The sequence below is a fragment of the Atractosteus spatula genome, chromosome 20 (assembly GCF_055471065.1).
Source record: "Atractosteus spatula isolate fAtrSpa1 chromosome 20, fAtrSpa1.hap1, whole genome shotgun sequence".
NCBI classification, from domain to species: domain Eukaryota; kingdom Metazoa; phylum Chordata; class Actinopteri; order Semionotiformes; family Lepisosteidae; genus Atractosteus; species Atractosteus spatula.
The window spans coordinates 18,507,038-18,651,216 of record NC_142725.1 but is presented as its reverse complement, the minus strand read 5'-3'; the positions used below and the strand labels follow the sequence as shown (position 1 = coordinate 18,651,216).

Sequence of the window (144,179 nt, the reverse complement as noted above, 5' to 3'; positions counted from 1 at the left end):
AACCCTAACCCTAACCCTAACCCTAACCCTAACCCTAACCCTAACCCTAACCCTTAACTTAACCCTTAACTTAACCCTTAACTTAACCCTTAACTTAACCCTTAACTTAACCCTTAACTTAACCCTTAACTTAACCCTTAACTTAACCCTTAACTTAACCCTTAACTTAACCCTTAACTTAACCCTTAACTTAACCCTTAACTTAACCCTTAACTTAACCCTTAACTTAACCCTTAACTTAACCCTTAACTTAACCCTTAACTTAACCCTTAACTTAACCCTTAACTTAACCCTTAACTTAACCCTTAACTTAACCCTTAACTTAACCCTTAACTTAACCCTTAACTTAACCCTTAACTTAACCCTTAACTTAACCCTTAACTTAACCCTTAACTTAACCCTTAACTTAACCCTTAACTTAACCCTTAACTTAACCCTTAACTTAACCCTTAACTTAACCCTTAACTTAACCCTTAACTTAACCCTTAACTTAACCCTTAACTTAACCCTTAACTTAACCCTTAACTTAACCCTTAACTTAACCCTTAACTTAACCCTTAACTTAACCCTTAACTTAACCCTTAACTTAACCCTTAACTTAACCCTTAACTTAACCCTTAACTTAACCCTTAACTTAACCCTTAACTTAACCCTTAACTTAACCCTTAACTTAACCCTTAACTTAACCCTTAACTTAACCCTTAACTTAACCCTTAACTTAACCCTTAACTTAACCCTTAACTTAACCCTTAACTTAACCCTTAACTTAACCCTTAACTTAACCCTTAACTTAACCCTTAACTTAACCCTTAACTTAACCCTTAACTTAACCCTTAACTTAACCCTTAACTTAACCCTTAACTTAACCCTTAACTTAACCCTTAACTTAACCCTTAACTTAACCCTTAACTTAACCCTTAACTTAACCCTTAACTTAACCCTTAACTTAACCCTTAACTTAACCCTTAACTTAACCCTTAACTTAACCCTTAACTTAACCCTTAACTTAACCCTTAACTTAACCCTTAACTTAACCCTTAACTTAACCCTTAACTTAACCCTTAACTTAACCCTTAACTTAACCCTTAACTTAACCCTTAACTTAACCCTTAACTTAACCCTTAACTTAACCCTTAACTTAACCCTTAACTTAACCCTTAACTTAACCCTTAACTTAACCCTTGGGTCCAAAATAAAAGGAAACATCTACCCCAACATCCTGACATTACAGGCACTAACTCAACCCCAATAACAAATACTCACCACCTACCTCTTGAATCCATGAAACTGACAACTGCTCACATCACTTTCTTACATTCCAATACAATTTCCAAACAACCAACTCCATAAATACAATACAAATTACAATAACACTATACGAAAATATTCCAACACATTCCAATCACTTACCCCATACCCACATGTTTTCAATCAATACCCTGAAAGAGCACACCCTGCAACTTTATTGTGCTCAAATTACAATTCTAAACAAATACAACATAACATTCATAACATATTAAAAAAATGAAATTTAAAATATAATCCTGCACACTAGCACATATAAAACAAAAACATTCTCACATCACTAAAAATACAGTGCAGCTTAAAACCAACATTACATAACAAACATCTTTGGTCACCATAAGAATCAACACAAAACAGACAAACTTTTATACTCAAAATACATTATGAGAATTGATATTCAAACAGCATTACACCATTTCAAAGTCATTGAAGTACAAACATTACGAACAAACTTTCACTACAACCATTATCCTTAATACAAAACAATTGACAAACCACTTTTCCCCCCCCAACATAATCAAGTTCTTTACAATCCAAGAAAACCCCACATCACATGCTACAATGATCCCACCTTCACTTACTCAAAACAATATACAGAACATGGTGTTATGGTTCTAGCATTAAAAGTAAAGTTAACTCATAAGCTAACAACAACCACAAGCTAGAACAACTGAGCTAAAAACTAGCCCTAACCCACCCACACAAAAAATAGGTACTTACCCCTTGCCTCTTCAAGCTATGAAACGATGTTAAACAATTTACATCATTTCAACAACCTAAGCAATCAAACACTAGTCTTTAAAAAAAAAACTTTCATTCTACCTCATTTAAAAAAAACCTGCAAAAGATGATTTCTCAAATCACTAAAAATACAGTACAGCATAAAACAATCAGATTGGATAAGAAACATACACACATTTTTTCAATCAATACAAATCCTCAAAGAGCACACCAAGAAACTTTATTGTGCTCAAATTACAATACTACAAATCATAAAGATAGACTACATAACATTCCATGAACATTAAACTATTTCAAATAAATCACATTACAAACATTAAAAACAAAGTTTACAGTTAAGGAAATGGTCCTTAATACAAAAAAATTTACAAACCATTCCCCCCCATCATAATAAAGTTCTTTACAATCCAACAAAACACCACATCACATGCTACAATGATCCCACATTCACTTACTCAAAACAATACACAGAACATTTACTTAACTTAGCACAATTTACTTGTTTAAAAACTCCATTACTACTTCAAACAGCCTCCTCAAGTCCATCCAGACATGATACAGTTGTAGAAAGTCTAAAGTTGAAACACTGGCAGAGGAAAAAGATCCATTCGAAAGCTGCTCCCAATGACCTCTTCAAAACGCACACCATTTTCATCTTCTGTTCCAATTAGTCAGGAAATAAAAATACAAAAAAAATTCAGGAGCCTACAAACATCCCTCTTGGAAGATGGACACCACCTCCCACATCTGGGCCACATTCCACGCAGACATGCAGGTACCCAATGAAACAGTACAGATTGCAGATTAGTTTACATTTATATTAATCAAAATAAAACACTTCAATTCAAAACAAACCCACAACCAAAATCCAAGACCTTCCTTCCCACAGAATACCCCTTGCAAAAAAGGTAATTGTGAAGTCTCCCATTAAGTAAAAACTAAACTACCTCCAATCTGAGAAAACATGTTCATGTACATTGTATTGGATGACAAAAATCAAGACAAAGAATTTCAAAGCATTACAAATACAAATTTCCAATGTAACATAGCAATACAAAATCTAACCAGACTATTCACACAAACATAGCCAAATACATACAAGGCTCTACTTGCAATTACTCCTAACTTTTACCCAAAGTTAACTTAGTGAAACAAACAAACAAACAAACATCTGCAATCTGGAAAAGAATCTAAACCCCAACTACAAGCACCCCCCCACCCCAAAAAAAAAATACTCACCCCCTGCCTCTTCAATCCCAGAAAGGTAGATGGACCTTGCAAAGGACATTTGATCATTTTCAATTAAAGATGAAACACCTACATACCTCAATTTTACAAAATAAAAAAACACAGATAAGTAAAAATAAAACTTCAAACAAATTACATGGTACAAAAAACAGCCACATCTCTTCAGTCATCAATACAAACCTTAAAAGAGCACACCCAAAAACCTTGTACTCAAATTACAAAACAAACATTAGCAACAAAACAATGTCTGAATTATTGCATTACAAATATATACAACAAAACATGGACCATTACACTACAAAACAATTTACAAACCACATTTGGATAAAAGACTTTACAATCCAAAAGATTATAACAGACAAACTGATGTTTCTCACAGTGATGTTTAACTTACTCAAAACAATAAGCATTTACTTTAATCTACCACAATTTATTGGCTTTGATTTTAAACAACTCAAAATTAAACCTCTAGCACACAAAAAACATCCACTCAAATCACTACCAACACCACATCATTATGCACACAAATAGATTCCATTCCAATTTTAAAATCCACAAAAATGACTAAAACCATCCCTCTTGGAAGATGGACACCACCTCCTATCTGCACAGGACCCCACGAGTACTTACAGAAAATGAAAAACAAGCCATCACCAAACAACCCAGGAAAAAAAAACAAAACAAATCAGATTAATTTAAATTTATATTGAGCATCAAAACAAACCGAGCCCCAAACCTCCCTTCCCACAGGTCACCCCTTGTTGAACAAATGTAATTGTGCAGACTCCCATTAAAAAAATTACCCCCACAATTAAATAAATGCTTCAACTTCAGTTCTACATTGAATTGAACAACTCAAATTACAAAAATCAAATTTCAAAACATAAATTGCACATTTTCAACATAACACTCCAACACAAAACATACTATTCACAAAGTTAAGACTGACTTCACGCAAATCAAAAAGAACACAAGCAGCGCACTTACTTAAATTAAAATGTTTTACAAAAACAAGCAACCATCAATATAAATTCCTAGCATAAAAAAGGCATAATTAAACACAACCAAATACATACAGAGCTTTACATACAAATACCCCCCAAAAAGATGTGAAAGGTTAAAACAGTCAAAGAAACCATACACAATGCAAACAATACTTCAAAACAAAAAGTAACTTCATACATTACTCACTCAAATCCTAACAAAACTTCATCATATACAACTACAACCTCTCATTATAAACAATGAAAAAAGGAAATCTTCAATTCCTCTCTGAATCCAACAAAGCCACATCATTCACGACCCCAGAATCCACAACCACTCATTGTAAAATCCACATACGTTCCTCCACAATTTCAAAGTGTGAATCTAAACAATTCTGTCACAAACATTCATATTATAAAGACAAAATAAACACATTTCCACCAACACCTAAAATTGCAAAAAAACTCAACCAAAAACCTAAACATGTTTAAAAATACTCATATAACCATCAAAAAAATCAAATAAAAACTCCTAACCCTTCAAAGAAAATGCACCACATTCATCAAAAAAGCTCATTACACCCAACCAGAAACAAATCCTCACTTTCAAAATGATATTCACACTATCCTTTAAAGTTGCAAAGAACAACCATTTTAAAAATGAACTCAACTGCATCATGTGGAACACATGAATTTCACATTAGCACCCAATTTCATTCAATAACCATTCCAAAACCCACAAGATCAGATTATACTCACATTCAATATTCCAATCACTTGAAAAAGATGAGACCTACAAAACACACCACCAGCAAAACTCAACCACTAATACAACATTCACCATACCAAAAAATTAAAATACAATACATAAAACACACGTTACCAAAAAAGTCCCCAATACTAACTCCATCAGTCTAAAAAAAAACACCATGAAACTACTCCAAATGTGAACATGCCATCTAAAATTAAATATACAACAAAAAGCAGTTACACAAACCAAAGAACCATCGCAATTTCCCCAAACACTGAACCAAATATACAATACCACCTTCTTGTCAAGTACATTTACCATCTATTTTTAAAACCAATCATCCAAAATCATATTGTCCCAATTCCTTGATTGCTTACAACAGACAATACAAATAAACAAATTCAGGACCTGACAACTTAAATCCAACCAGCCTTTGCGAAAAACCATTTACAAAGGTCACCTTATAAAAGATAACCCAAAGCTGAAAACATTTCAATTAAAAAAATAAGTTATAGAAAACACTATAAAATAAACAAACAAAACATCTTTCTTACAAAACCCTTCCCAAAATGACATTGCACAAAAATGCAACACCAACTTTACAAAACTACCCCCAAACATCAAAACTACCAATGCAGGGGATTACTTAAAGACTCAGAGTCTGGTAGAACCAACCACATTTACAAATACTCCATTGTGGGACAGCACTACTGTGTGGAACATTTCAACCATCTATAAAAAAAAGATGGTTTCAACTACATAAGCTACCTTTCCATCCAACACACAAAAACCTTCCTAAACTCAAACAAATAATCAAAACACCTCCAACCTTTCCTTTAATTACCCCCCCAACATCAAAATAAAACACCCTTCTCAGCACTCTTCTGTCCACCACAGCTGCAGGTCAAGAGCCAGAAACAGAATGACTACTGGTTCCAAGGCTGCATTTTTATAACCCTCAGAATAAATTCAGAACTGTGCCTAATTAACCAAGACTCTATCCAAACATGTCCTCAAAATGGAGGATTTGCAAAGCCCTATTGTTTATAACACATTCCTGTTTCTGATGGCTAAACAAGACTTACACAACCCATCTACACATCCAACCACTCAATGCAAGCAATAATTACAAATTCAGAAACTGCCAACTACCACAGCTTTTTTTAATTACAACAATTTGGGGCAACACTACAGTGTTGAACATTTAAAACGTCACCAAATAAATGCATAAATGTGACACTGTCGCCATAAAATGCCCAATTATGAATCAATCAAAATTAAAGAAAATTCTTTTACCACTAAAAAAAATCTAAACTTCAGATTGTATATGACAGCATATTAAATATTCAAGAGCTTAAAAAGGTAGATATATTAAATAAAAACATTACTCAATTGGAGATATAAAAATAGTTAATTATTATACTGTAGCTTGTGAACATAAAGTACCCCTTTCAAGTTTACATTCACAAACAAAAATGAGAATTTACAACTACTCACCACCTGCCTCTTCAATCCCTGAAAGGATATTAAACATTGCAATTTACATAACTTGATCAATTTCAATCAAACTATAACTTGGATAAACATCCCATATCATTTAACAAAATTAAACCACATCACCAAACACTACAACTTAAAAAACTATTGTACAACAAAACATACCCCCGTCTTTTCATTCATTAATACCCTGAAAGAGCACACCCAGCAACTTTATTGTGCTCAAATTACAATGCTAAAACTACAACACAAAGTGACAATAAACCATTGACAATGAGCATTAAACAATTTAAAAAAAATCTTGGATTACAAAGTTTTGAAAATAGAATCTACAATTGAGAACACTGTCCATCACACTACTAAACAACTTCCAAACAATTGTTCTAACATATTCAAAGTTCTTTAAACTTAATAAAAGGAGAATGAAAAGTAATTTCACACATTAACTTACTCAAAACACAAGATCACATTTATTTGAACTACCACAAATTTTAACTTGCTTTTAAACTCCTGCTTTAAACACTCCTCCATTCCATCAAGACACATTCTAAAGTTGAAACACTGGCACAAAAAAATATCTAAATTTACTCATAATGAGGCCTCTTCAACATGCACAAAATCATATGCTGCTACAAATTTTGAAATCGCACATAAAAATGCAACAGACACATTCCACAATAACTACAAACGTTCATCTTGGAAATTGAACACCACCTCTCACATCTGCACTGCACTCCATGCAGACATGCAGGAACACAGGAAACAGACATCTGGCCTCCACCTCCAAACAACCCATGTAGAAAAAAAAACACACACAGCATTCAGATTACTTTAAATTTATATTGAACATCAAAATAAAACACATCTACAGATGCAGCCATTAGAAATCCACATTACAAACCCATTCCACACACAACTAAGCACAAGCCACTGCACCGTACCGCGGTACGTTGGTTGGCAGTGAAAAGATTTAATCATTTAATCTCTTTACTGTGCACATTTTAATCCACTTAGTATTAAATATTCATAAGGAATTTTACAACTGAAGGGAAATTCTAGTAGATGAACATAAAAAGAAAAGGAGCATAATGCATCTGAAGGTCATAAACAATATAAATTGAAGAACATAAACATCATGTAACTGTATATTGCTAATATTGGTAATTTAAAGAAAATACACACCAGTATTCCATTGCTCCCTAAACATTGTAAGCATCAAAGTCTTATATGTGGTTATTTCAGAAACATTTTTACGTGATCCTTCTGACCATATTACTGTACGTTTATATACTTTTTGAAAAGTGATCGTTTAAACCTTTTCTGCAAATACACTTGTTATTGGAGTAAACTAAAGCATACTTTTAGAATTGGATTAAAAGGGAATATAATATGGAATTGTGTTGCGGAAAAAATTAATAACAATAATTAAATTCAAGTACTGTAGCACAAACAGTACTATAAGACTTTCCATTGATGTGTACGAGTGTTTCACCACCATGCTGTCTGTGGTGTGATGGCTTAGGTAACTGACTTACAAGTGTGAGGTTTGGTTTTCAAACCTAGGAATTGCTATGAGTTTTTTTAACAAATAAACATTTCTTTTAAAAACTAAAAGAGCAAATCTTAATAGCATTATATTGACATTCTTTATATTTGTAAATATCACAACATGTTCACACAGTATGCACACAGCGGTACCGCAGGGTGGAGGGCGCAAACCCACGGGAGCCCGAGAGCACTACATTGCAGGAAGGGATAGCCCTTCGCTGAGGACGGCGAATTAAGCGGAGGAGAGTAACGCATACTGCCACCATTGCAGGTTGTTTTTTTCTGTTTGTTTTTTAAATTTTTTATTATACCTATAAAAAATTTACAAATACAACTACAACCAGTGGATCACAAAACAGGTACAAGAGAAGAAACAAACAGAAAAAAAAAACATTTAACCGCCAGAGGTAATGAAGTAAATTATGTGAGCAAATTGTATTTTTTACATATATCATACGTTTTCCTTGCTTTATTATTTCTTTTTTTTTCCATTGCAGGTTGTTCAAGCAGGCTTACCAGCGCAGTGACGGCACCACCCTTCCCTGTAAATAGCAGGGACCACAGCCGTCAAGCTGACGGGACATTTACCTTTAGCTCAGCTGGCTGGGTGCGTGTTGAGTGACAACATATTGTTCGAGTTCGGGTTCGAGTTTCTAGCGACCTGAGGAGGCAGCGGCGAGGGCGCGTGATCCCTCGTGATCCCGAGAGCGCTACAATAGTTTTATGCACAGGCTTAGAAGAGTTTCACAAGTAGAGTCTTTAAGATTAGGCTGGGCAAACAATTTTTAAAAAATAATTAAAAAACGAGATATAATAATGTGTTCCTGCTTAGACATTGCACGACTTTAAAAGCTATAAACACAGCTTTCGATAGTTAATAAACACTTTTTATGTGCAAAAAACAAGTGATTTACTTCCTCATAACCAGCTTAAAAACACTCTATACGCTGTAAGGTTTTTACTTCTTAATTAAATGTTTAAAATACACAAATTTCATAAAAAATAACTCACGTTTCGAATAGAATAAATTATCTTCGGTCTTCCTGGTATGTAAAACACATCAGCAGGTCTTCCCCCCCAATCAGAGGCTCTGAAAACAGCGCGCCGTCCACTGCGCTGCGTCAGAGGGGGAGGCGGCGCCGAGAGAGGGAGGAAACGCGGAGCTCCGTATTGCGCGATGTCCGTGAAGCACCGATTGCGTCTGCATTCATAACAATGTTTAAAATTAAACAACGAAAATCATTTTCTTTGACTTCCAAGTCGCTTGATTATCATTAAGCACAGGTTTCTCAACACTTAGACTACTTTCTGATACCGTTGTAAGACAAAGCAGGAACTTATTGAACTTTCTAATGACATTACAAGCGGAAAGATTATAGATTTTAATCGTCATAAATTTTGATATACATTTTAGAAAAGTTTCATCTATACATACACCGCAAAACTATTCTCGATTGTATTTCTGGAAGCTGTTACACTTAGTTCACAGTTTTAAATACATCTAAATTAAAAGTTAGGTGTTACCATTAGTAATCAATAACAAATTTAGCACTGTAATATATTTTTACAAGATGTGGGGAAAAGTGCAATAATTTATTTTCATTGTTCAAATATACATTAAATCAGAAAATAAGTTAAATACACAGCTAAAGAAAAAAAGAAAATATTAATCAAAATAATTTTCAAACAATATTAATTGTTTATAAAATAAAATCTATTAACTAAGGAATAGGATGGCACAGTTGTTAGTATGCTTTTTGTATGTTTTTTTTTTCATAAACACATCAGTAGTACCAGATGTCTCAATGGCTTTCAACATTAAAATTTCAAACCTCTGACCTAGAAAGATGAGATATCCATCCATTTCTATTGGTGACAAAGTGGTTAGCATTGCTATCTTGCAGCACTGGGGCCCTAGGTGCAATTCCTGCTATCCTGTGTGTGGACTTTGCATGTTCTTTCTGGGTTCTTTGGGTTTTCTCCGTATGCGAGATACGATTCCCTCTCGCACTCCAAAACATACTGGTATATAAACTGGATTACAGGAAAACTGACCCTGGTGTGTGTGTTTGTCTACGGTGCTCTGAACGAGTTAAACTCTGATGCAGGAAAAATGTATTTCCCAGAAGCTATACTGATTCTCCATGATGCAGTGCAGGTAAAATCTCTCTAATACAGTTCCTCCAGGGATGATAAAGACCATGTTGTTTGGCATGCTGGAGCCAGAAATATTTGGATTAATTAAAACACAAAAGCATTGTGATAATACTCCAAAATGTGTTTCAGTTGTACAAACTGAATTTCTTGCTGTAAAAAAAATATCCCTAGGCTTAATTTGTTTGCTATAAATATGCTCCTAAAAAGGAATAAAAAAGCCATTTGATTCAAATAGCTTTGGCTAAATCTAAGGATACTTTGCCCTTGAGCTGTAGAGCCTTTAAATTCGTTGCGTCCTTAAACTGTAGGAGCACACAATGTTTAAAAGACCTAAAAAACTATAGCTTTCATAAAAATGAGAGTATCTTCATGCATCCTTCTTCATAGCACTTTACACTTAGTTTAAACTGAGTAACAAGGTTTAATACAAACAGGAAGGGGCAGTTCTTTACCGTCATGAACCGCACTCCCGCGTGCACCTCTCGGCGTCGACACCTGCGCCATCGTTAAGCAAGTAGCACTGCTCACGCCCATTTAAACCCTCTCTCTCTCCTCTCAGCCCTCGCTCACTGTTGAGATCATCTTAGCCTTTCTCTTGTGGGTGTACCTTACTCAACTGACTTCTGACTCCGTTTTGTCTTCGGCAACATCTTCGTTTCCGTCAAGCAGCTTTTGAATTTGGATACCTCACAGACCTGACCACTGGATACCCGACTCTGCTCCGTCCCCGGCTTCGTTTCGTCTCGGGTCTTTTGGATTTGGATACCTCACAACCTGACTACCGGAAACCTCACCTAGCCTACCTACCCGACCTTGTATTCCATCTTTAGCCCTTTGGATTTCTGGACACCTATTCTCTCAGGACCGCATAGGGTCCTACCACCTTTTTACAACAAGTCCCTAGTGACTTCAGTGACAGAACAGTGAGCCTTAAGATGGACCCCGCGGGCTCTAATTTTCCTTTGGCGCTGCTGGCGAGGCACTCAGGCACTGGACCAGCTCAGCTCCAACGTTCAACAATTGGTTAACCTTGTCTCCGGGTCTGCCCCCCAGCCTGTCATTTCCCACCCACCCCGGAACCCCATGCCGCCCCCCATTTCAGCAGCCTCCTACAGTCCTCTGCCTCCTCCCACCCCGGACCGATTCAATGGCAATCCGAATGTGCCAGGCTTACCTGACGCAGTGCTGGATGTCTTATAATCTCTGTCCAAACTGCTTTCCGACAGATAAAGAACGGATCGCTTTTATGGTAGCCTACCTCTCTGGCCGGGCCCTGGAATGGGCTGTGGGTCTCCTTGCCAGGAATGCTCCGGAATCCTCAGATCTCACAGTTTCAAGCACTGTTGACCACCAGCTTCAGACAGTCCCAGTCCTATTTCACCACCTCTCGCCTTTCAGTCCTATCGCAAGGTGCAAAGCCTCTCCAGAAATACATCACAGACTTTCGGGTTCTGGCCTCCCAGCTTGCTTGGAAACAGGAGGCCCTCATTCATCAATTCCGCAGGGGTCTGTCCCATGCTGGATAGCTTTGTTTCGCTGGTCGTAGAGTTAGACGTCCGCCTGCAGCAACGTAGGGCTCTGCCCTGCCTCTATCCAAACTCCTCCCATTCCTACTCCGGCTACTCCCTCTTCCCCTCTCCGAGTCTCTGAGGGATGCTCTCTTTATTGTGGGGCTCCCGAACACCTGAAAGCCTTCTGTCTAGTTACAACCTCCTCGCACTACCCATCCCCCTGCTAAGGTCAGTATCCGTTCTCTCAGTCCTTCCACGTCTGGGCTCTCCCTCCATGCTACTCTTTCCTGGGGCAGTTCTCAGGAACCCATCTTGGCTTTTGTTGATTCAGGTGCTGCAGGCAACTTTCTAGACTCCGGTCTCGCCACCTCTCTAAGGATTCCCCTGCTGCCAGTCTCTCCTCCAATCCGCATCCAGTCTGTTGACGGCTCCTCCCTCTCTTCCGGACTGATTGAATGGCAGACAATTCCTCTCTCACTCCGCATTGGCTTTACTCACCGTGAACAGATCCAGCTCCTCCTCATACAGTCTCCATCTCTTCCACTTATCCTTGGTTTCCCCTGGTTGCAATTACACAATTCTCACATTTCCTGGTCCCACCCCGATATTACCGCCTGGACCCCTCACTGCATTTCAGATTGTCGTCAACTTCCCCTGAAACGCACAATCGCCCACATCCCTCAAGACCCTCCTCCCACTATACCCCGCTTACACCGATCTTCAGTTAGCTTTTTGCAAACAGAGTGCACTGTCTCTTCCCCCTCATCGCCCTTACGACTGTCCGATCAATCTGACCCCGGGTACTCTACCTCCCAGAGGACGCATTTACCCCCCCATATGTACAGGAATCTAAGGCTTTGGAAAGCTACATACAGCACGCGCTAAAGTTGCCCCTCCTCATCCCCTGCACGTGTGAGTTTTTTTTCCCCCGTCAGAAGGAAAGACGGCTCTTTAATACCATGCGTTGATTACCGCGGTCTTAATGCCATTCCAATCAAGAATCACTACCCTCTGCCCCTTATCCCTGCAACCATAGAAGCCATCAGGGGTGCCACCATCTTCTCTAAACTCGATCTACGTGGTGCCTACAACCTCATTCGCATCCAAGAGGGCGACAAATGGAAAACTGCTTTCATTACCACCCACGGCCACTACGAATATCAACTCATGCCGTTCAGTCTCACAAATGCTCCTGCAGTCTTCCAGAATTTTATGAACCACATCTTCAGGGACGACATCTTGATCTTCTCCAGCTCTCTTCAGGAACACATCACTCACGTCCGGGAGGTCCTCCATCGCCTCATCGACAACAAACTGTATGCCAAGGCGGAGAAATGCCTTTTTCACATCTCCAAGCTACAATTCCTAGGCTACATTATTTCTCCACTTGGTATCGAGATGGACCCTGCCAAGACAGAAGCCATCAAGGACTGGCCCACCCCTAGATACTTTAAGCAGATTCAACACTTCTTGCGATTCGCCAACTTTTATCGCCGCTTCGTCAGGGACTTCAGTTCTGTCGCTGCACCCATTACCTCCTTGACTCACAAGGGTCCCAGTCAGGGTAAGTGGACTCCTGAAGCTGACAACGCTTCTCTCCGCTTGAAGCGCCTTTTTACCTCTGCTCCACCACCCTGGCCCCTCTCAGCCTTTTGCCTTGGAAGTGGATTCCTCAGCACACAGAGTCGGCATCATCCTCTCCCAGCGCCATGGGCATTCTGCATCCCTGTGCCTTTTTCTCTCGGAGACTGTCTCCTGCCGAAATGAATTACGACGTGGGTGACAGGGAACAACTCCATCAAACTCGCTCTAGAAGAGTGGAGACACTGGCTGGAGGGGGCCCTGCACCCCTTCACCGTCCTTACCAACCACAAGAACCTGGCTTACCGACATTGAGGACCTTGTGCAGCACTCTCTCTCCAGCCAGCCTGTACCCCCCCCCAGTGCCCCCCGGATAAACTTTTTGTTACCGACCAAGTTCACCCCGACGTTCTCCGCTGGGGTCATGACTCTCGATTCGCCGGACATCCCGGGGTTCTTCGCACCTGCGAGCTCATCTCATCACACTTCTGGTGGCCCTCTCTCAAGCCGACGTGGCCGACTATATTAAAGCTTGTCCAACCTGCGCCATCGCCAAGACTCCTCGCCTCAAGAGAGCCGGTCTCCTTCAACCCCTCCCTATTCCCAGGCGTCCCTGGTCGTGCATCTCCATGAGCTTCATTACTGACCTACCCCCAGTCAAGGCAAGTCTGTCATTACGGTCATTGTCAATAGATTCTCCAAAGCCTCCCACTTTGTGCCCCTTACCTCGTTACCTACTGCTCAGGAAATGGCTGACATCTTCGTCCTTCAGGTCTTCAGACTTCATGGCATACCGTCTGATATGGTCTCCAACAGAGGTCCCCAGTTTACATCCCACTTTTGGCTCTGAGGACTTCAGTCTCCCTCACAAACGGCTACCATCCCTAAGCCAATGGCCAAACTGAGCGTCTGAACCAAGACTTATTGACCTACCTACGTGCTTACATCTCCGCCTCCCAGGACAACTGCACCTCCCTGCTACCTTGGGCGGAATGCGCTCATAACTCCCTCTACTCCTCCTACACTGGCATCTCACCTTTCCTGTACTCCTTGGGATATCAAACCTCTCTCCTCCCTGACACCAGTCCCAACCCTGATATCCCCTCGGTACGTCAATACACGTCTTCCCTCAGGAAACCCTGGAGAACGGTCCGGGTCTCTCTCTTGAAGTCCTCACGTCGCTATAAGAAGGCAGCCGACAAGCACAGAAGTCCCTTCCCCAGGCTCCAAAGGGGACAATTTGTCTGGCTGTCTACCAAGAACATTCCCTTACGCCAACCATCCGCCAAGTTGGAACCCCGTTTTATCGGCCCTTTCCGGGTCATTTCCAGAATCAGCCCGGTCCCATTTCGTCTCGCTCTTCCTCCTACTCTCCGTATACACCATACCTTCCACGTCTCCTTTCTCAAACCCTATCACCGTTCTCCCCTCTCCAAACCTATACATCAGCCACCTCCTCCCCGACTTATCAACAGCGCCCCCACATTTACTGTTAATAAGATTCTGGATTCCCGTTGGCACAGGGGGCAGCACCAGTATCTCGTGGATTGGGAAGGATACGGCCCGGAGGATTGATCTTGGATTCCGGAGCAAGACATCCTTGACAAATCTTTCATCAAGACCTTCCGTCAGTCTAGGGCGTCCAGAGCCACCTGTGAGGGGGGGGTACCTCCTCGCGTGCACACCTGCGCCGCTTTTAGCAATCAGTCCATCACTCCCCGCTCTCTCATACATACCCCTTCACTCCATTTACTCCTCGCTCACTGTTGAGATAGCCTTCACTTTCTCTTGTGCGCTTGCCTTTGACCATGATTCCGTCTCTACTCGCGTTATTTGGATTTGGACACCTCACTGCCTTGATCTCTGGATACCTGACCATACTCTGCCTCCGACCCCGACAACGTCTCCGCCTCACATCCTCCCGATTTGGATACCCCGCTGCCTGACCTCTAGTTTACCGACCTCACCTGGCTACCCCGACCTCGTACCTTGAACCACGACCTTTGGAAGTCTGACATTACTCCCATTAGCTCCGCATAGGGTTCGTTATTTTCCTCCAGTTCATACATTTGATTGTGACACCATGAGTAATCAATAACATCAAATTAAGCACTGTAATAAATTATTGCACTTTTCCCCACATCTTGTAAAAATATATTTTCATTGTTCAAATATACATTAAATCAGAAAGTAAATTACAAATACAGCTAAAGAAAAAAAATATTATTCAAAATAATTTTCAAACAATATTAACTGTTTTTTAAAAAAATGATTAACTAAGGAATAGGATGGCACAGTTGTTAGTATGCTTTTTGTATTTTTTTTCATAAACACATCAGTAATACCAGATGTCTCAGTGGCTTTCAACATTAAATTATGCACACAAAACTCAAAACTAGAAAGATAAGATATCCATCCATTTCTAATTGTGGCAAAGTGGTTAGCATTGCTATCTTGCAGCACTGTGGACTTTGCATGTTCTTTCTGGGTTCTGTGGTTTTCTCCGTATGCGAGATACAATCCCCTCTCACTCCAAAACATACTGGTACATTAACTGGATTACAGGAAAACTGACACTGGTGTGTGCATTTGTCTGCGGTGCTCTGAACGAGTTAAACTCTGATGCAGGAAAAATGTATTTCCCAGAAGCTATACTGATTCTCCATGATGCGGTGCAGTTAAAATCTCCAGGGATGATGTTAAAGACCATGTTGTTTGGCATGCTGGAGCCAGAAATATTTGGATTAATTAAAACACAAAAGCATTGTGATAATACTCCAAAATGTGTTTCAGTTGTACAAACAGAACAATTTCTTGCTGTAAAAAAACCTCCCTAGGCTTAATTTGTTTGCTATAAATATGTCCCTAAAAAGGAATAAAAAAAGCCATTTGATTCAAATAGCTTTGGCTAAATCTATGGATATTTTGCCCTTGAGCTGTTAAACCTTTAAATTCGTTGCGTCCTTAAACTGTAGGAGCACACAATGTTTAAAAGACCTAAAAACTATAGCTTTCATAAAAATGAGAGTATCTTCATGCATCCTTCTTCATAGCACTTTACACTTAGTTTAAACTGAGTGAACAAGGTTTAATACAGACAGGAAGGGGCAGTTCTTTGGTGTCACAAACCGCACTCCTGCATGCACCTCTCGCCGTCAACACCTGCGCCATCGTTAAGCAATTAGCACTGCTCACGCCCTCTTTCCCATTTAAACTCTCTCTCTCCTCTCAGCCCTCGCTCACTGTTGAGATCGTCTTAGCTTTTCTCTTATGGGCGTACCTTACTCAACTGACTTCTGGATACCAACCCCGTTTTGTCTTCGGCAACGTCTTCGTTTCCATCTCGCGGCTTTTGAATTTAGATACCTCACAGACCTGACCGCTGGATACCCGACTCTGCTCTGTCCCCGGCTTCGCTTCATCTTGGGGCTTTTGGATTTGGATACCTCACAGACCTGACTACCGGAAACCTGATCTAGCCTGCCTACCCGACCTCGTATTCCGTCTTTTGCCCTTTGGATTTCTGGACACTTATTCTCTCAGCACCGCATAGGGTCCTAACACCTTTTTACAACAAGTCCCTAGTGACTTCAGTGACAGAACAGTGAGCCTTAAGATGGACCCCGCGGGCTCTAATTTTCCTTCGGCGCTGCTGGCAAAGCACTCAGGCACTGGACCAGCTCAGCTCCAACGTTCAACAATTGCTTAACTTTGTCTCCGGGTCTGTCCCCCAGCCTGTCATTTCCCACCCACCCCGGAACCCCATGCCGACTCCTGTTTCAGCAGCCTCTTACAGTCCTCTGCCTCCTCCCACCCCAGACCGATTTGATGGCAATCCGAACGTGCCAGGTTTACCCGACGCAGTGCTGGATGGCTTATAATCTCTGTCCAAACTGCTTTCCCACGGATAAAGAACAGATCGATTTTATGGTAGCCTACCTCTCTGGCCGGGCCCTGGAATGGGCTGCGGGTCTCCTCGCCAGGAATGCTCCGGAAGCCAAGATCTCACAGTTTCAAGCACTGTTGACCACCAACTTTGGACAGTCCCAATCCTATTTCGCCACCTCTCACCTTTCAGTCCTATCGCAAGATGCAAAGCCTCTCCAGAAATATGTCACAGACTTTCAGGTTCTGGCCTCCCAGCTTGCTTGGAACCAGGAGGCCCTCATTCATCAATTCCGCAGGGGTCTGTCCCACGCTGGAGAGCTTTGTTTTGCTGATTGTAGAGTTATATGTCCACCTGCAGCAACATAAGGCTCTAGCCAAACCCCTCCCGTTCCTACTCTGGCTACTCCCCCTTCCCCTCTGGTCTTATTCCTGATGAACAGAGCCACCAACTCTCTGAGGGATGCCGTCTTTATTGTGGGGCTCCCGATCACCTCAGAGCCTCCTTTTTAGTCCAACCCCCTTGCACCACCCATCCCCCCGCTAAGGTCAGTATCCATTCTCTCAGTCCTTCCACATCCGGGCTCTCCCTCCGTGCTACTCTTTCCTGGGGCAGTTCTCAGGAACCTATCTTGACTTTTGTTGATTCGGGTGCTGCGGGCAACTTTCTAGACTCCGGTCTCGCCACCTCTCTAAGGATTCCCCTGCTGCCAGTCCCCCCTCCCTTTCGCATACAGTCCATCAACAGCTCCTCCCTCTCTCCGGGATTAGTGGAACAGCATACGATCCCCCTCTCTCTGCATATTGGTATTACTCACCATGAGCAGATCCAGCTCCTCTTCATCCATTCCCCATCTCTTCCACTTAATCTTGGTTTTCCTTGGTTGCAAGTACACAATCCTCGTATTTCCTGGTCTTGCCGTGATATCACTGCCTGTAGCCCTCGCTGCATTACCCATTGTTGTCAACTTCCCCAGACACTCCCAATCACCCTCATCTCTCAAGATATCCCATCCACTATACCCCCTGCTTACGCCAATCTTCATCTGGCATTTTGTAAACAGAAAGCCCTGTCTCTCCCCCGCACATCGCCCTTACGACTGCCCTGTCGAGCTAAATCCAGGTACCTTACCTCCCAGTGGATGCATCTACCCTCTCTCTGTACAGGAATCCAAGGCCTTAGAAACCTACACCCAGGACTCTGAAATCAGAATTTATTCACCCCTCCGCCTCCCCTGCCTATGCGAGTTTTGTTGGTAAAAAGGATGGCTCCATAAGACCATGTGTGGATTACCGCAGCTTAATGCAATTACCGTACAGAACCACTACCATCTGCCTCTTATCCCCGCCACCATCTTCTCAAAATTTGACCTACGTGGTGCCTACAACCTTCATCCGCATCTGCGAGGGCAACGAATGCAAGACGGCTTTCATTACCACTCACAGCCACTACGAAAACCAGATCATGCCTTTCGGTCTCACCAACGCTTCGGCTGTTTTTCAGAATGTCATGAATGACATTTTGGGATATTATTAAATCGGTATGTCCTGATCTACCTGGAAGATCTCTTGGTCTTCTCCAGCACCCTTCAAGAACACACAACCCATGTCCGGGAGGTCCTCCGTCGCCTCATTGAGGACAAGCGATATGCCAAGTTGGAGAGCTGCCTTTTTCATGTGTCTAGGGTGCAATTCCTAGGTGACATTTCTCCACTTGGTTTGAGATGGACCCTGCCAAGATGGAAGCCATAAGGGACTGGCCCACCCCCAAGAACTTGACGGAGATTCAGTGCTTCCTGGGTTTTGCCAATTTTTAACGCCACTTCATTAGGGACTTCAGTTCTGTCGCAGCCCCCATTATCTCCTTGACCACCAGGGCTCCAAGCATGGCAAATGGACTCCTGAAGCGCCTTTCATCACCTTTTCACCTCTGCTCCACTCCTCCACCACCCTGACCCCCTCTCTGCCTTTTGTCCTGGAAATTGATGCCTTCGCTCACAAAGTCAGCGCTATCCTTTCCCAACGTCATGGGGACGGGGGCGCTCTTCACCCCTGTGCCTTTCTCCCGAAGATTGTCTCCCACCGAGATGACTTATGACCTGGGTGACAGGGAGCTACTCTCCATTAAACTCGCTCACAAAGAGTGGAGACACTGGCTGGAGGGGGCTCTGCATCCCTTCACCATCCTCACCGATCTCAAGAATCTGACCTACCTCCAGTCGGCAAGGCAACTCAAGCCCGGTAGTCCCTGTTCTTCACCCGATTTGACTCTCTCATCACTTACACCCCTGGCTCTAAGAATGTCAAGGCTGATGCCCTTTCCTGCCTGCATGATCCTCCTGACTGAGAAACCCCTCGAACCCATTATCCCTCCCCATAAGATTATTGCCGCCATCCGCTGCAACATTAAGAACTTTGTACGACGCTCACTGTCCAGCCAGCCTGTACTCCCCCCCAGTGCCCTCCGGATAAGCTTTTCGTTGCTGACCAGGTCCGCTCCGACATTCTCCGCTGGGGCCATGACTCTCACATTGCCAGACATCCGGGGGATCGATGCACCAGCGAGGTCATCTCCTCTCACTTCTGGTGGCCCTCCCTCAAGACTGACGTCACCAACTATGTTAAGGCTTGTTCCACTTGTGCCAGGATCAAGACACCTCGTCTCAAAAGAACTGGTCTCCATCAACCTCTCCCTATCCCCAAGCGTCCCCGGTCTCACGTCGCCGTGGATTTCCTTACTGATCTCCCGTTAAGTAAAGGCAAGTCTGTCATTCTGGTCGTTGTTGATAGATTTTCCAAAGCCACCCAGTTTGTTCCCCTTACCTCGTTACCCACTGCCCAGGAGATGGCTGACGTTTTCATTCATCAGGTTTTCAGACTCCACGGCATACCGACTGATATAGTCTCTGACAGAGACCCTCAGTTTACGTTCCGCTTTTGGAAAGCTTTCTGCAAGCCTCTAGGGACCTCCGACTCCCTCGCTACTGGCTACCATCCCAAAGCTAACGGCCAGACTGAGCATCCTACCCTTTGAATCCACCCAACCTTCCACGTTTCTCTTCTTAAACCTTATCACCGTTCTCCCCTCTCAAGACCCCAACCTTGGCCACCTCCACCCCGACTCATCGATGGCACTTCCACATTTACCGTGAATAAGATTCTAGATTCTTGCTGGCACAGGGGGCAGTGCCAGTACCTAGTAGACCGGGAAGGATTCGGTCCTGAGGACAGATTGTGGATTCCAGAATGGGACATCCTGGATAAGTCCCTCATCAGGATCTTCCGTCAGTCTACGGCATCTGGAGGCGCACGTGAGGGGGGTGGATACCGTCACGAACCGCACTCCCACGTGCTCCTCTTGGCATCAACACCTGAGCCCTAGTTAAGCAATTAGCACTGCTCACGCCCTCTTTCCCATTTAAACCCTCTCTCTCCTCTCAGCACTCACTCACTGTTGAGATCATCTTAGCCTTTCTTTTGTGCACGTACCTTACTGAACTGACTTCTGGATACCGACCCTGTTTTGTCTTTGGCAACGTCTTTGTTTCTGTCTCGCGGCTTTTGGATTTGGATACCTAACAGACCTGACTACTGGATACCTGACTCTGCTCCATTCCCGGCTTCATCTTCGTTTCCGTCTAGCGGCTTTGTGACTTGGACACCGTACCGACCCGACTACTGGAAACGCGACCTAGCCTGCCTACCCGACCTCGTATTCTGTCTCTCGCCCTTTGGATTTCCGGACACCTATTCTCTCGGCACCACATAGGATCCTAACACCTTTTTCCCCCACAAGTCCCTTGTGACTTCAGTGACATTTATTCCCCTTCGCTCGACATTGACGTTCAGATGTCCTGAAACCTGCCTAGCACCAGGTCGCCCCACGTCCACTACCTGAGGGCATAGGTTTCTATAAGGCATTTCCTGAACAGCTAGCTCCCATCTCGCCGCTACGCATAGGGTCTTTTTCGCTCTCCTGCCATTCTAAGGTTCGTCCCTTCTGACATCTGTGACAGAATGCTGAGCCTCCTACTGACCCCGCGAGCAGAACTTTTTTTCACTCAGCTCTCCTATTCTAATCGTGGGATGCTTTTTCCGACTCCTGTGTCTGTGAGCGGGGTATGGCCTGGCTTTCCTCGGGTTGTCTTGCCGGCATCCGTGATTGAATGTTGAGCTGGCCCTCATCGCTGGATATCACTCCGGTCATCCGTGTCTGTGAGCGTCTTGTACCTGGCTTTCCTCGGGTTGTCCACTCCGATATCAGCGATAGGATGGTGAGCCTTTTTTCCTCTCCCCATTCTAATTGGTGGATATCACCTTCCTGACATCTATGTCTGTGAGTGGGCTGCTGCCTGGCTTTCCGCAGGTTGTCTTCTGCTGATATCTGCGTTAGTTTGGTGACCTTTTTTGCCGTTCCTCCATTCTTTTCACTGGATATTACTCCGGACATCTGTGCCTGTGAGCAGGCTACAGTCTGGCTTTCCTTCGGGTTATCCACTCCGATATCAGTGATAGTATGTGAACGTTCCTATTGCCCAGTCTGCTGTATTTTTCCCCGGGTCTTCATGGTTTCCCCTTCTCTCTGGTCCCCCTGACCCCTGTCTTGTGGAACTCTTGGTTTCCATCTGTTTATTGTGGTCTTGTTACCCTCATCTCCCACGTTTATTTCTGTGGTTGTTTGTTCTTGTGTACTTGTCCTTTTTATGTTTTTCGTCTCCGGAGCTCTACCTGACCCCCCCTTCCTCTACCCAATAAAGGTTTATACCCTGGAGGAGGGGGCAGCTCTCGGCCGTGGACTCCCGGAGGTTTCCTTTCAGTTAAATGAGGTTTTTCCTCCCCCCAGTGCTATGCAACTCACTTATTTGTATGGGCGTCAGGAGCTGCCCATGAAGGGCAGGGTACTGTCACACCCTCTGCAGCCAGAGGGCACTCCTACTCTGTCCTGTCCTTAGGTTCCTGTGCTTTGCTCCCCTTCTGGTGTCTCTCTCTCTCTCTCTCTGGGGCTATACATTTCCAGGTCTCTTATACTCCTTCACTCAGCATCGACGTTCAGATGTCCTGAAACCCGCCTAGCACCAGGTCACCCCACGTCCACTACCTTAGGGCATGAATTTCTATACGGCATTTACTGAACAGCTGAACCCACGTGAACCCTTGTCTCGCCGCTACGCATAGGGTCTTTTTTGCTCTCCTGCCATTCTACAGTTTGTCCCTTCCGACATCTGTGACAACTGCACAGCATAGCACAATAGCTATATTTGGAAACCAAGAAAACAGTAATGAAAAGTACATCTTTTCTCAGGATAACTCTCCTCACAAAGAAAGCAAAGTAACAGATTCAATATGCCCAAAAACAGTATGTCTTGCATAAGTGTTAAATTTCAGAACCATTGTGAAACTGAAATAAAACACAGGAAATCCAGAATGTCAGGATTGACCCGCTGAGGAAACGGGAAGATGGACCCTATGCAGTACCTTAGGGGGCTAGACGAGAGGCAAAGTCCGAGTCGAGTTCTGAGGTTTGTAGAAAAAGGCAGGAGAGTAGGTTTCCAATCCAGAATAGGTAACTGGAGGCTGCGCTGTTCTGCTTCCTATGGCAATATAGGAGTTTCCGCACAAAGCCGTATTGAGCAGTATTTCTCACATTGTGAACGTGTGTACACAGCGGTACCCCCGGTTCCAGTTAGTGCGTAATTACGCATCGATGAAAAACCAGAGATTTAAAAAAAAAATTAGCTCACCGAGAACAAAGTAATGTAGCCAATTCATAGAGGGGGATTATTAGGAGGCATGGGAAATTTGGCCAGGATGGCGGGGTTACACCCATACTCTTTTCGAGAAACACCCTGGGATTTTTAATGACCACAGAGAGTCAGGACCTCAGTTTCACATCTCATCCAAAGGACGGCGCTTATTTACAGTATAGTGTCCCCGTCACTATACTGGGGCATCAGGACCCACGTGGACTGCAGGGTGAGCGCCTCCTGCTGGCCCCACTAACACCTCTTCCAGCAGCAACCTTAGTTTTTCCCAGGAGGTCTCCTATCCAGGTACTCACCAGGCTCACACCTGCTTAGCTTCAGTGGGTTGGCAGTTGTGAGTTGCAGGGTGAGATGGCTGCTGAGCTGCACAGCACTGGAGGGAGGAAAAAGCTCATTTAAACCACAATAAGCAGATAGGAACCATGGTGGACCATAAAGAAGGGGAAACCAGGAAGTGAAAAATCAGAACGCCAAGCAAAAAACACAAAAACCAGGGAAAAAAACCACAGACTAGACAAAACATGTTCAACATTCTATCACTGATATCGGAATGAACAACCTGAAGAGAGCCAGACAGAGTCTGCTCACAGACACAGATGTCCAGAGTGATATCCAGCAATAAGAATAGGAAAGCCAGCTCAACATTCAATCACGGATGCCGGGAGAGACAACACGAGGAAAGCCAGGTATTCGGAAGTATGTTGGGACGGCATAACACAGAATAACCCACTCACAGGCACATGTCAGGAGTGGCATCCCATGATTAGAATAGAAGAACTGAAAAAAAAAGGCCCAGCGTAAAAAAGAAAAAAAACTGCAGAAAGACAAAGCACCGCTCGCGGGGTCGGAGATGGTTCAGCATTCTGTCACAGATATTGGAAGGGACGAACCTTGGAATGGCAGGAGAGTGGAAAAAGACCCTATCTGAAGCGGTGGAATGGGGAGTTAACCTGGGCTCAGCAGTGCAAAGAGTTCTGGAGTGTCGTATAGAAACCTATGCCCTAGAACCACGGACGGAGCGGTGACCTGGTACTAGACGGGTCGCAGGACATCCGAATGTCAATGCTGAGCAAAGGAGAATAAGTGACCTGGAAATATATAGCCCCAGAGAGAGAGACACACCAGAAGGAGAGAAAAGCACAGGAAACTAGGGACAGGACAGAGTAGGAGCGCATTCTGGCTACAGAGGGCGTGACACTGGCACTAATCTGTGATGTGGTTGAGTGTGAATTGTGGTGCTCCAGCAGGAAAAAATAAATAAAAACCAGTTTAACAACTCTTAAGCATACTATAGTTTTTGATAAGTTTCAGTGAAAAGACCACGGGCACTTTTCCTCTCCCCTACATTCTCAGAGTAGAATAGGCATACCTTCCAATGAAAGACCCCCATCCCCTTATGGACAGAAATGTTTTCACTGCCTATTTAGTAGCTATTCAGAGGGAAATGCACTGACATCACTGCGCTGGCAAGCATGCTCTTCAGATAATGCAATTCCATATTATATTCCCTATTATTTACATTCTAAAAGTATGCTTTTGTTTACTCCAATAACGAGCGTAGTCGCAGAAAAGGTTAAAATAACACTTCTCACAAAGTATATAAACAATATGGTCAGAAGGAGCACGTAAAAACATTTCCAAATTAATTAAATTCTGAAAAGTATGTTTCTTCTACTGTGATAATGAATGCAAGTATTCATGGAAAATGGTAATTACTTAACTTTGAATGTTTTGTGATATTTAGAAAGACCAACAAATTCAATAGTGTCAATAATATCAGTAGCAGCTTGAAATTCGTTATTAAGAAATGACTTAGCTTCAAACATGTTGCGATATTTAGAAATCTATAACAAAATATAATATATAACAGCAGCAAAGGCGAGGCTTATAGCAGGAGTAAACTGTGTGAAAACTCCAGCTGAATCCCCAGATTTAAATCCAATAAAGATGGTATGGCATTCCCTGAAAGACTATAGTTGAAAAATGGCTAAACCCAGCACAAAGCAAGAACTGATCAATGCGATTTACAAGTTCTGGGAAGAAGAACCGACAGAACAAAATTGCAACAATTTTATTAACAGGCTGTTTCGTGTTCTTCCCAAGATTGTTGAGTGGGGGGGGGGGGGGGGCATTCAGGAATGTGCGTTATGCGAGTCAGATTATGAATGAATAAAAGCATTTCATTAAAAATGCGTTTGCGTTTGTTTGGGTGCTGTACTGAAAAATAAAGCACCGTATTTCATTCAAAGAGTGTCTGAGTCACTGTGTCCGTCCTATATAATAATGCCACAATGTCATGTCACAAACAACTGACTTGCCTTAACAAAATTAATTTACTAATCCTTTTGCCTGGCAATCTATCTGAATGCCCAACTATCTGAGAAGCCCTCCATGAAACCAAAAACCACAGCTGAATGAGTTTTGATAATGAGAGTCCCCTTTTCCCCCCCATTTTGATTTAAATCGCAAACGCATGTTTAATTAAAATGTCTTCATTGATTCACAATCTGACAATGCAACGTAAATCGTTATCTTTGTCTTCTAACCATTTTAAACTTTCAGCATAGCTTTCTCACCATTTACATTTCTTTTTCATACCATCCCTAAACAAAGCAGGAGCGGATTGTACTTCCTCTTGGGAAGAAACATGGAAAGATTGGATTGTAATTGTTTTTATTTTTTAAATAAATTTTAGAAAAGTGTAATCTGTACTAAAGAGCTGTATTTAATACCACTTGATAGTTATTAATAGAAATAAGAATTCAAGTTGATACTGTTTAGACTTAATTTTAAACTGTATTACAGCATCATACACATTAAACATGAAAAAGTTGGTATATTTTATAAAAGCAAGATTGCTCAGTTGGACAGTATAAAGTAAGTATGATTTTAATGTTTGTAATCGCTATTCTTGCAAGTACAAACAAACTGGAATGCTACAAAACCCTAAACAGACAATACACACTTTTAGTTTAGCATGTCTATTATCACTGTACAACACTACTTCAGCCTGCGTAGTCTGCAAAAGAACAAGTAATAGGTTTAATCCATGCTGAAAAGAGAAGAGAGAAAATGCAACGTTTCGGCTGTGAAGCCTTCTTCAGGTGTGAGGGTCTTCAGCTCAAAATGAAACGCTAAAATGTAATGTACACTCTGAACGGGTTAAACATATGATTTGGGCTTGCCAGTGCGGTGACATCACTGCCTTTCAAATGAAATCCTGCTAAACTAAAAATTAGACACAAGAAGAGTATTATTGGACAATGTTGTGAGGCTATGTTGTTGAAATCTCTCTGTGAACTGAAGAGTTAAAGTGTCTACTTTTTTAAAACTTGTTAATGCAACACAAAAGATATTACTGTATTAATGATGTGGCGCTTTCGGGCTCACGTGGGTTTGCGCCCTACACCCTGCAGTGCTGCTGTGTACATAAACTATGAACATGTTGTGAAATTTAGAAATATAGAAAATGTCAATATACTGTAGTGTCCATAATATTTCCAATTTTATTTTTTCAGAGAAATGTTTGTTAAAAAAAACTAATAGCAATTGCTGGATTTGAACACAACTTCACACTAGCAAATCAGTCACTTAAGCCATCACACCACTGACACAGTGATTTAGGATTGTGGTGAAATAGCCATACACATATCAATAGAAACTTTTATACTAGTGTTTGTGCTAAAGTACTTCCATCATTATTAATTTCTTTAGATACACGATTCCATATTATATTCCCTATTAATAACATTCTAAAAGTATGCTTTTTTTTTACTCCGATAAGCATATTCGCAGAAAAGGTTAAAACAAACACTGTTCACAAAGTATATAAACATACAGCAATATGGTCAGAAGGAGCATGTCAAAATGTTTCTGAAATAACCACATGCAAAACTTTGATGCTTAAAATGTTTAGGGAGCAATGGAATACTGGTGTGTATTTTCTTTAAACTACCAATACCAGCAATATACAGTTTAGATAATGTTTATATTCCTAAATTGATATCATTTATGAGCATGTGAAAGGCATGGTGAACCGGAGATTCTCAAAACTTACTTTGTATGATTGGAAACAAATACGTGATTGGATCAACGAAATGCTGTGGTGTTACTTTTTGTCTTTTAGTTTACAAAGAATGTGGACCAGGGTAATACTTTGAGTTTACAGCTTGTACAAGGTCATTCATTATTAATACTATTAGTAATATCTAAAGTTAAGACTGATGCATTAAATATTTCTGCATAATTAAAATGATAAAGGTAGGTTGTGTACTTTTATCCAACTGAGCAATCTTGCTTTCATCAACTATACCAACTTTTCAATGTTGGATGATTAACATGCTGTAATACAGTTTAAATTTAAAAGTCTAAAGAGTATACAACTTAAATTCTTAATTGAATAAAGATTGTCCCCCAGCAGTGAGCGGGATTCAAAACTGGTGTTTTCTGGTGACAGCTCAAATGCTGTACATGAGAGGTTAAGCTTTATGAGCTCCACCTCGAATTTGAACTTTATTGCCATATGTAACCGGTACTGGTACAATGGAATTCTTACTTACAGAAAGTCTCTCGATTGTAAAACAAGTGTAAAAAACAAAACAAAGTGCAGACAGTGCATCAAGACAATATACAAACAAACAGTAGACAATGTACAAGTAAACATGTAGACAGTTTGAATGTAAACAATACAGACGTGTAAACAATGACTGGAGATGTGCAATAAATAAGAAATCATAATGAGGTAGATGGTGATAGTGTAGGTGTGGTCTGAGGGGGATGGCTAAATGTGTTCGCCAGTCTCACTGCTTGTGGATAGAAGCTATTGAAGAATCTAGTGGTAAGTGTCCATATGCTCTTATATCTCTTGCCTGAGGGCAGTGGGGTGAAGAGCTCATGCCTGGGGTGGTGACTGTCCTCTGTGATGGCCAGAATTCTACCACGGCAGCGGTCCTCATAGAGCTGTTTAATCTCGGTGAGACCGCAGCAGATGATCTTTTAGGCCATATTGACCATTCTCTGCAGTGCCTTTCTCTCTCGCGAAGAGGTGTTGCCATACCACACGGTGATCCCGTTGGTGAGAAAGCTCTCGATGGTGGCAGTTTTACAAGGTGATTCCAGATACTATTAACAATCTAATTTGCATACGGTAAATTGCAGTATGACCTGAAATTACGCGTTTTGATGCGATGTGCCCACCCTGTTGTACCGCAGTGTACACACGTTTTGAATGGCTGCATCTGTACAATTCGAAATAAACCAACCCCCAAAACTAACACCTCCCTTCCTGCACAATACCCCTTGCTAAACAAATGTAATTGTGCACACTTCCATCAAGAAACAACAAACTGACTCCACAATTATAGAGCAAATAAATGCTCCAATTTCAGTTCTACATTGTATTGCGCGACTAAAAAAAAAAAAATACAAAGCAATAGAAATTCCAAAACATGACATTTGCAAAGTTTCATCATAACAACACACAACCAAAACAGACTATTCACATTGTTAATTAAGACTTTGACTTAATTCAAAAAGAACATAACCAGCACATTCACCTAATAACAAACCATAACCATCAACATCAATTGTTAGTGTAATAAGGGCATCATTAAACGCATCCAAATATATACGGGGCTTTACTTACAATGAATCAAAAATAGGTGTGAATGGTTCAATTAGCCAAAGAGTTTACCACCAGGGAAACAACAGTTCTAAACAAATTTACTTCAAATATCATTCAGCTAAATCATAACAGAACATCTTCAATGTCTAAAACTAGAACCAATAACATTATAGCCATTGAAAAGAAGTGAAGCTCCAACTCTTCTCTGAATCCAACACGGCCTCATCATTCACAACCACCCTCACTGTAAACCAGCATACCTTACTCCACAACTTCAGAGTACTAATCTAAACAATGTTACCAAAAACATTCATATTATAAAAGCAAAATAGACTAATTTCCACATCAGCTAAAATGACAAAACTGAAACCTCAGAACAACCATAAACCTAAACATCTAAGCATGTTTAAAAATACTCATATTTAAGCATAAAACTTCACAAAAATAAGTATTCAATTAAAAGGAAAACTCCTAACCATTAAAAAAACCCCACCACTTTCATCATTATCCAAAAAGCTCAGTGCAGCCAACCTGACACTCTTCCTCACTTTCACATCAATAATATTCATACTATCCTTTTAAGTTGCCCAAGTAGAGCATCGTGTGTAACACACAAACTTCACATTGGCACCCAGTTTATTTCCGTCACCATTCCAAAAGCCACAAAGTCAAAATTGACTCTCCTTCAATATTCCAGTCACTTGTACCTCCAGTACAAAATTCACTATTCAATAAGCTTTAAATACCATACATAACAAAACACTTTACCAAATTAGTCCCAAACCCTTTAACTCCTTTTCCCATATAAAAAGGAAAAACCATTCTGTAATTATTCCAAATGTCAACTTCCCATCTAAAATTAGTTTAGATATACAACAAAAAGGAGTTGCACACCACAAACATACATCTCAATTTCCCCAACTCAACCCTTGCCTAAACATTGAACTGGATCTAAAATACTACCTACTTGCCAACTCAATATACATTCTCTTACCTGCCACCTTTTTGAAAACAATCATCCAAGACTAATGTCCTATAGCCTTGAATGCTTACAAAAACCAATGAAAATAAACAAATTAAGGTCCAAACAGGTTTAAATCCTACCACCCTTTGGAAAACCCATTTACAAAGGTGACCTTTTAGAAGACAACCCATGGCTGAAAACATTTCAATTCAAAGAGCATAACCCTCACAAGCATAAACATCAGATTTCAGAACACATTAAAATAAAGTAACTTTTCTTCCATATCTTCAGAAAAAAAGTCTAGTTTCAACCAGTTATACTACCTTTCAACTCAACACATACCACAAACCTTCCCCAACCCACATTGCACAAATATTCTAAACCCCTACAACCTTCTTCAAATTACCACCCCCCAACAGACATCAAAAACACCCACCTTTTGCAGTCTTCAGGCCACCAAAGCTGCAAGCCAAGACCTCCTACCCTTACAGGAGCCAGACACAGACTGACTACTAGACCCAAGGCTGTGTTTTTAAAACCCTCATCATTAACTCAGAGGTGTGGCTAATTCACCAAGACCCTATCCCAACATGTCCTCAAAATGGTCAATTTGCAAAGCCCTATTGTTCATAATGCGACACACACCCGTTTCCGATGACTAAACAAGTATTAGCCAGCCCATCTACAGATCCAGCCATTCGAAATGCATGGGCAATAATGTGGGGGGGTACTTAGAGGTTCAGGATCTGCTGGGTAACAATTATTTTTACAAACACTCAGTTGTGGGACTGCACGACTTTGTAGAACATTTTGACAGTCTTTAGAAGACTGTCAAGTTTCAACTGAATATGCTACCTTTCATCCATCACATACAAAAACCATTCCCAAACTCACAGTACAAAAATATTCTAAACACCTTCAAAAACTTCAACCTTCTTCAAATTACCACCCAAACCCAACAAACACATCAAAACCACTCACCTTCCACAGCAGTCTTTGGGCTAACACAGCTGCAAGCCAGAAGCTCCTACCCATCCAGGAGCCAGAAGCAGACTGACTACTAGTCTCCAAGGCTGTGTTATTAAACCCCTCATCATTAACTCAGAGGTGTGGCTAATTAATCAAGAACATATCCCCACATGTTAATAATGGTCAATTTGCAAAGCCCCATTGTTCATAATGCGACACACCTGATTCCGATGACTAAACAAGTATTAGCCAGCCCATCTACAGATCCAGCCATTCAGAAGGCACGGGTGATAATGCGGGAGTACTTAAAAGGTTCAGCATCTGCTGGGTACTGCAACTTTTTACAAACACTCAGTTGTGGGACTGCACTTCTTTGTGGAATATTTGGACAGTCACCAGAAAATGCCTGACTCTAATCCAAGTCAAAGGTGAGGAACAATGTTTTGCCAGTTATAGAAATTGAGTTGTATACTGTGTATGACAGCATGTTAAATATTAAAGTACTTAAAAAGTAAGTAGATATAATAAAAACAAGATTGCTTAGTTGGATATATACAAATAGTTTATTATTATACTGTAGCGTGTGAACGTAATGTGCCTCTTTCAGGTTTACATCGACAAAGAGAAAATCCAAAGAGAAAATTTGATAACAGAAATTAAAAACAAAACATAATATATAAATCATGTACACAACAGTATTCCACCTTCTTCATACATCTTTTTAGGTATCAAAATCTTTAAATTGGTGAATTACAGTGGGATAAAGAAAAGTTTAAACATGCTGCTTCTAACACTATGTAGTTTATATACATGTGAAATTATTTTTATCCTTTTCAAAGAATACATAGTAAACACCACTTGCTGTTATAAATAATGGTACTGAATTAATACCACTTGATTATATTAATATGGAATCATGTAACTAAGCAGCCAAAAATATCACAAATGGATGTTTTGGAAACATTTGGACTTTTAACTTTTGAAATGTTTTGATTCCCTATAGAGGTAAAGGACAATAGATAATAACACTTTATTGGCCATATATCATTTTATGGTATTAGGAATTTGTCTTTCCACATACCCTAATTGTCTCTCCATGAGACACACATACAGGGAGAGAAGCTTGGGGTCAGACTGCAGAGTCAGCCATTTATACAGCACCCCTGGAGTACTTGGGGTGAAGGGCCTCAATCAGGAGCCCAATGAAATAGGATTCCTGTGCCAGCTGTGGGATACAAACCAGCAACCTACCAGCCAGTCTCAGATCCTTAGCCATAGAGCCACCACACCATAGAAAATGGGATTTCATGGCCCATGCAGGAATTGAACCCACAACCTTGCTGTTAGTAACACCAGACTCTAGCCCATTGAGCTATCCAGCACCCAACAGTGCACACCTCATAATGAAGCATGCTCTACCTGTTTTTCATGCCTAAATATTTTTTTTTTTACTATCTAGTTATATAAAAATCTTAATATACTATACATACTATTTACTATTTCATGTTTTTAAAAAGTAGACTTTGTTTATTAAAAAAAAAACTTCAGCCCTAAGCAGGAATTGAACCCAGATCTCCCAGGGGGGTGAGAAGACCACTCAGCCAAACCCACTGCACCAACAGAGCACTTGGAATTTCTGCTGAAACAGACACGTCAAAATGTTCCAAAAGTAATCAGGACTGAATGAGTCACAAAAAAAATATTTACAAAGAAAACAGACTACAGTTATACAATCAGTTACATAAATCTTTAATATTTTGATCCATTAATGTGATTACTAATTTCTTTTACTACATATTTCCATTTCATAATCACATTGGGAAAGTGTGGTGGCTCTGTGGCTAAGGCTCTGCCCTTGTAGCTGGAAGGTTGCTGGTTCAAATCCCACAGCTAACAGAGGATGTTTTCTCCATTGGGCCCCTGAGCAAGGCCAATTGCTCCAGGGGTGCTGTATGATGGCCCCAGACCTCTCTGTATCTCATGGAGAGCAAGCTGGGGTTATGTGGAAAAGACAAATTACTAATGCAAGAAATTGAATATGGCTAGTAAAGTACTCTTACCTCATTCAGTGGATTCTAAAAAGTACGTGTATTTTACTGGAATAATGCAAGGATTAATAGAAACGATTATATGCTTTTTAAAAGAACCCATAATATTTGAATCTTAATAATGTTTTAAACTTAATGTAGTCAGAAAGAGCACATCAAAACTTAACCACAGAAAGTGAGTCTTTGATGCATAAAATGTTTGTAAAGTGCAATCCTTCTGTGCACTTTTTATTTAAGCTACCCCTATCACTTAGACACAAAGCATAGTGTTTATAGTACTAAATTAATATCAATTATGATATGATGTTCAAAGATTTATGCTCCTGTTATTTTTATGCTCAGCTACCAAAATTTCCCTTTTGTTTTAAAATTCGATATTAAGATTCCATATTAAGCAGGTTTAAACATGCACTTTGAATGCCCACATCTGTATAAATCTCTTGATCAAAAAAGAGGCTCAAAAGTGCAAACAATATTCATCAATAAATAGCTTCCCAGTTATGATTCAATCAGTCGCACTTTATTTAACCCCAAAAATGAGAAATTCATGATCCATCTTCAAATGAATAGATGTATTATATTGAGTTTGTAAAACTGTTGATTTAATTCAGCCAGCCACTATAGCAGTCAGTTGTGAAGGTTTCACCCCTCACTGGACTTGGTACATTCTGAGGGGGAGGAGGCAGCCCAGCTCAGAGGATAAAAGAGCAGACTTCCTGTGCCTCTGTTTTCATTCAAGGAGCTGAGGAGAGTGGTGAGTACTGTTTCCTTACTTGTGCTGGGACAAATCTTTTGTTTGCTGGTTAGTCCCATGTTTTTGCTTACAAAGTTGATTTTAGAAAAGAGGTACTTGGATTAAATACACTTGGCTCCTACTGCAAACCTTTTGTGGAGAAAAGTATTTATTTATTTGATATTTAACAACTAAATCTACTACCTTTTTTGCAATAACCTACTCACACATGTTAAAGTTTCTACTGACTTTATAATTGGTGGAAACTTCCAAACAGGTCCATGTAAATTAAGAGGATTTATTTCATAATGTAATTAATTATAAAAGGTTATAAGAAAAAGTGTTAAAAACAAAACCACAAATTAAAGTGTCTCTTTAGCTAAACCATGGAATTACAATTCAAATCCTACAAAGTTGGCATTTTTATGATTAACATGGTACTTGAAAAAACTGGGATATAACTAATGAAATAGATTCCAATTTTAAAGGTCATTACACTCTGTACTGGATGACCCAAATCACACTCACCTCTGGGATTGGAGAAACCCCTAAGCTCTAGTAGAATAAACTGAGCAGTTAAGCTACTGTACCAAAAGTTGAAGAGTAATAAATCAACAAAACCTTGATAACTACTAATCTCCTATGACATATATGAATATGGCACAACTGGAGTGGCATTTAAAATCTTTTTAAACTCAGTATGTCACCATTGTATTGTTAATTAATGAAATTTAACTACATGTCTACAAGCAGTTGAACTTGAAGAGGCAGGATCTGGACAACCTGACCTTTTCACACTTATTTGGGTTCTTTTAAAAATGAAGAAAAGGTTGCTTTAAGTCAACTACCAACTCAAGCTTATGATGTGATAACTAATGTGAAACAGTATTTTTATTCACCCTATGAATGATACATACCATTGCTTATTAAATGTCAATGTGCACATTCTTGCTTCTCTCCCAGCCATCATCACAGTTCCAAAGGACTCCTTCATGCAGGGCTCATGAAAATAAACACTCCTTACACATGGTATTTGTGTCACCAGTTTATTTTTCTGCACATTACACTTTAGAGAACAAGTGCATCGGAACCAGCTTTGGACTACTCAATTTTCTCCCCAGTTTGTGCGTTTCTTCCAAGTTGTGTTTCCTGCACAACTCCAAGAACACAAAGGTAGGTTACTTGCATTCTGGCACAATGAGATGGGAGAAATAGACTTGCATCCCATCCCATCTTCAGCAGTGCAGTGACCTGTAAAGTTAAACCGCTGTTAATGGATTTGTACCTCCTTGCTGGCAGGAATCATTCATTGTACCATCCCAAACACATCTACTCCACAGACAAATCAAGCCCTCTATAAAACCAATACCTCACCAACTAAATAATCTAATGACTTTAAAAGGATGAAAATTGTAAATGTGTTCTTACACAAAGCCTAAAGTATAAATTTAAATCATTTTACTGCTAGCAGTTGTCTTCCCTAAACTGCAACCTCTCAAACTCCATCTAAGCATGCCAACCCCTTTAATCTACAACTACTGCAGCAATAACCATTTGACAAGGTTAATAAAAAGGGCATGTTGCAATCTCAATCCCTACACTACAAAATTGCTTCATCTGGAGCACTACATCCAATACACTTCTTATTTGGGTGCAGTGGTGGCTCTGTGGCTCAGGATCTGCATCTGTGGCTGGAAGGTTGCTGATTCAAATCCTGCAGCCAGCAGCGGAATCCTCCTCCATTGGGCCCCTGAGCGAGGCCCTTAACCCCAACTGCACCAGGGGTGCTGTACAATGGCTGACCCTGTGCTCTGACCCCATGCTCTCTCCTTACCTGTGTCTGTCTCATTGAGAGCAAACCGGGTATGTGAAAAGACAAATTCCTAATGCAAGAAATTGTAAAGGGCTAATAAAGTGAAGTTATTTCACTTAAAGGTATCAACAAGTACCTCAAGCCAAAAATACTAATAGCAGCACCCAAATTCACTACACAAACCTTGTATACTGGACAACTTAAACTGCTTCTTGGATATTTTCACCTGGAAGGGAAAGGAAGACTAAAAGACAAATACATACAGTAAAACTAAAATTAAACACCTTGTAAAATATGAGTGTCTCCAGTATGACTCATGGGAGGTGCTGTGAAGAGGACCATTAGCAACAATCAAAGCCAAGAGTGAAAAGATAAACCACTTTGCCAACATTACCTCCACACTAGACTAATACTGTTTAGCAGGGTACTGTCTAGTCAACAGGGTAGGTAAAATAAAGGTAAAACAAACTTACTACAAAAGTTTGCCTACCAAATCAAACCAGATGAGCGCAACCCCCCCCCCCGCCATAGACTGTAGGTGTAAAGACTCCCCCCATCAGAGGTGGCACTGCAAGTCATATCAGGGGGTGTCCAGTGTGCCTGTTACAACCCCAAGTGTCTAGGGATGTAACTTTTAGGATGCTGGTGAAGGACTCGGGAAGCATAAGTTTTAGTCTAAAAAAAAATTTAAATACATAGACTAGTATTTAGAAAGAACAGAAGAGCAGTGCCAAAGAAAACAAAAAGAAGCTGGATAATGAAGTGAGGGAAAGTGACCATTCTACCAAAACAAAACTCAGGTCTTCAGCATCCAACACCCTGGCTAACCTTCACCATCTACCCAAAACCATACAAAACAAAAAGGCACTCAGCCATACTACACTACTCTCATACAAACAACTACATCTGCACAATATAGCCAACAAACAACTTACCCTTGACACAAATTCACTAGTAAACTACAAACAAAAACAAGAATAAGCAAAAAAACAGCACAAAAGAACAGAGGTTGATAACGCAAAATAAAGGATAAACAAAGTACAAAACACCTCCACAAAGCCAAAGCTATACAAAAAAGCACACAAAGCAAAACGGAACCAAAATACCCCTACATTCTGAAAACCACCAAGTTAAATACTGAATAAGCCGAGATCAGATTGGTCGAGTTTCATTAAAGATGTCAAAACAGCAAAGATGGATGAATTAATGAACCAGTGGGAAGGGACAACAGCCAAAGTATAGAACTTAACATTAAAACACAAACCACACGGGGACAAAATACTACCTTTATAGGACCCATCCAACTGGGGCTCGTGAGCTGGAAGCCAAGAGGTCACCCTTCACCAGGACTCTGCCTTCACACTGGACACCACCGTATCTGTGCATATTCCTTTCTACACAACTGAACTAATCCAAAGCCACCCAGCGGTAATTTAAAACTCTTCATAAACCCAAAGCAGCATTTCAGTTCTGTGCTTCACACCATCAATGGCTAAATATACCTTAAAACTCACCTAGATTCTCAAAAAACATAAAATACCAAGTTTGTGACTGTAAACCAATACTTAGATCCATAAAAAAAACATCCACTACCTACACCAAATGTACACAGAGTGTAACCTAAATCCCGAGTAGTAAAAAACTGAAATCAAAAACTCATTTAGGGTGTAAAATGTCCAAGTACAGCAATGCAGGGAAAAGCAGATCCAGTGCCAGTATGTATTCAATATAAGAACAGCACCTTGTACAACCACAATCAACATGCAATAAACACAAGAACAGATTTGGTACATTAGCAAGTTTTATTATGCCACCATACAGACAAAAATACATTCAATACAGGAGAACATTGTCTAGCAAAGTACTTACAAATCCACAAAACAGAACACAAATCCCCCCCCCCCCCCATGACAAAAGTGCTTTCTGTGCAGGTATGAAAAAAGAGCAACTTTCAGCTAAACCAATGCCTCTTTTCCCCACATGAGTGGATGGCATAACTACTCCTTTTACTAATTTCTACTTTAGGGGCTCAATTCAATTTACTCTAAAGCCAATGCAAGATTTATGTGCATGTGTGCACCCATGCAAATAAATCATTGCTTGACCTTAGACTCTCAAACTCTGCTTTTCAAATGGCCCATAATTTACAAAATGGTTCCCAAGCTACAAAACTAAGCTTTCTCCATTCCCACACTGGAAGTCACTTTGTCTCCTCCCTGCCAGGTGGCTCAGGTGCTCAAGTTACAATCCAAGATGCAAACAGCCTTTACAAGACCAGTTTGCAGAGATTCATTTATAGCTTCATGCACCACCTGAACCTCTTTCCACCCCACAAAAGGCCTCCCCCTCATTCTTCGCTTGTCATTAGGAACTTGTACAGCAGTATCGATGCTCCTCCGTAGCCATAGTCTTCCAAAATCAAAACAGGCCCACGAGTCTTCTGGCAGATCTTCACAGATGGATCTCAGTCTGCTACATCTGGGCTCCCATCCTGTTAAAGGTCCTCTCTCGGCAGCAAAGGCCTGGTCACCCCCTGACAGCAGAGAACCTAAAGAAAAAAAAGCTAGACTGAGTCCTCTGCACTAGTCAGAAAGTCCAGTCTACATTCCCACTCCCAACACCCATTTTGACCAAAATGATCAGTTCAGTGCTACACAATTCCAGAACAAACCCAACAGAAAACCACCCTGAAATGTGCAAAAGCAAAAACCCACAGTGCAGGGCTCCTACCACAGGGGAAAAGTCCATCGCCAATATCTGCATTAAAGCATTTCAACATCTGCACACAAGTTCTCAAATTACATCCCAAAACAGACAGTTAACTTATCCCTTCCCTCAAGCCAGTTTTTCCTTGCCTGCTTACCAAGGACATAGATCCATTTCCTTGTCCGCCTAGGTCTTCAGCTTGACACGAAAGACAAATTGAAGCAGTTAACGTAGGTTACAAAACCAAATATCAAATTCATTAAAAATGCAAGGCTTTCATATTCTCCCACATTTCTCTGATAACAGTATCTTTCATGTCCATTAAAAGAGCAACAAACCGTAAGAAAAGTTTTCTAAATGTACTACATGACTCCCATGCACATGCCAACAGCTGCCTAACCAATAAACTCACTGGACTTTATGTCACAATATGCAGTCTACACAAAATGTACCTCAAACCAACATACACCCAGAGCATACCCAAAATGCTCCATCACGCCTCCTAGGAGGGGGAAGAAACTCACCCAACTCGATCCTCTGATGCAGCTTTTAACTTGCACCCCACTCCTCCGGCAGATCTTCACAGAAACATCCCAGAGCCCAACCCCATCTGTGCTCTTGGTCATGAAAGATCCTCCCTCTGAAGCACAAGCCTGCTCATCTCGTCTGGCAGCAGAGAGCCTGAAACGGAGAGAAGGATTTAGACAAAGTCCTCTGCACTTCTTAGAAACAGTCAAGCCAGCATTTCCACTCCCCAACATACAGTGTAACACTAACCAACAGGAAAACACCCTGCAGAGAAAACCCGCCAGTCCAGGGCTCCTGTCGCAGGATCCACTGCAGCTCCTCCCCAGGGAGAGCAATTCCTGTGCCAACACCCATCGAGAGAACCTGGCTGACGTGCCGTCTACAGCAAGGACTCGACACTGGAGACAGCAGCTGGTGTGCCAAGTCACCATAGTACTGCTATGCATCTAAAGTGATTCATTTACATGTGTACCCATGAAATAAAATCACATACAAAGCAGTAATTCCATCTTCCAGAGCCAGAATGACAGCCACTCAAATGCACATGAGTTTACAAATCCCTCAACCAAACAGGGAGGAAAAATGAGCCAGAAAAAAAGCCAAAAGAAAAAATACACCACTATGACTCAATGTTTAGCACATTAAAGCATCACATCAAGAGCTCAAAACTAGGCCTAACCCAAAAGCAGCTTGTCAACCTTCAAAACACTTCTTGCACGCAAGGACAAATTAAAAATTCATTTGATTTGGACATGGATTAGACAAACAAAAGTGAAACTCACCACTGCTCCAGGAACAAAATCCTCCGAGATCCTTGCTTCGCAACTGCTCCAAGATCCATAGGCAGCCACGAAATTTAAGGATAACCTGCAAAACATCTCTTCACTCTCCACTGTTAAAAGCGCAGGACTTCAATACTCGCATCAAATCAAACCGATTGTATCCTTTTAGCCAGCCATTGAGCTCCCCATCAACAGCATGGTGGCATGTACCCGTGTTAAGACAGTGACTCCTGCAAGCTCTCCATCACAGTAGACAAGTTCAGCAATTCAGGCAGTAACCAAAAAGACAACTGTCAGCTTCTTTGTAGTTCTGCTCTTTCAATAGAAGATATCCAAAGAATCTCTGGATTCAGTTCAAAACTCCATCTTAATTGTCACCAACTCACTGAAATTCACATACAGCACAAAACAAAGCATTCAAGTAGTTCAGATCCCAGGTGCATCCATCTGCAAACATAAGTGACCTACTCAACTCCTCCCTCAAAATTGAGCTAAAAGCTTCTAGCTTAGATTCTACTGTCCGAAAACCCAGGTAAACAGGGATGACCAAATCCATTTACAGTTGTATTCCATGTAGACAAGACAGTCAAACAAATTTTAAATAAAATCACCCTGGTATTAAGTCAAATTCTCAGTCGTACATCCAATCAGGTAGTGGTTGAAATTTGGGCTTTCTTAACACATACCTAGGGATGCAGTAATGTGCCTTTTAAAGACCAAATTAAATTTTGGTTTTACATAAAGAACAATTTAATGTGCCCCAATACTCTTGAGATCCACAGTAGTACAAGACAAAACACTGACCATATTCAGTACCAAAGAACTGCAGCCTGGACTGAAAAGGTTTTAAAGCTTAAACATTCAAAACAACAAACTCAAAAGCAAAAATAACTCAAAACCTAGTGATGGGCCACAACCAATGGATTTAAATCTTTGAGCCACTACATGCATTCTACCAGCAGGGAGATTACAGCCTGTACACATGCAGATCAAACTCTTCATAAAACCAAACCTCACATTCCCCAGTGACTAGAAACTCCTCTGAAAACAAAGGTTCAACAACCACTTTCCCCGAGTTCACACTTTTACAGCCACATCTCCTATGACTGCTGTACAGGATACTCAGGGCAAAACTACACACAATTTGGTATATTATACATAGAACAAAAAAAACTTACTGTAGCAGTTGCAATTGTTTAAAAGAAAACAAACAACGAGAGTCCTCCAACAAAAGCATTACAGTTTTCATGCAGCCCTCCCTTTTCACAGAGCACAGCACACATCCACTTCCAGACAGCTGGAAACTCATCCCTCCCCTTTCTGCACTAAAACAGACAACCTTGCTTTCAATGAAAACATTTTGGTTTTAGTAGTTCAGGTGGGTAGCTGCGTCAGCATGCGTAGGCTGCAAAGCAACAAGTAATAGGTTTATTCCATGCTGAAAAAAAGAAGAAAGAGAACACAACGTTTCGGCCGTGGAGCCTTCTTCAGGTGCTCACACCTGAAGAAGGCTCCACGGCCGAAACGTTGTGTTCTCTTTCTTCTTTTGGTTTTAGGGCAACTTAATCTTTACAATGAACCCCAGCTGCAATCCTAGTCTAGAGTGTACCACATCTGCAAGTTACTCAGGTGGAGATTTAGACTTGATCTTCTGCACTTTAGAAACATTCAAGCCAACATTTCCACAGCAAACTTTGTTCATTCAAAACAAGCCAACAGGAAAACCCCCAGTCCAGGGCTCAGGTGCGGTGCCTGTGCCACCACCCATCAACAGAACCTGGCTGACATGACAAGGAGTCTGCTGGTGTGCCAAGTCTCTTATATTGGAGTGATTTACTTCAATATGCACCCATGAAATAAATCTTTCAAAAGCCAGAAAGACAGCCAGTGAAGTGAAACAGTGCTTCACCAAGAAAGACAACTATTACCAAGAAAAATAGACCAACAGTTACATTTTGCACATTTAGTCTTAAGGAAGCTTAAATTGCCCACCAAACGTCACAAACATGAGCCGCATCCAAAATTGAAAAGGCATTTAAACATTTTGTATAAACTTCTTTCCTAATTATAAAGGAGCCAGTAGCTTTACACTAGTTGTCAATTTCAGCTGTGACTCTGGACTCATGTATTCACCAAAAGAGTACCGACACAGAATTAGGCGATGCACCTAGACGGGTTTTCTGCCTTCCACGTGGACAGAACTGCAGAGTCTGGTAAAACCAGAGGCGAGGATATATGCATTTTTATTAACGTGTGGTGCAACAATGCATCTACCATCACAAAACACTGCTCAGCCACTCTAGATTTTCAATAATCTGCTGAGGGCATTTACAACTTATCACCATCTACATTCCCTCCCCCCAGCTCAAATGACAAGGAAGCACTAGAAGTACTATACACTGCTCAGATCAGTCTCTCCTCCCCACGTACAGTAAACTGTGCAGGCAAGCAAAACTAGCAGTCAGAATGGCAGCCACACAGGGATCACACACAGACATAGGAAAATGCATTAGTCACTAGCTACATCAAGACGTGCTGGCAGTGGAACACTAAAAAAAATTAACTTTTTCTAAACCGAAACCATAGAGGTTCACAACCTAATCAAAGCAAGGTATGAAACATTCAAATTAGGCAATAAATCAAAACTCAAGTCAGCTGGGATCAATCTAAAGAAAGGTATTAAACATGCAAAAAACACTTAAACAAAAATTAGAGGAACACTTCAGCACTCATGACCCAACACGCATGTGGGACGGTATAGACTACAAAAGAAAACATCTGTGCACCTGCCCATGATGCCTCCCTGCACAACAAGCTCAACACCTTTTACACTCAGTTTGAATCCACTCAACAGAACTGCATCCTCTGCGACCAACCAGGTGCTCTCGCAGTCTGCAAATGTGGAGGAGATCTCTGCTAAAAGTAAACACGCACAAGGCCCAATATATCATTCCCAGTCACATGCTCAGAACCTAAACCAATCAACCGCCAAGTGTATTCAGACATTTTCAGCATGTCTTGGGGCCAAGCTGTAGTCCCCACCTGCTTCAAGACAACCACCATCATCCCAATACCAAAGAAAACCACAGTAACATGCCTTAATGACTACCACACGGTGGCGCCAACAACCATCATGGTAAAGTGTTTCAAGGGCTGTCATGGGGCACATTAAGGACACCATTCCCGAAACTAAACCCGTACCTACAGATCCACAGATGACAGTTTTCATTGCCATACACACTGCCCTATCCCTTCTGGATTAATAAAAATAAAAAAATTCACCAACTTCAGCTCAGCTTTTAACATCATTCCAGAAACAAGAAACTCAGTGCATTGGGTCTCAATACCATCCTCTGCAATGGGATTTGGGACTTTGACAGGCAGACCCCAGGCTGTCAGGCTTGGAAACCACACCTCCAGCACACAAACTCTGAACACTGGGGTCCCCCAGGGGTGTGTGCCAAGTCCATTGTCCACCAGTCTGATTAAGAAAGCACAACAGAGCCTGCATTTCCAAAGACTGTTGAAGAAGGCCAAGATGTCCCCAGAACCTCACCAACTTATACAGATGCACAACAGAAAGTACACCGACAAGTTGCATCTGCAGTATTGCCGACCACAAAGCCCTACAACAGGTGGTGAAAACTGCCCAGTCCATTTATGACAGACTGTGCTTGAGTAAAGCTGCAAGCAAAGACTCCACACACCCAAGCAAGAAGAGCATTTGACCCTCTACCATCCAGAAACCGGTACCAGAGCACTCAGGCCCAGATTACCAAACTCAGTTTTTACCCCCACACTATTAAACTGCCAGCCTCTCACCCATGATCTGAACCCTCACTGTACCTTCTCTTAAAGCTCAAATACACATTGAAATCTACCTCAACCTCACATGTCAAGAAATTCACTCCCCATAACATTAGATCCTTTATTTAATAGTTGATGCATGATTTTGCACATTGCTTCTTTTTTGTACTACTTACCATCCAAGAGCTAGTTATATAGCATTTTGTTACACCATATACCTCTATATGAGTATAATGACCAACTTGAACATCTCGACACTTTCCCAAATCAAAGAACAGAAACTAAAAGGACACAACTCACCAATGCTAGAGGGACAATGTCCTGCATGACTACCTTTGCATGTGTTCCTACATCCACAGCTGCCCAGCAGATTCAGCAAGGGCAGCTTCAAACCCCTCCTTGCTTTCTGGTGTTCCATCTGCGGGACTTCAATACTCACAGAAAGGAATTAGATCACACTCCTGATGCATTTCAGACAGCCATTACTGTTCCATGTCTGCATTCAGGTGGGCAGGGACTGGGGAGCACCCATCATGGCATTCCACTCTTTTAAAAAAAAGTGGAAACATTCACAAGTCATTCATACCACTCAGCACCACCATGGTCTAGCCTCATTGAGAGAGGCTGTTCTGTAAACATAATTGACAGATACCGACACTCTTCTCTTGAGACCAGGGGCTGAAAACCATCCCATCTCTGACAGCTGCCTCTCAGTGCACCAACTGTAAGGACAAAACACAGAATGTCCATTTCCCTCCTCCACACAACATTAAAAACTCTCCTCACACTGACCTGCATCTCCCCTTTACTTACCTTCAACTCACCTTGTTCACTGAGGGAAGCCCAAGTCCACTTCCCAAGCAGTAAGCACTCCTTGCTCCCCACTGAGACAGATCTGGGAAAACAGCACCTTGTGGAAAATAAAGAAAAATCAGAACCCCCCCCATTCAATCATTTTTGACATTGATGCCAAAAAGATCAAACAAGGATAACATCTTAAACAACTGTTTGAACAACCTATACTAAAAATGCAAGATGAGTTGGGAGTAAACTAATCAGGCAGTGGGATAAAAAGTTTACTCATCACCAGTATTTACACTTTTCCAATCTGCTGGAATGCGCATGTAGAGTCACAGGTTCTTGCAGATGTACCACCTTAACTTCATCTGACCAAATGCAGGCTCCTTGTCCCAGAGCTGGGCAATCTTGTAGGTTGGCATCACGCTCACATGAGGTGAGGGACCGATACATCTGCAACCAATGAAAACAAATCAAGTTCAGTAAGAAGGCAGCCTTCATCTCCCTTTATACTACTGACAGCCAACTTCCAGGGAAGCTCGTGACCCTTTTGAATTACTCCATCTGACAGGTGTCACCAGGTCACTGGAATATGCATGTAGTGTAAAAAATTAATTCAACATCAGCTTAATCCTTCCTTTAACCCTGACTGATCACAACTGACCCCACCCTCAAATACTCATCTCACTGACCCAAAGAGACAAAACCCAAATTGTTCTTGCTTCTCTTCCAAGATCAGTTAAAATTAAAGACTATCAAATACTCAGTTCTCCATGAAATGAACTAAAGACAAGGCTTTCATATTGTCCCACATTCCTCCAACCCAGATATTAGGGTCTTTCAAGTCCATTATAAGTGCAAAAATAAGTAGGCAAAAGAAAAGTTGAATCTACACATGTACTACACCATTGCTGCAACTCCTATGCACATGCCAAATGTTGCCTGCCCAATATACTCTATGTAGCCAAATGACCCAACATAGCCAGAGTACCCAAATGTACCCAATGAAAAATGAAGTACCCCATGTAACCAGTATTCTCAAGATGCCCCATCTCTCTTACTGGGCAGAAAGGCTCGCTACACCCACTCACCTGACGAGATCCTCTGATGTTACCATTGACTTTCAGCCTTTGAACAAGCACCCCATTCCTCCAGCAGATCTTGCTAAAGATCCCAGAGACTGTACTCCACTCCTGGTGATGAAAGGTCATCCGTCCGGGAGCAAAGGTCTGGTCAACCCTCCCGGCAGCATAAAACCTAGTAGACAGTTTTGGCATGATCCTCTGCACTTGGAAAACCGCAAGAACATTTACTCCCAGCTCCAGTTTTGTACTAAACTTGTAAAGTGTTTGTTGTAGCATCTGTCCAGGATAAAACAGGAAAACACCCTGCAGAGAGCCAAGAGAAAACCTTCAGTCCAGGGCTCTTGCCACAGGGGAGGGATCCAATGCAGTTCCTTCCCTGTGAGGAGAGCAGTTCCTGTGCCAACACCCATCACGAGTACCTGGCCAATATGCTGTAACCAGCAAGGAGTCTACAGTGGAGGAGGCTGTTGGTGTGCCACATCACTATTGTACTGCTGTGCATCTAAACTGATTTATTTGCATGTGTGCACCCATGAAATAAATCAGATGCAAAGCAGTAATTGTCTTACAGAGCCAGAATGGACAGCCAGTTAAGTGCACATTAGTATACAAATACCTCAACCAAGCAGGGAAGAAAAATTACCCAGAAGAAAGCCCAATAAAGCTTCACCTCTAGAAACGTAGTGTAAATGTTCAGCATGTTAAAGTGTGACATTATCCACCAGAAGAGGTCCAAGAGCTTAACATGTAGCCTACTCCAAAAGAAGCTTTTCATCCTTCAGTAAACACTTCTGACAAGCAAATGCTAAATGGTCATATAGCATCAAGTTTGCTATGGATAAGGTTAGACAGGAAAAAAAAAAAGAGTGAAACTCACCTCTGCTCCAGGGACATGTCCTCTATTACACCACCCTTGCACCTGCTCCAAGATCCATGTGCATCCAGGAAATTCAAGGACTACTTGCAGCACCTCTTTGCTTTCCACGGTTTAAACCACAGACTTCAATACTTACCAATGGGCATCAACAGGGTACAGCTTGTATCCAGTGAGCATCCTCTGAGCAGGGTTCTCCAAGCCTGTCACTGCACTGTGCATTCAGCTGGCCAGGAACTGCAAAACACTGATTGAACTATAATCAAAATCACAAATCTGCATCACTGCTGACCCATCACAGGAAAAACAGCTACACTTGCACCTCCTCTACTTACCTTCAAACCCACCTGTACCTAGGCCTCAAAAGTGCACAGATAAGGGTGAGAGCAAATGCATATCCACACCAAAAGATGCTAGTAACGGCCCAAGAACGTCAGGCAGTGGGATGATCGGTTTACCCACCATTTCCACACTTTTTCAGAGGCTCTGGAGTTTTTGTAGATGAGAACTTGAAGCAGGTGGATCGCCTCACCTTATTCAGGACAAAGCTAGCCTCCTTTCTTCTGAGCTAGACCATCATAGAGCATGGCATCATTGAGACAGACACCACTAACATTTTGACAGTTCTGGATCTTGTTGCAATACTCCAGGCCAGTTCTCATGCTGGACTTAGATGCTGTTGCTTCACTTCCTTGAGATTAGCTTGGATACTGGCTGAAACCAGAAATGAAAACTAGTCAAATCAGTTTCAAAAGCAAGAAAGGTAGAAAATTTGAGACAACCAATTAAAAACCTCTAGCTTAACCAACTGAGCCTTATAACAAAGATACATGATTGTTACCAAATCCATTTACAGTAGTTCACCATGTAGAAGTATTGCACATTCAAGCTCAACTTACCCATCCTTAAAATCCAACCACCACTACCAAAATACAGAACTGATTACGCAAAGCTGCATGTCCAAATAAAATAGTAATTGAAATCCAATCTTTTTAAAAGAGACCCTAAAAGTGCATACCTAGTGCAGCAGAACTTTTGCCTTAAACTCAATTTGAGACAAGCCTCTTCTGGTTTTGCAAAAAGAACAAAATTCCAAAACAGCAAGGATCCACTGCAGTATGAGATATAAACACTATCCATCTTCAGTACCAAACAGCTACAGCCTTAACCAAGGTGAAAAGGCTTTAGAGCTTGAACATTTTAAACAACTGAAACAAAAGCACAGTACTTGAAACTGGATCACACACTTGACTATCATGGAGATAACACTTTGAACACATACCGATTAACCCATGGTCAAACTAAGCCTCACATTCCCCAATGACTAGAAGCTTCTTTAAAAAGGTTTTCTAAAAGATCAGCAGAACCACTTAACCAAGTTTCACAGCCAGTTTTACACCAATAACATTTTGTGCTCATGGTTAAAGTACACATCCAGAATAAGAAAGTCCTCTGACAGTCTTCATGTAGCTCTCTCCCTCACAAGGCACAGTACACAACCACTTCTAATCAGCTGGAAACTCACTCCCCTTTGTGCACTAAACCTGACAGGATTGATTGTGGTGGACATTCACAGAATACAGTCTCACTGGGTAATCAGGAAGACGCCATACTTGGCTTAGTTCCCCCTTTAAATTTACTAAATTCACTTCTAAAATTTCAATGTAAGATTTAGTTACACGTGTGCACCCATGAAATAAATCTTACATACTGAAAATTCACTAATTTTCCAGTCATACCATAAACAATTTTGCCAAATCCTCCCCAGTGCTTGCACAACACTTTCAGTATTTGACTTCCGTCCCCTGATTAACCAGTACTTATGCTAGTGACACTTTACCATGAAGGCTAAAAAACCGACAAAGAACCCCAGCAGCTGCAGGCTACATAATCAGAGTCCCCCCTTACCTGGAACAAAGTCAACTTTGGCTCAACCAGCCAGGTGGCTCAGGTGCTCCTGGGAACAGCCATCAAAAGGCTGGTGTGCAGAGGAGCAGTCGGAAAAGAAAGCCGCTCCTACCTTTGAGGGTGGTGTCAAGCCCACAGCTGCCCCACACAGCCTCCCCAGTCTATTCTGGAGTGGTAAGGATCTCACTGATCTACTGGGTCTCCTGACTTGGTATTTCACATTTTGAACCCATCTCCAAGGAATCTCAAGAGGAGGAGGCTGCTGGTGCTACAACTGCTTAAGCAAGAAACATCGCCAAAACAAAAGCCTACAAGAAAGAAACCTACAGTTCCACATATTTACCCTGTTAAACAGGAAGCTAAACTTGCACAGTGAATCTCCAAACTAAGCCTAGTACAAAACTGAAAATGCATTTGGAATTTGCTAGCAAGACACTCACACCTGACTCCATATAAACAAGATGCTTTTAATCAAACTATAGTTTGATATTTCAGTCATCTTTGATTGGGGAAAGTGTAGAGAACCACAGTCACAAGCTGCAAAATGTCAAAACTCAATGATTAGACAATGTTCTACACAACCTTCCCAAGTGTTTAATACTCACAGAACACTCCCAATATCCTTTCAGACGGCCAATACTATTCAATGGAAGCTCATCTCCAAACAAGGCGTCCATCAGCACTGTTTGCATTCAGGTGGGCAGGGACTGGGGAGCACAAATCACAGCATTCCACCCTAAATCACAGAAACATTCCAGAGACCAAAACACCAACACTCTTCTCTTGAGACCAGGAGCATCTTGTCTTCAACCACTGCCAAGTGCACCAACTGTAAAAGAAACAGAACTTACCACTCCCATCTTCCACATAGAGGGGACCAGGTTGTGCTGTGTAGGCTGCTCCCAACTTTAAAAGCTCTCCTCACAATGACCTGAATCTCTCCTTTGCTTACCTTCTGCTCACATTGTTCACTCGGCACAGCCCAAGTTCACCAGCAGTAATGCTTCCTACTCCCCCATTCTCAGTCTGACAGCTGTCACCTGCTCATTGGAATACACGGTGTAAAAAAAGTATTTCAACATCACTATCTTGCATCACAACACTGGCTTGAATACTGAAGATGACTAACAGATTGCTACAGTTAATTAGTTGCAAAATCAAAGATTCTCAAAATATTCAGTTTTCCATGCAGTAAACTAAAGAATGCTTTGCTTTCAGATTGTCCTGCATCTCTAACCCTGATTACAGGGTCTTTCAACTTCAAGTACAAACTAGAAGTAGCCAAGGGTTTCTGTCATACAACACTATGTCCCATGCCAAAAGCCATCTGTCCAGTACACATAAATTATACCCCATACAACAGTCTACACAATTGTACGTGAACCCAGAATACCCAGGTGTATGTACTGTAGCCAATGAAAATGTTCCCCATGTAGCTACTGTACACATTGTAGTCAAACCTGAATCCTCTGATGTTATCAATGACATTCAGACTTGGAAAAAGCTCCCCACTCCTCCAGTAGACCTTCACAGAAAGAGACTGGCCCCATCTGCACTCCACTCCTGGTGATGAAAGGTCCTCCCTCAGGAGCACAAGCCTTCTCATCCCTACTGGCAGCAGAGAGCCTGAAATGGAGAGAAGGATTTAGCCCAAGTCCTCTACCTTTCTTAGAAATAGTCAACCCTGCATTTTCACTACCAACAGGGTCCAAAGTCAAACCAACAGGACAACACCCTGCAGAGAGCAAAGAAAACCCCCCAGTCCACTGTTGTGCCACAGGGGAGCAAGTGCAGTTCCTGTGCAAAGACCCATCAAGAGAACCTGGCTGACACGCCGTCTCCTCAGAGCTGTAACCAGCCAGGAGTCCGATTCATCAAGTCACAATTGAACTAAAGTGATTCATTTACGTGTGTGCACCCATGAAATAAATCACATACAAAGCACTAATTTAGTCTTTGAGAGCCAGAATGACAGCCAGTCAAGTGCACGTCAGTGCCTCACCCAATCAAGGAGCAAACATCACCCAAAAGACAGACAAGACAAATCCAAAATTACACCTCATTTCTAAATGGATAGCATGTTGACAATGAGGTCCAAGAGTTTAACATTAAGCCTACACCAAAAGTACCTTTTCCTCCATTATAAAATTCTTACAAATGAGGGACTGAAACATGAAAGGACATCAGAAAATGAAACTTGCCACTCGCCAATACTAAATGGTTATAGAGCATCAAAGTAGTTCAGGTGGGTAGCTGCGTCAGCATGCATAGGCTGCAAAGGAACAAGTAATAGGTTTATTCCATGCTGAAAAAAAGAAGAAAGAACACAACGTTTCGGCCGTGGAGCCTTCTTCAGGTGTGGAGAAGGCTCCTGAAGAAGGCTGAAGAAGGCTCCACGGCCAAAACGTTGTGTTCCTCTTCTTTTTTTCAGCATGGAATAAACCTATTACTTGTTCCTTTGCAGCCTATAGAGCATCAAATGTGGTTTGGATTAGGTTAGACAGGAGAAGAGTGAAACTCACCTCTGCTCCAGGTACAGTGTCCTCCTTGACGATAACCACAACTGCTCCAAGACCCATGGGCATCCAGGAAATTTAAGGACAGCTTTCAGCATGTCTTTGCTCTCCACTGTTTAATGTGGAAAACTTCAATACTCACGGTAGGGCATCACCAGGTCACAGCTGGTACTCTGTCAGCCAGTGAGCTTCCTCTGAACAGGATTCTCCAGGCCTGTCACTCCACACTGTGTGTACAGGGGGCCAGGGACTTCATGCAGTGGGATGATTGGCTTACTGTCCACTGTATGCAGAGGCTTGACAATCTTGGCTGAGCATCACCTCAGCCTTATCCACACAATACCAGTTACCTCTTCTCAGACGTGGACCACAAGCAGTGATCAACAGTCACTCCTACAAACTGTCCATTGCAGCGCTGCCAAAGTCAGCGATTCATGCAATTACTGAAGCTACTTCAGCTAGTGTATAGTTCTTCCATTGACACAGCAGACTTCCAGGGAATATGTTATTGCAATACTCCATGACTGTTGTCACTAGCAAACAAGATTAATTCAACAAGTTCAAATTCAGTGCATCCATCCCAAAACGGATCAACTCCACCCTCGACCCTGACTGATCAGAGCCTATCCATAAACACTGGCCCAAACAAGAAAACCCAAATCCTTGCACTGGTCACCCAAGACAGATGCTCTTGCTACAAACACATGACATTAGCAAGGATACGGACTGAAACAGGTTAAAACTGTTCGAATGGGTTACAAAAGCAAAAGACGGAGAACATTTGTAGAACTAAACCAACATTCTCTAGCTTGCTTATTCCACTTGCCAATAACCCAGGTTTACAGGGCTTTTATCATGTGATAGAATATACTTTATATCTAATGTAACAAAATCCACCACCACTTCTAAAAAGAGTTACTAGTTTAGAGTACAAAGAATTGACACTGGTGTAGAATTGAGAGCATTAAATAATCTCATTAAAAAAAGCTAAATGTCATCCACTACATTTACTGCAGCACCAGGTAATTTCTCTTAATTTAAGAGCTTAATTCCAGCTTGATGCAAAACCTAGATGTGTAAAATCAGAATTACAACTTGCCCAAAAAAAGTCACCTGCTACACATTGATAAACCACTGTGAAAGGATTAAAGCCTTTCTGTCAGATCAGGAAGACTACAGCTTGTACAAATACAAAGCAAACCATTTATAAAACTAAACTTCACATTGCACAGTGACTAGACACTCCTACAAATGTTTTCTAAAAAGTATCTTGAGATCCACAGTAGTACAAGACCAAAACACTAACCATGTTCAGTACCAAACAGCTGCAGCCTGGACTGAAAAGGTTTTAGAGCTTAAACATTCAGAACAATTGCAACTCAAAAGCACAAGTAACACTCAACCTAGTGATGGGCCACAACCAATGGATTTAAACCTTCAAGCCACTTCATGCATTCTACCAGCTGGGAGATTACAGCCTGTACACATACAGATCAAACCCTAAATAAAAGCAAGTCTCACATTCCCCAATGACTAGAAACTCCTCTGAAAATTCAACAACCACTTACCCAAATTAACACCTTTACCACCACAGCTCCTGTGTATTGACTGTTGTACAGGATACTAATAAACTGAATGAAAAAAAGCACAAAACTACAAACCTATTGATAGACCAGTATAAAAATTAACAGATCACTAAAACAAAACGCTTGATTTTCATCCAATAAAGCTCAGGGCTACAGTAAATGATTACACTGGCTTGCAAACCTAGAAAATTTTAGATTAAAATCTCAAAAGAAGCCAGTACATTTACCTACCGCAGTAAAACCAACATTTTAAAAGCCAAAAACCACCACAATCACAGGAGTGTCTTCACCTGCTGCAGCTGAGAACACACTGGCTCCAGGGCTGCCTTATAAAACTCCTCAGGGCGATTAACAGGAGCCAATCCCAACCTGGGCTCAGTGTCCCACCTCCACACCCCCACTGTTTCCAATTCAACACAACTGCTTCCAATGACTAAACTAGCACTTACCACCTCATCTGTTAATCAGATGAGATTTGGATAATTAATAGATTACAATCAACTGTAGAAAACTATCCCACCACTATTAATCCATTGGTTATCTTTAACTAAAAAGGAAATTAACCTTTATTTAAAATAAAATAAGACTGGAGGAACAAATTACTTAACCATGTGTTCAGCTTGGGAAGACTAGAGAAAGGTACGATATCTGAAACATACTTGAAGTAAAGCAGAAATATTAACCAGTACAGACAACGATTCATTTGCATATATGACTTAATTACATGCAGCACTTTATGGTCCCAAGAATTAGCATGGAAACTGCTGAGCAAGAGACTTTAGGACAGAGGTCTTAGGTTTGAAAAATTTATCTGGAGTGAGCTGGCACTACCAACTTGATTCAAACCAGTTTTAAACCGATACAATGCATGTAAAACCAAAAGATTTGAGCCGGAGGTGTCCATTTGCCTTGAGAGCTCACATCTCCTACCTCTATATGGGCACAGAGTAACAGATTCCACTATCAGACTCCATCACAGATAAGTACAACTGACACCCCTGCATGTTGTCACATTCAAATGATAAGTCCTTCTGGACCCAAGGCCTGCTCATCCCTTCTGACAGCAGGGACCCTGAAATAGAGAGAAGGATTTAGACCGAGATCTCTGCACTTGTTAGAAACCGTAAGGAAGCTTCATCCCAGATCCAGTTTTGTACTAAACTGCTAAAATGTTCACAGTGCAGCACCCGTCCAGGACAAACCAACAGAGAAAGCGTAGAGAGCAAAGAAAACCCCCAGTCCAGGGCTCTAGCCACAGAGAAAGGATCCAGTGCAGTTCCTCTCCTGTGAAGAGAGCAGTTCCTGTGCCGACACCCATCAAGAGAACCTGGCTGACATGCCGTCTCCTCAGAGCCTCAACCAGTAAGGAGTCTGCAGTGTGCCAAGTCACTGTTGTACTGCAGTGCATCCAATGTGATTTACTTACATGTGTGCACCCATGAAATAAATCACATACAATGCAGTAATTCAGTCTTTGAGCCAGAATGACAGCCAGTTCAGTGCACGAAAGTGTAGGAGAGCTTCAACCAAGCAGGGAACAAACCCAGAAAGAAAGCCAAAAAAGGTTTAACACATTAAAAACCATGACATTTGCCACCAGAAGATATCCAAGTGCTTAACAGACTACTCCAAAAGGAGCTTTTCATCCATAACAAAAAAGGATTACACAAGTACAAAATTAAGGGGTCACAGATTTGGAGTAAGTTAAGGGGGGGGGAAACCCACCTCGTCTCCAGGGACAGTGTCCTTCTAGACACTACCCTTCCATCTCCTCCAAGATCCATGGGCATCCAGGAAACCTAGGGACAGCTTGCACCTCTTCACTTTCCCCACTGTTCAAAGCACGGGACTTCAATATTCACAAATGGACAACAGGCCACAAAGCTGGTATCCTTTTAGCCAGCCAGTGAGCTCCCTCTGAACAGAATTCACCTACCTTGTTTCTCTACACTGTGGATTCATCTTGCCAGGGATTGGGGAACACTGATCATTGTACTAAAATCTAATTAACAATCAGCACCGGTGCTGACCAGCCTCACAAAGATCTTGACCTGAACCTCCCCTCTACTTCCCCCTCAAACTCACCTTTACCTTGGCCACAAGAGTGCACTTGAGTTAAGAGCAATAATTGGATCAGCATTGAAGACTCTGGCTGACTGGATTACTGACCAGTATTTCCTGCAAACTGCCCATCACAGAGCAGCCAAGGTCAGGGATTTAGGCAATAGCTAAGATAGGCACAGCCTTCCACTTCCTTAACATTCTTCCATTGACAGCAGACTTCCAGGGAAACTGGATCCTTTTGCAATATTCATTGATGGTTGTCAACAGCTCACTGGAATAAACATGCAGAACCAAACAAAAAAAACAATGAATCCAAAAAGTCATTTCAAATTCAGTGCATCCATCTCAAACCATACAGATCAACTCAACTCCACCCCAATCCTGATGGATCACTGATCCTAACCTTCAATGCTGGCTCCTTACAGGCTGAAATAGAAAAAAAAAACAAAATCCTTGTTCTGCTCACCCAGGACATAGATGCTCTTGCTTCTCTTCCTTGACATTAGCTTGCAAGCTTCCCGAGGCAAGAGATGAGAATTCTTCAACTTCGCTTCCCTCTGCCCCACAAATACTCAGATCTTTAGGTCAATTTAAAGAAGTTTAAATCTTCCTAAAACAAAGGAAAAAGATCTCTTCCATTGACTATTTTTCCCCCATCTGGACAAAGGGTACATACAAGTACAACTAATGTACACCTAAATAAAACTACCAGCACTTCTACGAAAAAAAAAAAACAGTAACAAGTTTTCAGTACAGAGAATTGACAGATGTTGCAAAGTTGTATACACCCCATCAAATAGTGGTGGACAATGTTTTTTTTTTAAAAAAAAGGCCTCAACACACACCTAAAGAGGTGCAGTAAGTTTGCATTTGTTTTTATTTTACAAAAAGAGAAGAAAGTCTTCCCCCCCCGTCCCAAAAAAATAATTAGGTTCCACAGCAGTACGAAACCAAAAACACTAACCATCTTCAGAACCAACAGCAGCAGCCTTGACTGGAGCTCCATAAAAGGGGAACGGTTTGAGCTTTAACATTTAAAATTGATTTCAGCCTTCCAGCCACAGCATGCTCTCTACCATTGGAGAGATTACAGCTTGTACATATACAGAACAAGCCATTGATAAAAGCAAGCTTAACATTCCCTAAACACGTCATTAAAATTACTACAAAAGGTGTAAAAATAGAAATAGTTTACTACCACAGTATCCTGTATGGTCACAGGTCAATACACAGGAGCCAAGGCAAAAATATGCAGTACTAAACTAGTTTAAATAGGAGCACAAACAATGAAGTCCTCCAGCACAAGTAAGTTTCCATACTGCTCTCTCCCTTCTCAAGAGAATACATACCACTTCCAGTCAGCTGGAAACTCATCCCACCCCTTTCTACACTAAACCTCTGACAGCATGGCTTTTAGTGCAGGAAATGGGAAGAACACAGCCTCACTGGGCTAAAATCAGGAAGTCTATCTTAAACTAGACTGGAGCATAGGTTTCCCCATTTTTAAATTTAATTCAGTTCAAAATTTCAGTCAGTCAATGTAAGATTTAGTTACATGTGTGCACCCATGAAATAAATCTTACATACTGCCAATCTCTATTTTCCACTGGTACCATTAGCAAAATCATTTAGCCAAATCTTTCCCAGTGCTCACACAACACTCAGTATTTGGCTTCCATTCCTGATTTACCGCTTCATTTAAGCTAGAAAACCAACAAAGAACCCCAGCAGCTACAACTAAACAGACTTTAAAATCAGGGTCCCCTCCTGCCTGGAACAGTCAGCTATGGCTCAACCAGCCAGATGGCTCAGGCGCTCCTAGAAACAGCCATCCCTAAGCTGGTGTGCAGAGTGGCAGTCAGAACAGAAAGCCGCTCCTACCTTTGAAGGAGGATCAAGCAATGTCAAGCCCAGAGCTGCCCCACACACAGTCACCCCGGTCTCTACTCCTGGGTGGTAGAGAACTCACTGAGTAGCTCTGACAGAGTCCCCTGACACAGCTGTTGTATTGGTTTAGAACCCAAGAACTCCTCAAGCAGATCTTCACAGAAGAGAAAGCACCCAGTCTACAGTGTGCCACATCTACACATTCCTGGCAAATAAAGGTCATCCCTCTGGGAGCAAAGGCCTGGTCAACCCTTCCAACAGCAGAACCTGAAGTAGAGATTTAGATTTGATCCTCTGCACTTTGAAACGGTAAGATTTTTTACTCCCAGTTCCAGTTTTGTACTATACATGTCAGTATATAGTACAGCACCAAGAAGATAAGAAAACCTACACCTCAAATTAAACCAACACTCAAACATAGAAAGTCACCAGAAGGCTTCCAAAACTAACACTAAGCCAATTCTTAAGGATAAAATATATCACTTCATTAATGCTCACATACTGGTTATAAAAAGCTACATGTATATGGAAAGTTAATCTTTAACCTACTCTACATAAACGACAGGATAGAAGAGTAAAACTCACCTCCTCCTAGACACTACCTTTACAACTGCTCAAGATCCATGGGCATCCAGAATATTCAAGGACTGCTTGCAGCACCTCTTCACCTTCCACTGTTAAAACCACAAGACTTCAATACTTACAGGTGGGCATCAACAGGTCACACAGCGGGTATCCTTTCAGCCAGCCAGCGAGCTTCCTCTGAACAATTCTCCAAGCCGTCACTCCACACTGTGCATTCAGATGGCCAGGGGATGAGAAGCTCTGAGCATTGCAGTGTAGTTTAACTCACAGACAATCAGAACCACTGCTGATCAGCCTTATAAAAAGCTGGTCTGTGCACAGAAGCCTAAAGTTTCCACACACCGTTCCAACACAATCTTGGCTGGAAACTCCACCAGCATCCTCTCTCAAGTGAATGTGCTCATTGTCACCATCTGCCTCTCAGAACAGCACCTGAAGGAGACAAGGGCAGCAAAACAGTGATGACCACCCAACTCCCACAGAGAGGGGACCAGAACAAGTGCCATACAGACTTCTCCCAGCCTTAAAAGCTCACCTCACACTGACCTGTATCCCTTCTCTACTTACCTTCAGCTCACCATGTTCACTGAGGGAAGCCCAAGAACACAAGCAGCAGCAGTTTTCTACAGTCCAGCAGAGACAGAAGCACCAACATATTGGACAGAGAAGGGTCTTCCCTGATGTCCCAGTGAAACTGTCAAGTCAGAATATAAAGCCTTTCTTGTTGCTGGTTTGAACTCTAGAAAAGAGATTACAGTATTTACCAACAAGAGTTTCATACACTGAAACAAAATGTATAAGTGTTGGGAAAGCTAATAACTGTCTAAACCAAAAGCAAATCGGGATTTCACACTAATCTTAACTTCACTCCATACTCTCAAGTATTGACAGTTCTTAAAGTTTTTAAAAACACCTCTATTAAAAAGCTTTACAACTCTTGGTTTTTTTTTAAAAAAAAGCATAGCAAAATCACTTAGCTTATACAGTAATGACACTTAAAAACTAACAACCACCAGTCTAATTACACAAAATCTCTATCACTTGCTGTGGTAAGAGACAAAGAGAGCCCAGATGCCCACCCTCCTGGGCTGCCTTGTATAAGCCTCATGATGACCTCACAGCTGTGACTAATTCACCAGGGGCCAATCCCAACGGCTCCTCAAAGGGCCACTACCAAACCCCCACCGCTTCTAATACAACACACACCTGCTTCCAATGACCAAACGAGCATTAGCCAGCTAACCTATTGATCTCTCATCCCAAAGCCAAGTTAATTTCAAAATTACTACCAAGAACACTTGTTAAATAGCATCCTGCTCCTGTTATTCAATTAGTTGCAGTTTCTTAGTGATTAAACCACCTTTTTATCCCTTCAATTTCACTCATAGATGGTGAAAAGTGACTTGAAGCCAAACTGCAAATTATTCAAGATCCTTAAAATGTCCTTCACATAATTCCAAATGTTCAAAGTGTATATATATCCATACTGTATATCACATATCTAAACACAACACGTTTGGTTATGTAACAAAACATAACTGCAACCTTGATATTAACTTGACATAAAATTTTATTTGGTCAAAACAATCACTAATCACACAGAAAAAATAACACTTCTGAACAAAATAAAAACAGTTAATTTAAATGACAAATGAACATGGTGGGAGTACAATAAGTAATGGGTGGGCTCTTAAATGTCACATTTATATCTGCAGATGACTAGAAACTCAACTCTCCTACATATGTGTGTGTTTACAAGGCTGTGTTTTTATTCAGTTCAGTTTATTTGTTATATACACAAGTGCAATGAAATCCTTATTCACATGTATGCTCCAATAAAAGACATTAAGGAACACTCCTTTTAACTGAGGGTTAAACCTGTTTCACAGCCACTACGACTGTCACCTGTGGATGCTTTGCTCTGTTTTTGCTACATTCCAAGGGGGAGGTGCCAGCCCGGCTCAGGGTATAAAACAGAGGACTCCCTTTGCTTCTGCTTCCATTCAGTGGTTCAGAACAGGGGTGAATACTGGCTGTTCTGTGGGGTAGACTATGTTCTTGAGGCTTGCTATAATTTTACAGGGCTGAACCAGTTGGCTTTTTACTCTCTGGGGTTAAAGGGGACGACCACTCCTGGACTGGAGCAGCAACTGTTTGTATTGCTGCTAAATATTGATTTAAATGAGTTTTTACAAAGTTGTTTTATCAAACCCTTGATTATGACTATTTAGTTTGCATTCCCATAATAGTATAATAAAGATGTTTCATAGGTAAAAATATAACTAGTATATTTTTCTTGATTACCTGGTAGAAAGCAGCTGAGCTGCATGAAGCCATTTCTGGTGGACTAATTGATATTTTAGGTGGATATCTGCATCAGCATGCGTAGTCTGCAAAGGAACAAGTAATAGGCATATTCCATGCTGAAAAGAGAAGAGAGAAAACACATTTCAGCTGTGAAGCCTTCTTACTTGTTTCTAATTGATTTTTGCTTGTTTTTTTTTTTGCTTGGAAAACTGGTTTTGCTCAGGTTTCTTGTGGAGGTGCCAGCCCAGCTTAAGGTGTAAAAGAGGTCACTGCTCCTGTGTTCATTCAGCATTTATAAAGTGGTTACATCTGGCTGTTTTTGGGACAAGCCTCTTTTTGTCAAGTGCTGTTTTTCTCTAGTTGACTTTTTTATGAGTGGGGGCTCTTAGATTAGTTCACTTGGCTGGTTGTAGTAAACTGACTGGAGTGCCTGTTCCTGATGGAAAGGTCAGGATACTGTGAGCTGGGTAGGTACGCTGTAGCAGTGTCCATTTTCCTTCGTGTGGAATCCTTCTGTTAAGCTACAACACCTTCCACCTGCCCACCAAAGTGAGGGTTTCCCAGTTTATTGAAAATAACTTTTTCTGAATCTTGGGAAACGATTCCAGTGGCTCTTAACGCTAGAGAAGTGGTTCCCACTCCTGTTCCTGGTGACCTTGTTTCAGCTCAGCCCTTAGTTACACAATCAAACCCTTCATTGACTTCAGATTAATCTGAAGTTTTTTCCCTGCTCTTACACATGTTGGAGATTTAGTTATATTTTGTAAGTGAAATAAAGTCCCAAAGGTGTGCAGGTCACCAAGACTTGGAACTACTGCTCTAGAGCATAGATACCCAGTCTTGGCCCGACAAACTTACTCTTCAGGTTTTCCATGTTTTTAAAGAATTGGAATCTAATGAGCAGTGTTAACCAGAGCTATTTAAAACCCTTGTCCTTCATTTCCCAGCCAGAATGAACCTGGGTTTGGGAAGGAGGACCCCTGGACCCCTGTGAAGCGTGGTCCTGAGAAAAGGAGGTGCTGTACTCCTGCCATTGTGGGAGTCTCGAACAGCGCTTAGCCACGTCACAGAGGCAGACGCCTTGGGTTCTTTCAATAAAGGGCTGGGTAATATGCTTATGTGATTAACTACTTACAGCTCAAAAGCTATATAACCAAAATAACTGATTTGTAATTTTCCTTAATTAAACAACCATAAAATACAGATATAGGTGTACCTCTACCCTTGAGAAGGATGGACTATGGCTTTGAATACTAAACTTCAAATGGCCTATCAATAGTATCCATTTTCCTTACCTCATGTACAGCATCAAACCCTAGGAGGTGGTTCATCTTCAGTGCTTCTACCTGTCATTTTTGCGAAATGTGGTGCAGAGCTTTCTTCCTGGTGCACACTGTTCTTTAGTAACACTTGCACGAAATGCTTCTCATGTAGCATGGAAAAGGTGAGTAAATGTACTAGTTTCCCTTAATCACAGATTGAACTGCACAGGTTATAACTGTATAATACTGTTTACAACACATACTAGTTTGTGCCAAGTTTTGAACTATAATGGCATTTTAAGTGATTGATTCATCACTGGTGTAGTTTTTAATCTGTTACTCATCTTTTTTTTCCCTAGGAAAGTGTAGTATTCTAGGTTTATAAAAGTTATAAATCTTACCATCTTCACTTGGGTGCAACATGTAACACTGCAAGTGTTAATCCATGGGCACAGTACTGCAATTACACTGGGGGGGGGGGAAGTGGAGGTGAATGCTGGACACGTTCCTACTGGAATAGTGCTCTATAGGCAATATTAAAATTATCTTCCAGTTTTATGGCTCAGCAGTGGAAACCAATCTATTGTTCACTTTGCAATTAACCCTTTCTTGTTCCTTTACAACCAAAAAACCTGGACAGCTTCCTCCTCAAGCACTTACTAGTTTAAAACATGCATTTTTAGCTGCTGTGGTACTAGTTATACATACCTACTACCTGCAACTACAATCAGCATGTGGTGGCAGTGCCAGATGAGATATTAAGTGTCACAAGTAGAAGTTCACACCTATGTCTTTCCAGGATATAATCTGGAGTTTAACTGTCTGCCTATGCATGCTACAAGCCATCAGTCCTTTAAAATGGTAACTATCATTGGTTAAATGTTTGTTTTGTTTATACAGTTAACTGACTGTTTTAGAAATGAAGCTTTTCCATTGTCTTTCCAGTCTGACCTTACCAGAATCTCACTACTCTTTACAAAATCCACAAGGTGGCCAAGATCAATATCGTCTTCTGGATATGTAGCAACTTCACATGTGCACCTCAATGCAGGCTGACATCAGTAAGGAGGAATTGAGACCCAGTTTAATTACCGCAGTTTAATTTAGGTCTCCTGTACCTATTGGGTGGAAGAAAAGTGAAATATTTGTGGTAGTGATTTCAAAAGCTAGGGCAAAGCCCACAGAGCTCAACCCACCGTTGACAATGTGGCAACTGCTTTACCTCAAATGTTTGTCTTCAGAGTACAAAAAAGTATGAGAAAGCAGTTGGGGAAAAATACTCAACTCCATTTACATATTAACATGTCCCTTCTCCCACTGTTCTTTTGCCCAGTCCCACACAACCTCCCTTAAAATAGAGGGGAATTGGTTTTGCTCAGAATGTTCATAACTAGACTAACCTATCAAGTTTAAGTTGTTTTCTGATATCTGTAGGTTTTGCACCATTAAATTTCAAAATGTTAGATGTAAGTAGGTTACCTTTTTTCAGAGAGAATTAATGTATTTATACATATTGTGAATTTTTAAACATACAATTAAAGAGTGCTTTTGCATTAAAGCTTAATTAAAAATATTATGTGTGATAGCTAATGTAAAAAGCAAACAAAATATACAAAAGTGGATGACTGTCAGAATTAAGGTACAACAGAGTTCCTCACGTATTCGAGCCTGGGATCAATTTCAACTTGGCAACATCACTCTACACTGCATCTCCTGTTCCAGTTTGCTCTTTCTCCAGACCTTCCCTCTGCAGTAAGGCTCCCAGTTCCAAACCTGCACTCCAGTCTGCACCAGGGTTCCTGGCCTTCGCCCTGGAGCTCTGGCCTCTTTTCTGCTGGTTCTCTTGCCTGAGTTTCCAATCTACTTTAGGAGGCAGCCTTCATCCTCTAGGACGCCAGGGCTCTTCTAGTGCAGGCACATTTCATTCTTATGTTAATGTAAACCATCCAATAAAATTAGCAGGTCTCAACCAACAGACTCACAAGTAAACCAGAATGAACAGTGGAAGAAGAGTATTGAGTGAGCTATCATCATCCTCACTGCCTATTGAACCATAAGACAAATCTCTTAATGAGCACTAGGACTGGCTAAAGAAATTACTGTTGTTAATAAGGTCCAAATTATAATTGCTAGATTTGGACTATGCAGAAACTGATTTTGAATTTGAATTGATTGTCCAAAATTTGAGGAGCCAGAGGCTTCACTTCTGCTCAAAGTGACTGGGGTGAGACTTTACTGAGAACCCTGGGCAGTAGCTGTGGTTTTAGAGCAAAGCCATGAAAATACAGCTGGATGCTTCATTCACACATCCTGCTATACCATGGTAAAACCAGAAGGCATTAGCTCATGCTGAAGGATCTGTAACTAGTAAGATGACAGAATATTGTAGGACATTTTTGCCTTATTGTTTGGAGGTGATGCAGTAAACTTACTGTGAGATCTGTAACAAACACTCCCAGTTTATCTGGTGTTTATCCACCCCTCAACTCTTCCTGTGAAGAGTATTTTAAGAGCTGCACTGTGAGCTGCAAATCAGTTTTTGTTTGATTACATTTTTCATCAAATACACTCTGTGCTGAAAATTAAATTGCAGACGCTTATGATGTGCAGAAATAGACACTTTGTAATTCAACATAGTTAACGAGCTACATGTTTATAAGTTTTAAAGATCTCTGTAAGCTTCTCCTCAATTCCGACAATTAGGTGAAGAGTATTTTTACAAACCAAAGTCCAGCTCATAGTCTTGACAAAATCTAGGAGCATTACTTGGAGACTAAACAATTATATGAATATTTGTGGATGTGATAAATTAAGATCTCTGTTGCAAGATGACAATATCCTCACTGTTACAGTATATTGGAATTCCTAATTTGAAAAATGGGTTAATTGGAAAAGAAAATGTGGATGCTGCCGAATAAAAATTGTATAACTAATAAGGTTAAGGAGGTTTCATACAAAATAATTAATCATACTTACCCAGTTGATACCCTTGTTGTCCAGCGATTTAAAATTGATATAAGTGATAAATGTGTTTTTTTGTGACAGTAGTAACTTTTCAATATTTATTTTGGTTATGTCCCATGGTAAAACCTTTCTGGACTAAGTTGCAAACTTATATTAAAAAAGAGACCAATATTTATATTTGCTTTGAAGAAATAGATGTCATGTTCAATTTCAGCCCCATTGAAAATGATACAAAAATATAATTTGTAACTTTATTAGAATGGCACATTATCATGTACACAAAATGAAATGGTCTGGGAAAAATCCTATGTTTGAGCATTTTAATGTGGATGTTAAGGAGAATCTGCAGACTATTTCAAATTGTAAAAATATGAAAGCGGTGCAGACTTCAATTTGTTTCAACTTATAATTTATTTATTTTTTAATATGTACCCCTGCGATGCTTTTGTCTTTAAATGTTATCTGTACTCTTGTTTGTATTGTGTTCGATAATGCTTACCTATTTTTTTAAAATTAACTATTAATAAATAAAATTTAAGAACTAAAAACTATTAAATTTATATTCTGTTAACGGTATTTTAAATTTAAAAAGTTTTGAAGGTGAAATTTTGCTTAACGGCCACAAGGAGGCGCCATTGGACCATTTCTGTAAGAATCAAAATGTATTTTTCCAGTTTAATTCCACAGATCGGCCAACAGAGGGGGCACTTCTCCTACTGCTTCTATTGAATTCATAATAATTGCTTTCATTTATATCGCGCTTTTCTTGACGGGAAAATGTGATGAATTATGGAAAATGAAGCCTGTGCACTGTGGATTTGAAAACTATTTTGTTTAAATATCAAGTTTCATGATGGATGAATTATGAGAAAATGTTACATTGTCTGGTGGTATTTGCAATATTCTCAAAATATACAACAGAGCGACATCTTAATAATCTCACACAACAAATATTAGAAGATCCTTCTTTTATACCTAAAAGCTTTCAGATGTTGAACAATTAAGAGTACTTCCAGGAATCCAATTACTGTTATGAACTTTTTACAAGCTAATTGTCTGATTTAATTTTAATCTTATGATATGCATTATGGTAATATACCATTGTTGTATTTTATTATTGTCATGTATGTTTTATGTTTAAGGTTTTGATGAAAACAACAAATTATCTTCAGGACACTAAAGATGAATTAAATTATAAAGTAGATAAATTAAATCATAGTATTGAGACCATATTTAGTGGCAACCACACTATTGTCTAAGTTTGGTGCTGATCTTAATCTTGGCAGTTGGGTTGCTGATTTCCTTACAGACAGAACTCAGGGGCTAAGCGTCAACAATACTTCTTCTCACAAGCTGCATTTTTGCACAAGAGACCACAATCAAGCCATAGCAACTGGCTGACAAAGACCCGAATGTCCAGAGAGGACAAGCTGTGCTCCCATTGCCTGAAGACAAAAGCAAAGAGAAATACACTTTCTGCCGCACGGTGAGAAATATTCTTGGACAAGACAAACATTCTTCACCAATAAAACAGATCGTATCCCAATCCTGTCAGAATCAGAACAATGTCGAGTCCTGCTGGGAGAGAAAAAATACAGTGTGTGATCTCCTGTCCCAGCCTGAGGAACAGACAGTGAGCCTGTCTCTCAATAATAATAATAATACAGTGTGTGATCTCCTGTCCCAGCCTGAGGAACAGACAGTGAGCCTGTCTCTCAATAATAATAATACAGTGTGTGATCTCCTGTCCCAGCCTGAGGAACAGACAGTGAGCCTGTCTCTCAATAATAATAATACAGTGTGATCTCCTGTCCCAGCCTGAGGAACAGTGAGCCTGTCTCTCAATAATAATAATACAGTGTGTGATCTCCTGTCCCAGCCTGAGGAACAGACAGTGAGCCTGTCTCTCAATAATAATAATAATACAGTGTGTGAGCTCCTGTCCCAGCCTGAGGAACAGACAGTGAGCCTGTCTCTCAATAATAATAATACAGTGTGTGATCTCCTGTCCCAGCCTGAGGAACAGACAGTGAGCCTGTCTCTCAATAATAATAATACAGTGTGTGATCTCCTGTTCCAGCCTGAGGTATAGTGAGCCTGTTCTATAATGTAATGTTCTATGTGTTGGATGTTAGGTGTACATGTCCTGTGTGAATCCTGTTTGATCAATCTTATTGAGACTGCTGTAACTTGCTCACAGCTCTGCTGGTGTGTGAATCTGAATCGGGAGGAGGGAAGGAGTTGGGGAGTGCTGCCAGACAGCGTCAGAATGTCACTGCTGTTGATCTTCCAGCCCTTCCCCACATCTTATCCATCACACATTTGCGCAAAGCCTGTTCCATCCTAGAGGACCCTCCGCACCCTTTTTTTAACGATTTCCAATCCCTGCCCTCTGAAAACAGATACCGATTTCCCCCTCTGAAAACAAACAGGGTCAAGTTCTCATGTAGACCTGCGACCACAACCCTGCTCAACAGATGACTGTCTTGGGCATGTGCCTGTGTATTGTCAGTTTGTGTGCTTTTCTTTATATTGCCTGCAGCCATGAAACACATGTCCACCTCGGGGATAATGAAGACTCCCTCTCTCAAGAAAATACAACACATCTGAAAATGACTTTTCTACAAATGTTTTCACCCCTCTGGTGTCAAAGTACTGATCTGCAGGAAGGGGTGACTCATCCATCCATCGTCCAGCAGTCCCACTCTACAGCACATCAGGGAGACGCCTGTGATATCAGTGCCTTCGGGTTGCTTCACAAATATATTATATAATACGATACGTATTTTTAAGGTCACATTAACTTGCACTGTTAGTGTGTGCAATTTCTCAAAAGTGCAATTCTTTTTAAACTTTTTTTATTGTAGCAATAAAAATAGATACAATACAAACAAGAGTATATACAGCATATCAATAATGTCATCAGGGGTACATAGTATAATATAGTTACACTTCTGAAAAAAAGATTAAACCAGGTTAATAAAGATAAGGGCTGATATAGTCTGAAAATACACTTTTACATCTATTTCATTTCACTTCATATATATATATAATAACGTGCATGTATAATAATTAAGTCAATTAAAAAGATATTTTCATGCTATTTTCAATGGGATTAAAAATTAACATACCATCTGTGTAATTAAAGTAAGGTTAATTTTAGCCTCTTTCTTTATATAAATTTGAAAATCAGTCCAGAATGTTTTTACAACACAACATAACCAAAATACCTATTACATTTCAGGGCTGCTTTCAGAAAAGTCACAGTTATCATCTATATTGATTTTCAATTACTGCATAAAAAAGAGTCTTTACGGAGGCGCTTTAAGACTCACCTCCATAGACTCGTGTATCTCTGTCGCCGCCCAGTGGACATTTCTTGGAAGTGTCACCTCCCGCTGTAATTCAGTAAAGTCCCGGAATTTAAACTGTGTGATTGGACAAGAGCCGTATCCCTCCCGCCTCCTGCTGAAATCTCGGCGCTGATTGGACAAAGGCTTTGTTGCTCGGACTGAGACAGGTAAATCCATGGTGACTGGCCTAGTGCCCCGTCCCTCACGATGAGGGCGGTAACTTCGCTGCAGTACACGGAAATCCACGGTGATTGGTTGAGAGCCAACTTACTCAAGTTGAGGGCGGTATTTCCGTGGGAGAACACGGAAGTCCGTCGTGATTGCTCCAGAAACGTGTCACTCAAGTTGAGGGCGGTATTTCTGTCAGCTACACCATTGTCCTTGGTCAGAAAAACCCTGATCATGTCTATGAATTTTTTCAAGCAGCCAAACAGCACCTTCTTTTAGACGTCAAGCTCAGGAGATTTATGTTCTGAGTCTTCTTTCACCCCATGATGAGCTTTCCTTTAGGCAGAGCTGGTTGCAGAAAAGAGAGTGGGAGCCAAGAAAACAAATTAAAAACAAATGTGTCTGTGTCCTTGTGGAAAAATAAAGCAGAAGCCCAGTTCTTGCTGTCTGGCATGGTCATTTACCCATCGGTGCACTGGAAGTCCCACATGGGCTTTTTCCAGAGCACTTCATGATCTGCTCAGACCCTAGCGAGGCACAGGGGCCTCTCAGCCCTGTCCTGAAGACCCCTGCTTGTCCACTCTTACTGCCCCTTCCCTGCTCCATCCATCTTGTCTGGAAAACAAAAGAGCACAAGTCACTGCAGGAGTAGTGGCCACCTTCTGTAGCTTTCGTTACAGGAAAGAGGCCATTCAGCCCATGCAGCCTGTTCGGAAGATAGTAGCTAATTGACCTGCTCAAGTCTTCCAGCTGTTTCTTGAAGGGTAAAAACAAGGCTGGGGCAACTTGTTCCATACTCCCACAACCCTTTGTGTAAAGAAATGCCATTCCACATAGTTTCCCCTCGTGCTTTCTGGATCACGATTCACTTCTCATTCCAAAGCAGGCTGCCGTGTTGATCTTGTCAATAGTTACTTTTGACACTGGTACAGATTTTCAGCAAAGGCCTGTCGTACATAAAACCCTCCCAGAGTTTAAACAGGAACATGGTTCTTCTGTGCCCATGTTAAGGTTTCCCAGCGCTGTGTAACTTGGAAGCGAGTGGGTGGGGATGAAGGCGTGGCTGACGCGCTCTGCACGACTACCACCATGACCGAGCTGACCGCGTGACCAATCAAGAACACTACTCTGTTTCTAGAGGGACTTTTCCACTGGCTGCCAGGTCCGGACAGTACATACCTTTGGGGACAAACTTGAGTGAGCTGCTGAAGATTCAGAAGTGGGACAGCCCATCCTTGGGCCCATCGTTCAGGAACTCATGGCCCAGTCCATTCCCACACTTCCCACAAGACACCTAGAACACAGAGCCACAGGGGCCACTGCGGTCAGCGGGGGGACAGCCCCAGCAGTCCCACCCACTCCACTGCCAAAGAGCAAATCTTTTCTGAGGAAATGCAACAATATTGCTGAGGCATAAAATCGGGTTCCTACGTTATCCTTTTTACATTGTTGAAATAATGCAAAACTCGCCAGACGATAAAGCACCATATGTAACCATTACTGTATGTATTCCGCGCACTGTTTATTATCTGATAGGGTTATTATCTGATTTTTATTTTTTTTTCAGAAAAAAAACTCTTGTTTCTCGTGTGGACTAAAGCGAACAAGCTCAGCGTTTTGCCTGAATGTCTCGCAGGTGGGATGAGGTCTCGGTGAAGGCTGGCCAGAGGGATGAGTGCTCGTACTTGGACCTGCTAGAAAACAGCTTGTGGCCACATTTCGCACACAGGTAGAGACCTTGAGAAAGGAGCAGTCATTACAGCTGATTAAAAGCACGAAACGCAGAGCAGGCGTTAAGACGCTCGACAGCATAGCCAGTTTCATATGCTGCGGGGTTGTGTGAACAGCACTGTGAGAAACACGACGGTCCGTCCATTAAATTTATTAATATAACCTAATAATTTTTTACGAGATTTGGAAACAACGATCGGTGGAAAAAATTGTGTACCTCTTTTTTCGGGCTACCTTGTTTGCACTGTTCTTAAAATGTCCCCCAAAAATTAAAATACGAAAAATTTCGAAAACAGCAAGAGAGATCTGTCTTGCAAATATTCGCTTCACCTGTATCGACCGACGGTCTAATAACGGTTTATATTCAGTTATTTTATTTGCAGCCTATTATTAATAACTATCCTTATAGATGTGGCTTAAAAGAAGTTTGATTTTGTCTTCTTGTTGCTACTTCGTCTGTTAAACCCACTGACACTGTTATGAAAACGTACTGGGCACTAGTTATATCGCATTAGGCTGTACCGACCAAACTTGAGATAAAAATACTTAAAAATGCACCCGCTTACCCGGCTTGAAGTGATCTTTATAAATCTCGTCTCCTAGGAAAGAGCAAAAAGACATTTTGCAAAACTAAAAGGTTGCCGTAACTCTCCAATTTCAGCTCAAACGTAACTTTCGAGTGTCTTCTGTTTGCAAGCGTCTACCAGCCCACAGAATCAGGTGGCCACACTCAGATCACGTGACGGGGGGCTTCTCCTGTAGCATGTGACACAACCACTGACGCTAGATGGCAATGATCCATCACTTCTGCCAAACGGCTATAGCTTCTAGGTGAAGGTCGTAGCTTCTTTCGTTTGACCTTTTGGATGCAGCATCGGGCCAGTGCAAAGGCACGGTTTATGTGATGCAATTACTCATGCACTGGTTTTGAAAATGTTGCACCAGAGATCACCACCTGCTGGTATAGCAACATCACTTTTTTGTTTTTCTTTAGAGGTCTGTGTCCCATCTCAGGCTTGTCAATCAAATCCCTAAGGTGTCTCGGTGACATGGTTAGTATGCTCTCCGTGATGGTGTTCTTAAGTTTAAATGTAGATGTTAGCTGATAGGTGTGGTTTGCGTTGAGGTCTTGGACAGCTCTCTCTCCAGTCTCTCACTGCCTCAGCTTCAGAACAGCCCTGCTAAAACATCTTGGATCAGAACCTACCAAACTGCTGCACAAACCAAACAAGTCTGCCTCACCACCTGGGACACACAAACACAGCACAAACCGGGATACTCCAGGGCCCTTAGGCAATATATATGGCCAGGAGGGAGACAACAAGCAGAAACAGACCCTGAAAGGCTCAGAGCTCACAGACTGGACAACAAAGGTAAACCTGGCTAAGAGAGAGGACAGGCTGTGCTCCTACCGCCAGCAGGGAGAAGCACAGAGATGCACTTTCTGCTGCACTGCACGAAACGCTCAAGAATCATATAGACATTCTTCCTAAAAATAACAAATTAAATCCCAGAATTCTCACACCTGCCAAAACCACAACAGCTATCAATCCTAATGGGGTAGAAGGGAGAAAATTCATTAGAGATGCAGCCCAGTTTGGGATCTTCTGTCACAGCCTGAGGAACAGAAAATGACCCTCTCAAATAATAATAATAATAAGTTATTTGCTTAAAATGTTCTACTAATTGCTTTTGCATTCATAAAAGTTAAAATTCATTAGAGAAACGCATCATAGATTTTTTCAATTAAGTTTGATTTTGAAAGACGGCACAGGAGATGCACAGTGTGTGTTTGCCAATCTGTGCTTCGTTTCGCAAAAAGGGAAGAGAGAAACAAGATTGTGGTGGCGGAAGTTCAGTAGAAGTGCGTTCATTTTATTACGACTGATCCATTTCCTAATGTATGTTTTTTTATCTAAGTGCATTTGGACGTCCAGAGTCGTTCCGCTGCAGAGCTCAGCTCGTGCCTGCCAGACTGTAGCTCTGTGGACTGCAGCACGCGGCCGCACATCTGGACTGCAGTGAACATCTGCGGGCTCTGCCAAACAACAACAGCAAAGTGTCCGCAGGCAGGCTTTCCCAAAACCTGGCACCCTCTCGGCACCCCGCAGCGCAGTCAGAGGGAGAGAGAGAAATCGGGGGAGCCGCGTGCACTCGTGTGGTCTTGATGGTTTTGCACAGGTGAGTTCCCCACGCGTTGTCTACACACAGGGCAGCAAGTGTGTAGAATGGGTTTAATATGCGTCGTGCGCAGACCCCTCTCGGGTAAGACATAAGATCCATCCAATTGTTATTATCTATGGAACAGGAAAGTCTAAAATGTATAATTCACGAAACCTTTTATTTGCCCCTGGATTTATCTCAAGAGAGTTCACAGTCAGTAACCGACGATTCAAGTTGGTCTTTCTTGCTCATGTACACCACTTTAGTAAAATGAGTGCATGAATGATTCTTTGTGTATAAACCATGCACCCATTCTCATATACTATATTTATACAGGAATGTGATTTGCTCTTTCAGCATGTCAGGCTCTTCAAAGTCAGATTTCCTTGCACCAACAAGCACTGAAAAAGAGCGTTAAAGGTGCCAGCATTTCAATCTCCTCAAGATCACATTTGTCCAATGGCAGAGAACCTTGAAACAGAAGGTCACTTAATACCCGGCAGGTGTCACAATTCCAGAGCAGAGAGTTTTGGACAAACTCTAAATAAAGCAGGCTGTATTTACTGGTGTCACTAAAATTGTCCCTGAGTGCTTGTGTTGCTATGGACTGGCATCCCACCCAGAGTGTCGTCCAGTCTTGCCTCACTGTGTTTGTTGGATAGTATCTAGGGCTGCTCCTGTCTTACCAGCACTTTCTGATAATGCTTGGCTGAGTGGCACTTCCTACTTCTGAAACAAAAACGTTCAGAATATATCTCCCATGATGTGACCACAAAATGCACAAAATAGCATGGGGTTAAAGCAATCAAACATCATTGTGAGAGTGATAGACAAAGGAAAAATGTTTTGTACTGTATGAAGAACATATAAATACATGGAAAGCCTTGCAGATACTATAAACAGTTGGAATGTTGTTTCTAGTTTTTTATATACATTTCAGGCAAAACTATGCTATCCATGCCAGTACAAATCTAGCAGTTAGCTAGTCAAATTAAGATAGTCATGTTGTGGAAAATCATCTGCCCAGATTATTTTAGCAGGCTTCAAAAGCAAAAGCACAAGAGAGAAATACCGAGGCTGTTAATCTGTAGTGATGGCAGAGTCTAATAGCCTGGCCTGCACTCTGCCCTAAAGACACCGAAGTCTAGGTCAACACTGGCAGAAGTAGGCAGAGATGAGATTAGGCCATGAAACATACTTGTCCACATCATCTAGACTGCTTGTATAGTGTAGATTAAGAGGAGTAATAAAATGATTGTAAAGCACAAAGTGGTCATGGTTTTCTGTAGTAGGCTGTGCCAGAATCAATTAGGACAGATACATTTGATTAGTTGTGAAAACTGCAACTGTCATGGTCCTAGATGTACAATATAACAGTGTTATGGTTTACATAAATGTCTTTTTAACTGCAGATTTACAAGGAAGCCAAAGATTGTGTGGAAGTCTAAACATTTATTGAGTTTGAGGACACTTGGCATAACCAGCTGGCTGAGAGCAATCCTCCCGGCCATAAAACAAGCAGGCTAGGACCTCCAAGCTCGGTGAAAAGGCAACAAAGGGGCAGCTGTAAGTGGAAATGGGCTGGAAGAGGGATGCAAAAATGAGCGAGGAGGAGGAGAGGCAGCTGCGTGGTATATCTGGGAAAGAGAAGTACAGTAATTACAGGATTAGTTGTAAGTTGTGGCAGCTGAGCTTAATTCATTTGGCTGCCTTCCTCCCCTCCAAACTTTTATTAGAACTCCATTGCTCAGTGAGGAAGTTAAAGTCAGAGAAATGTTTGGTTTTTAAAATAAGCAATGCAATACCCATGACACTCTAACTTACTGAAGGGATAGAAAAGAATCCACCCACTGGCAAGGGTCTTACTAACTGAACAAGACTGAATCAGATCAGTCAGGGGTCTGTACACCCCCTGTACAGCAGTGTGTCAAATGTGCAAAAAGTTTGCCTGGGTGATGCTCAATACTTTGAAAACGCTATGAGACTTTGAACCAGGACACCAGAAATGACATGGATGGATCAAGCTCTGTCTTGTTGTCCAACATGATCCAGAAGAACCGCAAGGTGACCTTGTTGCGACTCTGAAAGCAAACTGCTTCTGTTGAGGAATTAACAGAGCTTATAAACCCAACCTCATCAACAGCTCAGTCTCGCTTTAACTTTTAATTCACAGACTACAATCAGTAAAACAGACGAAATGATACGTTGGGCTAAACTTCAGTGTTATTTACAATCCTAGCATGTTCACGGCACAAAACGAGCGCGTTTCAGGGGCTATTTCAGCAGAAGCTTACAAAATAAGAAATACTGAACAAGTATAAGGAGCTTGATTCTAAATACACTTCAAATATTGTACTGCTGCTACTTTCAGTGTTTCTTAGGAATCTGGAAGTCATTCGCGCATCTCACGGGGCACACTTATTGAACGTGCCGTTATCGATATGTTCCGCAAGGGCTCAAGGTAGGGTTAGGGTTGGGGTTTTAACAACACCTAGACAATTTGTGATACATTTGCTGTGCTCTAGGATGCATGTGAAATGCAGGTAAAGTGTTCTGTGCCCGTTTCCTCGCAAACGAAATTTGGCCCAATTTTGCGTTTTTTCATAAACCGCGCGCCTGTCGAAAAATGGTCAAAAACCTCAATTTTCAAAACACACTTTCAACATGCTAAACCATCTCTTTTGAAACTGTTTTACGTTTTAAACCAGACAAAATGATACGTTGAGCTAAGCTTCAGTGTTATTTACAATCCTAGCGTGTTCACGGCACAAAACGAGCGCGTTTCAGGGGCTATTTCAGCAGAAGGTTACAAAATAAGAAATACTGAGCAAGTACAATGACCTTGACACTAAATACACTTCAAATATTGTATTGCTGCTACTTTCAGTGTTTCTTAGGAATCTGGAAGTCATTCGCGCATCTCACGGGGCACACTTATTGAACGTGCCGTTATCGATATGTTCCGCAAGGGCTCAAGCTAGGGTTAGGGTTGGGGTTTTAACAACACCTAGACAATTTGTGATACATTTGCTGTGCTCTAGGATGCATGTGAAATGCAGGTAAAGTGTTCTGTGCCCGTTTCCTCGCAAACGAAATTTGGCCCAATTTTGCGTTTTTTCATAAACCGCGCGCCTGTCGAAAAATGGTCAAAAACCTCAATTTTCAAAACACACTTTCAACATGCTAAACCATCTCTTTTGAAACTGTTTTACGTTTTAAACCAGACAAAATGATACGTTGAGCTAAGCTTCAGTGTTATTTACAATCCTAGCGTGTTCACGGCACAAAACGAGCACGTTTCAGGGGCTATTTCAGCAGAAGGTTACAAAATAAGAAATACTGAGCAAGTACAATGACCTTGACACTAAATACACTTCAAATATTGTATTGCTGCTACTTTCAGTGTTTCTTAGGAATCTGGAAGTCATTCGCGCATCTCACGGGGCACACTTATTGAACGTGCCGTTTTCGGTAACGCCGCAAGGGCTCAAGCTAGGGTTAGGGTTGGGGTTTTAACAACACCTAGACAATTTGTGATACATTTGCTGTGCTCTAGGATGCATGTGAAATGCAGGTAAAGTGTTCTGTGCCCGTTTCCTCGCAAACGAAATTTGGCCCAATTTCGCGTTTTTTCATAAGCCGCGCGCCTGTCGAAAAATGGTCAAAAACCTCAATTTTCAAAACAAACTTTCAACAAGCTAAACCATCTCTTTTGAAACTGTTTTACGTTTTAAACCAGACAAAATGATACGTTGAGCTAAGCTTCAGTGTTATTTACAATCCTAGCGTGTTCACGGCACAAAACGAGCGCGTTTCAGGGGCTATTTCAGCAGAAGGTTACAAAATAAGAAATACTGAGCAAGTACAATGACCTTGACACTAAATACACTTCAAATATTGTATTGCTGCTACTTTCAGTGTTTCTTGGGAATCTGGAAGTCATTCGCGCATCTCACGGGGCACAATTATTGAACGTGCCGTTATCGATATGTTCCGCAAGGGCTCAAGCTAGGGTTAGGGTTGGGGTTTTAACAACACCTAAACAATTTGTGATACATTTGCTGTGCTCTAGGATGCATGTGAAATGCAGGAAAAGTGTTCTGTGCCCGTTTCCTCGCAAACGAAATTTGGCCCAATTTCGCGTTTTTTCATAAGCCGCGCGCGCCTGTCGAAAAATGGTCATAAACCTCAATTTTCAAAACACACTTCCAACATGCTAAACCATCTCTTTTGAAACTGTTTTACGTTTTAAACCAGACAAAATGATACGTTGAGCTAAACTTCAGTGTTATTTACAATCCTAGCGTGTTCACGGCACAAAACGAGCGCGTTTCAGGGGCTATTTCAGCAGAAGGTTACAAAATAAGAAATACTGAGCAAGTACAATGAGCTTGACACTAAATACACTTCAAATATTGTATTGCTGCTACTTTCAGTGTTTCTTAGGAATCTGGAAGTCATTCGCGCATCTCACGGGGCACACTTATTGAACGTGCCATTATCGATATGTTCCGCAAGGGCTCAAGCTAGGGTTAGGGTTGGGGTTTTAACAACACCTAGACAACTTGTGATACATTTGCTGTGCTCTAGGATGCATGTGAAAAGCAGGAAAAGTGTTCTGTGCCCGTTTCCTCGCAAACGAAATTTGGCCCAATTTCGCGTTTTTTCATAAGCCGCGCGCCTGTCGAAAAATGGTCAAAAACCTCAATTTTCAAAACACACTTCCAACATGCTAAACCATCTCTTTTGAAACTGTTTTACGTTTTAAACCAGACAAAATGATACGTTGAGCTAAACTTCAGTGTTATTTACAATCCTAGCGTGTTCACGGCACAAAACGAGCGCGTTTCAGCTGATATTCCAGCAGAAGGGTACAAAATAAGAAATACTGAGCAAGTACAATGACCTTGACACTAAATACACTTCAAATATTGTACTGCTGCTACTTTCAGTGTTTCTTAGGAATCTGGAATTCATTCGCGCATCTCACGGGGCACACTTATTGATCGTGCTGTTATCAATATGTTCCACAAGGGCGGCTCAAGCTAGGGTTAGGGTTGGGGTTTTAACAACACCTAAACAATTTGTGATACATTTGCTGTGCTCTAGGATGCATGTGAAATGCAGGAAAAGTGTTCTGTGCCCGTTTCCTCGCAAACGAAATTTGGCCCAATTTCGCATTTTTTCATAAGCCGCGCGCCTGTCGAAAAATGGTCAAAAACCTCAATTTTCAAAACACACTTTCAACAAGCTAAACCATCTCTTTTGAAACTGTTTTACGTTTTAAACCAGACAAAATGATACGTTGAGCTAAGCTTCAGTGTTATTTACAATCCTAGCGTGTTCACGGCACAAAACGAGCGCGTTTCAGGGGCTATTTCAGCAGAAGGTTACAAAATAAGAAATACTGAGCAAGTACAATGAGCTTGACACTAAATACACTTCAAATATTCTACTGCTGCTACTTTCAGTGTTTCTTAGGAATCTGGAAGTCATTCGCGCATCTCACGGGGCACACTTATTGAACGTGCCGTTATCGATATGTTCCGCAAGGGCTCAAGCTAGGGTTAGGGTTGGGGTTTTAACAACACCTAGACAATTTGTGATACATTTGCTGTGCTCTAGGATGCATGTGAAATGCAGGTAAAGTGTTCTGTGCCCGTTTCCTCGCAAACGAAATTTGGCCCAATTTCGCGTTTTTTCATAAGCCGCGCGCCTGTCGAAAAATGGTCATAAACCTCAATTTTCAAAACACACTTCCAACATGCTAAACCATCTCTTTTGAAACTGTTTTACGTTTTAAACCAGACAAAATGATACGTTGAGCTAAACTTCAGTGTTATTTACAATCCTAGCGGGTGCACGGCACAAAACGAGCGCGTTTCAGGGGCTATTTCAGCAGAAGGTTACAAAATAAGACATACTGAGCAAGTACAATGACCTTGACACTAAATACACTTCAAATATTGTATTGCTGCTACTTTCAGTGTTTCTTAGGAATCTGGAAGTCATTCGCGCATCTCACGGGGCACACTTATTGAACGTGCCATTATCGATATGTTCCGCAAGGGCTCAAGCTAGGGTTAGGGTTGGGGTTTTAACAACACCTAGACAACTTGTGATACATTTGCTGTGCTCTAGGATGCATGTGAAATGCAGGAAAAGTGTTCTGTGCCCGTTTCCTCGCAAACGAAATTTGGCCCAATTTCGCGTTTTTTCATAAGCCGCGCGCGCCTGTCGAAAAATGGTCATAAACCTCAATTTTCAAAACACACTTCCAACATGCTAAACCATCTCTTTTGAAACTGTTTTACGTTTTAAACCAGACAAAATGATACGTTGAGCTAAACTTCAGTGTTATTTACAATCCTATCGTGTTCACGGAACAAAACGAGCGTGTTTCAGCTGATATTCCAGCAGAAGGGTACAAAATAAGAAATACTGAGCAAGTACAATGACCTTGACGCTAAATACACTTCAAATATTGTACTGCTGCTACTTTCAGAGTTTCTTAGGAATCTGGAATTCATTCGCACATCTCACGGGGCACACTTATTGAACGTGCCGTTATCGATATGTTCCACAAGGGCTCAACCTAGGGTTAGGGTTGGGGTTTTAACAACACCTAGACAATTTGTGATACATTTGCTGTGCTCTAGGATGCATGTGAAATGCAGGTAAAGTGTTCTGTGCCCGTTTCCTCGCAAACGAAATTTGGCCCAATTTCACGTTTTTTCATAAGCCGCGCGCCTGTCGAAAAATGGTCAAAAACCTCAATTTTCAAAACACACTTTCAACATGCTAAACCATCTCATTTGAAACTGTTTTACATTTTAAACCAGACAAAATGATACATTGAGCTAAACTTCAGTGTTATTTACAATCCTAGCGTGTTTACGGCACAAAACGAGCGCGTTTCAGGGGCTATTTCAGCAGAAGGTTACAAAATAAGAAATACTGAGCAAGTACAATGAGCTTGACACTAAATACACTTCAAATATTCTACTGCTGCTACTTTCAGTGTTTCTTAGGAATCTGGAAGTCATTCGCGCATCTCACGGGGCACACTTATTGAACGTGCCGTTTTCGGTATGCGCCGCAAGGGCTCAAGCTATGGTTAGGGTTGGGGTTTTAACAACACCTAGACAATTTGTGATACATTTGCTGTGCTCTAGGATGCATGTGAAATGCAGGAAAAGTGTTCTGTGCCCGTTTCCTCGCAAACAAAATTTGGCCCAATTTCGCGTTTTTTCATAAGCCGCGCGCCTGTCGAAAAATGGTCAAAAACCTCAATTTTCAAAACACACTTTCAACATGCTAAACCATCTCTTTTGAAACTGTTTTACGTTTCAAACCAGACAAAGTGATACGTTGAGCTAAACTTCAGTGTTATTTAGAATCCTAGCGTGTTCACGTCACAAAACGAGCGCGTTTCATGGGCTATTTCAGCAGAAGGTTACAAAATACATACACAAACAACTCTCAGACCACAAAAGGTCTGTGGCCAAGACACAGTCAACAACGCTTGACTCAGCTGCAGCTCAGACCTGCGGCAAAGCCTGCTCAAACTCCTCAACCTTGTCCTGACATCTCGCTGTTTTCCTGGGGCCTAGAATCAAAGACTGATGTCTTCTTCTGTAAGAATGAAGAGAGATTCGACCCTAACAGCTACCGGGGCTTCAGTGTGAACAATACCCTGGGAAAGGAACTCTGTCATATCTTGAATATCTGATTACCGGCTCTCCTTACTGAGTACATTGTTCCGAAGAAGAGTCAGACTGGCTTCCTACCAAACCACCACACATCCCATCACATGAACACCTGGGCTCTGACAGCCCATCTGGACCCAGAACAGCAGAGCCTGGCACTGCTGGAGCAGTATTGTCAGACCTGGGCACTGCCAGCCCATCTGGACCAAGAATAGTAAAGACCGGCACTGCTGGAGCAGTATTGTCAGACCTGGGCACTGCCAGCCCATCTGGACCAAGAACAGCAGAGCCTGGCACTGCTGGAGCAGGACTGTCAGACCTGCAGATAATGACGCGACCGGAGACTGTTTGATCAGTCTTATTGACACTGTTGCAACTTGTGCACAGCTCTGCCGGTGTGTGACTCTAAATCGTAGGAGGGAAGGAGTTAGGGAGTGCTGCCAGACAGTGTCAGAAAGTCACTGGTGCTATTCTTCTAACCCTTCCCCACATCTTATCGTCACATGTTTGAGCAAAACCTGTTCCATCCCAGAGGACCATCTGCACCCTTTGTTTTACAATTTCCAATCCCTGACCTCCGAACACAGAAATTGCTTTCCCCCTCTGAAAACAAACAGTTTCAAGTTCTCATTTAGACCTGCGGCCATAACCCTGTCTCAACAGAAGACTGTCTAAGGCATGTTCCTGTGTATTGTCAGTTTCTGTGCTTTTCTACATATTGCCTGCTGCCGTGAAACACATCCACCTTGGGGATAATTAAGACTCCCTCACTCAAGAAAACACAACGCATCTGAAAATGACTTTTCTACAGATGTTTTCACCCTCTGGTGTCAAAGTGCTCATCTGCAGGAAGGGGCGACTCGTCCATCCATCATCCAGCAGTCCCACTCTACAGCACATCACGGCGACACGTGTAAAATCAGTGCCTTCGGGTTGCTTTACAAATATATTATGCAATACGATATGTATTTTTAAGGTCATGTTAACTTGCATTGTTTGTGTGTGTTGCGAGATCCAGTGTGAATGAAACATAGCTGCTGTGATGCAGATAACGTTCAGAGAAACTCCAGCTCTCGGTGTTTAAGAATATTAAACCTTTACTGACCACAGTGGTGTTTAAAGCGAAGCTCCACTCGTGTCTGTCAGGAGCTCCTCAGAGCCTCAGCTGCAGAGACCAGCCTGAAGACGCCCGTCCTTCTCCGATGACTTGAAACCTGACAGGTGATGAACAGGAAAGGTTTTTACTCGTATGTCGGGACACCTGGAGTGACGGACTGGTTGGCATTAGAGCCTCGCGGCGCCTGGGCCCTGGCGTTCTCCTCGACTGTGATATGATCAGGGATTTTTTTTCCGGCGGTTTTAAGTGGTGCACCTTGACTTGCAAATTATTTTTTATTTGATGAAATTTTTTTTAGTTGTTTTAAAGAACTTACTGTTTTGATTAGATGTATCAGAGATTGCGATTCTGCCTTTAGCTTCCCATTCCTTCCAACAAAGGGTTTTATGTTGTAGAGAACAGCACCGCACATCCTAAGCAGAGTGCAAGAGGACTGCAGTCCAGAGAAACCTGTAATTTTACAAAGAATGGAGGCACTGTCACCTCTTCTGTACTCCTCCTATGCTAACAACTGTGTATCTACTGCTGACTGTGTGAAAGGAATTAAGTTTGCAGATGATCCCACCCGAATAAAAAAAAAATCTGTAGAGGAAGGAGGTCACTGCTTTAGTCGGCTCCACACAGATAGCACCCCAGGAACCAGACCCATGAGAACAGGGGCCGAGCATGTAAACTCCACACAGACAGAACCCCAGGAAACTGGACCCATAGGAACACGGGCAGAGCATGCAAACTCCACACAGACAGCACCCCAGGAAACCAGACCCATTAGAACACAGGCAGAGCATGCAAACTCCACACAGACAGCACCCCAGGAAACCGGACCCATTAGAACACGGGCAGAGCATGCAAACTCCACACAGAGCATGCACTGCGCTGCCATCTCTCACCTTTTCACATCCACTTGCAGATAATGACGTGACCGGAGACTCCAGTGAGCCCAGCGGTGTGAGTCTGGTGTCCAGCGCTGATATTTCTCCGCCTGCTGCGTGTTTCCCTAACAGTCCTGTCCCACAGCCTGCGACACACGACCGGCTCCGCTTCTCAACGGTTCTTCCTCACTCATGTAATATCAGCAAAGATGCTCCTGACAACGAGTTTTGAACTACAGCTCCTGTTTTCTTCACCGATTAGATTTAAAACGTCGGCTGTTTACCTGCTGGAGGTCAGACCCGCTCCTGCAACAATTTCTGTAGTACGGTTGCTCTGGCAACCACGTTTTATTTAACAAAGTAAAATAAACACAGGAGAAAAGTTTGCAAACAAGACAGGGGAGCAAAGAAACCCACAGACACGACGGCAGTGGGTTTTGTTTCTGTGCCAAGTCGATCACCCAGGGAGGACGAGCGCTGAAGACACAGGCTACTGCCCGGGTCCGACTTGTGAAATAAAAATAGAAAACAGAAAAAAACACACTAGAGTACACATAACACAATCAGGGGTACATAGTACTCCTGCTCTTTACACAAACAGGTTCAACGAGTCAATGAAGATCAGGTCGGCACAGCTGTCATGATGTCTCAATTAGAAAGTCTGAAGACTTTGCTCGTTTCTTCCCAAAGCAGCTTTACTCCAGAGAGCAAGAAACAGCTCCTGCCGAGTCCGTCTTGTAAGAGAGACATCCGTGACACGATAAATACGCTGAAATTGTATAATTATTTCTGATGTTCAATCAAATCTACAAAACACGTGGGAAGCGCAGTCCAGAGTACTATAGAGACTACATTTCCCATAAGCCCTATGGGCCACTTCCTTTTGATGTAATCGATTCGCGTCTTTTTTATTTTTAATTATAACAACAATACATGCAATAAAAACAAGAATACATATAACGTAGAGTATTGTCAGGGGTATATACAATAATACATGTACAATTTATGCAAAAAGATTAAACAAGTAATCTTGTTTAATAGTAAACAAAAGCAGATAAGGTCCGTACATGTTTCAAATTGTCTCTACAGACGCATTTACATTTGTTTGAAACTGTTCAAACGTGGTTCTCCTCCCACACCATTTCATTAATTATTATATCGTGCAAGTATCGTATTTTTTTAAAAAAATACAAACAATATTTTCATATTACTTTCAATGGGTTTAAATTTAGCATTATTTTACTTCTTTAAAAGTAATGTTAATATTAGTTTCCTTCTTTACATTAGCTTTCAGAGTTGCTGTCACAAAAGTCAGTGATTTCCAATCTCTGCACAAGAGCGCTTTAAGACTCACCTCCATAGACTCGTGTATCTCTGTCGCCGCCCAGTGGACATTTCTCGGAAGTGTCACCTCCCGCCGTAATTCAGTAAAGTCCCGGAATTAAAATTGTGATTGGACGAGAGCCGTATCCCTCCCGCCTCCTGTCGAAATCTCGGCGCCGATTGGACAAAAGCCTCGACGCTCAGCGTCCCGAATGCAAGAAACAGCTCCTGCCGAGTCCGTCTTGTAAGAAAGACATATAAATCCATGACACGATAAATACGCTGCAATTGTAATAAAAAAAATCTGATCAAATCTGCAAAACAGTGCAGCCCAGAGAACTATAGAGACTAGATTTCCTGGGGGGGGGGGGGTCGGCAAAACGGCAAAATCGCATGTGTTTTAAGCGCTGAAAAAGTTGGGGTCTTTTTCTTCCAAAATATTGATGAAGGGATAAAAATTTGTTTTGATTTGGATGTATATCCCCTGTGGGCGACTTTCTTTTGACATAATCGACTCGCGTCTTTTTTATATTTAATTATAACAAAAAACACATACAATAAAAACAAGAGTACATATTGTATTGTCAGGGGTACATGCAATAATACATGTACATTTTATGAAAATAGATTAAACAAGTTAAATGCTGATAAGGTCCATACATGCTTCAATGTTCTTGCATGTAGAAATTGTCGATAGGCCTTTACATCTGTTTTAACTAACTTTAAACTTTAACATCACTTTATTAACCCTTTACAATTTCTTGCATTAGGAATTATCTTTTCGCATACCCCAGCTTGCTCTCCATGAGACACACAGGCACACAGATGGGGAGAGAAAAGCTTGGGGTCAGAGTGCAGGGTCAGCCATTGTACGGCGCCCCTGGAGCAGTTGGGGTTAAGGGTCTTGCTCAGGGGCCCAATGGAGTAGGATTCCTCTGCCGGCTGCAGGATTTGAACCGGCAACCTTCTAGCCACAGGTGCAGATCCTTAGCCACAGAGCCACTGCTCCGCCCCAAAAACATCATTTTTTATGCACCAGCCGGGAATCGAACCCAGGTCACAAGAATGGGAATCTTGCATGATACCACTACACCACTGGTGCAACTAGAGTAATAAACGAGATGGAAATTAATAATATTATTTCTTAAATCTAATAAAGAACCAGGGACAGATGGCTTTCCAAGTGAATTTTATAAGACATTCAAAAACAGTTGGCTGCCCTGCTCCTGTCCACTTGCCACTGGATAAGAGGTGGAGGGCATTTACCATCCTCTTGGAATGAAGCTGTCATTTCTGTTATCTGGTTTAAGATCATAAAAACCTGTGACTTGGAGAGATAGGTAAAACTATTAAAATGGATAGTTTCTAGACACAGTTTAAGATTTGGGCTACGAAAGGGATCACGGCAATATGCACTATGATGAGAAAAGACCACCTGAAAATCTTTGAAGATCTATCACAACAATATAACCTGGAAAAAGATTTTTATTGATATCCTCAAATTAGACATTATATAAATAGCTGGAGAAAGCAGCCACGTATAAAAGAAAGTAATAAATTGCTTGATAATTGTGTAGCTGCAGATCAGCAAAGTAATTGAAAAAAAATAATATCAAAGCTGTACAGTAGTAAAAACGTAATTACACGAAAATGGCTTATAAAAGAACCTCCAACACATGAACAATAGGTTAATGTTGTGAATGAGATCTATATAATGGAAAAAAATTAACTTTTTCTTTTAGCAAGCACCAGGAGCTCCCTACAGGGACCTGATTCTAGCTTATGAGGAAAATATGCAGTGATATCTATGCGTAGACTTTTTTGTTGTTTGTTGTGTTTCTTATCAGACAATTGTATTTTTTTGAATGGCCCTCCATTCCTGCGGGCATAGTGTAAATAGTTCATTTTGTATGTACAATGTGGCAGAAATGTAAGATGAAGGGAAATGTTTATTCCTGTTTTGGTTATGTTGTTTGTAAACAGTTTCTTCATTAAATACAACGTTTTTTTATAAAACTACACACATTAGTAAAACATGAATCCATGACTCTGTAATGTAAGCAATTGTAATTTTATGTGCAAGAATATATATTTATAGGCTATTGAGTGAGAAAAGTTTCAAATATCAAAAGTAGTCCACAGCTTGTTTCACATCAGTTTTTATTTCTTTCAAATGCCTTTCCAGGATAAATACTCTCACACACACAATGACCTTTCCAAGTACTGGACCCGCAGTTTCCTGGCTCCCCAGAGGCTCTGCTTCCTGCAGTGCTGGCCTGGACCACATGCGCGCTGAGGCGCAAGGGGGGACCCCGAGTCTGCCAGCCTGCACCAGTTTCCACTGGCACCAGATAATACTTCACAGACCCTTGGCAATTTCACAGACCCTGCATCTGAAGATCGCACAACTAACCATAGGTCGGTACATTAAAGCCGTGCGATGAACAGCCAAAGCTGCTACTCCGTGGGCGATAGCAGTCTGAATGCAGGAGCCTGCTAAAAAGTTCACAAGACTTCAAGCCAAAAACATTTATAATTCTTCATTACCTGTCCGTGAACATGTTTAGGTGGGGTTCAAACATTACATACAGCAGCTGCTTAATCGCAGCTCTGCACTAGGACAAAGACAAGTGGCATGTAAAATACCAGAACACAGAACTGCAACATGGACAACTTCAGCAGAACAGAAAAGGCCAAGTGGCAAGGCTGTCCCAGGAACCCTCAGTACACGCTTCAATTAAAAACTTCAAACTCTGATGTCTAGTTCTTTACATTAGGCCTATCATTTTTATTTAAGTATTGTAAACATGTTAGATGAAGAAAAGTATCCCATAGCAGCACAAATAAGTCTGCTTTTTTCAAGTTAAATCATAAACATGTATGGTTCTTCATCTCCTTAGAGTAACAGTAAAGTTAAAAATATATATAAGCACTGTAACTTCATTCCCCCAATTATTGTGTCGCAGAAATAAGTGTTCATACCCCATGTCTTATCTCACTGCAAGTCTTAACCAATGCTGTCTAGGCTGCATGAGATTTCAATAAACAAGAGATCTTATTACCAACATCATTTACCATGTACACCTGTGATTCCACTGTCAATGCCTCTTAACAGAGCAGGTCCGAGATAAATATGCAGTTTCAGTGAGTTTTATAAACCCTCAAGCAAGTGGGTGCCAGGACATTGGAGTGTGAGCTTCAGGCAACTGTCCTGCACTGCCCCCACTCCACGCACCAGTGCATATCTCATCTCAGCAGGTTTTCCTAATAGGAAAGCAGAACGGTAAAGCTGGGCGATGTTGCTTAAATGCTTCAAAATGTTCTTCGGTTAAAAAAAAAGTGCTGTGAAATTAGCATCAGAACATACATTATATATATGTACACCTCACACAATTGGCCCAAAAACAGTGATTACTTTTTAGGCACTTCACATACAGCCGAAAGAAAAAAAAATAGAAATTGGCTTTAACATCTCTTAAATTTCAGGCACAAATAGGGATTAAAAATACCATAAAGATATAATCAAAGGAAGGTCAGTCCTGATCCTGGACAACTTTAATCATTTAGTCTTTCATTAGTTAAGAAACACATCCAGTTCTTCAACCCCAATGCAGTCCGAGGCCCGACAGTCACATCTTATGTGCAACATTAATAACTATTGGTTTAATCATTGAATATCTTCCAATTAATAATCAGTACTTACAGTAAAGAGGTCTGGTGCAATTATCCATCCATTGGCTAAGGATGCTAAAGCTAACTTTTGAGATTATTAAAGGAAAAAGACTAGGATGAGTTTCTAGAATTAAGCAGCTACCACTTGAGATCAAACATTCAACACATCATTTATCAAACAGATCAAATTATCTTGTTTAACCCTAACCCCACCGCTGGCAAGTCTAACAAATACTGTAGATTTCCTGCTGGACCCCATCTGCAAATGAGCCTCACTTTCAGAATGACACCAAAATATTTTGCGTCCACCAGAGACATTCCCCCTCGCAATGCAGTGATATGTAAAAATGCAGCCTGAGTTAACTCAAAAGAGTACCTTAAAATAAAAGCTGAATTACTTTTAAAAAAACATGAAACACTGACCAGACATCAAACCCATGGTCTCTTCAGATAAAATTAACTGAGAGAGACGCAAAACAATAGCTTAAACAAGACATTCGTCTGGAACACACTTGCCATGGAGTAAAAGTTACAAAATAAAAGCAGGAGTTAAAAGCTGCAGAGTCTGTGTCCACGTTCCAGAGACTTCGCTCGGGAAGGGTCTGCCCCTCCAACAGTCAGGTGTCCTGCTCCAGGCCTTTCAGGTGAGGCACAAACAGAAAAGGTCAACAGAATTAGTGAATTCAGGCATTGTGTCCAAAGAGCTTCCGCAAGTCTGCATCTCAGAGGTCTGCTCAGTCACAGGGCTGGAAGAGTTCACTCCTCCAGAACATGACACCTTTCTCACAGGCTGTTCAGTTGCCGAGTCTGAATTCTTTCGTCATGAAAACGGCAGTCGGATATCTCCACCCGCAGCTCCTGTGCCTCTCAGCACCAGGGCTCTCTCTCCGAGCGTCCTCTCCTCAGGCTATCACTGCGCTGCCAGGCGCTCCTGATCAGAGAAAGAGCATCACCGCACTTCTGTCGCACGGCGGGGTCCAACACTTCCTGCCGGGGCAGCACCACCTGAGCCAGAAGGCGGATCCAAGATGCAGCCACAAGAAAGAAAGAACCGAAAGAAAAGCACACAAGCCAAGAGAGAGAACACAAAGGGCATCAGAAACAGGATAATAAAGAGCTTAAAATGGATTCGATATGCAAATGAAGGCAGATCGAATAATTTAATCTTATTTACAAAAGCATCAATCGATAACCGATTGCTTCTCTGTCTGTCCATCACACTCACCTGGAAGATTTCTCTCCAGCTGGTCTCCAGCACCCCCAGCACGCGGTCCCTCTCCACACTGCAGCTGAAGTACAGTACCCAGGGTGGCAGGAACTGTTTCTTGTCCTCAGCAAACTCCTGCATCCAGACATAGAGTGCAAGGGGAGGAGTGGTAGAAAACAAAGCGTGAGGCTTTCACTTTAGGACATAAAGGAGACAGTCAGCTTGAACCATCTGTTTAACCCTGGCTTTGGCCTGTACAGGCTAATGGTACCATGTTCAATGGCAATGACATAATTCATTGCTAGATATTATCTCTATTGCAATAGAACTAGTACAGCCCTAAGCACATCACACCATCTTGCATTTATAGTTTGTTCTGCCACCTGTATGTTACTCTGCACATCTTTTGCATTCTGTCTAAATGAAGTTCCTTTGCAGCTTCAACAGTGTGTAATAATCCCCGATTTGCATCTGCAAATTCTGCAAACTTTGGTTTAATTATTACACCAGAGTGTATGCCAGTGTGTCAGAACGGAGGATTAAGAACAATGTCCTATTGCAGATCCATGTGATTTCTGACTATTAGCTAGTTCTTTATCCAAGAACACGCATTTTCTTGAATACCTACTGGCTATATATTAATAAGTCTTTCATGAGGAACTTTACAAACACCTTCTGGAAAACTAAAGCATAGGCCAGAAAATGTACATCCTAATGGATTGAACTTTTATTTTACATACAATCATAAATGTCTTAACAAACCGATAATAAATACTCTCTCTTGAGCATTTGGTATTTTGTTGTGGTAAGGGACTCAGTAACAGTGACATCACAGAAATGTTTTAAATATACAGAAATATAGTCAAACAAAAGCAGGATTCCTTTTTACAATACTAAAGAATTGCCAAAATGAGCTTTGTATCACTATAGAAAGCAAAGAGTAAAATGCTGTAGGTTAGCATTAGGTTAGAGCCAGACAGACTCACTATGACACAGTACTCGCGATCACTCTCCACTCTCACTGCCCTGACATCAGCCAGCTCCACACTGCCCAGGGAGCGAAAGAAGCTTGTCTGGCAGTCCTCATGACACACAAACATCCTCCGGTCTGTCAGCACAAGGCAGCAGGGGATACATGGGGTGGGTGCTGCATCCTGGGGGACAACCTGACAGGAAGAGAGCAGAACTGACCATCAGCATATCAGCGTGCAGGATGCTTAGAAAAAAATGTTTAAATTACTTTCAAGGAAAGAATTTAGAAAGGTACAGGTAGGAACAATTTACAAGCTCTTAATTTGCTCATTTCTGGTTCAACAAGCCTGAAGAATATACAATAAATCTTAATTTAGAACAAATGAGTTCTCAATTGAACACACGTTGGCACAGCCAGCCACATGGCAGAGCGCCTGAGCTGCACACAGAGAGAAGGAGCCGCTCTGCTAACAGACAGCTGGGCGCAGCCCGTCTCAGAGCTCCTCCATGGCCTCGCTCTTACTCAGCACCTCTTTACGGTCTTAGTCTGTATCTGATCTTTTTATTGTTATCATTTAAAATAAACTCAGTAAGACCATAAATCAAAGGTACTGCATTAAAAAAACATAACAAAATTCAGTGTACGAAATAGGAAAATAAAATAAAGTATTTTTTTTAAAAGTCAACCTTAACATTCACTAATTTAAAATTAAAAATGTTACAAGACATTAAAATAAATAGCATTTAAAAGGCTCACTGAGAGTAAAAGATATGAAAATAGCTGTGCTGTGGACACAACTTCAGTGTTTTCCACACCATTCATTACCACCCATAACAACAGTATTCCCTTCACATTTTAAAATACAATTTTGAAATTGATGAACTGTTTACATGTATTACTAAGCAAAATTCTGTTTAAAGTTACATGTGTGAGCTTTGCCGCATCTTTCAGGAACACATCTGTTGTTTAAACTGAGAACTGCCAATATCATTTTAAACTTTGAATATACTCTTCAATAAATCTAGATTAATTAAAAAGTGTCAATAATGATAATATAATGGTGATGATGAAAGTTTCATTCACTAGAAATTCCAACCCAGAGGGATGAGCGGCTCTTACTGGTCCACAAGCACCAATTACAGCAGCAGCCTGCTTTCCCGGTGCTGACCAGGGTTCAAGGGTACAATAGCAGCCTCCCACCCTGGACCTGAACCCACGACCAAGAGCACAAAGCCCTGACAACTGCTCACCACTGCTCCACACCCACACTGCTAGACTATTCACGAAAAAACCTCTCTGGGCAACAAGCATAACCCACCATCCTACACCACCTCTCCAGATCAACAGTTTCAACATGTGCTTAAAATCAGAGAAGATACATTCACAAAAAATATTTTTGTGTGAAAAATAACATTTCAATGGTTAATTACTGAACATTATGTTGAATATAATTCTAATGTTTTTGTTTGACCTGAAGCATCTGGGAACACCCATGAACAGTGACAGGCAGGGGCAGGGCCAGATTGGGGCTTTGCTTGGGATACTGCTGGAGGACCACTCTGCCCACAGCTCTTACCCCTTTAGACACCGACTGGCACAGGTACAGCATCCAGTCGGCCATGTCCTGCTCATTCTCTGCACTGAGCTCCAGAGGGGGGCGCTCCGTCAGGATGACCTGGAACGAGTGGAGGCGTTCTGTGGTGTTGGAACGCCGACACCCCCCACACTGCTGCCCCCTGGAGCCAGAGAAGACAGAGAGAATCAGAAAGACAGAGATGTTTCACACTGAGACAAGGAGCTTTAACACAGATGTATGAAGTAGTAGGGGTATGGTCTGGATGTGTAAGCTTCATATGGAAAATTTCCTATTTTACTGGGGGGAAAGAGGAGTACTGGGATTAAAGTTGTATTTGTTTGTTTTCTACAATTTTTCTACAATAAGAATTACTTTTGTAATTCATTTTCTGTGTCAATACAAAAATATGGAATATCAATACCTAAAAAAGTAAGAAATAAAAGACTATGCACAGAGAGACATAACACAAAAATGGAGGAGCTATGAGAGGACATTGCTTGTAGTTGAGGGCCTCATTGCAGTCTTACCCCATATTAATAGAGAGCAGAGGTGTCACGTCTGTCCTTTCAGGGTACTGGAACAGTATCCCATTGCTGGCAAGGCAAGACAGCAAATTAAGCAGAGCTCAGGGAAGGAGATAAGACTCCCAGTGCCCATTAGTTTAATCCACTTCACGTTTTTGAGTTGCAGGTTCATGTACAAACTGCACAAACTAAGACAACAGCTGTGTACAGGGAGTCAGACTGAAGAGCCTGAAAAACCTGTATCAGACTACTGTGCACTGGGAGCCATGATATCACACGCACTCCACACCATGGGCAACTGGGTAAGGACAACACATATTTGTATGAAAACAAGTCAGAGCATTTTTTTACCTCAGAGTCACCTGAGGACCAGCTGGCTTTACTATATTTACCTCAGAACCAGGTAGCAGCTCTTCCACACCTCCTTGCCAAGATAGGAGGTTCCAGCACGGTATAAAAGAGGCCCTTCTTTGACCACAGAACTGTCAGGGTGGTTGTGCAGTCCAGCCTCGTGATCCCCGGATGTATCAAGGGGATCCTCCCAGTGTACCAGCGAGTACAGCTTGATGCACACCTCTGATGCCTACAGTGCTCAAACACAGAAAAAACAACTGAAAATCCCAAGAAAAAAGCAAGCACAGACTGTTTCCATGAGATTTCACGAGAGTCTTCTAATCTGTGCGACAGTGTCCATTAGGAGTGCGACTGACCTGAGAGTACCAGTAACCAACCTACCTCACAGTGCGACTCCTGCACCACAAACTTGGTCAGGGCCAGCTTCTCCATAGTAGCATCTGTGAGCACAGAGGGGTACGGGGGCTCCCGACAGCCCTTGATCATGGCCGACTTCAGGGAGGCCAGGAACCACCTGAGAGATCGGCAAAGAGAAACCCCGTTAGGGTTAGGAAACCTAGACGCGGTTAAACTGAACCAAATGTAAGTTCAAATTCCAGGAAGAAACCAATAAAGCAGTCGAACAATGAGCATAAAAAACAAAAAGCAAGAAGCCACGCACTGAAGCAAATGAAAGAAGAGTTTATAAGAGTCAGGAGTGCAGGACTCACTCTGTCAAGGACCTGTCTGCCGTGTCCAGGAGGAACTGCCTGCGTCTGTTAGTGCAAACCAAGGTGACAGTCTGCTGGTCCATTCCCACCTGGAAGAGAAGACGGAGATGCCATAGTCTTTGAAAAGACATGTTCATGTACCACACAGCGCACATGCCTTGATCTTTGAGCCAGCAGACTGCAGAAAGGATCATGCACATAGGTATTTCAAAATCTTCTGGCTGACAGCACCTCTCAAGCAGAAACCGACCCACTGCTAAAATGTGCTTCAAATCTAAATGCAAAAAATATAAAACCGTTGTTGGTAGGATCTTGTAGAAAAGAGAAACCATGAACACATCACAAACACACAGGTTAAGTCTCAGCATTAAAGCTGGGAATACTGATCACTCAGTCACTTCTAGAGAGAAGCTACCCTGACTGTCTTGGCACTCTCCCATCATAGAACATTTCTAAGTGCTTTGTGCATTCTGCCCACCACTCACAGAGATATAGTCCAGTTCGTTGTAAGACACAGCCTCCTCCACTGTGTAAGGCTTCTCTGCTGCTCCTGAAATGAAAATCACTTATTAACCCAGTGAGGGATACCCCTAGCCCTTCTGGTACTGGGGATATGTGTTCAAAGAGTTAGCAAGACAGTCACTCAGCAGAAGATGAAGTTTGCCAGTCAGGACAAAGAGTTATTTCCTAAGGAAGTGCATGGGATGTCTGGCATGGCTATAAGAAGTGTGTTCTCCAGCGAAGAAAGTAAGAACATCGGTCAGCAGTCAGTATTGCACCATGCTGCCCTGCAGCTCTCCAGCAAGGTCTGGCTCTTTGTAGTTATGTTTTGCAACCATTAACTGACAAGTGCTGACAAAAAGAAATCTGAAAAGCGAAAGGTTCTGGGGCAGGAGCCTCACTGGGGAGAGGGGTGAGCACTGAGGACAGTGATGTACAGAGAGCAAGAATCCTGCCAGGTGTGAGGGTGCCAGGTGCTGGCAGAGCTTGGCTGCCATTTCTCTGCCGTGTTTTATGGTTTACTCATTTTTTTTCCATCAGTGGTTTTCAGTTCTTTTCCCCAGCAATTATCTTTTTTTTTTCTAGCTCTTCTGGAAACTGATAAATTCAAAGTCACGGACAAGCGCAGCAACAGCTGACATAGTCAGTTGGGTCCCTTCGCCTCTCCCCTTTCACTGCTCCTCCTGTGCGACTCCAGAGCTCCCTCACTGTCCGGCTCGGAGAGGGCAGCCCTGGTTCACTGTGCCCCCACACGGTGTCCTGCATCCAGCACCAGCTCCCTGGCTAACAGGGACCACCACTGTGGAATTATTTTGTGGATACTGCTACAGTTCCTGGTTCACTGTTCGCCTCTTGGGCCCAGGAGGACTGTGACCACTGTCAACTGATCCTTGTCCAGTTGTGCTGCTACAGGCCTCTTTACTGAAACCTCTGGCCCCGCAGGAGACTGCCTGTTGCCCGTGGAGAATACCGTATGTGCTTTGGACTGGCAGTACACCTTCATTCCACCAGTGGTATTTTTATGCAAACTTGTAATGTGATCTGTTTTTGTTTCAGTTAGTGTTGCATGATCACTGCTGCAGTTCTGGAATTCTGCACAATTGTTTTGTAGAAGTACTGGGGCTCTGGTTGCAGTCCAGAGCTGCAGCATATTAATAATAGTAGTAACAATAATACAATATAAATTACATCTTGTCTCCTCAGAATTCAGCATCTGTATTCACCTGAGGGTCCCAATGATGATCAGAGCTGTCTGCACCATCTTCCCAAGACTGCCATATGTCATCTCTAAATCTAAGCTCCCTTTGGTAGGGATCCTTGAAAAACCTCAGTCTTTCACGCTCAATCATTAATTGGAAGCCTCCGATTCTCTATTTTCCCTACTATGGACAGGCCTCCCGTTCAAGATGTTTCCCACCTCTCACCCTCTGTTTGCCAGGTTAGGCTTAGGCTACGAGGGAATGCTGGATGAATGATTCACTATTATTGACCAAAGGTGAAATTCTTTTGTCTACCTAAAATAAGGCACCTACCAAAGGCCTATATTTTCTGAACTATACTTCCACTGGGAATGGCTACGCCGAAGAATCTCATAACTCAAATCAGAGTGGTGGTTCAGCAGTCACTCATCACTTCAATGCTGGTAAAACAACGTAGAATTCTGTCCAGGTATGATCATTCAAAAGTTTGTTTTTTAACACATAGGGATCACAGCCTATGCTGGTAGTTCTAGTTTATTGTCCTCCTTAATTAACACCCAAGTTTTCAGAGCTATGCAAGCATTTCTTCTTGGTTATTTCAATTGGATTGTAGATGTCCTTGGCTGTCTCTTGACTGCGGGGATACTACTGATTGCTTTATGATTAGTATGACACAAAACCATCATACCAGTCCTGCTATCACCTCCTGGCAACAGAAAACAAGCTATGTGACTATACCCTTCTATTGACCGAGAACTGTGGAGAAGAACCCCCACCTTAGTGAAGTTCCATCACATTAAAGTGATACTTTAATCAAGTCAGTGCCAGTGCAGAGAGGTCCCATTACCCTTCCGCAGCAAATAGATGTAGCAGTCTGTAAGCAGGAGGTACAGTGGCTGTAGATTTCCCTCCATGTGCCCTGTGCTCATCCGAATCATCTGCAAAGAAACACATGAACTTTACATGTGCTAAGCACTGACACTGCTGTTAAGATCTGTAACTCCAAAATTCATATACAATCCCACGGCCGGCAGAGGAATCCTACTCCATTGGGCCCCTGAGCAAGGCCCTTAACCCCAGCTGCTCCAGGGGCGCTGTACAATGGCTGACCCTGCGCTCTGACCCCCAGCTTCTCTCCCTGTCTGTGTGTCTGTGTTTCATGGAGAGCAAGCTGGGGTCTGTGAAAAGACGAATTCCTAATGCAAGAAATTGTGATCTTATCTTATCTTCCACGTGTTAACCTTCACACAGTAACTCCAGGCCAGGGTTAGAAAGACTGTTTTTTTCCCCCACCAAAGCCCAATTTATCAGAATGAAAGAAAAACACATTTAAGCCTAATTCACCCTAATAATGAGAACTTTCCTAATGAAAACATTGCTCATACCGTATGTTTCTACAGATCTGTAAAAGGCACCTCTGTTCACTTACACAAAATCTCTTCCCTTTACCTTAAAGAGCTGTTCCTCATTCTCTCTGAACACATGGATCATCAGCAGCAGCAGGTGATTATTGTCCACCCTGCAAGACAACAGTCCATTAATACAGTGACCACTGATCGTCATCACGCTCGCCAACACATTCCAACTGTAATTGATTACACTCTGAATTAGGGTAGCCAACCTCTTGTATAAAAATTCAACACTATGAGCTGGATATTTCATTACCATTTTTTTAATCAGGACAACATTTTTAAGATATAATTAGCATGAGCCACATTTAACACAGTAAGCCAAAGATGTAAGAATAATCTTTTGCAATCCGAGGGAATGCTTGAGTTTGATTGGCACGAGCCGACTTCTCTAGCAGTGACGCTCAGGACCAAAGTGCCTCCTGTTACTGAGGAGACTTCACCTGGACCCTGGTCCAAAAAAAAATTAAAAAGTGGTAAAAATCTCATGTCAAAGTGAGAGGGACCTTGGCAAGTGCCGTTTTCACTGCAGAGTCTGAAAGAACTGAACAGAACCAGAGCAGCTTTTTTACTCTGGAACATCAGAAACATCAAGCTAATGCACAACACTGCAAGCTGAGGCAGAACTATCTGCAAATAGCATCGAGAACAATTTAAAATGATTTCATGAGGATCAAATGCTCTTAAAAACAGGACCTGAAAAAGGGTGATTTTCCATTTAAAACTATCTTCATATCACTATGCCTGGGACTCTCTTTTCAAATGTCAGTTGCCAACAGACAGCATTTTAAAACAAAAAAAATGTAAAAGATTATTTGTGAGGTTAGATATGTTTCTGTCTATTGTAAGAGACAATTCTAAACTTTTTGTCCGAGCGAACCTTTAAAAAAATCCCAGCAGTTCTCAAACGCATATACAATCGAGGGCAGATACTCACTCTGAGAATCAGAATATTTAAGGGGAGGCCAAAGGGTGTAGGGTTGTTTGTTATAGACGTGGTGCCTTATGTGAAGACAGCAAAATTGTATTTACATTACAGATCAGAATGCGTACATACAACCTAGGAATGCAGGACCTTTTTAGGTGATAAGGAAGAAAGTGAGAACGAAAGGGAAAGAACTTGACAAACTACTATATGATCCCCATCACAGGCCGACAGACAGGAGAACATGCAGCTAATTTTAGTAGCTTCTACATAACTCATTCTGCTTTTGACTTTAGATCTTCACAAAGTTTAACAGAGAACAATATTTTGTCAAATACAGGATCAAATGGGTCTAACAATTTAATTGACGTGGTTGATCCCATCACTTAACTGCAATTAACACATTTAAAATCTTTATGTCCATTTGAATCTTAAGATGTCGACATACAACATTTCAAAGGGGAAAAAAATCACATAAAAATACTAAAATAAAGAGAAAACTGGAAGTAAAGTACAAATTAACATCGAGCCGTGTGAAAACACTTTGAATTTGCACCTGAACTCAGCGGCATGGCTGGTCTCCGAGGGGCTGGGTGGCTGTTCCTCCTCCTCCCGGCCAGACGGGGGCAGCTCTGGCGTCAGGGCCGAGCCGTTCTGCAAAGGCATCGCCCGTCCCTCCTCCTCCCCTCGCTCCCCTAGGAGTCTGAGTGTCTTTCCTGTCGGCGCCTCTCCCGCTCCCTCAGCTTCATGGCCACCATGAACATGCGCCGACTGGCCAGGCCCTGCAGGGTCATCGTGGCCACCACCTGTGGCAGCAGGGCCTGGACTCTCTGGGGTAAAGCGGTAGAAGTCGCGAGGTGGAGAGGCCTGCAGGGCGTGGGGCTCCTGGGCCAAGGATAAAGAGGAGGCAGGGGGCGGGTCTGGAGGCTCACCCTCGGAGTCGCTCCGAAAGGGCTGCTGCGGAGGTGGCTGGGCCCCCGCTCTGGGCTCCCAGCTCTGGCAGTCCAGAGTCCCTTCTAGCTGCTCCATGACCTCCCGCAGGGGCTGCCCTACGCTGTCCATAGAGGTGTCCGTCATCTCAGGAAGCCGCAGAAGGCCCTCTCCCTCATCTTCCCCTTCCTCCTCTTCTCCCTCCTGCCCCTCCTCCGCCCTGGCCCCGTCCTGCCCTGAGCCCAGAGGCCCATCCTGGGGCCCACCTGCCCCGGCCACAGGCCCGCCACTGCCCCGGCCTTCCTGCTCCGGGGGCCTGTGCCCGACAGGCAGGTGGCTGCTGCTCGCAGAGGACAGCCTTCCCTTCGCTTGGCGCTTCCTGCCCGGCTTTCTCCTCTTGGCAAGCCTGCAGGGAGAGTTACTGTCAGCCTCCCTGCGCCATCACTCACAGGAACAGGAGGCGTGCAGGAGTGGATGTAGGTATTGAGAGGTCTGCTACTTTCCCCGTTTCTTGGCTTGAGCATAAGGCAGCCATTTTAAACACCAACCCTTATTCATTTCGATGACACATCAGATGAATTTCAATGCATTTATAGGCACCAGCAATGAAAATACATAAATCCCCACCTTCTCTCCCAGCTGACGTTTAACTCCTTGATCAGAAACAAAGTTTTCTCAGCTGGTTTTTAGGTTTCCGGTGTGCTCAGAGCAATGTAGTGGACAAAGGAATGACTCATATTTTCAGTCATTCATGTTACAGTAAGCCACAAAATACTTTCAATAAAGATAAAACAGAAGGAACCAATCTCTGAAAAGGCAGGATTTAAAAAAACAGAAAAGGTAGACTGAGCTTAGGATTTGTAAACAATACACATAAACCTCATCTATGCAGTGTCAGCGTTTAATGCCACTAGCCTCCGACAGGTCTACTTAGCTGTGCCAGAGTGCAGTGTGGCTCAGTATCCATAGGGGGCACTGTTCCTTACCTGATGACTTCCAGATCGGTGCCAGTGCTCTCGGTGTCGTCCTCGAAAGGCTCACAGCGTGCGCTGTGCACAGGTGTAGTGTCGGTGGAAGGGTTGGTGTCGGAGTCCTCATTGAAAGGGTTGATCCGCAGAGTGGGGCTGCGTGTCGCCGCCCTGTTGACCAGCGGCTCACAGGCCACTGAGCGGCAGCTGGCTGGGTCTGTCAGGTCTCCCTCTGCGTGGAGACAGGAGTAGCAGACAGCCTCTGGTCAGATACAGGAGGGCGCTGCAGCTGCATCCCTGTCTGACATCCCATGTGTAAACTGCACTAATGAAGCCTCAACTAAAATACAGACTGCTCGTCTTATAGAAAATATTTTATTTTTAATAATATTAATTGTAATTCTTCTTGAAAGCATCAGAGAAATAGCAAAAATATCACAAGTATCTGAACTTTGACTTCATTTTAACTCTGTGTATTTATCAGAGCCCAGTCCCAGAACTGGAATAACATTTTCTCCTAACATTTCACCAGGCCTTATGGGGACAGATATCACACGTTATGAAAGCAGGGTTAGTAACAGACGCACTGACTGACAGTGTTAGCGCCAGCCCATGTTTAGTGCAGAAACGTGAAAATTAAATACAGGACAGAATAATCGATCTTCTCAGACAGAGAAGTAGGAAATACTACTTCACTCTAGGCAGGGAAACCAGGGCTTCAAATTTCTAAGGAGTTTTAAAGAGGAGACCCCTTAGAGCACTTTACATGAGTGGCTCAAGCAGCAGAGGTGCTTGCTCAAATGCAAGGGTTCGAGCCTGGGTCCGTCACAATCCCACTGCGATTGTGTTACTCCAGGGACGACACCACAGGCTGAGCTCCACCGAGGGTGGCGTGGGATTGATCAGGAAGGGCTCTCATGGCTCCCAGCAGCACAGCACCCCCTTGCAGTCTCCCAGGACTTAGGGAGGACCGCGATCCTGCTGCCTGAAGAGGGCAGGTGGAAGGAGTCGGCCTGCAGGTCCTCGTTTCCCAGCTTGCAGCCATGAGAAACACATCCGTCGACTTTACACTTGCAAGTGACTCAATTTAACTGAAATTCTGCACAGTCACAGACTACTTACAGTGTGGTCGTTTGCAGGAAAAATAACCACTCAATGTAACTGCACAGGTGCTTACAAGAATAGGAAAATGAACGTTCATGCTACAGGTCTTAACTCTGTAGCATCTATAATACACCCAGACCTCCAGGAGGTAAATCTGCACTTAGAGTAAGGAATAAGGCTTTCCTTAGAGGGATTACAAACGAGGAAATGCCATCCCACCTCATTAGAGTGATGACTGTAGTTAATTACGGTTCAGAAACACAATGGAATGCATTAATCTTCTAGAAATGAGGGTATGAGGCACTACAAAACATTCCAGCATCTATGTCAAATTCCAAATGTTACAAATGAAATGAAAAAGTCATAAGTAAATATCTAGGTCAACTATTTCATTATTGAATAAAAAAAGAATTTAGAGGTAGAAATACTGTCCAGTTCAGAACAACTGTCTAAACATCATACACATCCCTGCACCTAGTGGACAGCACAGAGAAATCGCCAGGACCACATCAGAAAACACCCAAGAGCAAGAGCCCTGTCAGCCCACATGAACTTGTGAACTGGAGAGCAAGTTTGAGTGACAGTAACAGCTTTGGAAAGCAGGAAGGACAGCCACATACAGTATCGCAAGCTTGTGTTCAGCTCCACCTTCACCTTATAGAAATGCTGAAATGAACAGCACAAACCACATCTGCTGGAGCATAACAACAGTAGCTGGTGACATATCAACATAGGAAAGGACAGAACCCTGAAGTAACTCCAGACAGGTGCCAGAGCCTGTTGGTGTCTGAAAGTAAAGAGACCCAGACCAGCAGTAGAGGAGTTGCAGTAAAGGGAAACGGAAGACAGAAGAAGGAACAGCCCTGATCAAGCCTACCTGCAACACTACAGGTGCACCCAAAATAACACCTCCGAAACACAGGAAACCCACAGAATAGAAGCCCAGAGTGGCTGCAGCCTGCACCCCAGCAGCCCCCTGAGTTAACCTGGCTACAGTCTCAGTATGCCTGCATGGAATTATATTTCTCTTTATAGAAGCAAATTTTATCTTTTATTCTAAGCACAACTGTCATCTAAAAAGATGATAAAACAGAAGCCATACTGAACTGACAATTATCTTTAACACAACCAGGCTGTGTCCACTGCAGGGTCAGGGATGGCAGTCAGGACCCCAGACAGGGGCGGCAGGATGGGGAGGGCTTCTGTCTCTGCATCCACAAATGTAGAAAATCAATCAGCTGTCCTTGATTAGAGCTGCACTGTCACCAGCTCCTTACTTCTTATTCCCCAGCTTTGAGGCCCTGCTGCCTGACACGCCATGAGACTGCAGAGCTCCAATAGCTTGAAGGCTCCACAGGTCCTCTGGCACCCCTATGACAAAGCTCTGGCACAGGGCAGTGCCACAGGCATGGTGCTACAGCATGAGCATGCACGAAGCAGAGAGCCAGTGGGCGAGGTTGGGCAGTGGTTTTCAAACTTTATGGATATCTCCCCCCTTCCATTTTCCACTAGTCTGATAAGGTCCCTCTCCCCAGCACCTGTGACAATGTCTTAACAGAGAGCCACCAGAGTCAGAGAGTGTAAGTTTCAAGTGCTTCTGTACCAGGCACTGGATCATTTTTTCTAATTACGCAGGGTGTTGTGTGAATTATAAAATGAAGTTCTTCCAGTTGTTAGTTAGACTATATTCACAGCACATGCTCAAACTGCAAATTGACAACATACTGCAATAAACATTTTAAAAACTAATCATATCCAGAAATACAAGAACAATGTGCAAACCACAAACAGTACTTAAGACACCACACCTGTTAACAGGTTCTAGAATTAAGAACAACTCTTTCAGATTGCTGCAAACTCAGGTTATCAAAGATGTTTTAATATCCATTATTAACTGCAGTAACATCCTTACAGAATACCTGAGTGATTGTTCCAACTCACACCAGTGACACATCAGTGACAGCTGAACTGAGAACTAGCCCAGCTACCACCATACACTCCCTGTGTGTTATTAAAGCTGGAGTTTCATGGAGTCAGTCAAACACAGGTGGGATAAATGTGGGAGTTCCCAAACACAATACATGGGAACTAGTTTCCATTAAGTCAGTAAACTTCCAGGTATAGTGAAGAGAGAACTGAAGGCCTTTGTGGAAGCAGCTAAGAATGAGAATTAGCACCTTTCATTTCACTGTAATTGAAGTAACAAACTTTGGAGCTGCTACTTGGTTTGGTCAAATAGTGTTTCCCCCTATGTAATAGTCATTAACATTTTACATCACCAGCATTACTGCCCTTTCCTCCGTAGTAATTTTCAAGAAAACCCTGTCAGAAGCCAGCACAAATTCTAATAAACTCTGAGGTTATCAGCTTACACTAGAAAATCAAGGTTCACTAAGAAAGTTAACAGAGGTGAGAAAACAGATAATATTCACCAGTGTTGACATATAGTTTGAAACATCAGGCTTAGTTTAGTGCCATGCATATCGGGCTTTAATACATCAGCATGCACACCAAGAATAGATGGTTAGAACTTGTGTCCTTCACCAAGCCTTCACCAAGAAGAATCTTTCAAATGTGCAGACCACTGCTCGGTGGGATCCAGCAGTAGTAATAAGATATACCTGAAGCTCTTCATTGCTGTGTTTTAACTGTAGTGCTGCTAAAAACATTTCTGTTTCCCTTGATTTCCTTACACCCCAGGACATGCTACACTGTTGCACCCCTTAGTTTGACAACCACTGGTGGAGGGGGGGGGGGGGGATTAGGTAAAAAAGAGACATGTCCCACCTTCCCAGTCTGCACTGGGCATTGACTGCATCACAGGGAATACCTCACCAAAATCATAATCTAAAAAGGAGGGATAAAACGCGACGTTAGCATCCAAGGCAGGCATGACCACATTGGAATGGAGGCATGGAAAAATGACAGCAGAAATGTATTAAAAAAAAACAAAATAATGTTTGAAGGCAGGCAGGGCACTGGGTCACAATTTTTAATTTTCCATTAATTTATTATTTATTAATTTATCCCACTAAGCAGTTTCTTACGTCACTGGTTCTGACCCTCTGTATTGTATTCCAACGTCTCCTGCTCAGCAGCAGAAAACAGCAACAAAGGGCGTGACACTTCAGAGGTCAACAGAAACCGAAACCAGAATAGACGGGGCACTTTCGAGCTGGGAACCACTAAGTGCTCTTTCTGTGCAATTTGAATTGCTTCCCAGCACTTTCTCTGATCATGTCAATTCCAGTCAAATCAAGATAAGGCCTGGGTTTACATAAAAGGCTATTTGGCAACAAACAACAGAGCTGCCTCCCTCAGCACATCCTGGCCCACCCAGCCAGAGCATCATGAAGGAGAGTGCCGACCTCCATGAAGATGGCCGAGGAGCCGTGGGGAGAGCGCTGCTGTAGGTCGATGAATAGCTCTGCCAGCACAGCTCCTGCAGAAGCTGTCAGGGGAATTGAGCCCAGATGGTGACGTTCGTAACCATGATTGCAATGGGCTGTACACGCTAGTGCTGCTTTCAACCCCCACCCTGACGTAACCCCCTCCAGCCCCCCTCCGCCTCTCTCCAGCTCTCCCTTCACGTCCTGACATTGACCTTAATTTGGGGATAAAAAAACAAACAAACAAAATGACATTTCACAAAACATCTTGCAGTGAAAACAGACAAGGAGAAAACTATTTGTGGCAATCAATACCACAAATCAATACCAAAACTTTGATATTGATCACCAAATTGATCTAATCAAATAAAATAAACATTTTCAGCATTTCTGACAAACCACTTGTAAAAAAAGGAAAAGAGCAAATCAAAACCAGCACAAAGGATGCGGCAAATCCTTCAGGCTGGGCAGGTGGCAGCTCTGGTGCCACCTTCTCTCACCCTGGCACACTGCGTCATCACCCACGCCCCCTGGCCCCCCCTCACTCGCATACCTTCGCTGGAGGGAGCAATGGCACTGTCGTCCCACTCCAGGTTGGTGGATGTCAGCGAGGTGAAAGAATGCAAGGAAAGGCTGTCTGAGCTGGGCAGCCGCTCCTCAAAGTCCAGCAGGTTCTGAGGCTTGTAGTAATCTGGCATGTAGGGTGCGACATCCAGATACGGGACATCCTGCACCGGGATAAAGACACAGGGGAGCAATAAGCAACATTAACAATAAGGGATGCGGAGAAAAGAGAAAAGGGATAGAATGAGTACTGACATATAAGGAGAAGGTTAAGGAGAAGAACAATTTAGAGAGCGACAGAGGAGAAAGAGGAAGAAAGAAAGAAACACCAGAGGCTGAACCTCAGCAACGCCCATCAAGACTGAGCACAAGTTCACGTTCAGCAACCTGGCATTTTGCCTTTTACAATAGGATAGAAAGTTCCATTCCAGAGCACAACTCTAAAATACGCTTCTGCTATAGTATTCTTAAACTCCAGATCCTCAAATTCCAGGATGACAACAGCACGGAACCTCTCGGAACTATGAATAACAGACCCACAGAAAGACCACCGTCTGTGCACGTCCCACAGTGCACAGTACACTGATGCAGCTAGGTCACAGGGCTCTAGTCTCTTTTAGCTTATTTCCTTCTTTTTTTCCAGTGTGAAACAATTGATGACAGAATAAATCTTGATCAGCTTATACCTACCAGCTCCAAATCAAAGCGAATGAACTCCAGCCCGGAAACTAGAGTGAGGAAGAGTGCGAGATGGTCATGGCTGCACACCAGAGCGTTCCTGTAACACACACAAACCGCAACCAAGTCATTTATGAGTACATTAATCATATATTAGCTCAAAGTGCAGCAGTCCACTCATCTAGAAATGACTGAAAGACAGGATCTCAGATCCTGAGTTTGTGAGGAGGGGAGACAGGAGTGATGTGGGCAAAGACTCACTTGAAGTAGTATTTCTGCAGCAGGCCCTGGTTCTCCTGGAACAGCCGCAGGTAGCTCTCCAGCGAGCTCTCGCTCAGGGCCAGGTAGAGCCAGGCCCGACCTGAGTGGCAGAGCGGGAACATCACTTCAAGGAGGGTTTACAAAACAATGCAAAACTGTACAGCTAGTGCAAACATGGAAAATAAACCAAAACCAAGTACAAAAGGGGGCTTTGCAAACCTCAGTTTAAAAGATATCTATTTATAAGGAACTGAATTAAAAATAATCTGATAGTGGAAGCCTGTGCATTATATCAGAAAGCATGAGAAAGCCCAGCTGTGCTGACAGCCCCTGGCAGGGGTTTGTGTGCACTGCGAGTGAGGGCTGCATCAGGGCCAGAGGAGATGAGTTTTGGTCCAAGACCTGAATGTCTACCAAGGGTGAAAATCTGTCAGCTCTCCACAACAAATAAACTATTAGAAAGGGGGACTCACTGCGGCCCAGGTTGGTGGCAATATGCTGCAGCTCCTCGATCTGCCGGACCGCCTCCCGCCGAGTGAAGTGCAAAACCAGAACCCAGTACCCCGAGGAGATGTCCTGCAGCCTGGCACCGGCACACAGAGGGACAGGAAACAACGTCGGGTTACAACAGAGTCCACGTCAGGCTGCAGGTGCTCAGGTGTGAACAAATACGAAATACAAGGCATGCTTCAACTGGGGTACTGCTCTGCAGCGGGGCTGCTCTCCAGGACCAGACACAGCCATTACAGCCTCTGAGTCAGCAGGGCTCAGCAGCGCCCCCTCCTGTCTCCCCTTACCCGTACAGCAGTGCGTGGTCCAGGTGCTCGCACAGCCGCTGCAGGACGCGGTCATGGTTCCGGATCGCAGGCGCCTCTTCCTCACAGGCAGCGAAGTAGCTCTGCAGCTGGCAAGAAACCCAGCTGTCAGACGGGGGAAGGCACTGCCGTGGCTGTGCAGATATTAGCTCCTGGAGAGTCAAGACTGAAGCAGAGCGCCTTGGGAGGAAATGTTTACGAAAACCAGCGGCTTGGACACACTCTGAGGTGCTGAAGAGGCTGTGAGACCCTCTGCTCTCAACTGCAGCTGTTCTGATCTGAACAACCACTTGCCGGCTCTCATTCTGAACAAGCCTTTTCTTCAAGAACACAAACAGACACTACAGTGATTTCACTCTTTTATGTCTTTTATGAAACTTGAGGTAAAAGAAGAACCTAGCAGAAGGATTCCTACAATCCTCCTCCCAGAAGAAGTTAAATGTTAGAGGAATTTTCATATGTATCACTGTTTCCTTATGCGTTAGGTCAGGAGGAATGTCGTTTTGTGGGTTCCCACACAAAAACTGTGCACACTGCATTCCTACCCCATGGAAAAAATGAGTTGACTTCTCAAAACCCACATCCTCATTATTGAGCAGCTGTGCTGTACAGAGATGTGAACAAAGGTTTACACACCTTGAACAAATAAGATACACAGCAGTCACTGATGTTCCACATGCTAGCTTATATTTTATTTTAAAAAGATCTCCTTGCAGATTGCTTCTGCAAAAATGTTTTTTTCACCCATTATCATTATTAATTGTAGCAAATATACACAAATCTTTCACCAGGGCTTCCCTAAAGAGAGCTTGTTTGACTGTTACAGCTTCAAATGCAAACGTTGCCCCTGTGTTACTACCTCCGAAACAAGGTTATTTCACAAATACATTTGAATAAAAACATTGTTAAATTGTTCTTGCTTGTTAGTAATACCCATTCTACCAATTTAACTCAAACATACCACATATAGCTACATACTAGTGATCAATTATTTAAGCTACAGGGAGTCAACGCCTACTTCTGCAGTTCTACATTATAGTACTACTACTTCCACCAAAAAGAATGTCTACTTAAATTAATACAGCTGCAGCACACCCCTTTCCCATTTAAGAAAATCCCAATGAAATGTCACTTGGATAGTTAACGTGAGCCATCCTTGCTGTCTTTAGTTGCTGAATCCAGGGAGCACTCAGTGGCCTTGTGCCTTGACTAACGAGCAGTCGTTCCCAATTTCTGTCAGCCTTGAGCACATGAACTCACACTGGCGCACCGAAAAACAACACAGCACAGGGTTCCTTCCTGATACTCGCCAGTTTGAAGAATCAAAGGCGTTTCTTAAACTCTGTGGTGCACCGTTGGAGAGATATTTTCTGCTGCTGATGTCCGAAGAACAAGTTCAGAGCCTGCTGGAGTGAGCAGACTGTAAAGCCCAGAGTGGATCAGACTGCAATACAATGGGAATCTTCCACTGTGCAGGGCACTGCTGTCTGGATGTGAACAAGTGACCCGAGCTTTCTTCCAGCCTCCTGACAGTCATGTGACCTGGCAGGCAGGGCTCGGAAATACCAAATAAATAAAAATGGAAACAGATGGAGAAAGAGAAAAGAAGGAGGAGGCATGCTGAATCACACAGTGAGACTGCCAGATAGGGAAACAGAGACACCCTCTCTGTCACATGCACTCCTCTGCTGAGAGCTGAAGACCAGGACCAGAGACAGATCTCAGACTATACATCTAAAAGATCCCATGTAGCACAAAGAAATGGGACATTTCTGGGACAGTAGTTGGGTCCTTTTAGGATTAAGCAGCTACAGGATCTTCTGTAGCAACTGACAAGCATAGGATACTTCTGTTTACAATATCGTTCTTCTCCCATTCGTGCAGACGCACGGAACAATGGTTTAAGCATGATCACAGCGCCCATTTTTCTGTCCCAGCGGTTTGTTCAACAGCCCCTGAGCATGAAAACATGAAACAAGTTAAACTGCTGTTTCTGCGGGAGGGTAATAACTTCCAGCAGCGGGTTTAAGGGCCACTGACGACACTGACTCTGAGGAATCTTTAAACTGAAAGAGAACAGGGTCACAACATCTTTGCATCCACAACAGATCAGTAGAATGGCCTTCTGGAGATCTTAGTCACAGAAAGCACAGCTCGCAGAACATTGAATTTTATTCACGATGCTGTACGGCCAAAACCAACAGCCTCAGCAGCAGCGACTGCTTACGCCTGGACACAGAAAACTTGACGAGCAGAGAGGCTCTCTACCTCTGCTCGGCTTAATGTGTCAAACAGGCTTTGTTTTCAGCGAGATCATTTTAAGGTTACCATCACACATGTGGTACGAAAATAATGATCATTTAAATAATTAGAACCTTCCTGTAGATGTTACTGTCTGTGGAGTCTCCACACCAGCGGCCTATGATCTGATCCCTCTCAGGACAACTCGACCGTCCCGAGCCCAGGCCCTCCCGGAATCCAGTCTCCCCGCCCCGCTCCCGGCTTACCTTCTTCACAGACAAGGAAATATTTTCCAGGATGCGGTCTTTGACTTTGAGCTGATCCATGACTCGGACTCGCTCGGTCCGCCTGCGAACTGAAGACTGTCGCTCTCCTCGGGGCAGCTTGTCCCCAGAGCCCGGGCAGCCCCCGGAGCGCCTTACTTTCTCTCCCCTTGTGCGTCTATATGGCCGCCGGCAAGACGAGCACCACGCAGGAAGCTCTGTATCCAACTCCCGGGCAGGGAGCTGCGCCGATATCAGATCAGTAACGAAATGGCCGGTACCTCAGCCTGGGCAGTCACCATTCCAGCCTGGGAGAAAACCGCGATGAGCTGTTATTGCTGTTGCTCGGGACCTGCCCGGTCCAGCCGAGCCTGGCGCCGGGGAGCTGGATGTTTCGGGCGAGCAGTGACCCTCCGTGGAGCCCGGGTGTCAGTCAGCCCCACGCTGGTCATCGGTGGAAGATGCGCGCAGGGCTGTGAGAGATCACTATCCTCCTCAATGCACGACTGTCCGGGCACATCACAGCTCCCTTTCCTCCTACAGTTTCTTTAGACCCTGCGGCTGAGGAACTGAGCTTAAAGCCAAACCTTGTCTCAGAACTGGTCCCGTCTTGTCGCCGGTTCCACCTCGTACCTGCGCGATTCCATTCTAGTACCACTCGTCCCTAAGACGCATTTCAGACATACCACGGTTTGCAGAACAGTCTTTCGCTCCTGTCCCATGCAGCTCTGTCGCCAGCCAGGGCGGCAATGTATTATTTTTTTCTTTACTGCCACCTGTTCACAGCGCTACCAACACAACTCTCCGCCGCTCTGTTGACAAGACTGCAGGCAGCGCTGCGCACTCGTGACAGGATGTGACGTCACTCGGAGGGGGACTTGACCTCTGACATTCGAACTGCTTGTTGTGAAATCGACGAAAACACGTGCAGATTGATTGGTTAACATGCAGCATCGCCAATGTTCGTGTTATTATCCTGGAGACAATTTCACGTATAACACGCACCACGGTATTTCCAATTCTGCACCCACTACTGTGCCAAGATAACATTTTAATTCTTTAATACAAAACTCTGATAAGTAAACTTAGGTGTCAATTTTCTTGTGTAGGTATTACTGTTTGGGTGGCAGGGTGGCACAGTAGTTGGCATTTGTTCAATTCAGTTCCTGGGCTGCTATTTGTGTGGAGTTTGTATGTTGTCTTCATTTTCATGTGGGTTTCCCTCCGAGTGCTGTGGTTCCCTCCCACAGACCAAAGGCATACTGGTAGGTTGATTGGCTTCTGGGAAAACTGGCCCTGCCGTAAGCGTATTTGTCTGCCTGGCAATGGACTGGTGTCCTGTCCAGGGTGTACTCTGCCTTGCACCTGCAGCCACACCACCCTGTGTCAGATGAAGCAGTTAGAAAATACATGGATGGTATTAGTGGAAGACTTGAGTGCACAAAATGGTCAGCGCACCTCTCCCATCCTGGTAGGCTCACCAGAGCCACTGGAGGTGCTGCTCTGTAAGACTGAACACATGAGCCCAACACAGAGTGATGCTGTTCCACAAAACTGCTCAACTCAAACTTGGCACAAAAGGTAACTTCTCTGTAACGGGCACGTCTAACAGCAGCATCCTCTTTGTTCTGCCTTTTACAAGGTTTGAAAGAATACAACTCTGAAGCCCATCTGCTCCTCTGGGTGTTTCTGAATTTTGGTTCACCACCATTTTATATTATGCAAGAATGTTCAGTTACTTATTGGAGGCTTTGACGATATTTGCTTGACTTGGTACAGCTCACTTTGTTTTACCAATTTGTCAATTAAGTATAAAAAATGAGGCACTGTGTCAAAGACTTTTAGAGTAAAGGCTTGTCAACTAATTTACCTTTTGATTCCAGAATAGCTTTACTCACTTTTACCCTGGAAAAGCAACTTCAAAACAGTTTATTTTAAATATCTATTTATTAACCTAGAGCTAATTTTGCTGAATCATCATTTACAAAAACTGTAATTTAAGTTATCTTCCAGTCGGAAGTCACCACTGATACTGTGCTTCTAAACTGGTCATATTATTTCAAAATTCTTTAATGAAGTATAACACAAAAAATAAAATATAAAGAACCAATTTTATTTTTCATTATGTATACAAGAACAGAGAATTTTAAAATGGTCTGAATGCTGTAGGTACAGAACCAATCTAAAAAAATCAAAAAATAACTAATCAGATGAATCGGTGGACAGCTGGATCAGGCTGCTGACAGTGAGACAGGGGAGCTGAAGTACAAGGAGCTGATTTGAGGTATAATTCCGGCTGAACAACAGCTGTTCTCCTGAACCCTGGCAGATGTTTCGCAATCCTGTCTTCAACCCTAGAGATCATCCCCACATCAACACTGACAGCGGTGGATTATCACCTCTTCTCTCAGGGGAGCCCTGCCGTGTGCGCTGTTCACTCGATCGTCTGGCTTCTGCCTCAGCTCCGCTAACTTCAAGACCATATGAAAACTGAAGATGAACCTGGGCAACTTAAAAAAATATTTCATTAGACTACATTAAAAGGTCTGGATTTGTGTTTCATAATCCCTTAACCTAGATTTGAAGATTAAGACCAGTTTTAAACTTTAAGATCTTTCACCATCACTTTGGAAGAGGAGGACAGGAGTACCTGTTGCGTGTTCTCCTGCTGGCTTCCCTCTACCGACAGTAAGCCCTGGAGGAAGACAAGCGCTGAGGGAGCATCGTGCTGCCTGTTAGGCCACACATACCCCCAGCTGCGCCCACCCTGGTGCACTTACTAAAACCGACAGTGCCCTGAAGGAACTGCTAAACTATGATGCAGATACAATTATCTGCAAAGTGTTGAACACTGCGTCTTGAAGCTTTCGAAACAAACTCCCCCTCTCTCCTAATTTTTGTCAATTTCTGGAGATGTTCTAATGCAGGAAAAGTCATTCAGCACAAAAACAGCTAACCTCATCAGAAACACTCTCGGGAACTGCCAGGGAATCCAGCACACAAAACTGGATGTGACGTAAGTGAATAAACTAAAAAAGAAAGTAAACTTATAAACCTGCCTATGACTGGCACATGGCCCCCAGGCACGGGCAACACCCACAGTCTTGATGTACTTTATCCCTTGGAGGTTCAGCAGGACATATAATTACACAGAATACAGGATGGAATCGCCATGACTGAGAATCAGAGACCAATGCAGAGACAAAGAAGGCTTTAGGAAGTCACTGGCCTTTTCTGCACCATGAGAAGCTCCACAGGGGCAGACAGACTTGGCTCTTCTGCTCCCATCCTCACCCTGAAATCAATGCTCTAACTCCCGAGGATCAGAACATGGCTATTTGGCAAAACAATCAACCGACCTCTTCTCGGGTACAGCAGTACTTCATTTCCCCACCTCCAATTTCAAACTAATTCTCTTGAGGAGCATATCATGAGTACCCAGTCATGTTTTGGTGTGTGTGTGTGTGGGGGGGGGGGGGCATCCATGGGAGGCGAAACATTGCCCATCTCCAAGACAATTGAGGCCATACATCTGCCAGCTGATAGAGCACAGAACCTACTAGTTTGTGTGTGTGGTGGCTTAATATGCTGCTTATTGCCCCTGATCAAGAATGAACAAAGCTGGGACATACTAAAATGCTGCACTCCTTAAAACAAGCCCAAATATGGCAGCACTCTGTATAACAGAGTAGACTTCAATGCAATCTTTTTGTTTCTCATGCAGAAAAGGCTGTCCGTGCTCCTGGGAGGGTTTCGGCTCAGTGCAGACATGAGGTTGCATTTCAGAAATCTGGCACACTGTCTGTATGGACTTTACTTAAAAAATATTAGTATTAATAATCTCCATCATCAAACACCCTTTTCAATACCTGTGTCAGATGGACCCCTACTGTTATTATCTAAAGTAAACAACACCCCCGAAGAAGCCAGTTACATCCCAGGATAAAAACATAAAAGTTGATAAACTGCAGAGTCTTGCAGAGGGACTGTCAGCACCTCACAATCCCGCGATGATCTGACTGGCTTAGGTCAACACCTCTCCTCCAGCGGACTGGCTGCCCAACAAGCGCTCGTCAAGCATAACATTAGCAAGCACAGCAATCAGCACAGGACGGCCTTGCAGAACACTTTCACAACTTTCCAGTCCTTCCTCCAGTGCAGTCAGGGAGCCAGGTTCCTGCCACACATTTCTGCAGAGAGTTCAGCAGCTGTTAAGTGGGGACCTTGATCTTTCTGGCCAACAGAACCAACAGAGCCAACTCCGGGTTTCCCTGGAACTGCTCCAGAGTCTCCACAGCCTCTGTGGCAGTGAACCCAGCACTGGTGATCCTCTGGATGTGGGCATCGGGAAAGTGCAGTGGCCGAGTGGCAGCCACACCCTGCGGAGCAGGAGATACAAGAGGAGCTCCACCAGAGGAAGGAAACAGGACCTGGGGGAAGCTTTGGCCATCGGAAACCCCTGAAACAAGTGGACCAGCACCGGCATTTAATGGCACCTCCATCTCCGAGTCCAGGGCATCAGGGACACTGGCTCTCCCGGAAGCTACCCCTCTCCCCAGCTGGCCACTCCCAGGCAACTGGCACTCCTGGTCCTTGGAGACCAGCAGCTTTTCCTCCAAGACATCAGACTCTCCTCCAGATGATCCTTGACCTGTCTGCATTTCGGAAGGACCCTGCTCTATCTCTGGAACCCACGCAGGCTGGACTCTGTCAGCTTGTTCTTTTACAGACAGAAGGTTAGGTGAGGGGGAAGGGGAAGGAGATTCAGCAGCAGCAGTTTCAGGTTTGGCAATACTTGCCTTTGTTTCGGTATTCACCAGAAACCCACCCTCCATGCATGTCTGACCCCAAGAGACAGGAACATCAGAACTGTCAGCATCTTGTCTCTGACACACTGGGCTGTCTCCACGTGTGAGATCCTGAGAAGCACCACGACTGCTAGCCACTAGAAGCTCATGGAGCTCCAACAGAGCTGCGGCCAGAGAGTGGGTGTTGTCTGCCCCCTGCTTCTCACCCTGAGGCTTGTTTTTCGTCAAAGGTGGAGGGCAGAGGCTCACCATACTGGGGTCTGGTGGACTTTCCCCACAAAGCTCCTGCATCTTGCCTATAGATGTCTCATCATAATTTTCATGGGTAAGGTCTTCTGGCCTGGCAATTCCCAAGATAGGAGAAAGACACTCCTGTGAGGAAATCAGCTCAGGATCTTTTGTGGGCCTGTTGTTACTCTCAAGTTCAACATCAGCCACCTCCAACTCCATGCCCATGTTGTCCTCCTGTGGGCCTGGACCACTCGAGCCCTGCAGCTCCATGCCCACACTTTCCCTCTGAGTGTCAGGACCACTCAAGGCCTGTGGCTCAATGCCCACACTCTCCTGCTGAGTGTCAGGACCACTCGAGCCCTGCAGCTCCATGCCCACACTTTCCCTCTGAGTGTCAGGACCACTGAAGGCCTGCAGCTCCATGCCCACACTCTCCTGCCAAGTGTCAGGACCACTCAAGGCCTGTGGCTCAATGCCCACACTCTCCTGCTGAGTGTCAGGACCACTTGAGCCCTGCAGCTCCATGCCCACACTTTCCCTCTGAGTGTCAGGACCACTGAAGGCCTGCAGCTCCATGCCCACACTCTCCTGCCGAGTGTCAGGACCACTCAAGGCCTGTGGCTCAATGCCCACACTCTCCTGCTGAGTGTCAGGACCACTTGAGCCCTGCAGCTCCATGCCCACACTTTCCCTCTGAGTGTCAGGACCACTCAAGGCCTGTGGCTCAATGCCCACACTCTCCTGCTGAGTGTCAGGACCACTTGAGCCCTGCAGCTCCATGCCCACACTTTCCCTCTGAGTGTCAGGACCACTGAAGGCCTGCAGCTCCATGCCCACACTCTCCTGCTGAGTGTCAGGACCACTCGAGCCCTGCAGCTCTATGCCCACACTTTCCCTCTGAGTGTCAGGACCACTCAAGGCCTGCAGCTCTATGCCCACACTTTCCCTCTGAGTGTCAGGACCACTCAAGGCCTGTGGCTCCATGCCCACACTTTTCCTCCAAGTGTCAGGACCACTCAAGGCCTGCAGCTCCATGCCCACACTCTCCTGCTGAGTGTCAGGACCACTCAAGGCCTGCAGCTCCATGCCCACACTCTCCTGCTGAGTGTCAGGACCACTCAAGGCCTGCAGCTCCATGCCCACACTCTCCTGCTGAGTGTCAGGACCACTCGAGCCCTGCAGCTCCATGTCCAAGCTCTCCTCCGGCAAGTCAGGGCCTCTCGAGCCCTGCAAGTCCATGTCCAGACTATCACTTTGTGTTTTACAATCACTTAAGCCTTCTAATGCCATGCTCTCGCCCTGTGTTCCACCAAAATCCTTCCTTAATCCTACCTCTAGTATATTACTGGGACTTCCTGACTTCAAATCAGGTTTCTCTGTGAAGCTTCTGCTTCCTAAATTCTGGGAGAGGAGTCTTAGTTTACCAACCATGTCCTCACTAGTGCCAACTTCTGACTGTCTTTCTGACAAAACGTCCTCTTTATTCTGCATGTTACTTTGGCATTGGGGGTCTACAGTGACAGAGGTGGCTGGGACAGACCCTGTCTGTAGACTTTCTAGGTCAACAGGCTCCCTGCTGGGCTGAAGATCTGGAACAAGATCCCCATCAGCTAAACTGATCTCTTCAGAGGCCTGAGGAGATTTGTCAGGGAAGGAGGACAGCGACTCTTCAAGATTAATGCTGCCTGTGCTGACATCCCACCCCGGTATGACCTCCAAAGCAGCTGGAGTTCCGAGTTGAAGGGCTGGAGGACTTGGTGTGTGAATCGGCTCCCCTGATGTATCCTGGCCCACGGCGGTCACTGGGGGGTCTGCAGGTAAACCAGCGGTCGCCGCAGGAAGACCCTGAAACTGCGGCTCACTTTGGCTTCGTTCTGCTGCACTGGGGCTGAGCCTCTGAGCAGGCTGGAGGGGAATCAGTGGGTCAGGGGCTGACACAGACCGGTCCAGGGTCTGACCATGTGGGGGACAGCTAGCAGCGGGCGCAGGGTACAGAGGGGGCTTCGGTGAGGTAGTTCGTCCATCTTCAGTATCTAAAAACACGGCAACATATAACTCAGAGACCTGAAGGTGCTGTAACATGACTGACAGATTACTGCCAATGACACAAGCAACCCTGTTTGAAAACGTGGCATTCATTGCACATTTTGCGAGAATGGTATCTAGCAAATACCTGTGCCTACACCTTGCAATAGAGCACTGCCTTTACAAACTACAATTAATATAGTGTCAGAAAAAAAGAGCAGCACAGTTCAAACCTTGGCCAAGTATAATTTCTCCCCCTACCCTCATAACAGCACAATCCTCTCTTACCTGGCATTAAAGCACTGTGCTGTTAAGAAGGTACTTCTTCAATAAACGTACTGCACACCTGCACTTAGTTATATAAAGAGCAAAAAGCAAACAAGTACCTGCTTGGTGGGCCTCTCCAGCTGCAGCACAACATGCATCATTGTTTCTGGTTCTCTGCTTGGATTAGAGGACACAGGAAAACAACACAACACACAAGGGCAATGTTAGCACTCACACAGCATGCTGCAGGAACCCCAGGTGGCCACTAGAGGTCTCACTTTTCAACTCTTTTGTGGAAAGAGAAATATGAATATTGTTTATCTGACACAGTTTACAGACACTGGTCCCAATACTTCTCACAATCTGATTCTAACAATCTTATTACAATGCAGTCCAATGTGTCTTTAGTTACCATTATGAATTCACTTGCTGGACAGGGCGTGCGTTAACTGTTGAAGAGGTGTGAATGGCCCCACTCTTTCATAACCTTTCAGATGCTCACAAGCTCTGGCTGAATTATCATTGTAATTGTGGACCAGTGCTTTGGACCTGCGAGCTCAGTGGTACTTGCACACTGGTTGCTATTATTTATTTTATATTATGTTTGTAATGTACTGCCTACATTGTGTAGTGTTGTCTGCTGTACTGTGTGTGTCCTGAGAGATCGGCATGAATAAGAATTCCAGTGTACATGTATATATGGCAATAAACTCCTCTACTACCACTCAGGGGAAAGATTCACTGGTGAAACCACTCAGTAGCTGTCTGAGGTTCCAGTGTAGGATGAATGGCAACACACACGGAATGAATCAACTGCCCCCATGAATGTAAAAAAGCACATCACACTGAGCTTGGCAATGTGCAGTCCCTGGAGTCACCTGGCTGCAGCTAAGGGGCTCTGACCCCACGCCTGCTGTACACAGGTGCAACAGTCTCAGCCCATGGTTTGTTAATCATGTGATGTCTCACCTCTTAAATCACTTACTGCAACACATACTTCCTTTCAGGATAAGGTTTAGTTAACAGTTAGCTGTCCTTTCAGTGTTCGGACACACAGATAGTGGTAAGACTGCAAGCAAAACCTCAGAACAAATCCTTGCGTCACTCTCCACAGCACATAAAAACTCATTCATGCCAAGTTTCTGTCAGGTCGTGTCTTGGAGGTTTAGTGGTAAGTGCTCTGCAATGCACAGACACACCGTGCAAATTGTTACGCAAATGTCATGCTAATACACACATCATGCTTACTACTAAAACTAGGACTTTCTCCGTGCGTCTCTCCATTTGTCTGACAACTTTTTTAGTTGCATTCCTCACTCTCATCTGTCTTTGCTATTGTCAGTCCAACACTCCCTGACTTGTCTCCCTCAGCTCCAGCCAGCCCTCAGCTTCTCTGCCCTCTGCAGACACTTGTCTCTCCAGCCTGTCCCAGCTCCTCGTCTTGCCCCACCCGTCTCTCCAGCCTGTCCCAGCTCCTCGTCCTGTCCCAACCACTCCCAGCCTGCTCCCTCTCCTACCCGACTCCTGCACAGATCTCTGCAGTGCCTCGGCCAGCTCGCGGTCAGCGATCTCCTGGGGCTGGACCTCCTCCCGGCCCGCTCCATACGCCAGCCGCGCGCATTCTGGCAGCTCTGCCTCCGGCAGGAAGCGGGTTTCCGAGCCCGTGGTCCCGATCAGCAGCACGTTCTTCTTCAGGTCGATGGAGCACTGGAACACACCACAGCTTCACTCCCACAGCCTGTGCACACTCTGGCCTCTGCAGCTGTGGTCTCAGCCAACAGCTCGTCTCAGATTCCCATCTCTTTGACAGCTGAAGGGTTTGTTAACTGATTTCACAGCAATGGACACTGGAGTCCTCAGGTTTACTTTAACTGCTTTTATACTAGTGAGACAAATCTCAGCATGACTGCATTCTAGCCAGGAGGTGTCGAACCCTTTAGAGGACAGATTTCATTTAAAGACTCTTCAAGCAGGACACACATACCAGAATTTATCAAAACGATACAACCAATACATAATAGTATTTGCAGAATTTTGCATTTTTGGTGTGTATGTTACAACAACACACTCCCTTTAATCTACAATAAGCAGTCATTTGTATCTTCACCAATGGCAAGTTAGAAAACTTACCCCTTACTAACTCGATAATCCATCTGATTGTGGAATGTTTTATTAATTTTGGCAGCTTTATGAACAATTACTTAACTAGCTGTGATTATTGTACAGTATGAAAATCTGTACTCTTGAGAATAATCATGACATTTTGGTCAACAAAGGGTAAAAATAAACACGCAAGCACATTCACACAGCCCAAGTTTTGTGAACAGCTCTTATCTTTGCACAGCCACTGCCCTTGTGATCTTGCTTACTTGTTGATTTTTATACTTTCCCCTTTAATTCACATTCCCCTTTAATTTCACACCATGTCAGCAAAACACGTGCTTCGGATGTCAAAATGAAAAGAAAGTCCGGAAACACAAAGCACTAAATAAACAATCAACAGAAAAAAGAAGAAAGCAAGAACTAGCAGTGATGCAGGGGACTGACCTGGTGGCGTTTCAGCATGTCCAGGCCCAGCAGCATGTCCATGGGCTGGTCCTCCAGGATGGAGAAGGAGCAGGGCAGAAAGTCGCCTTCAATCTGAACCTGAGCTGAACCAGAACACCACCATCATCATCATCATCATCATCCCATTCCATTCAACCCAACTGAAATTCTGTCAAAATGCAAACAAAACTGGAACTTTTGATTGATCTGACTGAACTAAACACGAAACCATGATATGCAGAGCATCAGCAAAAACAATTCTCTTACTATAACCGCTAGAAATGTCCTAAGTGTGCTGCTCTCTTGATGTGTGGAGCGTATTGGTTCCTTTCTGTGTTTTTCTTTGTGATTTTCACCAGGCTTGATATTCAACAGGTTGAATCATCTCTTTACTTGAGCCCCCATCAACTCCCACAACCCAGTGAGTCAGGTGTGAGCCTGGTCACTACCTGGATGGGACACCTCCTGGTAAAAGCTAAGGTTACTGCTGGAAGAGGTGTGAGTGAGACCAGTAGGGGACGCTCTGTGTGGGTTCTAATGCCCCAGTATAGTGACGGGGACACTATACTGTAAAAAGCCGTCATCCTTTGGATGAGACATAAAACCAAGGTCATGACTCTGTGGTAATTAAAAATACCATGGTGTTTCTTAAAAAGAGTAGGGGTGTTACCCCAGCATTACTGGCCAAATTTCCTTATCTTTACCAATCACGGCCTCCTAATAATCCCCATCTCTGAACTGGCTTCATCACTCTACTCTCCTCCCCACTGAGAGCTAGTGTGTGGGGAGAGGACTGGCGCACTTTGGCTGCTGTCACACCATCTAGGTGGGGCTACACACTGGTGGTGGTGGAGGGGAGTCCACCAGTGCTTTCGGTGGAGTGTCCATAAAAGTTCTATATAAGGAATTATTACTTCTTATTAATTAAAAATGTTAATTCATTGTAAGTGTACGTGTGTAAATTAAACAAGGCATTTCCTTTGATGCTCAGCACAGGGAAACAAACTGACTACAAAGAACAAATCTGGACCGCGCCGGACTGCGAGCCCCTACCTAGATGGACCCTGCCGATGATCTTCTGCGTGCCCACTCCCTTGGCAATGCCCGCCCACCTCCTGTCCACCAGCCGCATGATGTTGCAGCGCTCGGCGCACGCCTGGCTCATGATGGTCATCTGGGCTCCTGCCAGGGCGAGACGGGGGCACAGCTTTCAGCCTGCAGTCCTGCAGCTCCACCGCCAAGCCAGCGAAGGTTGTCAGTCAGACACCATGGCCAGTGAAGTGGAGGCAGAAGCGCGAAGCGGTGCCAAGGCTCTAGGGATCCAGACTGGCTGACCACAGGACAGCAACACCACTGTGGTGTCCTCAATCAAGGTATTTCACCCAGACTGTATAAATCATGTGAGACATTACAACCTTTGTCTATCATCATGGATACAAGCATCAGAATTATTACTAATAAACCTGGGGCTTCAGGGCATGTCCTACACTCATCATGAGACACAAACCACAGGACACAACTGGCTGGAGCAGATATTCCAACGAGTCAGAGTAAAGTTCATCTTCACTGTGCAAACCACAGGCAGCGCTGGGGCTTCCCTGGCTGTGCTGTGCGTCTTCAGTGCTATTGAAAGTGTTGGGCAGGGAGAGGGAACCTCACCTGAATCCACGAAGGCTTTGACAGGGTGTCCGTTGACCTTGCAGTTGATGTAGAGCATCACCACCTGGCCAAAACTCTCGGGAGCCTCCTCCATGGCGATGGTCATGTTCTCCTCGATGTTGTGCTGTCTGAGGGGAGCAAAGAGGCACACGTCACTGCCTGAACGCTGCCACACAAGCTGCCTGAACACAGCGAGGCACAGAAGACACCCAGGCCAGGCCTGTTCTTATGATCAGAGTAGCTCCTCCGGCGCCCAGCGGGACCACACCTGATGTCCTCCTCGATCTTGGCCTGGGCCTCCAGGTCAAAGGGGTCGGCAGTCAGCAGCCGGATCCTCTCCTGCTCCCGCCTTGCCCTCTCCTGCTGCTGCTCCAACAACACCTTAGTGAAGCGCTCTGAGAGCAGACAGACAGGGATCAGCGCCGCATGCACAGGAGTGAGACTGGAGTGTGCAGCAGGCTCGGAGTGACGCAGTGATACGACCACCCCACTCACCCAGGTCCCCACTCAGCAGGGCCTCAGCCAGAGGCGGGTTGCGCTCCTTCAGCAGCGACAGCTCGTGGGGGTTTGCCAGCAACATGTCCCGCAGTAAGGCAGGGTCGTCCAGTCCCTGCGGGGATGCACCGGGATGCAGGGAGGGGGGTGCAGGAGGAGGCGGAGAGCGCAGCTGCTGTGCGGGGAGCTGACGGGTGGAGGAGGTCCCAGGAACCGCGATGGAGCTGAAGTCGATCCTGGGCAGGCCTGAGAGAGCCAGCGGGACAGAGAACGCACAACACTGAAAATCTCCAACACAGACTTTAAAGAAAACAAGCAAGGAAGAAGAACTGAAAGTGCTAAAAATAATGGATGCTTGTGTGCAGTGCTAAGTCTTACCTGGGAAGGCTGGCTGGACAGGAGGCCGTCTCTCTGCCTGCCGGAGAACTACCACATCCCCGTCCTTCAGCCCATACGAGCCCAGCGTCCGCGCCAAGTCTCCAAGCGGCTGCTCCGCGTGAGTGATCTACACGGGGCGGAAAAGAAGGGCGCTGAACGACGGGTCCTGAAGCCACCTGAGCCACAGGCAGACACCCCCAACCTCCTTAAAGGCTCTAGAGCCTCCCAGCAAATCTCCATAAAAGCAGGTAGAAACTTACAGTCACCACTCAGCAGTGACGTTGGCCCAGGGCAAGGCCTCTTTCCACCCAGTGCCCTCAAAACGTACAAGCACAAAAGACGATGAGCAGTGTACTCCCACTGCCCAACAAAGAGAGACGATCTGCAAGCGAGCTCTAGCCAGCACATCAATATCACTACCGCAGCTCTTCTTAACCTCTAGAAAGCCATTCCTTACATACACCCAGTGTTCCCTACCACCTCTATTAAGAAAGCATGAAACTTTGCACACACAATGTTATACATGCGGGAGAGAGTGTCCTTTCCACCATCCATTAATAGGAGGGCTGTTGCTAGGGCAGGCCTGCGTCGAAGGCAACGTGACAAGCAAGTGGCCAGTCGTATGACGACTGGCTCGGTACACGAGGTCAAGGACAACCCATTCCCATCCTCCGGAGCCACATGGGTGTCACCCTGGCGAGAGCCCAGGGGCTGCAAGGACCAGAGTCCAGCATTCCGGCCTGCAAGTACTCCCGACCACGGGAGAGACACACTAAATTTAGGGTCAGAAAAAGGGCTCAGCTTCTTTTTATAGTTGAGGTAAGATCTGTGTCCTTTTTAGCACCTGCTGGGCAGGGCTTGTTACTCCGGTGTGTGTTATTGGTTTAGAGGAACGGCTCTCAGACTTCAGCCAGAGAGCAGATGGCTCTGTGGAGGGTCATTTGTGTTTGGGAAATCAGCAGTCCCTCCCTACACTGCTGTCTCTGTCACATGCAGTAAGTCTGTCACTCTCTCAGACGGCGAGTGACAGCGGGGCTGGACTGTATCAGGCCTGGGCTCAGGGACTCGTCGCTGCTGTAAATAATCCCTGAACAGACGTGAGCATGTGTCTGTGTTTAGTAATATATAGGAAACACATTTTAGGTCCGTTGTTTAGGTCAGTTCACATTCCTGATGACAGGGGGTGTTACTGGACACGTTTTCAAAGCATGAAGAATAAGAAAACTGAGGTGAGAGAACTACTGTGATCACTTGATTTCTACCGTACAGGTAGTCCAAAACAAAGGCTGACAATTTCAGGAAGACTATTTTCCAAAGAAGGAACAAGAGGGAGCTGGAAAGCAGTGGTAAGGGACAGAAGAGACAGGGATTTGGGGAGGATGGTAGCGGTTGAAGGGGATCTGCCAGAATGCTGCACAGAACAAGGTCACCCCAAACCCACATCAAAGGCTATATAGGTCTGCTTTAAGACACTCTTCCTGACTTAGAACAGTATAAAATCTGGTATGGCAAGTAAACCTCACAGGTTTTTAAATTATGCCACATTAAGAACATAAGCAAACACCGAATAAGTTTTAAAGTCAAAAGGGTTTCCACAAAATTCAAACTCTTATGACTTACTGTAGACAAACGCAGGGAACCTAGGTAGGCAAAACACACTGTTCATATGAGATGTTTTGTTAACATCTGTACAATGTGCAAAAGCAATAAAAAGGCAAACATAATTTAAGTTAATAGTGTAAGAAAAGGCACTGCTGCTCTGGCAGCAGTTTGGAGAAGAACAGCCAGGTGGGTTTCCAAGCTCAAGTGAGTGTCCTACTCTGACAGGATAAAATAACTGAACTTCTTTCATCTTCAACAGAAACGAGACTGAGGAGACCTAATTCAAGTTTTCAAAATCCGAAAACATTCTTCAGAGCAGCGAAACAGAAACCAGGGACACCTGAGAAACTACGATCATAGTTTAGGGAAGTGTGTTAAAAACCGAGAACATACAGTAATCGCTACACAAAGGGTGATGGGAGAGTGGGACAAGTTATCCAGCCAATCTGTTGACGCTGGTACCCTGCCTTCATTCAAGAAAAGGAGGGACGAGTTCGCCAAAGCTTCAACAAACGAGTTTCAAGGGGTGAATGCCCTCCTGTCGTTGGCTAACGTCATTTTTCTAGATCGACTGCCTTCTAAAAAGCCTGCAATTGGGAAAAAAACCAAGAACTATACATCTGTGCGACGGCAGCTTGATTCCCAAGTCTCGCACAGCAGTGTTAATTTGCCCCAGGCGGTGGCCCTGGCCAACACCGCCACGCGTGTCCGCGGTTTCTGAAGACACGCAAGAGCGACACCCTGGGGCACGGAGCTCAGCGATCACCACGACAAACGGCCGCCCGTGACTCCAGGGGATGGGTACTTGCGGTTACTGATCTCTGTCCGGCTCGTTTCTCTTCACGACGCTGTAAATGCACATTTGCATTCCGCCCCGACTCTGTGCATCCCGGCTTCAACACAGCCGGCGACGCGCAGGGGACCGACTTGTTTCGCTTTGTCTCGCTGGAGTGAAGCCACCACGCTAAACTTCGACGGAGAAGAAAACCGGGTGTAGCTCAAAGCAACAACGCCCTTTAACGAGAGCCTTTACTTTGTAGGTGTATATTTAACCACAGGACAAACAAAAAGCGCAAAACAATCTTGAAACTCTCCGTCAACAAAAGAAGAAGTGAGAGCACAGGACAGCCACGCCGGTCCGCCAGGCGCGGCGAGTCCGCGTCACCTGTATCTCCGCGGCGGGGATTCCCGACTCCAGCTCGCACAGAGCCACGAAGTCCCGCAGCTCCAGCTCGGCGGAGACCTGCAGGGAGAAGGTGATCTCCGAGCGGTCCCTCCGCACGCAGTACACCGTCAGCATCATCGCGCCTGCGGCACAGGCAGCTATCCACACCCGGCCGGTCGCTCGCAAGCAAACTCGCCGCAGCCTACACGGGCGCGTCCTCTCCTAGGGCTGGTGAATAATCTCTGCCGCCGCGCCTGCTAGCCCTGTTTTCACCACTCGCCGCCACACTCGCACTCTCACGCACTGTGTCGGAAGTCCTGGACGGCAGCCGGAAGCGGCGGCGCCTCTGCGCCTGCCGCCGCCACACTGCCGTCAAGCGGCCGCACTGTCGCGATGCCGGCAGGGCCGTTGCGCCGGCGCTGTAGGAGCTGCTTGTGTATTACAGTAAAAACACCGAACCATAACTATCTTTATTCCTACATGTAGTAATATGTACCCCTGAAAATATTTTTTGTTTTGAATTGTTATATGTACTCTTGTTTGTATTGTAATTTTTGTTCTTTTAAGCATAAATAAAAAAATCTTTATTCCTACGCCGTACGGTACTTCCGCTTAAAGTGATCCGAGACAGAAAAAATCTCAACCTGTTAAAGCCCTGCCAAATGTACTGTACCGAGATCTGCTCAGTGTACAGGGGCCAAGTTATTTTGAGACATAAGGCAAACTCCATGCAGTTTTGCAGACCCTGGCGCGCTTTGGTCTTGAACATTTAGCAAACCAGCGTGAACAGAGCAGTTGCTATAGTGAGGATAATTGACTGTCGTGTCCGTCTACAGCAGTTTTCAGGTCTCTAAACCCACTAATGGGAAGCATGTTGATGGCAGGGCATTCCTTATCAGTCTGAAACAATTTCAGATTTGAGCACACCTATATAACTCCCAGCTCCTCAGGTCTCATTCTGGATTTGTCTCAGAATCAACAGTTCCTAAATGAACTGTTTCAAGAGACAATTCCATGTGTTGTTAAGGCTCCAGTACATTCTCACGGTTTTAGGAATGAATAATTTGTGCAACAATTCAGGTTGGTACCTTAAATGAAAATACACGTCAAATGCAAAACAGCACAGTTGTGAGGGTGGAATGTTGTTTTATTTGTTCTGGTTCAAACGGCAACAAAACCTGTCAGGTGAGAGCCTCAAAAACTGAAAATTTGTATATAAAAAGATTTAATTTAAATCTCTCTTGAAGGGTGACACTCTCTTGAATCTCTCATCGTTCTTCAGAACTCTGCAGGAAATGCAATGCAAAACACAAAACACAGAAAAAAACCCAGAACAACAGTGCTTTTATGACAGGCTGACCCTTCTTAACCCCAGTAATCAATGAGACGGAGAGAACTGCACAACAAAACCAGACAGCACCCCCAACCCCGCTGCTGCCCCTCCAGGCCCACGTGCTGTGGCCCTGCCAGATGTGCCAGGGGCTGCTGACAGCTGCCCAGCGGTAGCAGCAGCTGCAGAACTCCGGACCTGCTGCCGAGACGCCACTCTACTCCGCCTTCTCCTTCTCCTTCATGTGCAGGAAGACGATGCTGAAGATGAAGAGGCCGCCCATCATGGAGAAGGCGCTGGCGTAATAGGGGAAGGCAGAGGGGATGAAGCGCTCATACTGCGTGTGCTGCAGGGGGCGCACTGACACCTGTCAAGAGAGAAAGATGCATCTGAGCCTGAACACAACTGTATCCAGCTGCAGGTGCAGCGACACACAAGCCCTCTGCATTTCATATTATTCAACTACCTATATACCAGAAGACACACAGCTATGACAGAGCAAGGTAGAGACACTCTGTAAAACGTCTTAACCTTTACAGACAATTCATCTCAGCACAAGAAAACTACAGCTGTTCATCACAATTTCCAAAAACACTCCAAAGAATAAGAACCCAAGTAAATTAAGACAAATACTCATTCAGCTGTTGGTCAGGTGGAGACTAAGTGAACTGTACGTGACCAGCAATCAAGTCTTTTGTAAAAGATAGTTACACATAAAAAAAAACAGACAAACGTGTCATTTATGAATACCGAAGTATTAACTTTCATGGTTAATGCACCCAGGCAGCAAAATATCCATTAATCTGTAAAATAATTTTCAGGACCTGGACTAGTTATGGACGTGCCTTTGACTATGTTTTGGGTGATTGATTGGAGACCATCTAATATTTTTTAGGCACACATCTGAATTATTGGAATTTAAAAGACACATCAAATTGTGCTGCAGATTAATTGAAGCCACATATATATATACACACATATATGAGAGATAGTAATTATATTGTGACGACTGAACTTTATTTGTTTTTAGATCACTGACCTACAGCCATAACATTCTCTTTTATATCCAGACAGAACTTCATGTCTTACTCAATGTATCCACTGGTTTCTGCACCATAACCTTGTTCAGACTGTTTGTGCTTCAAGTTAATAAAAAGGTTTATTTAAAGTACTAAAATCAGTCAATCACTCATAACTACAAACCAACATATTTCATTTCCAATCTAATTCAGGTCAAAATACTTATTTTAAATTCATACTAAATAAGAATAGTTTGACTTTTAAAATGTGCAATTTAAAAAGACACACAGGGCAATAAAAGCAGAGGCTTGTACAAGATGGCTTCATTGTGCTGCCAATCTCGCATTGCCTGCACAAGCACAGCAGCAGGGCTTTACCCATGGAGGCAGGATGGGCAGGAGCTGAGAGCTCGCCAGTCCGGCACACAGCCCAGCCAGTGGCAGCAGTGCTGTGGGCTCACCTGGGTGGAGGAGTACAGGTGGGTGTATCCCAGCCGGTTGTAATCTACTTTAAACTGGAAAACACCGTAGACATCAGGAAGCTTGAACTGCACGCTGTACTTTCCACCTGCGAAGATTTTAACACACTGTTTTTACATTACCCAAAGAACATTACAAAACTCAAACCTAGAAAAATGAATGGTATGTTCATTATTAAATTTTAATAGCTGCTGCCCTGTAGGACAGTACACAGCAGGACACAGGGCCTGTGGGCACAGGCTAGAGATGAAGTGCTCTGGTCAGTCCTACCGTTTTTCTTCAGGTATGTCCTGACAAAGGGGTCGATCCTGACAAACTCGAGCTGGATATCATCTCCATCAAAGGGAACCCATTTTCCGTCAGACAGCTTTTCCAGCACGATGCTGTACTCCTGCAGACACACAGGGGCACAGACCCTTTCAGACTTAATGAGTCGCCAGCAGCACAGACCCAGAGCTCTGGGCTGTGGCTGTGCAACAGTGACACAGGCTTGCTTCAGGTGACGGGTCAGAAGAATGTTGTAGAACAGGTAGAAGTTCATTTTCAAACACCTACTAAAGACTTTTAAGATGATCAGTCCGTGAGTATACAATAACAGTAAGGCAGACATCTTCAGAAACACCTTTCCCCAAGGAATACGATTTTTAGATCATTTTCTTTAGAAGAGAAAGAAAACACGGCTTCGCGGCGACTGCCCGGGCTGCCGCACTCACCACGAGGTCTGTGATCGTGTAGGCGCTGGGGGGGGCAGTCTCCCCAGCTCGGTGGTGCGAGACGGCGCCCACCCTCAGCACGCCCTCCTCCTTGAACACCCAGCGGGACAGCGCCAGCGCCAGCGCCTGGTTCCCAGTCTGGGCATGCCTGCAGATGGATGGGACAGCCCCGTTAGAGCCCCACAGCACCGCGAACAGCACAACGCTCCTCGGAATGGCTACAAACACATCTGCAGTACTTACACAAGCACAAAAACTATTTTACACAAAAAGACAGCTTTAATCATTGTGGGGTGGGTGGAGGTGCTTGCACAGAAGCGCAGTCATGCTCGGGGCAGGGACAGAGAGTCACCTTTCAGAGCCTGGCACCGCCTTCTGCACCGCAGAGTTGAAGAAGGCATCGCTGAAGAAGTCTAGGGAACCGCTGAAAACCACTCGAGCGTTGTTCCGAGCCTGCAGGCCAGCGATCAGCAGCGTGTTCTTCCCCACCGCGTGGGGGTACTGAGACACAGGAGCAGATAAAGCATCAGTCTGCCATCAATACATCTGCAGCTACAGCACAATGTCAAATATTCTTTTACAATACTGTGAAAACAAACCCTTCTTCTGAACTACCTTTTCCTATGGCTCACTTTTCAGAGTGAAGCGTTACAAACCTGAACCCTGAATTTTTTTATTCAAGATACTAGATATAACCTGATCTGCATGACAACCAACTGAAAGCCACTGGACACTTCAAGGTCCTAGATTTCTATGCGATCATGGGAACAGGCAGCAGTCAAGCTCAAGGCTGCCAACACTGCAGAATTCCACAGTCCCTGGCTGACCTGAGTGATGGGCCGGTCTGGGAAGAAGGAGTAGGATGTGGAGGATCCAGTCAGGATGTCCAGGACCAGGGGGTTGTCTGGGTCAGCCACCATCCTGGACAAATACACCACCACAGGTGTTAGCTCCAGTTACACCCTCACTCCTGCGACATCAAACTGGCACTGCACAGAAAGCCAGGTGTCAGACTGCACCAGCTGAGGGCTCCTGCACATAAATTATCAAGCCTCTGGACTTTTCAAGCATTTTGCTTTAGCAGACCATGCAAAACATGGAGGTGTAATTATGTGCATTTTCACACCATGTGTGCTTCTAAAGGAGGGGACTCACCCGACGCCCTTGAACAGGATGGGCTTTCCAGTGGGCCTGCCGACAATGGTTGGAGCCTTCAGCAGGTTCTCTGGGTCAGCCACTATCAGGGTGTGCTGCACAAGGGCGACAGACAAGCGCTTCACAAACTCCTCTTGTTAACCCTTTAGGCCACCTCACGCCTCAGAAACAGCTAATGTGGTTAAACGCACAGAGACATAAGGTTTTGGTGTCGAGCCCTGGACTTTCCATTTCTCACCAGGGAAAATGGACACGTTTTCCACCTACTGGCACCTTCACAGGAGATGTAAGCGGTGTTACAGAATTCGTAAAGGGTCCTCGATGGCCCTTTGCCAGAAACTGCCACAGACAGACCAGTGTGGCTCGCAGCTGCCTCACCTCTCCTGGGTCCGAAACATCGTAGTTGTGGTGATCGATGACGGCAGTCTTCTCCTCGTCAAACTCGATGCCACACTCACTCCCCAGCTCTCTCAGGGGGTCACCTGGCAGAGAGGAGGGAGAGAGCAGAGCTCCAGCAGAGAAGCAGGTAGAATCCGGCATTGGAGGGGAGACATTTAAACACCCAGTCCAGTCTTACCAATGTCAGAACTGGCCGCAACGAGGACATTTCCTCCCCCGTCGATGAACGCGGTGATCGTTTCAACATTGATACTGCCTCCAAAATCTAAGGAATCGAAGGATTTGGAAAAAAAGCCATTAGTAGATTATTCCGCCTCCTGCAGGACAATGAACTGCAGAGCTTCTTACTCTCGGCAAAGGCTGAATGATGACAAAAAGGGAGCGTGTAACACCCGTCTTCACAGGAACAGAAAAAGAGAATGGCTACTGTAAAAAATGTAATAAATACCAAATGAAAATTGTCACATTTAACCCCAACAAATCCATAAAGTTAACATTGGGAAAATCTTTTTTTAGGACTAACATATACATTTTATACAACAGACATGACAGTCGCCTTCCCAGATTGACAACAGGGGCCATTATTGGAAACAACACAGCCCAAAAGTTGCAGATGCTGTCTTGTTGGACTTGGTCTCCCTGGGCCCCGTTGCCCCAGCTCATCCAACCGCTGTTCAGTGGGGCTCACATCTGACACGTAGGGCCCCCACAGCACAGCTCACGGGCTCATCTCGCGAGAAAGCCTGTTACCCGAGCAGCTCGAGGACGCACACTGTTACACAGGATAAACCTGGAGGAGAGGCAGCATGTCTCTACGCGGGTAGAGGTGGAGTGTTCGCTATCTGTTGTGGAGACTGTGTCGCCAACAGTGATACCAAGCAGAAAACCTATTAACTTTCTTATTTTGAGGGGTCCGCGCTGCTCCCCGAGAGCCAAGCAGACTGCACCAGCAGTGCGACACTGAGGCGCCACACTTACCTTCCACTGAGGGGGAGAAAATGATGAGGTGATCGTACAAGAACTGGCCGTACTTGATGAGGGACAGGCCGGGGTCATCCGCAGTCTTGAAGGCCAGGTCAAACCCTCGGTCTGTAACACAGTCACGGTAAGAACACTACAAACAGGAGGACCTTCAACCCCACCAGCCCGCATGGTAGATGATAGTTAATTGGTCCTGCCATTTCCAGAAAAAAATCACGTTATCATATTCAACAACATGGCTACACAGCTTGTTCCAGACTTCCACAACCCTTTGTGTAAATAAATGCCTCTTGTTCTCATCTTAAAATGCACTTTCACATAGTTTCCAAGTGTGTCCCCTGGTCCGTATTTAACTGTTAGTGCCCAATACAGTCCCCAAATTCAATTTCACTTATTTTATTCTTCAACTATGAGTGGATTAAGCAAAAATTCTCAGTTATAATGACAACCTGGATAAGAAACACATCACTACATTACCAATAAGTACAACCGATTTAAAGCTTACTGCACAAAATCATAAAAGGCAAATAATTTTATATATAAAAGTGGCTAAAATGCATCAGCACTGGCATATTTAATGACTGGACCCAGAAACGGTAGCTTCTCCTCATGAGCCATGGGATTTCTGGAGAATAATCTACGTATTCCTTCAAAACATAAATCAAATAACCACTGAATAGCAATATGAAAACAAGTATCTGTAAAAAACAAAACAAAGTCGTAATTTAAAAGCGACCATCCCAAGTACTGGCACAGCGCATGAAAACAGTCATCGGATTCATCCAGAGAGCAGAGCCGAGCAGGCAGCAGGGAGGTCTGGAAATCCTTCACATGGCGAAGTTGATCCGAACACAGCCGCAGACCTGCGCCTTGCGACACCGTCCACCTCTCGTCTCTCTTTCAGCTATACTGAAGCAGTTCGCTCCCCCAGGCCCAGCATGCAGGTGTTTCAAGTCAGCTTGCGACTTCACGGCGCCTCATTGTACTATTCCGCGATCCCGGTGACGATCACACGGGTGGTCTATGGGTGCTGAAAGCTCAGCGCTCTTCTATCAATGGACGCTTTTGAGTAGGTGGCACCACCCGAAGCCTAAGTCTGGGCAAACTGTTACTTTTTAAAAATCAGAATACATGGGCTATGCGGTTCACGTTTGCACCTCAGCTCTTCGTTCAGAGCACCACGGATCTTACCGGCCAGGCTGCGGAAGAAGACTGAATGAGTCTCCTTCATATTGATGTTGTCCAGCAGCACCAGCGTCCTACCGCCAGCCGCAGCCCCCTGCAGCGAGGCCAGCACCAAGCACAGGAAGAGCAGCAAACCTCCACCGAGCCTCTGGGCTCGGTTCCGCCCGCTGCACCGCGGCACAACAGCCCGAACACATCCACACGCTCCCACAGTAGCCATCTTCCCAGAGAGAGCGACGTCAGCGCTAACACGGCGACCTTTCACCTTCACCGTCTCAGCCAACCAGAGGCCTGGGACCATCCGGTGAGCAGGGCCTGTTGCCAGGACAACCCCACCGTGGCCAAGGCTGTGCCGTAAACCGAAACAACAATGTCGGAAAATATTTCAAGATTAATATCATCTAGGTCCGAAAATAATAAAACAACATGCCGAAAATGACTTGGTATTCGTGTACCGATACGTTATCACTTTGTTGTCGGGCTGTCCATTTCACGGTTTTATTTTAAACGATGCTGCGATGTACCGTCCAATCACAAGTCGACAGCTCCTCTAGGCGGAAGTAAGCGCGCTGGCTGGAGCTGTTTCAGTCAGCAGGACCGAGTCTTCACCATCGTTTTACCCTCACGACCTGAAGGGTGCGATTTGCCGTAATATTTCTGATGCAATTATACTGAAGAATTAATAGGTTTATTAAGAAAGAGAACACAACGTTTCGGCCGTGGAGCCTTCTTCAGGTGTGAGAATGATGTGCATAAAAATAAAGGAGGGAATTATTACAGAATCTGTGAGAAACGCAATACTAGATTTGATCACACGGTGCCGCTAAATCCACATGATGAGCGTAGTTCCAGCGAGAGGATGAAATGCACGATTTAGCAGTTCTGACCGTGACGTTGCCTTTCAAGGATCTCGGGTCTCATAATTTCATTTTAGACGCGTCTACGTCCACAGTATCTGACATAGTCTGCGTATTGCGAATAGATCTGCACAGTCTGCGAGCTTCAGAGATGGATGTGTCTGTGGCCCCTGTTGTAGCAGGACTATTCTACTCTTTTCAATAAACTCATATGGGAGCGGGAGTATTCAGTCCTCTATAACTCTAGCTAGATCTGAGAGATTGTGAGTTCAGTGGATGGTGTTGTGCCCAGCAGTCACTCGAGTGTTTTCTGAAGTGCCCGGTGCAGAGCGCAGATGCTGCCTGGCAGGTCCCAGGGGACACAGAGTCAGCCCAGATGCAGTCAAGCCACCGTCAAGCTGAGCAACTGGCCACCTGTTGTTAGTTCTGGGGAAAGGGCTGTGCCTTTGTGAATCATGCAGCAGCCGTGCGGGCGGCTCTGTGTAGCAGGCCTCTTCTCGATCCATCAGCAGACTGAAATTTCACAGGAAAGCCCTGTATGGTTTAAAGTAGCAGGTTCAAAGCCTTCTACAGCGTGTCCTGCTGAGAACTGGTCATGGAAGGGCATGAAGGTTCAGGTGTGTGTTCCAGGTGAATCCTCACTTTAAGTCATTAGTTTCTTAGTTGGTTGCATTTAACAACCCTCTTGAGTGTTAACAGGTGGTGGATTAAAGAGACATGCGACGCCCGCAGGCCTGGATTGAGGGGTGACGGTCAGTCCCAGGAGAGACTGTTCAGGCTTCCATGTCAGAGAGTCCAGGCTGTATGACTCACTGCTGTCTGATCCCAGGCAGCCGCACACTCTCCACGTCTGATTTATAGTGCCATGACACAGCACGGCCAGGAATGTTAATTGATGCTCCACACCCAAAAAAAGAGGCCCTGTGTTCATGGTGTCCATTATCTCTCGGAGCAAATGCCTCTGAAATGATGGGTTGGCCTCTAGGCTGCGACCGTTCTGTGCTGCCTGGCTCACAGCCGGAGCTCCCAGGAATCCACTACGCTCTCTAATTACAGCCCAGGCTCTCCTCTTCCATTGAGCCCCAAATGAGGGGCTGCAGTGGGGCCGATTAGAGGGCAGACTGCAGAGGATATTACAGCAGGAGAAGTGTGTGAGTTAAACACTTTCAGACCCTGCAATCAGGAAGCAAAGCCACCCGGTGTGTCTTGTCTGTTGGTCTGCCTGTGTAGCGAAACAGGAAGGGCTTATTAATATTCATTCCTACAATTCATAGAGACCTCTTGCTCTCAACAAGCCTTAGCCCTGAAGGAGGGTCCTTGTAACAAGACATCTTTTCTTCAAAACCTGCATCTTTGCAAGTTGTGTGGATATTCAGTATTTAAAAGGTGTATCCCTGCTTTAAATGACTGGTTCCTGTAGAGCTACAAAGATGCCGTCTGCTCATAGTTAAGATCGTATCTAAATCACCCAGTGAATCGTTATTCTATGTTCAAATTTAAAATAAGGGGGGATCGCTGACAGTGCCATCTTTTGTTTTTTATAATTTCTCAAGGGCTGTCTGGTGCATGTTTTTTTCACCATGGATATGTCTCCACAACTGATTTAGGATTTCGAATCCAGGAGAAGAACGAAGGTCTCTCCAGGGATTAAGGAAATATGTTGCAAGGAGAAGATGAAGGAACCTCAACTTTTCATTTCAATACAATACACCTGAGAGAGAATTTGATTAAGATATTCAACATTTTACAGGGAATCAATATGGTAGATCCTAGTAAATATTTCAAGTTCAGATTCAATGAGCAGGAAGCAGGTACATAACTAGAAACTGGTTAAAACCTCACTTCACTCTAATACTAGAAAATATTTACACAGAGAATGAAATTGATGAAATACCAAGTCACATGCAGCTTCAAGGTTAAAGTGATTTAAAAGCATACAAGTCACTCAGAATCATGGGAATAGGAATGGTGCACTGAAAGGTGCACTTATTCCCCTTGTCACTTGTCAGTTACTGCATCACTTGGCCTGTGGCTGCGAACTGTGTCTTCACACAAGAGAAGCAGAATTAGAAGTCAGACAGTTCTGCTCTCTAGCATTGTGAAATGGCCAGGGCTAATTCATATGCCCTTTCCCATGAGAAATCGATGGAAAGACCTGCTCGGTCCTGCGTGTTTCTGTCAGTGTTTGAGCATGAATGTCTGTGCGTGTGTCACGTGTGGCTTCCGGGCTCCTCTCTCCAGGAGGAGGGCTCTCCTATCCCAGCTGTTGGCCCAGCATCCTGCTGGGAATGCAGGACCCGCCTGTGGGATATGGCTCCACACTGTGCTCTCCCGGCTCACTTCCCTCTGCTGTCCCTCTGCACAGGCACAACAAGCCTCTACAGCCTTCAGAGTAGAAAGGAAGGAATACTGACATGTTCCTTCCAGCAGATTACACCACTCATGAAGAGGAGCTTCTCCAGGTGGTCATCTGTACCAAATTTGGTTTCTTCAATACAAACCTAATAATAACTGTATTCAATGTGTGTTTTTCTACTTGCACTGTAACCAAATCAGTCATATTTAGAGTCACACTCAATGTTAGGGCCCTGCATTTTCACAAACACATTTCAAGTGAAACCAGTGTAACAGAGAAAACTGTTATCTCTCACATGCGCTGTGCCAAAATGAGCACTCACACCTCGGCGCTGACACCTTGCCAACACCTCGACACTGGAGTGTAATTATTTTCTCTATTTCCAGCCCTAGGCAGGTGCTGCAGAACTATCTGTTGTGCTGCCAGAGGAGGTACGCCCAGCTGCTGAGGTGTACCCTTGCCTGCCTGCAGCCGCGAGCCCACAGCTCCCCTCCGTCCCCCAACAGGCACAGACCTCTTCCTGCAAGAGAGGTACAGGGCAAGAGACAGAGGGACAAGGAGACAGAGGGACAGACATACACAGAGACAGAGAGACAAGAAGACAGAGAAACACAGAGACAAGGAGACAGAGGGACAGAGATATGCAGAGACAGAGAGACAAGGAGACAGAGGGACAGAGATACGCAGAGACAGAGAGACAAGAAGACAGAGATCCACAGAGACAGAGAGACAAGGAGACAGAGGGACAAGAAAACAGAGAGACAGTGATACACAGAGACAAAGATACAGAGGGGCAGGAAGAGGCAGAGGAACAATCAGAAAGGCAGAGATGAGAGAGAGAGAGAGACAGACAGAGGGGGTGGAAGAGAGGAGCCTCATTAGAGAATTATGTCTTTTGCTGTAATGAAGCCTAAAGCAGAGAAACCGGAGAGAAATGAAAACAGTAATTGTGGAGTTTTGCAAAGCGCTTAATCCCAGGCTTACAGGCCTGTCAGTGAGGCCCGCAGGCGGCTGGCAGCCTGGCTGCGCACAGAGGCCTCTGCTCCTTGACAATGGCTCCAACAGCTCGGGCCCTGGCCTCTCAGAAAACACAGCCATTGGGAATCATAGTAGTGGAAACGCCTCACTGAGCTGGCTGGTGGAGACGGCACCTTAGCAACACAAACAGGAAGCGCAAAGGTCAGTGATGAATCCCTGTGCACAGCAGCTGAGCTCAGCGGGATCAGTGACAGAGCCGCTGTGTCAGACGCTGAACAGGAGCAGCTCTGCCCTCCAGTGCAGACAGCCCTGCTCCAGATTCTCCTGCCCCACATGCAGCCCCCAGTCTCCCCAGTCCTCCAGTTTCTTCAGTCCTCCCAGTCTCCCCAGTCTCCCCAGTCTCCCAGTCCCCCCAGTCTCCCCATCTCCCAGTCTCACCAGTCCTCCAGTCTCCTCAGTCACCCCAATCTCCCCAGTCTCCCCAGTCTCCCAGAAGCTAACAATCCAAAGTTGAAACTTGAATAAGACCTGATAAAAGTATTTAAAATCCTCAAAAACCTGACAAAGTCATCTTAGCTGAGTTAAACTGTCAAACCAGGACGAGATCTTTAGATCTATTAACTACTAACTACCAAAACACCCAGATGGGCCCAATGGCCTCCTGTCATTTCTGACCTTTCTTTTGTTCTTATGTGATCCAGAGTCCCAACAAGTTGCTTTCTGAAAGAAAAAAAAACTGGGGTGCAAAAACGAGCTCCAGGCACTGTGTGCATCTTCTCCTGTGTCAATACGAAACGGAAGCTGTGTGGGTCTGCAACTAGGCGCTGAAACATGAGACCCTCTGGAGCTGGTGATGCTGGAAGGAGGTGAGTGTGCCAACTTCCTCTGCACTGAGGCTGTATGAATCAGACACCTGTGACAGGTAAAGCCTGGCTGATCACACGCAGGCCCCCTGGGCTTGTCAGTGTGTGACTGAGGTGCTCATTCTGTCAGCCAGCAGCATTAACAGTCACGAAACCCCAGCCCTGAGTGGGAGTCTGCCATATCCCTCACAGTGTGTAGTGTGTGCTCAGTGTGTAGTGTGTGCTCAGTGTGTAGTGTACAGTGTTACAGTGCTCAGTGTGTAGTGTACAGTGTGTAGTGTGTGCGCAGTGTGTAGTGTACAGTGTTACAGTGCTCAGTGTGTAGTGTGTGTGTGGTGTGTAGTGTGTGCACAGTGTGTAGTGTCTGCGCGGTGTGTAGTGTACAGTGTGTCTAGTGTTGCAGTGCTCAGTGTGTAGTGTGTGCACAGTGTATAGACTGTACCGTGTGTAATGTTAGAGGAGATCTGTGCAGCAGGCATGTCTTAGGTGTGTCTGAGATGTGTGTCACTGGAAGAACAAAGATGTTCACAACAGTTCACTGGGGCCAGATTCAGAAAGGCTGGTTATCCTGAACCCATGTGCTGTTTGCTTATTCCTCGGCCCTGTGCACAGGCCTGCTCCCTTACCTTATCGTCTCTTCATTGTCTTTATTTATCCCTATTCTTCCCACATCCTGGTTACTGCTCCTTATTCTGCATCCCTTATTCATAAACCCTCCCGGATCACTATTCAATTGCTTCTCCTTTATGTGGGTTTTAGCTCACCTAACGATCACCAATAATGTCAATTCACCGAACATTTTAATAAGTAACTTGAAATGTATAAAAATGCTAAAATTTGTCAAATGTTTTTCATGAATGGTTTAATTAGGGAAGTGGAAGCTCATTTCATAGAAACCAGGTAACCAGAACTGGTCATAAATGTCTTAAACGACAGTAGTCATGTACACACCCATATCATTTGGAAAGAAAGTCCTTCAGGTTTTCAGGAGAGATGGAATTTCATTTAATATTTATGGGCAGAAAGTCAAATGCATCCAAGACGGGTTCTGGTGAGTGTGGTGAGACGGTTAAAAGAGTAAAGTGGTTTAATTTCACACGCAGCATAAAACAGAGGGACCAGTGTCAAAGACAATTCCATGACATCACTGCGAGTGCTCCTGGGCTGCTTCTGAAACGTGATCTGAAAGGTGAGCAGGTTGTTTTTTACTGGGAACCCGTCAGATTGGGGGGTTTTGGGGAGTTTCAGCGCTCTGTGGCATGTCTCTGTCTGGGCTCATCAGCAGGCAGGCTGAGACTCTGGGTGTGGCCGTGAGCTCGCCGGAGACAAGGCTGGGCAGCAGGTACGGCATCCAGCATGCCTGAGCTCCCTGTGCAGCTCCCAGTGTGCCTGCAGTAGTACCACAGAGATGGGAGGAGATGCCCAGAAAAGGAGGAATTTATCCTGCAGTGAGCAAAATCCCACGCTTGCAGCCAGCAATCAGCGCTGCTGTCCTTAATGGAAGTGATTCAGTGGGATGGCCATTACTGATTCATTCTGAATCTACTGCCCCTGCAGCCCTGCTCTGAATTCTTTTAACATTGAAGGCTGCATGTTAACCTTGGAGATTTATTAATGATGACAGTTTACAGCGACCTGTCTTTTCTCAAACAGGTGTGTCCAACAGCAGGAGACCTTGAGCTTTTATAAAACGTGTGTTTCATCCTGTGGGAGAGCTGTGTAACTGAGAGAGTCTCTAGTTTTACCTTCAGTCTTGCTCATTTCCTCAGTTCTGGAATCTGCTAAATATAACATTTTTTGTTTGTTAGCCTTGTTCTCTAATTTTGATGAGACTGACTTAAAATTACCTTCAAATTGGAGTTTTTTTGTCTTTGGATTTGCTTTAGCATGTGTAAATATGCAGGTGGCAGGATTCTGGGCTGAGAGAGTGCTATAGAGACCCCCCGGGTGAAACAGTCCAGCCTCCCTCGCAGGAGCAGTGCTCTGTTCCTGACTGGAAAGGGAGGAAGGGGATGAGACAGCCCCCTCAGCTCCTGCAGACAGCTGGGGGTCAGTGAATTTCTCCTGCAAAGCTGAGCTCCATGTGTTCTTATTCACTTGCGTGGCGAGACGTGAGATCTGCTACCCCCGTTCTGGACGGGGACAGGAGGACTGGCTCGGGTGTGGGTCAGAAAGAACCAGGTTCTAACGCATCCCTCAGCACTCAAACACAAACAGCGGGATTAGGGTCCACGTCTCCGATGAGATCTTTCCCATGAAAATGTGGAATAGTGGGTGCAGAGTGGTTTTCGCTGCAGCCGGTCAGTAAACACTAATTAAGCTCCCCCGCAGCAAAGAGGCAGGTTGTTATCGGCGTGTCTCCACACGGCTGGTGACTGTTCCAGGAGAGGTGGGGAGAGGGTGGGAAGAAGCGTTCCTCAGGACTGAGGTCAGTATGCATTCCTCACCGGGGGAATTCTACAGAGGGATTCTCAGAAAGGATTATTGTTTTCAGGGTGGGAGGCGTGTTCCTTATTTCATACGTTACATCACCTGTGTGGTATTCCTGAATTTTTGTTCTATTCATGATTCACCGGGACAATTCTGCTACTGAAAGCAGGCCTAGTTAGGTCCATCTCAGCCTCACTAAGCATTATACACCACTGCATTCTGTGCAGGTTTAGAGCCTAGCACGGCCCAGTAGTAAGAAGAGAGGGAGGTTAACACGGAGATCTGCAGAAGCTTGCTGTTTATCCCTGCTCAAGGTAAACAGAATAATTACAGCAATATCTGAGCAATAGGAAACTATATGTACCGATTTGTAGCATATGTGGTTATTCTTGGGAAGTTTGAACATAAATACTTTTTCAATAATTAAGAAGTCACATCAGTACATGACCTTTAGCTTGTAAAACACGCTATCACACTGTTTAAAGCTGTGGCTGGGAATCTTGCATTGATTCAGAAAAGAAAGGCTTTGATCACAGAGCACTCCAGAAAAGCCTTTGTCACATTATATCCTGGTTTTTCTTGAGCCAGGAGATTGGAGCCAAGAAGCAAAAGCACTTTCAACAGTCATGCAGCCAGAAATTATGCACTGAATGTAACACGATAGTAATAGGAAAGAGTGGGTTAGATACGTCTTGTACAGATCCACTGTGAACACAAACGTTTGCTCAATAACCCTCTTAACAGAGAAAGTATATCCAGTGATATCAGCGGAGTGCTGAGTACAGAGAGGCCTCCTCCTTTGTTGATCTGAAGCCCTGGAGATCTGTGTTTACTGAGTCAGTAAAGGTGGGAGAACTGTCTGCATGGAGCCCTGAAGGGTTTATCTGAAAATAATCAGAGCCAGTTTTACTAACTCCACAGACCCTGGCAGATGGCTTATGTCTGAAGTGGGAAGTGGAGTTTGTGTTGCCTGTGCAGCCCTGGACAACTGAGCAGTCAATATGGAGAGACACACAGCAGGAGGCAGGGAAACATGCTTGCAGAGCTGTCTTCTGACACTCTGACCATCTCTCCTGCTGCACAGCTTATTTCCCAGGAAGTAACGACACACAATGATTAGATGTGTCAGATGATGTTTACTGTGAAACTGAAGTATGGAGACATTTGGCTTAACCAGCTTGGTTAAGGGGAACCCCACTGGCCACAGGATGGGGAGTCAGAGACCCCCATTCAGAGAGAGGAGTGAACCCAGATGCAGTGGCACAGGTGGAAATGCAGAAGAGGAATGATCAGCTAACGACGTTAAGAATGACTATGATTTAGAACAGCAGGGCGAAAGGCTTGGTCTCTACAGGGCTTCCATTCAAAGGGACAGGGAGGGCAGTGTCCTGTCCTGCAGCCCTGATCACACGGAGCAGAGCAGGAAATGATTGATGGCCAGGCCGTGCGTCGCATGTATTTAACAGCCTTTCCCAGATTAAACGGTCTCACATCGGTCTCAAACACACTGAATTGTAGTACAAGTACATCAGGCTTATTGGTTTATTCTAGCAGGAAAGAACCCTGGCATGGATAAAACTTTTCTATGCACATTCTTTCATTCTGCAGTGTGCTGGCACTGGCTGGGCTGCCCAGAGGAAGAGGGCTGTGCTGCTGCCTGTGTTTTTGAGGAGGGCCAGTCTGCATTTGCACCATTTCATTGTGAGAGTTATCATTTCTCTTCAGGTCATACTGTAACTTTCGCTACTGGAGGCAATGGGCAAAATCTCTTTTTTTCTTCTTTTTCTCTCCTTCCTACGTTTTTCTTTTTTATAATTTAACCACAGTTTGTGACTCACAGTAAAAGACTCCTCTTGTCTTGTCTGAGGAATTATGAACCCAATTGATTGACAGAAAGCAAAATGTTCTATTGTTAATCACATCACATCTATTGTTAAGCAATTTAAATTTAAATTTCCCCCTTACTGCAAACTTTTTTAGGGAAAGATTATTGAAATTTTATCCTTTATTATGTACACAAAAACGAAAAGGCCTCTTTCTCCATATTGTTTATGCTTGCAGAGAGAAAAAAAGGAAAATTCAACAAAAGACTCCACTCAGGTCCATGAACCAGCGGTGTGTGTTATCTGGGGTGAGTGTGCTCATCCTCTCTGCATCAGGCTGCCCTCTCACCTGGGGCTCTCTGCTCCACCCCTCCACCCTGCAGCACCGGTGCTCAGCTGAAACGCATCTTTCCTTCCTAATTGCGGGAACAAACATGGGATTCCACCACATTAAAGCTGCTGATAATTACTGTTTAGATTTGAGAGGGGATTTTCAAAGTTAATTGAGTTACAGTTTATTCCTTCTTTTCAGAAGATTAATTGTGAAGGTTTGAAGGTGTATCCCAAAGTTTTGAACATGTTTGGAAAAGAGAAATGTATATTTCTTTCACAATATGGATTTGAAAACTTTCGAAAAAGGAGCAACTTTTGCAATGGAGAAAAAAGTGAGAGCCTTTCTCTGTGTAGTTATATATATTTAAAGCAGATGATGAATTTTGAATTGTTACAAACCCTGGAACAGGGCACTGCAATCGTCTCCCGAGATTCCAGACCTCAAGCTGATGCTGTAGAAGGATGCTGTGTTTAGCGATGGAAGGGCTCAGGATTATACTGTGACCTTTGGCCCTTGACCCCTGTCCGAGGTGAGAGAGGGGAATGTGCTGCACTGACGCAGGCTCCGCCCTGGCCCTCAGACTGCAGTCAGCGTGTCGGCTGCAGAGGAACGCGTAGAGTTTAACTTTAGAAAGAAGAACCAACGATAAGCTGTTCAGCCTCTATCGGTGTCAAGAAGGGTCAACAACCAAAATGTTGTTTCTTCTTTCTACTTTTCAGTGAGGAATTAACCTTTAATTAGTCCTTATTGAGGACTGAAGAATACTTATTTGATTCTGGAGGCAAGGATCTCTTTCATCCTGGAAAGAGGATGGGATATCAGCTTCAGCAACCTGGCTGGGCAGACTGATCCAGACTCCCACAAGTCTTTGTGCTCCGAGTTTTAAATGCACGTCTCTGTAGTTTCCAGTTTATGTCCTGTGGTTGATGTTTCACTGTTGATTCTGAAGAAGCATTGAATTTCTCAGCACCTTTGAGGATTTTTAATCCTTGAAACCGGTCCCCTCGTAATCTTCTCAGATGAAGACTTAAGCGATTTAAATCTTTTAGCAAGTCAGAGTAGGACTGTCCTTTAAGATCATGAATGTGTCTTGTTGATTTTCTCTGAAATGAGTCCTGAGCAGCAGTATGTTCTTTGTAGCAAGATGACCAATACGGTAGACAGTGCTCTGTCTGGCTGTGCTGTGGAATATTCTACACATCCTAACATTCATTTGACTTTTTCACTTTTTCATTGCTTCTGTGCTTTGTCTGCAAGAAGTAAACGATGCATCAAAATCACATCTTGCGCACTTGTGTCCTGGAGCACAGTGATGTCTGGAGCTCGTGTTCATATATTTATGAATGAATGAAGTCTTGACTGGCAGCACAGCATAAGAAATGTAATGAGAATCATTGCTTAAACAAGCATGTTTATTTGACAGTGATTCCTCCTGGAGATTACTGAACACCTATTTGTCCTGACAGGTGTTATGTCGCTTTTATTTTTATCTATTCATCCATTTTCTAACAGCTTCTTCCAATTCAGGGTCACAGGGCAACCGAAGCCCATCCCAGCAAGCAAGGGGTGCAAGGCCAGGTAGACCCTGGGCAGGACACCTGTCCATCACAGAGCACACAGACACACACTCACACCAGGGCCAGTTTTCCCAGAAGCCGTTTAACCTACCAGTATCTCTTTAGACTAGAAAACTGGAGCACCTGGAGGAAACCCACAAGAGCACAGAGAGACTACAAACCCCAAGCAGGCAGCAATGCCATCCACTGCACCACCCTTTCTAGCTTCTACCATGACATCTGGCTGGTGTCACTCTGAAGTTCGCTGGTTCTCGCAAGCAGGATGAGAGAAGACAAGGGGGCCAGAGGAGTGGATGGTCTCTAGCAAGGCGGTGATCAGTGCTTCAGGTGTCATGCAGAAACAAGGGCAGCTTCAGCTGGGTGTGTGTCTCCCCTGGAGAGCAGCTGCAGGGTGGAAGAAGGAGTCGCTCTGTGTTTAGACACAGGGGTCGGTGCTCAATCCAGCAGGCGTCCTCATGCATCGCTGGCGCTCAACCACAACACAGGGAGCGAGGGATTAGGCCACAGCCAGCTATCCCCGTTACTGCAATTAAGGGAATTAAGCTACAGAAGCAACAACAGGAAGGGCCCAATCAGCACCTGAGCCGGGCTGCATGTGTCTGGTTCTGGTGCTAGGAAGGACACGTCAGATTGTCACTCCTCCCCCCACCACAGGAATGACGGCTGTGAGGACCTCCTTCTCCGTGTCAGAATCTGCAGGTGCAGGGTGATTCCAGCAGAGAGAAATGTGCTGCAGGGTTTCTCAACGATCGCTCATTATGAAACTTCAAAGACACAATACAGTACAGAGACGATACCGAAAAAGAAAATAATCACATTTTATTCAGGTATTCATACTTTTCAGAATTTTAGCTGGAATATGTTAGCAGATAAGAGCACAATAAAGGTCTGTTTCGCAGCCGGGAGTTTTAGTGTTTGGCATTCTCTCTCCAGAAACATCTCTGACTCAGCTGTCCTGTTTACCTATTTCTCAAGACTTGCACCACAGGGCGATGAAGTCAAAGTCCCAGAATTCATTGTTTTAAGTGCAAAGCATAAATAGGAGAGAGGGAAACATGAGTCTCTTTCTGGTGCAAAGAACTGCACCTCCAAAGTTAGACCATAAGAACATCACAGGAATATGAACACCACCATATTCCCTGGCCAGGTTTCCAAAACACTGCACACTGGGATGTTAGAAAGAAAAAGATCAGGATTAGCTGGCAAATAATACTTCATCTCATGCCTTTCCATGGACTTTCATGCACTTTAAACACTAGAGTCCAGGGCCCCAGCAGGGGGCGCAGTAGAGTAGTGATGAAACTTTGGTGTCTCACAGACGTTCCACATTCAGGCTTCTTTAGGCTGGATTTCTCAGTACATCTGAGTTCAGCTTGCTCCCTGGCATGACAAGTATGCACAAGCCTCCGAAGCATTTACATCAGTATGTTCCCGCTCTCCGTCAAATTCAAATTTGGATTCAAAGGTGCTGCATTGATATGGAAAACGCTTGTAGTGCTGCAGATCCGAAACACAATGAGCAACACAAATAGAAACTTCTCCCTCTCCTCTCTGCATCCCTTTGAAGCTTGCTGCTCCTGTGTCCAGAGCCCCCCTGCAGCAGCTCCCCGTGGCGGAGAGCACACACTTCCTGTGGAGCCCTGCTGGGGGGCTGTCACCAGGGAGATTTTCTGGGGGGGGGGAAGCCGGGTCCTGTTTCTCTTTTGTTGCAGGTGTCACACCTCTAGGGCAGCCTTGATGGGAACATAATGGCCTGTTAGTTCACAGCGGGATGAGGTTTTATTTTCTTATTTGCTTCTGTCAGTGCAGGCAGGAATGACACCTCCCCTCCCCTCTCTCCACTCATCAGAGCTGGTGGCTGCAGCCCAGCTGTGTCTGCGGTCAGCGGCCCCTCAGGGACAGCAGGCCAGCCGCCGCAGGTATGTGAATGCTAGGCAAGGCTCTGGCGCTATCAAATTCCTCTGCACATACCTCTGTAAATGTCTGGGGTGGGGATCCATATATCATGTACGTTCAATTATTTTAATTTGACTTGATATTACAGAAGAGATTCCACAGCAGAAACACGCCTTTACTTTCCCTTTCCAACCTCTCAGCTTGGAATTCACCTCGACTGGCTCCTGTGTAGCCTGCGCACTGTCGCAGCTCCATAATCGAATATTTATCTCTCCTCACCTTACAACCATTGGTCCTGGAAACTCTTTGGCACTGGTTTAAAATGTGAAATTAAATTTGAGGTTTTCCTACTAGATTCTATCTCCTTGCTGCAGAGACAGGGAGCCAGCTGCGTTTTCTGTGCCAGAGTGCCAACACAGCCACCTCAGAGCATCTGTAAAACTACTGTTTCTGTCCCATCCCTGGGTCACTGTGTCCTGTGCAGTATGTGCTCATTCTGCTGCAGAGATAGGAACACAAAGACAGAGGAAAGGATACAAGGCCTTTCAGAACAATTAACTACTATGGCAGCTAGTGACTTGTTGATCCCGGGATCTCAATCGGCTGTTTCTTGAAAGAAGACACGGTATTGGCTTCAATAACATGGCTGCGCAGCTTGTTCCACACTCCCGCTACCCTTTGTGTAAAGATGTGCCTCCTGCTCTCTTCCCCTTGGCTTCCATTTGTGAAGCACAGAAGCTGATGTAACCCTGCCTTTCGGAAGCAGCACATGCATGAGGGCCATGACCGCAGGGAGGTGCATGAGAAAGTGTGGATGGGAAATCCTCAGTCTGGCACTCACAGTGAGAAAATCTGCTCTCGCCCCTGTGCTCACGTCCCGGAGCTTGTGTCTGTGCGTAATTGAGCGTCTCAATTTAATTGGAGGTAATTACCCATCAGTGATCATTCGATGCGGTGTGGTGTCAGACCAAGTTTCATGCTGGAATGCTGTCAGATTTCAAGAAGCTGCACCCATCCAGCTACCAGTATCCAACATTCGTTCAGGAGAGGATGAGTGACTGTACCCCCCAGTACACCAGAGACTGGCTCCATTATTTGTATTAGACATTCTACAGACTATGGCTGATTCACTGCAAGTTCTCCAGGGGAGGTCCGTTGAAATGCCAAGAGATTATTTTTCTTTTTCTCTTTTAACACTGTATGAGGGAATCCCAGGTGTCCAGCTACAATCAGTCACATTCCTTTCCTGCATACAGGCAAGTGGACCCCCTGCTCAGTTAGAAAAGCTGCTGTAAAGCCAAATAGCCCCCACTAAAATGCTCAGGAAGAGGCCAGCATTGTTCCTCCCTCTGTGGCCTTTTGATTTCCTTCCTGTTCTGAGACCCCGACCTCTTCTCCCCCAGCCAGCGCAGTGCAGACAGGCAGCAGTCAGAGCTGGACGCCCCAGCATCCTCTCCCTGTCCAGCGCAGTGCAGACAGGCAGCGGTCAGAGCTGGACGCCCCAGCATCCTCTCCCTGTCCAGCGCAGTGCAGACAGGCAGCGGTCAGAGCTGGACGCCCCAGCATCCTCTCCCTGTCCAGCGCAGTGCAGACAGGCAGTGATCAGAGCTGGACGCCCCAGCATCCTCTCCCTGTCCAGCGCAGTGCAGACAGGCAGCGGTCAGAGCTGGACGCCCCAGTCTCCCCTGGCCAGAGCAGTGCAAGGACATACTGTTAAATCTAGATTATCTCATTTGACCTAAATAATTATTATAGGTTAATTAGCGCTTTAATGTTTTTAAACTATACATACTGTTTAGCTTTATGTTTCACAAGAGAAATCAGGCCTTGATCTTCCCCCTGTCCCCACCCATCATTGTGCAGAACTCAGGTCACAGTACAGAGAGAAGTCCTGACATTCCATCGCACCTTCCTGAGCATCATGTAAACTGTCCTTCAAGTTCACACAGCTTCTAATCAACTGCTGCTGTCAAACCAGTTACACTTAATACTAGAACACACATTTTTTAGATAATTATAATCCACACTGACTGTGATGAATTGGTGATGACAGAGAGGTGCACCGTTAAAAAATGCCAACTGGTCCAAGTGGCAAAGGAGTGGGCTAATATCATATAATATCAGCCACTGAGCATCCTTTATCCAATGTGTTGTGTTTGCACATGGATATTTACTGTGTTTAAATACCACTTCCATCAGATTGCTTCTGTCACAAGATTAAAATGGCCTTATATACAGCTTCCAGCACATACCTAACACATATTCATCCAGAGTTTCAGTATTGTCGGCGGTTCCTCTAGTGTGTTACACTGGTCAGTCTCTCAGGGGCAAACCCAGGCCAGATGTGCACAGCTGTGAGGGGACACTGCCCCCGACATGCATAGACCTAATTACCAGTAATTATCAGATCATTCTTGTCTCCACCTGGTTGAAACTGCAGCAAGATGCAATAAAAGGTTTATTATTATTATTATTATTATTATTATTATTATTATTACAGCAGCGGAACCTTTCATTGGGGAGCAGTAGCTTGAGTAACTCTTGGAGTGTTAGTGATCCTACTCATTCTCTGTTTGTGTCCAATTTTGACAAAGCCAGAGCTCCATTAGAGTGTCTTAACGAGAAGAACGAGAAAGTCCTTGCGTGACCCAGTCAAATTCCTGACTCGACATACTGTGGTTCTGTAGCGAGATTGAAGATGATCATCTAGAGTGATCCCCAGCCAGCTTGACAGAGCTTGAGCAAATCTACAGTGAAGAACAGGCAAAACTGCACCAAGCCAGTGTGCGGTGGGACATTGGGTGGGACGTTGGGTGGGATTTATCTAAAAACGCTTAGAGCTGTAACTGCTGTCCCCAGTCGTGACCCAGGGAGGTGAATACTTCAGTGATCAACGATTTTTCATTTTGGATTTTGCTTTGCAGTTTTTGATGACATTTGTCATTGATCAACCAGAAATGTGTGTTTAGTGTGATTATTTGAATTTTGATTACAAATATTCCGTTAAAAATTGATGTTTTCATCATTTGTGCTCCAACAGAATGGGACACATGAGGAAGGCAGAGAAATCTGCAAAGCACTGTAGACACGTGCGTGAGAATCGCCCCTCCTCACACAGCCCCCGGCGTGGAGCAGGACACTCACTCCCT

At 43.9% G+C, this 144,179-nt stretch overlaps 4 protein-coding genes, 1 non-coding gene and 1 pseudogene across 15 annotated transcripts; all 6 read right to left on the bottom strand.

The window, feature by feature from the left end:
- Window positions 1–37,732: 37,732 nt before the first annotated feature.
- LOC148817751 (uncharacterized) lies at window positions 37,733–46,962 on the bottom strand. Of its 7 annotated transcripts, none has more exons than XM_088938481.1 (7): window positions 45,839–46,962; window positions 44,832–44,997; window positions 44,040–44,193; window positions 43,767–43,852; window positions 39,136–43,488; window positions 38,350–38,506; window positions 37,733–38,023 (listed from the first exon to the last, which is right to left on the bottom strand). In XM_088938481.1, exons 1-5 carry the CDS (start codon window positions 45,919–45,921, stop codon window positions 43,474–43,476), a joined length of 504 nt encoding a protein of 167 aa, XP_088794607.1. In that variant the 5' UTR covers window positions 45,922–46,962; the 3' UTR covers window positions 37,733–38,023; window positions 38,350–38,506; window positions 39,136–43,473. The 7 variants fall into 7 exon arrangements, with proteins under 7 accessions (XP_088794607.1, XP_088794613.1, XP_088794608.1 ...); XM_088938487.1 differs by lacking the exon at window positions 45,839–46,962 and adding an exon at window positions 43,599–43,664 and having other exon boundaries at window positions 43,756–43,852; window positions 44,098–44,193; window positions 44,832–45,189; XM_088938482.1 differs by lacking the exon at window positions 45,839–46,962 and adding an exon at window positions 43,595–43,664 and having other exon boundaries at window positions 44,098–44,193; window positions 44,832–45,189.
- Window positions 46,963–65,628: 18,666 nt separating this feature from the next.
- LOC148817750 (methionine-R-sulfoxide reductase B1-like) lies at window positions 65,629–68,793 on the bottom strand (annotated as a pseudogene). The gene is made up of 4 exons (XR_016094586.1): window positions 68,597–68,793; window positions 67,921–68,036; window positions 67,479–67,593; window positions 65,629–66,914 (listed from the first exon to the last, which is right to left on the bottom strand). The product of XR_016094586.1 is annotated as a methionine-R-sulfoxide reductase B1-like (transcript).
- Window positions 68,794–82,245: 13,452 nt separating this feature from the next.
- Window positions 82,246–82,316, bottom strand: trnag-ccc (transfer RNA glycine (anticodon CCC)). The gene has a single exon. It is a non-coding gene; the product is annotated as a tRNA-Gly (tRNA).
- Window positions 82,317–83,357: 1,041 nt separating this feature from the next.
- Window positions 83,358–106,312, bottom strand: plekhm2 (pleckstrin homology and RUN domain containing M2). 4 transcript variants are annotated; one of them, XM_088938017.1, is made up of 21 exons: window positions 105,481–105,656; window positions 102,956–103,062; window positions 102,632–102,741; window positions 102,159–102,258; window positions 101,910–101,997; window positions 101,209–101,383; window positions 100,054–100,113; window positions 96,181–96,394; window positions 95,197–95,600; window positions 94,821–95,094; window positions 93,380–93,449; window positions 92,778–92,868; window positions 90,716–90,780; window positions 90,231–90,319; window positions 89,902–90,034; window positions 89,559–89,749; window positions 89,170–89,235; window positions 88,643–88,802; window positions 87,080–87,259; window positions 86,112–86,228; window positions 83,358–85,891 (listed from the first exon to the last, which is right to left on the bottom strand). In XM_088938017.1, exons 1-21 carry the CDS (start codon window positions 105,538–105,540, stop codon window positions 85,754–85,756), a joined length of 2,892 nt encoding a protein of 963 aa, XP_088794143.1. In that variant the 5' UTR covers window positions 105,541–105,656; the 3' UTR covers window positions 83,358–85,753. The 4 variants fall into 4 exon arrangements, with proteins under 4 accessions (XP_088794143.1, XP_088794141.1, XP_088794140.1 ...); XM_088938015.1 differs by lacking the exon at window positions 105,481–105,656 and adding an exon at window positions 106,164–106,282 and having other exon boundaries at window positions 94,821–95,600; XM_088938014.1 differs by having other exon boundaries at window positions 94,821–95,600.
- Window positions 106,313–107,572: 1,260 nt separating this feature from the next.
- ddi2 (DNA-damage inducible protein 2) lies at window positions 107,573–120,959 on the bottom strand. The gene is made up of 9 exons (XM_088938251.1): window positions 120,655–120,959; window positions 117,888–118,014; window positions 117,510–117,755; window positions 117,283–117,409; window positions 117,015–117,142; window positions 116,409–116,537; window positions 115,356–115,459; window positions 114,326–114,515; window positions 107,573–112,549 (listed from the first exon to the last, which is right to left on the bottom strand). The coding sequence occupies exons 1-9, from the start codon at window positions 120,790–120,792 to the stop codon at window positions 109,689–109,691; spliced, it is 4,050 nt and encodes a 1,349-aa protein (XP_088794377.1). The 5' UTR covers window positions 120,793–120,959; the 3' UTR covers window positions 107,573–109,688.
- Window positions 120,960–121,783: 824 nt separating this feature from the next.
- ddost (dolichyl-diphosphooligosaccharide--protein glycosyltransferase non-catalytic subunit) lies at window positions 121,784–128,217 on the bottom strand. The gene is made up of 11 exons (XM_088937861.1): window positions 127,923–128,217; window positions 126,729–126,839; window positions 125,929–126,015; window positions 125,730–125,833; window positions 125,352–125,446; window positions 125,024–125,117; window positions 124,549–124,697; window positions 124,197–124,344; window positions 123,754–123,874; window positions 123,465–123,571; window positions 121,784–122,351 (listed from the first exon to the last, which is right to left on the bottom strand). Exons 1-11 carry the CDS (start codon window positions 128,215–128,217, stop codon window positions 122,202–122,204), a joined length of 1,461 nt encoding a protein of 486 aa, XP_088793987.1. The 3' UTR covers window positions 121,784–122,201.
- Between the last annotated feature and the right edge of the window lie 15,962 nt (window positions 128,218–144,179).

What these genes read in the sequence shown, in the direction of transcription:
- ddost (XM_088937861.1), bottom strand. Translation starts at nt 128,217, where the DNA reads ATGGTCCCAGGCCTCTGGTTGGCTGAGACGGTGAAGGTGAAAGGTCGC. An exon ending in ATCCTGTTCAAGGGCGTCGG is followed by an intron (nt 125,118 to 125,351) that starts GTGAGTCCCCTC and finishes GTATTTGTCCAG; the next exon opens with GATGGTGGCTGACCCAGACA. An exon ending in GACATACCTGAAGAAAAACG is followed by an intron (nt 123,572 to 123,753) that starts GTAGGACTGACC and finishes AAATCTTCGCAG; the next exon opens with GTGGAAAGTACAGCGTGCAG.
- plekhm2 (XM_088938014.1), bottom strand. Translation starts at nt 105,540, where the DNA reads ATGGATCAGCTCAAAGTCAAAGACCGCATCCTGGAAAATATTTCCTTG. An exon ending in GCCAGTCGGTGTCTAAAGGG is followed by an intron (nt 87,260 to 88,642) that starts GTAAGAGCTGTG and finishes TCTTCCTGTCAG; the next exon opens with GTTGTCCCCCAGGATGCAGC. An exon ending in GCTGGAGAGAAATCTTCCAG is followed by an intron (nt 85,892 to 86,111) that starts GTGAGTGTGATG and finishes CTTCTGGCTCAG; the next exon opens with GTGGTGCTGCCCCGGCAGGA.
- LOC148817751 (XM_088938481.1), bottom strand. Translation starts at nt 45,921, where the DNA reads ATGCACAGTGCAGTGACAGGCTTGGAGAACCCTGCTCAGAGGATGCTC. An exon ending in TACCCTGTTGATGCCCATTG is followed by an intron (nt 44,998 to 45,838) that starts GTAAGTATTGAA and finishes ACTGTCTACTAG; the next exon opens with GTTTTATGCTGCCGGGAGGG. An exon ending in ACATCAGAGGATCTCGTCAG is followed by an intron (nt 44,194 to 44,831) that starts GTGAGTGGGTGT and finishes CATTGGTTGCAG; the next exon opens with ATGTATCGGTCCCTCACCTC.
- ddi2 (XM_088938251.1), bottom strand. Translation starts at nt 120,792, where the DNA reads ATGATGCTGACGGTGTACTGCGTGCGGAGGGACCGCTCGGAGATCACC. An exon ending in TGTCCAGCCAGCCTTCCCAG is followed by an intron (nt 117,756 to 117,887) that starts GTAAGACTTAGC and finishes TGGCTCTCTCAG; the next exon opens with GCCTGCCCAGGATCGACTTC. An exon ending in ACATGCTGAAACGCCACCAG is followed by an intron (nt 114,516 to 115,355) that starts GTCAGTCCCCTG and finishes GGTGTGTTCCAG; the next exon opens with TGCTCCATCGACCTGAAGAA.